Consider the following 120,886-nt stretch of genomic DNA (forward strand, 5'->3'; position numbering starts at 1 on the left):
GTCACCTGAATCACTTGGCTACATTTTCTTTGTCTATAAAATTGGGGGATTGTACTGTTGATCTCTAAAGGTGTTCATGTCCTAATAGTCTGTAATTTTGTATTTCATTCCACAGATATGATATTTTCCAGCATTATAGTGCAAATTAAAAACAGTCATAGAATCAAAAACACCATTTAGCTTTACAGTGAAGGAAACAATATAAAAATAGAATAATGTTGCCTGCAATGGAAGTGACAGCTATTGGTCTTTAATTTTCTAAAAACTTAGAGAGCTTCAGGAGCTCTTCAAGACCATGTCCTAGAAAACCTAAATTGATAAAGTTCTGAAAACCTAATGCAAATGGTCCTAAGGGTGATTCAGGTATGATGGGGGCATTTTTGGCATTTTTGGTTGCCTTTTGCCAGGGTATGTCACAAGTCATCTCTCTCCCCATCTCCATCCTCCACCTCTCCCATCTAAACATACACATATACAGGGGCACCTGGGTGGCTCAGTGGGTTAAGCCGCTGCCTTCGGCTCAGGTCATGATCTCAGGGTCCTGGGATCGAGTCCCGCATCGGGCTCTCTGCTCAGCAGGGAGCCTGCTTCCCTCTCTCTCTCTCTGCCTGCCTCTCCGACTACTTGTGATTTCTCTCTGTCAAATAAATAAATAAAATCTTTAAAAAAAAAAACATACACATATACAGACATAGTCAGGCACACATCAGTTTGCCTCAACTAATATGCCAGCAGACATTGTGTTTTGTAATGGAGGTGGACAGAAGAAGCTGTGGTTCAGGAGGAAGCGTGAGAGAAAAAGGACGGAAAGGACAGACTGGCTGTTTATAGACTCAGGCTGGTGAAGGGGTTTTGAGCGTTAGTATGAAGCCTAGAATTCCGAAGAACCCTTCAGGAACAGAGAGTTGAGGTTCAAGCAGAGCTCAGTGATGTTCCAAGTGGAAAGGGTTGACAAGAAAGCCCATCTCCTGTCTTCTACACAGACCCTGACTGTACCCTGACATCCCAAGTCCTGGAAGCACTGGGGCTCTGGGCTTGGTGCCCTACTATTGGACAATCACCGAAAGCAGCTTCCAGGGCCTTTCCTTGGACAAGTGGCAAGGAAGGTCGGGCCAGCACTGTGGGGAAGGGAAGTAAGCAAATCACTTTGTGAGCCCATGAGGATTACTGCCTAAAACTTTCTAGAAATAAATTGTTGGAAAAAAGTGGGACACTTCCAGGGGCCCTAAGATGGGCTGTTACGCCCATGACGGTGTTGAGCCAATCAATGTGTGGGTTAAAAATGACCTCTATTTTCATCATGTTTAATGGATACAGAGCTCCAATTTGGGAAGATGAAAAAGTTCTGGAGATGGATAGCAGTGATATACTTAATGCCATCGAACTGCACTCTAAAAAAATGGTTAAAATGGTAAATTTAATTTTAAGTTTCCACTCAATAAGAAAAATCCTGAAATGCAAATGGCGCATCATCTTGTATTACTACAGTCTTCTTTGTAAATAAAATTAATAAAGCAGAGGTTCGGGGAAGAAAATTGGATTAATACTTCTGGGACTTTCTCATCTGTAAACATGCTCTCCAATTTCCTCTAAGCTCCCTGATTCCAAGCTCCAATACAATTCCACGACTTAATTCAACAAGGATATTTGCAAAGTAAGAAGCAAAAATGAAATGGAAGCTTTTGTGTCCCATTTTATCATTCTGAGTCAGGCTCAGTGGGAGTTGTGTCTCTATGATCTGGAAGAGGTCCTCTAGGAAAAGAGACCCAAATGTGAAGGAGTGTGTTTGTTCCTGGTTCCATTTCCAATATTTTTGCCCTTCCTGGAGAGCACTTTTTAAAAAAAGATTTTATTTATTCATTTATTTGAGAGAGAGCAAGCTCAAGTGGGGAGGAGTAGAGGGGGAGGTAGAGGGAAAAAATCCAAGCAGACTCTATGCTGAGAAGAGCCCATTGTGGGGCTTGATTTCACGACCCTGAGATCACGACCTGAGCTGAAACCAAAAGTCAGATGCTTAACCAGCTGCGCCACCCAGGAGCCCTCTGGGCAGAGCTTCTGGGACCTCTCACACCCCCAACCCTTCCTCTCACTCTGGGCTGATGTCCTTGCTCCCTTTACTTCACTGGTGACTTCAAGAGCCATCAGAGGTAAATGCCTCCTCCTCCAGGGACCAAGTGCACAAGCCAACCTGCATCTGTGCATGTCTTCTCTCTGGTCTCTCCTTAGCGGAGACCCTGTCCCTTCCATGTATGCCCGGCACCCTGTCTCCCGAGAGACCCTGCCCTGTTTCCCATTCTTTCCTGGAATCATTGCTCTTCTCCTCCCTCCTGGACTCTTTTCCTCAACATTCAACTTTGCTTTAATGTGTTTTATGTGTTTAATGTGCTTTAATGTGTTCTATTTTTCTACTTCCCTCCCGTTTTTTTCTCACCTCTTTATGGATAAAGTATTTTTCCCCTCAATCCAGTTTTTACCCTTTACTACTCTAGAAGGTATACATTGTTTTCCTACTTTCTACATGCAAATTAAAACACGATATATAAGTTAATGTCTTCTAGGGGCACCTGGGTGGCTCAGTGGATTAAGTGTCAATCTCTTGATTTCAGCTCAGATCATGATCTCACCCTCATGGGACTGAGCCCAGGGATGGGCTCCACACTCTGTGGGGAGTCTGCTTTCTCTCTCCCTCAGCCTCTCCTCTGCCCCACTCAATCTTTCTCTCTCTCAAATAAATAAATAAAAATAAGTTAACAGCTTCTAGAGTTATACAACATCTTTATCTTCCTCCTTGAGGATGCAAGGGACTTAGTCGCTACAGTGCCAAGCACCTGTTTCTGAGTCACACGCTATTGTTGCCATGCCTTTAAGTTTCACCCTGATTTTTTTAAAAAAAGATTTTATTTATTTAACAGAGAGAGATTCACAGAGAGAGAGGGGGAACAGAAGCAGGGTCAGTGGGAGAGGGAGAAGCAGGAAGCTGAGCAGGTAGCCTGATGTGGGCCTGGATCTCAGGAACCTGAGATCATGACCTGAGCTGAAGGCAGATGCTTAACTGACTGAGACACCCAGGTGTCCCTGATTTTCTTTTTTCTGTCGTAAAATATCTGTGACATAAATTATACCATTTTAACCATTTTTAAGTGTACGATTCAGTGGCATTCAATACCTTCACATCCCTTTGCTGCTGTGACTACCATCCATCTGCCAGACCTGACCCACTAAACAATTCACTCATTCCCTTCTCCCCCAGGCCCTGGCCACCACCACTCTATTTTCTCTGTGAATTTGACTGTTCTGGGTACTTCATATAAATGGAATCATACAGTATTTGTTCTCTGTCTCTAACTTATTACACTTAACATAATATCTTCAAGGTAACCTATGTTATAATATGTGTCAGAATTTCTTCCCATTTTAAGGATAAATAATATTCTTTTCTTTTTAAGGAGTAATAATAATAAATTATAATATATAAATAACATAATAATATATGATATATATCACATTTTTCTTTTTTTCTCTGATGATAATGGAATTGTTATTATTTTTTATTAACATATAATATGTTATTTGCTTCAGGGGTACAGGTCTGTGAATCATCAGGCTTACACACTTCACAGCACTCACCATAGCACATATTCTCCCCAGTGTTCATCACCCAGCCACCCTACCCCTCCCTGCCCCCACCCCGAGCCAGCCCAGCAACTCTCTGTTTCCTGAGATTAAGAGTCTCTTTTGGTTTGTCTCCCTCCCTGGTCCCATCTTGTTACATTTTTTTCTCTCCCTATTTCCCAAGAACCCACCGCCCTGCTTCTCAAATTCCTCATATCAGAGAGATCATATGATAATTGTTTTTCTCTGACTTATTTCGCTTAGCATAATACCCTCTAGTTCCATCCACATTGTTGCATATGGCAAAATTTGGCTGCTTTGATGGCTGCATAGTATTCTATTGTATATATACACCACATCTTTTTTATCCATTCTTCTGCTGATGGACATTTAGTTCTTTACATAGTTTGGCTATTGTGGACATTGCTGCCATAAACATTTGGGTGCACGTGTCCCTTCGGATCACTACATTTGTATCTTTAGGGTAAATACCCAGTAGTGCGATTGCTAGGTTGGAGGATAGCTCTATTTCCAACTTTTTGAGGCACCTCCTTACTGTTTTCCAGAGTGGCTGCACCAGCTTGCATTCCCGCCAACAGTGTAGGAGGGTTCCCCTTTCTTCGCATCCTCACCAACATCTGTTGTTTCCTGACTTGTTCATTTTAGTCATCCTGACTGGTGTGAGGTGGTATCTTACTGTGGTTTTAATTTGTAATTCCCAGATGCTGAGTGATGTAGAGCACTTTTCATGTGTCCGTTGGGCATTTGGATGTCTTCTTTGCAGAAATGTCTGTTCATGTCTTCTGCCCATTTCTTGATTGGATTATTTGTTCTTTGGGTGTCAAGTTTGATAAGTTCTATATAGATTTAGGATACTAGCCCTTTATCTGATATGTCATTTGCAAGTATCTTCTCCCATTCTGTTGGTTGTCTTTTGGTTTTGTTGACTGTTTCCTTTGCTGTGCAAAAGCTTTTGATCTTTTTTTAAAAAAAGATTTTATTTTATTTATTTGACAGAGAGAAAGATCACAAGTAGGCAGAGAGGCAGGCAGAGAGAGAGGGGGAAGCAGGCTCCCTGCTGAACAGAGAGCCTGATTCAGGCTTGATCCCAGGATCCAGAGATCATGACCTGAGCCGAAAGCAGAGGCTTAACCCAGTGAGCCACCCAGGTGGCCCAAGCTTTTGATCTTGAAGTCCCAATAGTTCATTTTTGCCTTTGCTTCCCTTGCCTTTGGTGGTGTGTCTAGGAAGAAATTGCTGCAGCTGAGGTTGAAGAGTTTCCTGCCTGTGTTCTCCTCAAGTATTTTGATGGATTCCTGTTGCACACTGAGGTCTTTCAACCATTTTGAGTCTATTTTTGTATGTGGTGTAAGGAAATGGTCAAGTTTCATTCTTCTGCATATGGCTGTCCAATTTTCCCAACACCACTTGTTAAAGAGACTTTCTTTTTTCTATTGGACATTCTTTCCTGCTTTGTCAAAGATTAGTTGGCCATACAGTCGAGGGTCCATTTCTGGGCTCTTTATTCTGTTCCATTGATCTATGTGTCTGTTTTTGTGCCATTACCATACTGTCTTGATGATGACAGCTTTATAAGATAGTTTGAAGTCTGGAATTGTGATGCCACCAGCTTTGGCTTTCTTTTGCAATATTCCTCTGGCTATTTGGGGTCTTTTCTGGTTCCATATAAATTTTAGGATTATTTCTTCCATTTCCTTGGAAAAAATTGATGGTATTATGGTGAGGATTGCATTAAATGTGTAGATTGCTTTAGGTAGCATAGACATTTTCACAATATTTGTTCTTTCAATACATGAGCATGGAAAGTTTTCCATTTCTTTGTGTCTTCCTCCATTTCTTTCATGAGTATTTTATACCTTTCTGAGTACAGATTCTTTGCCTCTTTGATTAGGTTTGTTCCTAGGTATCTGATGGTTTTGGGTGCAATTGTAAATGGGATCAACTTCTTAATTTCTCTTTCTTCTGTCTTGCTGTCAGTGTATAAAAATGCAACTGCTTTCTGTGCATTGATTTTATATCCTGACACTTTACTGAATTCCTGTATGAGTTCTAGCAGTTTTGGAGTGGAGTCTTTTGGGCTTTCCACATAAAGTATCAAGTCATCTGCAAAGAGTGAGATTTTGACTTCTTCTTTGCTGATGTGGATGCCTTTTATTTCTTTTTGTTGTCTGCTGAGGCTAGGACTTCTAGTACTATATTGAACAACAGTGGTGATAGTGGACAGCCCTGCTGTGTTCCTGACCTTAGTGGAAAAGCTCTCAGTTTTTCCCCATTGAGGATGATATTAGCTGTGGCTTTTTCATAGATGGCATTGATGATATTGAGGTATGTACCCTCTATCCCAACACTATGAAGACTTTTGATCAAGAAAGGATGCTTTACATTGTCAAATGCTCTTCAGCATCTATTGAAAGTATCATATGGTTCTTGTTCTTTCTTTTATTGATGTATTGTATTACATGATTGATTTGCAGATGTTGAACCAACCTTGCAGCCCAGGAATAAATCCCACTTGGTCGTAGTGAATAATTCTTTTAATGTACTGTTGGATCCTATTGGCTAGTATTATGGTGAGAATTTTTGCATCCATGTTCATCTAAGATATTGGTCTGTAATTATCCTTTTTGATGGGGGTCTTTGTCTGGTTTTGGCATCAAAGTAATGCTGGACTCATAAAATGAGTTTGGAAGTTTTCCTTCCATTTCTGTTTTTTTGGAACAGTTTCAGGAGAATTGATATTAATTCTTCTTTAAATGTTTGGTAGAATTCCCCTGGGAAGCCATCTGGCCCTGGGCTCTTGTTTGTTGGGAGATTTTTGATGACTGCTTCAATCTCCTTACTGGTTATGGTTCTGTTCAGGTTTTCTATTTCTTGCTGGTTAAATTTTGGTAGTTTATATGTCTCTAGGAGTTCATCCATTTATTCCAGATTGTCAAATTTGCTGGTGTATAGTTGCTCATAATATGTTCTTATAATTGTATTTCTTTGGTGTTGGTTGCGATCTCTCCTCTTTCATTTATGATTTTATTAATTTGGGTCCTTTCTCTTTTCTTTTTGATAAGTCTGGTCAGGTTTTTATCAATCTTATTAATTCTTTCAAAGAACCAGCTCCTAGTTTCGTTGATTTGGTCTACTGTTATTTCAGTTTCTATTTTATTGATTTCTGCTTTGATCTTTATTATTTCTCCTCTCCTGCTGGGTTTAGGCTTTCTTTGCTGTTCTTTCTCCAGCTCCTTTAGGTGTAGGGTTAGGGTGTACTTGAGATCTTTCTTGTTTCTTGAGAAAGGCTTATATTGCTACATGCATTCTTCTTAGGACCACCTTTGCTGTGTCCCAAAGATTTTGAACAGTTGTGTTCTCATTTTCATTTGCTTCCATGAGTTTTTTTTTTCCAATTCTTCTTTAATTTCCTGGTTAACCCATTTATTCTTTAGTAGGATGCTCTTTAGCCTCCATGTACTTGAGTTTTTCCAACTTTACTCTTGTGATTGAGTCCTAGTTTCAAAGTACTATGGTCTGAAAATATGAAGGGAGTGATCCCAATCTTTTGGTCCTGGTTGAGACCTGATTTGTGATGCAGGATGTGATCTGTTCTGGAGAATGTTCCATGTGCAGTAGAGAAGAATGGGTATTCTGTTGCTTTGGGATGGAATGTTCTGAATATACCTGTGATGTCCATCTGGTCCAGTGTGTCATTTAAAACTATTATTTCCTTGTTGTTCTTTTGCCTAAATGATCTTTCCATTTCAGTGAGGGGGGCATTAAAGTCCCCTATTATTATCATGTTATTTTTGCTGTATGAATTTAGTGCCATTGTATTGCCTGTAAGGTGACTGTTTCTGTTCCTTTCTGGTCTGTTACTTTTAGGCCCTCTCTTTGTTTAGAGGACCCTTTCAATATTTCTTGTATGTCTGGTTTGGTGTTTGGAAATTCTTTTAGTTTTTGTTTGTCCTAGAAGCTTTTTATCTCTCCTTCTATTTTCAGTGACAGCCTAGCTGGATATAGTATTCTTGGCTGCATATTTTTCTTGTTTAGCACTCTCTATATATAATGCCAGTCCTTTCTGGCCTGCCAGGTCTCTACGGATAGGTCTGCTGCCAATAGAATATTTCTACCATTCTATGTTATAGACCTCTGTCCTGAGCTGCTTTCAGGATTTATTTTTTTTTTTTGTCACTGAGACTTGTAAGTTTTACTATTGGATGATGGGGAGTGGACCTATTTTTATTGATTTTGAGGGGGATTCTCTGCTCCTCCTGAATTTTGATGCTTGTTCCCTTCACCAAATTAGATAAATTCTCTGCTATAATTTGTTCCAATATACCTTCTGCCCTCCTCTCTCTTTCTTCTTCTTCTTCTGGGATCCCAATTATTCTAATACTGTTTCATCTTATGGTATCACTTATCTCTTGATTTCTCCCCTCATGGTCCAGTTGTTGTTTGTCTCCCTTTTGCTCAGCTTCTTTATTCTCCATCATTTGGTCTTCTATGTCACTAATTCTCTCTTCTGCCTCATTTATTCTAGCAGTAAGAGCCTCCATTTTTTATTGCACCTTATTAGTAGCTTTTTAAATTTCAACTTGGCTAGACTTTAGTTCTTTTATTTCTCCAGAAAGGGATTTTATAGTATCTTTCATGCTTTTTTCGAGCCTGGCTAGCTCCTTGATAATCTTCATTCTGAACTCTAGATCTGACATCTTACTAATATCCATATTGATTAGGTCCTTAGCAGTCAATACTGCCTTGTTCTTTTTTTTTTTTTTGAGGTGAGTTTTTCCATCTTGTCATTTTATCCAGATACAAATAGATGAATGAGAGAACAAAATACTAAAAGGGTAGCAACAATTCCAGAAAAATATACACTAATGAAATTGGAAAAGTCTCAAAACCCATGGGGGGAGAGAAGAAAGGAGAAAATTTAAAAAATATATATGTATATATGTACATATACATACATACATATATACACACACACGTATATTACACTGGCTAATAGAATAGAGCCACACACTTGATTTTGGGTGTGTTTTGGTCTGTTAAAAGAACTGCCTCCCAAAATTTTAAAGAAAGAAAAACTTATGTATGTATACAAAAATAAGGGTAAACACAATGAAGGGATGGAATACGACTATTAAGATGAAAATTTCAAAAGATTCTAAAAAAGGAATTGAAGTAACTTGGTTGAAAAACGAAAAATAAAGGAAAGAATGTGATCAGACTGGAGACTAGAAAAAACCACGTGCTGGATTTTGGGTATATTTTGTTCTGTTAGAAGAAACTGTATCCCAAAATTTTAAAGAAAGAGAAGTCTATATGTATACACAAAAATAAGGCTAAATACAATGAAGGGATAGAATATGACTATAACAATGAAAATTTAAAAAGATTTTTAAAAATGTATTGATAAGATAAAATAGTTAAAAGATGTTAAAATAGGAAAGAGGAAAAATTTTAAAAAATAGAGTAAGAAAAAAATAAAATTTAAAAAATTTAACTTTGAAAGACTAAGGAATCACAGGAAAAAGGAGATGAATTCTATGTGTTGCTTTCCCCTACCTCTGGAATTCCACAATTCGCATTTGTCCATGAAGTTGGTCTTCAATAGATGTTCTTGCTGATCTTCTGGGGGAGGGGTCTGTGGCAGTGATTCTCAAATGTCTTTGCCCAAGGTGAAATTGCACCGCCCTTGCCAGGGGCCAGGCTAAGTACTCTGCTCGGGTTCACTCTTGGGAGCTTTTGTTCCCTGAACGCTTTCTGTAGAACTCTGGAGGACAGGAATGAAAATGGCGGCCTCCCAATGCTCTGGCCTGGAGGAGCCGAGAGCTCGGTGCCCCACTCCTCAATGCACCCTCGGAGAAAAGCAGTCAATCTCTCCCATCTCCCTGGTCTCTGGCTGCGCTCCGTGCTCACCAGGCTTGTGACCAAGCATTTTTGCCTCTGGCGCAAGGCCCCTTTTAGAGTCTCCAAACCCAGCAGATTCCTGCTGCGCTCCTGTACCACTCCTCCCAGAGAACAAAGGTGAGTCTCCCTGGGTCCCTGCTTGAAGACCAGTGACCCGACTGTGCTTCAGATCATGGTTTAAGGTAACCCCGAGTGGAGAGCTCACTCCTCAGCTCCATCTCTGTAGCCAGCTTCCCTGCTGTGATACCTGGGAGCTCTGCCATCTTCAGACACCCCCAGTCTTTCTGTGATTCTGAGGGACCTGAGACCTCACTGTTCCTGTGAGGGCTACACCTCCCCTTCCCCTTAGCCTCTGGAATGATGTTCCCCCAGGAGCAGATTTCTAAAAGTTCCAACTTTGTTCTCTGCTGATCCAACTTTTGCCAAAAGCGGACCCTCCCCCCAAGGTCTATCTTCCCAAATATTGTCTCAGATTCATTTCTCCTCAGGTCCTACCTTGTAGAAAGGGGTTGCTTCTCTGTTCCTATAATTGCTGCTCTTCTTCTCTTCGATATCTTGTTGAGTTTGTAGGTGTTCAGAATGGTTTGATAACTATTTTGCTGAACTCCTGGGACCCAATGATATTAGGTCTCCTACTCCCCTGCCATCTTGGTCCTCCCTATATCACATTTTTCCTATCCATTCATCTGTAAATGGACACCTGAGTTGTTTCCATCTCTTGGCTATTGTGAATAATGCTGCTATAAACATAGGTATAATAAATACCTCTGAGTCTCTGCTTTCAATTATTTTGGGTATATACCAAATAATGTGGTAGTTCTATGTTGCTGGATGTTATGGTAATTCTATTTTTAATCTTTTGAAGAACGACCATGCAGCTGCACCATTTTATACTTCCATCAACAGTGCCCCGGGGTTCCAACTTCTCCACATTCTTGCCAACACTTGTTATCTTCTGTGGGTGGTTTGTTTGGTTCTTGGCTTTGGAGGCTTTTGTTTGTTTTTGCTTTTTTTTTTTTTGCTTTGTTTTTGTTTCTGTTTTGTATAGTAGCTGCCCTAATGGGTAAAGGGTGATAGATTTGGTTTCTTTTTAATCAACACGACATTTCCACATTTAAATTTTGTAAAATGTCAATAATGGGAAAATATGTTCAATATGGAAGTCCCCATTTCTGTCTGGAATTTTTTCAGAAACATGGCTGTGTGTTCACACAAATAGTCCAAGTGCTCTGGCACTGATTTCTCTTGTGACATTGGGGCTTTGTAACATCAAATGATTTGGGGGTTATAAAGGGAAAATGAGATAGTGTCCCAGTTATGTTTGTGCTTTTTTTAGGGCAGAGGTTGGCAAATGTTTTCTGTGAAGGTCTGGATAGTAAATATTTTTAGGTTTTGTTGGTTATGTATGGTCTCTGTTGCAGCTACTCAATTTACTGTACTTACAATAATATAATTATTATTATAATTTATACAGATATTCCATTGTATTTTTTAACCTCAAGACATTATTATTTTTGTTTTGTAGTTTTTTTTTTCTTTTTTAAACTTTCTTTTGTCTGTCTATATCTGAAAGGAGGAGGGGCAGAGGAAGAGGAAGAGAATCTTAAACTTCAATGTGGGCTCAATCTCGTGAACTTGAGATTTTTACTTGAGCCAAAATCAGGAGTTGGACAATTACCCAACTGAGCCACCCAGGTGCCCCTCATAGTTTTTTGGAAGATTACCTGCGTATTTGTCATGTTTTGGGGTGTGCTTTCTTGTTTCTCAGACTTTTTGACTGAGTTTCCTTTCCTTGAGTCTGAAGCACATTCTTTAGAATATCCTTCAGTGAGGGTCTATTGATGACAAATTATCTCAGAATTTTACTTTCCCTAAAATGTTTTTAATTTACTTTAGTTACTCAAAGCCAGTTTTGTTGAATATGATTTATGTTGATGGTAATTTTCTTATAATACTGTAAAGTGTTATGGGTTCAACACTTTATCATACTTTTCTCCTGTCTTCTGCTGTTGCTTTTGAGAAGTCATTGGAACCCAATTGTTGATTGTTTGTGGTAGTCCATCTGGGTTTTCTAGTTGACTTCTCTCTCTCTCTTTTTTTAAAAGATTTTATTTATTTATTTGAGAGAGAGTGATGAAAGAGGGAGATAAGGAAAGCACACAAGCAGGGGCAAAGAAAGAAGCAGACTCCCCTGCTGAGTAGGGAGCCTGATGCAGGGTTTGATCCCTGGACCCTGGGTTCATGACCTGAAATAAAGGCAGATGCTTAACCGACTAAGCCACCCATGCGCCCTCTAACTGACTTCTCTTAAGGTGTCTTTTTCTTTGGTGATCTAAGGTCTATGTGTCTATGTATGAATTCATTTCTTTTATCTCATTTGAGGATCAATAAATTTCCAGAATCTGTTCAGGGGGATCTTTTATCAATTGGGACAATCTTACATAATTATTTCTTTGAATATTGCCTCTTTCCCGTTCTCTATGTTGTCCTCCTATAAATCCTACTGATAATACTTAGACTGCTTCACACTTTCCTCCATATTTTTAAAACTTTCTTTTATATTTTCTAGCCATTTCTCTCTGTGCCACCTTCCAGATTTTTTTTCCACATTGATCTCTGATTATTTATTTTCTTTTCAAAATATCTATATTCATTTTCTCTTTCTTCCATAGCAAAATATAACAATTTAGTGGCTTTGAACAATAAAAATTTATTATTTCACCAATCCATAGGTGAGAAATCCATTGAGCTTGGCTGTTTTTCTCCGCCCATCTCTCAGAAGACTGAAATCAGGGTGTCAGCTGGACTGTGTTCCTTTCTGTAGACTCTATGGTAGATTCTGTTTCCAGCTTATTTACATTATTGGTAGAACTGAACTCCCTATGGCTGTAGGACTGAGAGTCCCACTTTCTTGCTGGTTGGTAATTAGGGATTGTTCTCAGCTTCTAGAAACTTCCTTTAGTCCTTGGTTTATGGTGCCTTTCTTCTGTCTTCAAAGCTAACAACTTTGGGTCGAGTCTCTTTGATACTCCTAACATCTTCCTTGCCTCTCTCCTGCTGCATCTCTCTCTGACCTCAGCTGGGAAATGCTTTTTACTGTTAAAGGTTCATGATTACATGGAGCCACACAGAGAATCCAGAATAATCTCATCTCAACATCCTTAACCTTAATTACATTTGCAAAATTCCTTTTGCCATATACCATAACATATTCACAGGTTCTAAGGATTAGGAAAAGAAATATTTTGGGGGAAGATATTATTTGGCTTACCGTAGTATATTTCTAGCTGTATCTAACCTGTTGTTAAATTACTTTGGATTTTAATTTCCAATTGTTATATGGTTTTTAAAAAAAGTTCTAATTTATTTCATTATTTTCAAATAGTCTTGTTTTTATAGACCTTGTATCTTCCTCATGTTTTTAATTATCTTTTATTTCTTTAAACATATCAAACATATTTTGTTTTGTATCCTGACTTTGACAATTCCAGAACCTGAAATGTTAGGGAGTCTAATTTTGATACCTTTTAAAAATTTTTTATGTGTAAAATTCTTTCTTCTGCCTTAATTCCTTATGTATTTTGTGTATTTTGAACATGAGCTCACATCTTTGTGAAGTTAACTGTTGGGAATTTTTTGACACCAGTGTTTAAGGTGTGTGATCCTGTGGACAATAGGTGGGTTTCCTTCTACGTCGTGGCTGTGGACACTAGCCATTGATGACCACTTTTTGGTTTGGTTTTTATTTAAAAACTTTACTGAACCATAATTAATTTATAATAATGTATACAAAATGTGATAAATTTGCATATACATGTACCTGAAAACTATCACCACCATTAAAAAAATGAATTTCTCTATCACCTCCCAAAGTTTCCTGGTGCCTTTTCGTAATATCTTGTAAATATCTGCCCTTCTCCACCCCCCAGAAAAACACCAATCTGCTCCCTGTCACCATAGTCTGCATTTTCTAGAACTTTAAATAGATGGAATCATGCAGCATTTAGTCTTTATTGCCTGGCTTCCTTCACTTGACATAATTATTTTGAGATTTAGTCATACTATTTTGTGCAAATCATGTGTTCACCCCTTTTCTACTGAAAAACATTTTTTTGTAGGTATGTTTGTTTCCTGGGACTTCTGTAACACTGAAGCCACTAAATGTCTTTAAACCACAGAAATTTATTCTCTCACAGTTCTGGAGGCTCAAAGACTGAAATCCAGGGAGACAACTCTTGCCAGGCTCTAGAGGTGAAATTATCCCTTGCCTTTTCCAGCTCCTGGGGCTGTCTACATTCCTTTCCTTGTGACCACATCACTGCAGTCTCTGCCTGTGTGGTCACATGGCTTGTTCCTTTTCTGGTTCCCTTCTCTGCATGTCTCTTGTATTAGGTCACTTATGATGGTATTTAAGGCTCATCTGAATAATCCAGGCTTATCTCTTTACCTCAGGATCCTTAAAGTAATCTTATACAAAGACCTTTTCTCTAAATAAGGTAAAGGTCCATCCAGGCGTCAGGATGTCTTTGGGGGGCAATTTTTCAGTATAGATATACCACAAGTATTTTATCCCTTCACCTAGTGATGGACATTTAAGTTTACTTTCAGTTTTTATCTATTACAAATATGGAAATTCATATATAAATCTTCATGTGGACATATGCTTTCATATCTCTTGAGTAGATATCTAAGAGTGGATTGATTGGAACATATGGTAGGTATATATTTAACTTTTTAGAAACTGTCAAACTATTTTCCATCAGCAGTGTCTAAGTTCCAGTTTTTCCACATCCTGTCCAACACTTGGTATATTAAGTCTTTTTTTAATTTAAGCCATTCAAATAAGTATGTAATGTTATCTTGTTGTATTTTTTGTGTTCATTTCCCTAATAACTCTTGAAGTTACACATCTTTTTCTGTCCTTATCTGCCACCTCCATATTTTTCATTGATGATGTGTCTTTCAAATATATTGCCTGCTTTTCAATTGGATTGGCCATTTCCTTATTGAGTTTTGGGACATCTTTACATCTTATTGAGTCTGGGGACATCTAGATATAGTGATTTCACTAAATACGATCCATAAATATTTTCTGTCAGACTGCAGTTTGTCTTTTTATTCCTTTAACAGCATCATCTGAAAGGCAGAATTTCGGACTTTTGATGAAACCCAGTTTATCCATTTTTTTCCTTTTGTGGGCAATGCTTTTGGTATTATATCTAAGAACACTTTGTCTAACCGAAGGGCTGATTATAGGTTCTGTGTTTTACATTTAGGTCTACAATCCACTTTGAGTTAATATTTATGTGTGATGTAAGGTATGGACCCAAGTTTACTTTCTCATATTGTTTATTTTTAAACTCTCCTTTGGTTATTTTTCATATGATTATTTGATTGTTCTAGCACCATTTTTTGACAAGGCTATCCTTTCTCCATTGCATACTTTTGCAACTTTGTCAAAAATCAGTTGCTTTTATATATGTGGGTCTATTTTTGGAACTTTCTACCATGTCCCTTTGATCTATTTGTCTGTCATTATGTCAACACTACATTGTTTTGTTTACTAGAACTTTACGAAAATTCTCAAAATTAGGTCACGCTCTCTAACTTCGTTCTTCTTCAAATTTGTTTTGGCCATTATAGGTTCTTTATGTAATTTTTGAAATCACTTTTTCAACTTTGACAAAAAATCTGCTATGATTTTTTTATGAATCTATAAATCATTTTAGGGAGAAAGTACAGCTTAACAATATTGAGTTTTCTGACCTGTGAGCACAGTATATCACTCCTTTAATTTAGGTCTTCTTAAATAAACTTTTATAATTTTCAGTGTATAGGTCTTAACATAACTTTTGTCAGATTCATCCTTCAGTAGTTTATAGTTTTGATGTTATCTTTAAATTACATTTTGTAATTGTTCATTGATGGTATATAGGCATATAATAGATTTCATCAATTGTTACCTAAATTGATGATGGGGGGCATGCAGTTGTTCATAATATTCTTTTATTGTTGTTAGATAACATAAAATATATGTATTCATCTCTTCCTCTGGGTTCCTGGCACAGAGCTCCTGAAGGCCTTGCAATTTCCTAAGTAGTAAGAACACTAGAAGCATAGCTTATTCTAATATTTGTATTTAACCCCATTCTTGACACAAGCCTTTTAAAACTCTTATAAATTCCTAAGTGGCAAGAGCACTAGGAACATCTGTTGTCCTAATGAGACAACTCTGGGTGGGCTCCTAGATCGGGGCTGGTCACCAGAAAGACCAAGACACGATTAGAAGTTTACAATTTCAGTCTCACAATTTCAGTCCCTCCAGAGAGAGAAGGGGGATTAGAAATAGAATTAATAATTAATCATGCTTATGTGTGGAAGCCTCCATAAAATCCCAGTAGTACAGGGTTTGGAGAGCGTCTATATTTAAGCACATCCACATGGTGGTGGTGGTGAGGGGGTGATATACATGGGGAATAGAAGCTCCTGTGCTTGGAATCCTCCCAGACGTCCCCTATGTATGTATCTCTTCATCTGGCTTTTCATGTGTATCCTTTATTACATCCTTTAATAAACTGGTAAACCCAAGTGTTTCCCTGAGTTCTGTGAGCCAATCTACCATATTAGTCAAATCCAGAGAGGGGGGTCACTGAAACCTCCAATCTACAGCTGGTTGTTCAGAAGCACAGGTGATTACCCAGACTTGCAACTGGCTTCTGAAGTGTGTGTGTGGGATGGGGGCAGTCTTGTGGGACTGAGACCTTAGTCAGTGGGATCTGATACTATCTCCAAGTAGATAGCGTTGGCATTGAGTTCAATTCAGCTGGTGTTGGAGACTTGCTTTTTGTTAAGGAAAACTGCCACACAATTGGTGACCAGAAAGGTTAAAAGTGAAGTGTTTTGTGTGAGAGGTAAAGAAACACATAGGAAAGAAAGACACAGTAGGGAAAATCTGGATTTTTCTTTACACAGAGAGAAGAAAACTTTTAAAACTTTAAAAAATTTTTCTTTTTGATTCTTTTTCTAATTTTTGCAGAATCTGGTATTTGAGACTCAGAAAACAGATGTGAAAATGGTGATATTCTGGTTACTTTGTTTTTGTGAGTAATAAAGTCCTTTATCTCTGACCCAGTGGTCTCATGTCTTCTGCCAGCATGAAACTGAACCAGGCTAGATTATTAACTAGCAATACGGTGAAAATCTGAGATTCTTTAGTTCCTGACATCCATCCTTTACTTTTCACCTTTTGTGATTTCACATTGAAAGTGAATTTCCTCCATCTTAACAAAAGGAAAAGGCAACTTATGAAATGGGAGATAATATTTCTAAATCATGTAACTGATAGGGGATCAATATACACAATATATAAAGAATTCATCAACTCAAAAGCCAAGAAAACATTTTGTGGAGATTTCTTAAGAAATTAAAAATAGAGCCTCCCTATGACCCTGCAATTGCACTACTGGGTATTTAGCCCAGAGATATAGATGTAGTGAAAAGAAGGGCCATTTGTACCCCAATGTTCATAGCAGCAATGGCCACAGATGCCAAACTGTGGAAAGAACCAAGATGCCCTTCAATGGACGAATGGATAAAGAAGATATGGTCCGTATATACAATGGGATATTATGCCTCCATCAGAAAGGATGAATACCCAACTTTTGTATCAACATGGATGGGACTGGAAGAGATTATGCTGAGTCAAGTAAGTCAAGCATAGAGGGTCAGTTATCATATGGTTTCGCTTATTTGTGGAGCATAAGGAATAACACAGAGGACATGGGGAGATGGAGAGGAGAAGGGAGTTGGGGGAAATTGGAGGGGGGAGATGAACCATGAGAGACTGTGGGCTCTGAGGAACTAACTGAGGGTTTTGGAGGGGAGATGGTGGGAGGTTAGGTAAGCCTGGTAGTAGGTATTGTGGAGGGCATGTATTGCATGGAGCACTGGATGTGGTGCATAAACAATGAATTCTGGAACACTGAAAAGAAATTTTAAAAATAAATATATTTTTTTAAATGAGCAGAGGAGACATTTTTCCAAAGATATACAGATGGCCACTGTGAAAAGGTGCTCAACATCACTTACCATCAGAGAAATGCAAATTAAAAACCACAGCAATGGTGGCGCCTGGGTGGCTCAGTGGGTTAAGCCGCTACCTTTGGCTCAGGTCATGAACTCAGAGTCCTGGGATCGAGCCCCACATTGGGCTCTCTGCTCAGCAGGGAGCCTGCTTCCTCCTCTCTCTCTGCCTGCCTCTCTGCCTGCTTGTGATCTCTCTCTGTCAAATAAATAAATAAAATCTTTTAAAAAAATAAAATAAAAAAATAAAAATAAATAAAAATAAAAACCACAGCAAGATGTCACCCCACAGCAGCCAGAATGACCACTATGAGGAGGACAAGAAACAAGTGTTGGCAAGAATGTGGAGAAAAGAGAACATTGTGCACTCTTGGTAGGAATATAAATTGGTGTATCCACTATAGAAAACAGTATGAGGATCCTCAAAAAATTAAAAATAGAACTACCCTATGAGCCAGTAATTCATTTGCTGATTGTATGGCCCTTTAGGGTTTCAACTTTTTGAGGAGGAGTCTTGCATTTGACTTTGTCTACTGAGTGTACATTAGCCTTTGTCTTCGGTGCTTCCTGCATGCCCATGAAATCCCATTTTTTTCTTCCCTTTTTAGCAAAAGCCCTTAGGATGAGATTTGCCTTTAGATGTTAGTACCACTTCTCATAGCTCCTACTTTCAACTAGTTTTGCTTTCTGGACATGTCTTACCTTATCGCCAGTTCACAAAGATGTTTTAAAATATTTCATCCAGTCCTCTAATTAATTTATTTTATTGAACTTCTCTCAATCTCCAGCCCCCATCAGAAAAATTTTGACATTTCCCAGAGGGGAGAATGATGTGGATGGAAGAGACCTTCCCATTGTCTCATAAACTTCACTATGCTTTCTCTGCACACAAAACCCATCCTATCAACTTCTCATAAGTACCTCGTTTCTATACTCATTGGAGTCAGGATTATCCCTTTTCTTAAAAGTGGCTTCTCTATGATGCTAAACATTCACAAAGTTTTTTCCTGCATATCTTATATTCTTTGTTCTTTATAATACTCCAATACTCCTGGAGAAGTATGCAAGATATAACCCTAAGGAAGCTGAAGCGTGGAGAATAAAGTGTCCAGCATCACACAATGCTGGCCTTGCATATAAATTCTCAAGCTCTGGGCGCCTGGGTGGCTCAGTTGTTAATCATCTGCCTTTGGCTCAGGTCATGATCTGAGGGTCCTGGAATCAAGTTCCGCATCAGGCTCCTTGCTCAGCAGGGAGCCTGCCGCTCCCCCTGCTTGTGTTCTCTCTCTGAGAAATAAATAAATGAAATATTTACAAAAAATAAAATTAAAAAAATAAATTCTCAAGCCCTGGCAACGTGAGATGTGAGTTTTTTCCTTAAGGAAGAAACTTCTTCATGTCCACCTCCAGTTTATTTATTTATTTTTAGTTTAAACACATTCAATGGTTGATAAGATTAAAGGGTTTATGATTGAAACTGTAGCCCAGAATGATCACACTCATTGCTTCTCGATCTTTATTGTGCATACACACCAGTGGTACATCCTGTTAAAATGCAGATTATGATTTGAGAGGTCCCATCTGCCTAGGGTTGGGCCTGAGGCGTCCCCAGGTGAGATGCAGCTGTGGGTCTACAAAGGACAGACCACGCTGAGTAGCAGGGGCTCGGCAATGTTTGCAAGAGAACAAGAAATTATACAGTGCAAGAGGCAGGAGAGTGTGGTTTAAAGTGTCCTGGACTAGCGACCAGGTAACATCGCTTCTGATCTTAAAAGAAACACTTGTCTGGTGCGCCTGCATGGCTCAGTCAGTTAAGCATCAGCTTTTGGCTCAGGTCATGATCCCAGGTCCTGGGATCAAGTCCTGCCTTGGCTTCCTGCTCAGTGGGGAGTCTGCTTCTCTTTCTGCCCCTCCCCCTGCTTGTGTGCTCACGCGCTCTCTCTCTCTCTCTCTCTCTCGCTCTCTCTCTGTTTCTCTCTTCAAATAAATAAATAACATCTTTAAAATAAAATAAAATACTAAAAAAATAAAATAAAATAAAATACTAAACCAATAAAACTAATCAACCCACAAAGGAGTACCTGCAGCATGCTAGAGTTTGAAGTGACCAGAGACTTTATAACCCAGCCTTTTCATTTTCTGTATGTATTGAAATCTAGCTCTGAGAGGTAACTCAAGCTGCCCAAGGCCTTATCGCCGAACGGACCTTAGGTCAGCCTGATCTAATACAAGCTTTTTCCTGCCACAGCCCCCTGCCTCTCCAGACCACAGTGATGGTTAGAACAGGGGCAGGCCTCTGAATCTTTCAGCCTCAGTATCCTTATCTGTGAAGCATGCGAGCTAGACATGATCTCCAGATTCCACTGTCTCTGATACTCTCAAAGCTGTATCTCCTTTACTTCCTATATTGCAAGAGAAGGAGAAGAAGCAGGTCCCCTCCTCCTGCAGAACTTTAGACCGAAGGTAGTTAAGCCAAGCACAAAGTGGTGCTAAAAATAAAACTTCAAGTGGAAATGTACTCTTCCTGCTCTTGGAAGCGAGTTTCTGATTCTAAGACTCCGTCGAGTGAGGAAATTGCATTGCCTTTAGCCTCATAATGTTGTCTTATTGTCAGCTGAGTAGCCTTAAGGAGTACATTACAGGGGGGACTCAGAACTTGGCTTACTTTCTGTGACGGAAAAAACAACAGAAACTCATCCTCCTATCCCTTATTATACCCTAGTCTCCTGGGATGAACCTTTAATAGCTCCTCAGTTGTGGTCTTCCTACATCTCCTCTGCTGTTGACTTTTAATTTTGTTCAGACTCTCAGGCGCCATTATGAGGGATCAAGAAAGAGGCACAGTGTAATGGGTTTTTAAAAAGATGCACTGAAGATTTCTTTTTGCTAAAGGAAGTAAAAATTCCTAGGGATATTATGATTTTTCCAGAAAGCAAGCATATTTGTATGAATGCTCCAAAAGAAGAAACCACGTTGCTCAGCACCATATACACAATACAGAAAAAGACAAAAGAAGAGGAAAATTTCAGGCTTTCCGCCAGAGAGACAACAAGTCTTTTGGTATGTTCAGTAGACTCATATATCCTGATGAAATTCAAACTAACAGTAACTATTCTGAATCTCTGCTAATGAAAGTTGGTCCTACCAATAGGCTTTGTCCTGATCATGGAACCTCACCTAGGCCAACACGCTCGAGCAGGACATTATCCATAAGCTACCCGTGCCAAAGTGATGCTTCTCAAATCTTCTTTCCTTGGATCTCTCTCCTGTGCTCCAGATCACAGGTTGGCTCTGACTTTTGGACATGAGAAAATGACCTCACCATGTTCTCCCCTCCTTCACCAGACCCACTACTGCTCTTCCTCTGTGGTCTTGTGAGCTAGTGCACGCACCACTGACCAAGTCAGGGACCAAGAGGAAGCCTACATTCCTCTCTTCCTCTGCCTCTGTTGAATCCATGAAAATATCTTCTGCTTTCCAAATGTCTTCAAGAGCCATCCCGATTGTCACTGTCTTAGCCACCATATCCTTTGTTGCTGGAATGATCTTTCTAACATGGTGATCCAATGACAAGCCCCTGAGTAAGTTCTCTGGTAACTTCTCCTGACTGAGAGAACAAATCTTCATTGTGCAGCATGGTATAGAAGGCTCCTCTTCAGTTTTGCACCAGCTCATGGGCCCACATAACCCATCCTACCACCTGACATTAGACGCTCATGCTCAGGGCTCTCTGGCAGGCCTCTCTGCCTTTGCAAGTGTTCCTTCTTCCTAAACACCAACCTCAGCTTCTGTGCCTGGGAAACTCCTGCTTACCTTTCACATCTCAGGTCAACCCCTACCTCCGAAAAGTCAGCCTTGTCTCACCTGAGCAGACTAGAGTCCTGTCTTCCTCTACACCAACACATTTGTACATATTTCCATTACAGCTTTTGAATTATTTGCTGTAGCCCTTCACTTGGATGATACTCTCCCCTTTAGTCTGTGAGCTCCTTGGAAGACAGACATTTGCTTTCTTCTTGATGTCACCAGCACCTACTATGGTCCATGGTCCTTGGTACTTAGGACATGCTCAAAAAAAATTTGCTCAGTAAAGATGTGAATTTTTTTTTTTACCTACATTGTCCAAATTGTTTGGCTAAGGTAGAGCCAACTCAGAGATAATTATAGAAATTCTTCTCTTGTTATACTGGAGAATTCCTAAATTGCAGTGGCCCACGGAGCTGGGACATTCAAGAACAGGAGTTGAACCTACTTTCCCAACCGCATGTTTGGTAAATTCTTTGGTCTTGCGTTTCCTTATGCTCTCTTGGGGAGAATCACTAGACTAAATTCAATAATTGTATCAGAGGATATTTGATTAACCTGGATCAGAATTAACCAGCTAAAATGGGATAGACTGAGAGAAGACTCTGATAGAAGCAGTAAAACACAGTGGCTAAGAAGTTTGACATCAGAGAACCTGGTTCAGTCAGTTAAGCATTGGCCTTCTGTTCAGGTCATGACCCCTGAGTCCTGGGATTGAGTCCCACATTGGGCCCTCTGCTCAGCAGGGAGTCTGCTTCTCCCTCTGCCCTTCACCCCATTTATGGTCTTTCTTGTTATCTCTCTTTCTCACAAATAAATAAAATCTTCAAAAAAAAAAAAGTTTGAAATCAGATGGATATAGGTTGAATCCTAACTTCAGTATTTACTACTTGTGGGCTGATTTACTCATTGATTTGACAATAGATCTTTTTAATGGTCTACTATGTGCCAGAGACTGTTCTACATTCCAGGAATAATGAGCTCTGGTATTAGCGATACACTTTGCACATGCCTAGTACATGCCTACATCTACATTCTGCATGCCCTCGACATGCGGTAGAAGTTATTGTTAGAATCCATCTCAGTTCTGGCATCTAAAATTCAAACATTGACACCCTAAGGGGCCAAAAATATGTCAATATGGTATTTAATGTAGCATGAAAGAGTTTTTGAGGAATTATTCCAGCCACCACCCAAGTTCCCTCAATATTACAAAATATGGAAAAGTCTTGGCCTACCTCTCTTGCTTCCTCCTCATTCCCTTCTAAGACTGTGCTCTGCCCTTTATCTAACATCCTACATCCCACCCACCTGAGTGTTTTCATTATACAAATTCAAATTACATCAAACTCCCTAGAACCAAAACTCAAATTCACCAAGTCCATCTTGAACATTGCCTGAATAAAATAATTGGCACAAATGGATGTTTGTGAATGGTCAATCAACCCTCCCAACCCCCATGAGTGTTCGAGAATGCTCTCCTGGGGCTAACCTGGATTGAATGGATCCTGAAGGGCAAGTCTGGCAGGGAGAAGGTCTTTCTCCTAGAGATCTGAATTTGTCAAAATGGACAATAGAGAGAGTGGAGTCAGATGGAAGATAGGGAGTTCAAAGCATCGCCCAAATAAGGGCAAGGGACTGAGGCAGATTGCTAAGAGATAGAGTAACAGTCTAGGTTGGGGGGTAGGTAGCCATGAACTTGAGACGAGAACCTGGTGTACTGAGAGAACAGGAGGAGACCTCCAGGAGCACTTGAGACAGGGTTGCCGCTGCCCAGGTGCATTCTGGGCTGTGATGTGAAGGTAATCTCTAGAAAAAAATCTACATCCTACATGAAGAGTCTATCCATCTAAATGGCCTCCCAGTTAGGGGAGTATTTGGGACATACATTTTTGAGCAGATGGACTTCCAGTATTCCTTGCCCTCTGAAATTCCAGGAGGGCATATATCCTTCTCCTCTCTACCCTTTCCACATACACACAAAGACTAATGGTCAAGAGGTTAAATAAACATCGAGACAGTACTGCCTTTAGGAAGAATGATCTACATGAAAAACATAGGAAGATATGCAAGATCCGGTGTTAATGGTCTTAACAAAAAAGAAGTTGCATATCAGTTTATGTAGCTTAAAAAAGAATACTCATGTGAATATCATACAGAACTCTGAAAGGATCCACAACAATCTGTCGACACCAATTTTCTGTAGGGTTAGGGAAAAGCATTACATTTATAAATGTACATTTATAAAAAACAAACAAATTGAAGTACCCTGAGGCCTTATGAATATCTGTATCCGCACACCACCCACAAGTCCTTGTTCAGTTCCCTGAGGGACTCTGAACCTTGGGCAACTCAAGAACACTGTAAACACCATCCATAGAAAAAGAGGATGTGGGTTGGTGCACGAACCAATGTTGAACATGGCAAGGTTTCCTGTTGTCTTAATTCTGTTCTTAACAATAAATAACAATAAATGGAATGGATTTTTATCTCTTGCAATTTTACCCACACCGCTTTCGGGTTCTGTGAAAAAGACCTAGGTGTCTTAACTGACGGCAAGTTCAATAGAAACCCACTGTAGGCGGACAAAACATCAAATGCAAAGTTAAGCAGGACTAATGGATGTGCTGTTCCCTTCTTGGTGATGTATTATCCTCTGAGCTGGTGAGAGTACAGCTGGAGTAATAAAAGCTATCATTTATTATAAATGTAACATCTACTCATTGTAAAAAAACAGTACAAAACTATGAGAAATTAATAGTTGAAGTACCAGCAACTTTCCACCCCCCCCTTACCTGTTCCCTGTGGTTCGCTAATGGGAACAGTTTGGAGTGTTTTCTTCTAAACGCAAAACATTTTATAGACGTGTAATTTTCTTCCACAAAGAAATCACTTTTGAAAATCGCTTTTCAGTTCTAAATCACAGACATCAAAATTTAGAGTTCCTTTATCTGCTGCCTACACGGGGACATTTGTCCATGTCTTTAGGGTCAGTCCACAAAAACACAATTTCTGGGTCAAAGGGTACATTTACAATTTTTGATAAGTAGTAACAAATCCTTTCCAAAAAGGTGGCACGGAAGCCCATAGGCTTTCGAAGCCTATACCTGCATACAGGCACATACAGGCAGGGGTGTGTTCAGAAAAAAATGAAGAACCTAATATGAAATAGCTGTTGAATACATGGGTTTTGTAATAATCTGCTTCATGTTTGTTGTGTGACCTTGGACGTGTTATTCATCCTCTTCAAATCTCACTCTCTTCATTCGTAAAATGGGAATCGTAGCTCTTCCCTCCTGGGAAGATGTACAGATTTAAATGAGATAGTTTACGTAACAAGATTGCTGCAGAGTTTATCTTATAAAGAGCCCTTAATAGATACTACTAATCAGGAAAAATCTAGAAAACAATCTATAATCATGAGATAATAGAAACAAATTTTCTGTGTATTGCTGATTGTCTTAAAATATTTGGAAGCTGATTGTGTGGGATCAGATTAAATGTCTTCTCTGGAGCTCCAGAAGACAGATTGAGTTACTGATGGGTAGAGGCTACCTCACTTTTTCAAAAAATGAGGTGAGTTCAGGGGCTAACAGATTATTTGGTTTGGTGAGACTTACTTAAGAAAAAAAGAACACAAAACTGAACTTAAAATTCTGTACAACGTTTTCGAAAGGGTCATATAAGCGAAGATCTCTGAAATGTAGGATTCAGTGAATCTACCTCCAAGCAAGTCACTTTTGAGGTAATATTTCATTTAGGAGTCGAAAATTATCTTCTGGGTCATCCCAGCCATCCCACAGCTCTAGAAATAATGCAAGTAAGCAAGTTAATAAACAGTTTTTATGATGTTCTTCAGTTGATTCCTATACTAGGAATACTAGGAATTCCTATACTAGGAAGGTAGACTAGCTGATACCTAATAGATCTGAAATTCCTCAGTTTCCATGAATCTAAAAGTTGTTAAGACATTTCAAAATGGGGGCGCCTGGGTGGCTCAGTGGATTAAAGCCTCTGCCTTCAGCTCAGGTCATGATCCCAGGGTCCTGGGATCAAGCCCCACATCGGGCTCTCTGCTCTGCAGGGAGCCTGCTTCCTCCTCTCTCCTCTCTCTCTCTGCCTGCCTCTCTGCCTACCTGTGATCTCTGTCTGTCAAATTAAAAAATAAAAATCTTTAAAAAAAAAAAGAAAGACATATCAAAATGTCCTCAATATACATATTCAGAGAAAGAACAAGTAATTCACAGTGTTAGTTATTATCTTACACAATCAATATAAAATCAATTTAAGGATGTCTGGGTGGTTCAGTCAGTTGAGGATCCACCTCTTGGTTTTGGCTCAGGTCATGATCTCAAGGTCATGGGATTGAGCTCCATGTTGGGCTCCATGCTCAGTGGGGAGTCTTGCGATTTTCTCTCTCCCTCTGCCCCTCTGGCTCCTACTCTCTCTCTCTCTCTATGTCTCTCTGTCTCAAATAAATAAATAAATAAATAAATAAATAAATAAATCTTTTAAAATAATTTAAGTTTCTTTGGGGAGCATGGATTGTGTGATTATAGTGCAGCAGGAAAATGGAAAGGCGGCTAGAAGAGCCCAAGAAAAGATGATAGGATGGCTTTAATATTAATACAGTGGAAGGAGGAAGCCAGCAGGGAAGCAAACAGTCAAGGTCTGAATATCTTTGGCAAGGTTATATGGATTCTTTCGCATGTCAAGGACATTTGGAGATGGGAGAGAGACTGACACTTGAGCCATGGGATTTTTCTTTAGCTTGAGGTGAGAGAAAGGCTGGGTGTGGGTTCGGGCAGTTGACCTCAAAGAAGGCCTGAGCAGGGGCCAGTGAGAATGGAACCAGGCCCTCTAAATGGGGCTCTGTCACTGTTTAGTTGATATCAAAAGGTCCCCTAATCGCCTAGTAATGCTTAGCAACAGTCCTGGGTTCAACTTCTGGTTTTACCAACTATTCATCATACCATCCTGGGCAAATCACTTAATTTCTCTAAGCCACAGTTTTCCTTTGTGTGAATGAGGATGATTACACTTACTTCAGACATACGGTCTTTGTGAAATTTAATTAGTTAGCACTCAAAACATTCTCTGTAGTTTCTGGTACAAAGCAATTAAATGTGTTGACTCTATTTTTTAGTTTCTTAAACATTATGGATACCTACCAGTTACTTTTTTTTATCGTATCAGGTGGAATTGGTATTCCAAACTATATAAGATAAGACTTCTGAGAGTATATAATCCAGTAAAATTATATATTATTATTTATGATTCAAGGCGGTATTTGTTAGTTATATATCTAACAGTTACCTAGAATGCAGAAGTGAGTCATTTTGGGCTGTAGTTAGCAGGAGTTGTTTTAGAGGAAAGGCATTTTATTTTATTTTTTTTTTAAGATTATATTAATTTGAGAGAAAAGAAGAAGAGTATGAGCAGGGGGAGAGGCAAAAGGAGAAGCAGACTCCCTGTTGAGTGGGGAGCCTGACCCAGGGCTCGATCCCAGGACCCTGACTTCACGACCTGAGCCAAAGTCAGATGTTTAACTGACTCAGCCACCCAGGGGACCCTGGAGGAAAAGGCACATTAGATGGGCCTCCAAACACAGGCCAGTATTAAATTCAAAACTTGTAAGGTATTGAAAGAACTACCATCAACAGATACCAAAGCATTACAGACTATTGAGGCAACAGAGAAACACACAGTTAGGTTTTAAAGCAAGTTTATTGAAATATAATTGGCATTAGATGAACTATGCATATTTAAAATACACAATTTGTTACATTTTGATATATGTGTACACCCATGACACAATCATTGCAGTCTAGGTGATGAACACGTTGAGCACCCAGAAAGTGTTCTTATACCCCTTGGTAATCTTCCTTCCCACCCTAGCTTGTGTTTTCTAGAAGTTTATATAAATAGGCAAAGACTCTTTTATAGGCTCTTTTGTGTCCGCTTTTTACATTCAGCATAATCATTTTAAGAGAGTTCTTTTCTTTTTATGGCTGAATAGTATTCTATGTACAAATTTACCACAATGTTTATCCATTTTCCCATGGATGCACATTGGGGCTAGTTCCAGTTTGGGGTTACTGCAAATAAAGCTGCTATGAACATTTGTGTCCAAGCATTGGAATGGACACATGCTTTCCCTTCTCTTGGAAAAAAAAAAAACACCTTCAGTGGAATGGCTGAGTCATATGTAGGCATATGGTTAACTTTTTAAGAAACTGCCAAACTGTTTTCCAAAGTGGTTGTAACATTTGATATTCCCACCAACAGTGTATGAGAATTCAAATTTCTTCATGTCCCTGCCAGCACTTGACATGTTCAGACTTCTTAATTTTGGATAATTTTATAGGTGGATAGTGGTATCTCATCATGGTTTTAATTTTCATCTTTCTAATGACCACTGAAGCTGGGCATCTGTCCATGCCCTTAGTTGCCATTAATCTATCCTAGTCGACGAATTATCTGCTCAAGGCTTTTGTCTGTCTTTCCACTGATTTGCTCATTTTCTTACTTTTGCACAGAATTTTTAATATACTTTTGGATATAAGCTTGTGGTTGGATATGTGATTTGTAAATGCTTTTGCTATTTTTCCACAATCTGAGTTCAATTTGCTAATATTTTGTTGAGGAGTTTTGCATCTGTGTTAACTAGGAAAATTGGTCTGTAATTTTCTTTCTATCTTTTTTCTTTTCTTGTTTTGTTTTGCCTGGATTTGGTACTGAGGTAATGCTGGCTTCATAAGATGAACTGGGTAATGTTCCTTCCTCTTCCATTTTCTGGAAGAGATTGTGAAGGATTGGAGCTATTTCTTTTTTAAATCTTGTTAGAATTTTCTAAAAAAGTCAGTTGGGCCTGGAGATTTCTGAATACAATATATTGTATTGCATCTTATATCCCATGATACAAGATCTTGTATCCCATGACACTGATTAATTCAGTTCTTAGTCTAATAGCTTTTTTGAAAAACCCACTGAATTTTCTACATAAATGATCATTGGGAATAAACAGTCTATTTTACCTCTTCTTTTCCAATCTGGATGAGTATGTTGTTTCCTGACTGATTGCCCTGGTTGGATTACCAGTGCAATGTTGAATAGAAGTTGTGATAGCAGGCATAATTGTTTTGTTCTTGATTTGTTTCTGATTTTAGGGTGGAAAACATTCAATTTTTTTAACAGTAAGTATGATGTTAGCTATGGTTGTTTTGATTTTTTGTTTTTGGCTTTCGATGCCCTTTACTGGGTTCAGGAGGCTCCTTTATAATTCATTTTACTAAGAGTTTTATTGGTAATGGATGTTGGACTTTGTCAAATGTTTTTTCATATCTATTGAGGTTTCTCTCTTTGAGTCTGCTAAGATGGTGAATTAAACTGATCCATTTTTGAATTAAATATAGGAAATACCAGTGGTGCAGTCAGTTCAGCATCTGCCTTTGGCTCAGGTCATGATCTTAGGGTCCTAAGATAGAGGCCATCTTCCGGGCCCCTGCTCAGTGGGGAATCTGCTTCTCCCTATTTCTCTGCCCCTTTCCTCCACTTGTGTGCTCTCTCTCTCAAATAAACAAATAAAATCCTTAAAAAAAATACCCCATATAATCCAGCAATTCCATTTCTGGGTATTTATTTTAAGAAAATGAAAATGCTGATTTGAAAAGATATATGCACCCTTGTGTTCACTGCAATAGTCAACCTTTGTTGTGTCCATTGATAGATAAATGGATAAAGATGTGAAATGTATATTGTATATATTATATATATATATATATATATATAGAGAGAGAGAGAGAGAGAGAGAGAGAATATATATTTGTTGTATATATATAATGGAATATTATGCAACCATAAAAAAGATGCAGTCTTGCCATTCATGATAACATGGATGGACCTAGTGGGTATCAGGCTATGTGAAATAAGTCAGACAGAGAAAGACAAATACCATATAATTTTACTTACACATGGAATCTAAAATCAAAACAGAATAGAGACAGAGTCATAAATATAAAAAGCAAACTGATGGTTTCCTGAACATAAGGGGATGGGTTTAGGTAAAATAGGTGAAGGGGATTAAGAGGTATAAACTTCGGTTTTCTTTTTTTAATGTATTTTATTTTACTTATTTATTTATTTGAAAGACTTATTTTATTATTTTTTTGAAAGAGAGAACAATTGGGAGGAGGGGCAGAAGGAGAGAGGGAGAATTCCAAGAAGACTATGTGCTGAGCATGGAACTGGAGGTGAGGCTCTCACCACCCTGAGCTCGTGATCTGAGCTGAAACCGAGAGGTGGAGTCAACTGCCTGAGCCACCCAGGCATCTCAGGTTTTTTTAAAAAATAGACTCCATGCCAATGTGGGACCTGAACTCATGACCCCACGATCAAGGATTGCATGCTCCATTGACTGAGCTATCCAGGTGTCCCCAAACTTCAGTTTTAAAATAAATAAGTCAAAGGATGTAAAGGATAGCACAGGGAATATAGTCAGTAATATTGCAATTACTTTGTATGTTTGACACATGGTCAACTACACTTACAGTGGTGAACAGTTCATCATGTATGTGTTGTACACCTGAAACTAATATACTATAGCATGTTGACTGTCCTTTGGTTAAAAAATAAATAAATAAAAATGGAGAAATTTGAATATTTAAGCTGATCCTGGATTTTCTGGAATAAATTCTACTTCATCATCATGGATCCAATTTGCTAAAATTTTTTGAGCATTTTTGCATTTATTTTCATGAGAGATATTGATCTGTAGCTTTCTTGTGATGTTTTTATCTATCTTTGGTATCAGACTAATACTGGTCTTATAGCACAAATAGGAAAGCAGGCCCTTCTCGTCAATTTCCTAGTTGTGCCTAATTGGTATTATTTCTTTCTTAAATGTTTGATAAAATTTACCACAGAAGGCAAGATGGCCCTAAGAGATTTTATGTGTGTTGGAGGTAGGGTGGGTGGCAGAAGTTTTAAACTACCAATTGAGTTTTTTTTTAATAGATATAAGGCTATTCAGAATTTTTATGCCTTCTTGACTGAGCTTTAATAGTGTATGTCATTAAAGGAATTTGTTGATTTCCTCTAAGCTTTTGAATTTATTGGCATATAGTTGTTTGTAATATTCACCTATTATTCTTTTTTTTTAAGATTTTATTTATTTATTTGACAGACAGAGATCACAAGTAGGCAGAGAGGCAGGCAGAGAGAGAGTGGAGGAAGCAGGCTCCCTGCTGAGCAGAGAGCCCGAAGCGGGACTTGATCCCAGGACCCTGAGATCATGACCTGAGCTGAAGGCAGAGGCTTTAACCCACTGAGCCACCCAGACACCCTCACCTATTATTCTTTTAATAGCTCTAAAATCTGTAATGAGATCACCTCTTTTATTCCTGATGTTGATAACTTCTGTGTGTGTGTGTGTATGTGTGTGTGTGTGTTTTAAGAATGAGTGTGGCTTTAAATGTATCAATTTAATTGATCTCTTTAGAGAGAGTTTTGGTGTAGGCTTCCTGATTTTATTAATTTTTCTCTATTGGGTTTCTGTTTTACATATTTTCTTGATTTCTACTTTGATCTTTATTATTTCCTTCTTTGGCTTACTTCAGGTTTACTCTGCTTTTTTTTTTTTTTTCAAGGTAGAAGCTTGAGGTCATTAATGTAAGATTGTTCTTTTTTGATACAGACACTTAATGCTATAAATTTTCCCTTAAGTATTGTTTCAGTGATACCCCACAACTTCTGATCTATTGTGTTGTCATTTTTATTCAGTTAAAATGCTAGTTTCCCCTTTTAATTTCTCCTTTGATTTTGGGGTTACCTAGATGTTACTGAATTTCTAAATATGTGGGGATTTTCTAGAGATCCTTTGGTTACTGATTTCTAATTTAATTCTATTGTGGTCTGAAACCATACTTTGTAAGACTTGTATCCTTTTAACTTTATCGAGAGTTGGTTTATGGCCCTAGAATCTATCTTGTTGCTCCAGGTGGTTTTCTATAATCCCCCAGTTTCACAAGAGTGATGCCCATAATCGAAGCCTTCTCATATAGAGGGTTTCATGAGAGAGGAACACTGAACTTGGGAATTCATGACTTTAATAGCAAGCAGCAGCAACACTGCTCTTTGTTTAAGGGTAGACATTACTTCATCCATCAAGGTTGCTCATTACAAATAGAATCTTGAGCAATGGCCCAGGTAAATTGCTGCCAGAGTCCTACAATTTTGGGGTACTGGCAAGAATATATAGGCATCCTCAGGACCCATGGTGAATCACCCCTCCAACGATATCACTGACGCTCTTTTCATTCTTTTGGGATTATTTTTTTCTGTCTGTATTTTAGACAGTTTCTATTTCTATGCTTTCAAATTCACTAATCTTTTCTTCTGCAATATCTAATCTGCACTTAACCCCATGCAGTGTATTCATCATCTCAGGTACGATAGTTTTAATCTCTAAAAGTTTCATTCAAGTCTTAAAAAAAAAAAATCTACCGTTTGTTTCTGTTTAACTTTCGTGACTTTATGATTTGCTAACTTGGGTTAGAGCAATGCTCATTCTAGGAGTAACCTAGGAGTAATTAATTCCACACTGCTGAAGCAAGACCTTCCCAAGTAGTCTACTCACTGCTCTGCAGACTATGAGGTGTTTTTTTTTCTTTTTCTTTTTCTTTTTTTTGCAGTCCTGCAGTTGGCTCAGACACCCACGTGGCCCTGTGTGACGGCTGTGTGCTGTTCCCCTACTCCCCTACTCCTTTCAGATGCTGTCTCCCTCGTCTTGGGTAATTTCCTAACAATCATGCTCTGCTCTGAGCTCTGCCAAATATTCAGTGGGACACTGAAGGTATCCAGAGCTCGCTCTCTGTGGGTGTTCCCCCCTCTGATACCCTGTCCTGTGAACACTAGCTGTACTTCTGCCCATGCTCAGCCTCATCTTCTCAACTCTGGGAGTCCCCTAGATCCTACCTCAGTGTTCTGGCCTACAGAAGCCTCTCAAGGCTATAAACTGAAGCCATTTGAGGACTCTCCCCATTTATTTCCCATCTCTTCGGATTCCTATACTTCACTGTCTCATGTCCAGTGTCTTGAAAACAACTGTTTCATATACTTTGTCTTTTTAAAATTTTTTCAGAAGAGGTAATCCCAGGCCTCAAATACTCCATCTGAACCAAAAGTAGAAGTCTCCTTATTAATATCTTGACTTAAGCTATTATTTCTTCAAATATTTTTTTCTGTCCTCCCACTTCAGGAACTCCAATTACACAGATAGTAGGTGGCTTAAAGTTTTCCCACACTTCACTGATTATCTGCTTATTTCTTAAAAGTCTTTTCCTCTCTGGGTTTCATATTGGATTGTTTCTATTGCTATGTTTTCAAGCTCATTCATCTTTTATGTGATGTTTACCCCATAATTAAAGCTGTTCAGCATATTTTAAGTTTTTAATTTTTAATTTTAATTTTTTTTCCCATTTGGTGTATTTTTAAGCTCAGATAGTATACTTTTCATCTCTAGATATTCAATTTAGGTCTTTTAAAAAATCTTCCATAACTCTACTTAATGTGTTAAATTTTTACTCTAACTATTTGATTATATGGAATATAGTTATAATTATTTTAAATGTTCTTTCCTACTTATGTGTCAATTCTGGGTCAGTTTTGCATGATATCTTGACTATGGATCTTTCCACATCTGGTAATCTTTGATAAGTGCCAGAAATTGCAAATTTTACTTTAGTTTAAGTGTTGAATGTTTTTGTATTCCTATAGACATTTTTTTAAAAAAATGGTTTATTTATTTATTTGAGAGATAGTGGGTGGGACAGAGGGAAGGAGAGAGAGAATCCCAAGCAGATACCTCGCTGAGCATGGAGTCAGATGTGGGGCTCGATCTCGCCCTGCAACAATGACCTGAGCCAAAATCAAGAGTCAGACACGTAACCCACTGAGCCAATGATATAACCACTGAGCCAATGATATAATTGAGTGATATAATTTAGTTTAGGCATAATGTCCCCCTACCTCTGAATACTCCATCTGATGCTCTGTGAATGATGAAGTTTTTCACTCTGGCTAATGGAAACAGGAACTATTCCAGGCCCCATAGGGGTTCCAAAGAACATTCCTTCTAGTTCTTTTGGGTGGTTGTTCCCTTGGCTTCAAGTACTTTTTTCCCCATGTATTCATCGATCAGGCTAGAGGGGCAGTCTCTGAAAATCCAGCGTTCTCTCTCTTTGCAGCTCTCTCCTCTTCTGTAATTGGCCTTGCAAACTCTAGCTGCCTTGTCTCTCTGAACTTCCTTTAGGGAGACCACTGAGCTATGCCTGGGTTCTCCCTTTATGGATTGCATCTTAGAAACTTTCTCCAGGCAATAAACTAGGACAATCATAGTACTCATGTTGTTTATTTCTTTTCATCATCATCCTTCTTTGCCTGATGACCAATATCTTGAAAATTTTTGTTTCCTATATATTTGTTCCCCAGGTTCCGGTTTTTTCAGGAAGGAAGGTAAATCTGTTTCCTTTTATTTCACCTCATCTGCTACCTGAAGTCCCCACAATTAATTCTGAAGACTAAGATTCACAGTTTTTTAAAATTGTTGATACAGTTCCTAATAGTTAAAGTTTAGTGATAAACTTTTTCAGAGAGTATGATTTTAATACAAAATATAAATTTAAAATCTTAAATTTAATTCATGTAAATGAGCTCAATCACTATTTCCAAGAGTGCTTATTCTTTCAACAAATATTTGAACACCTCATTTGTAGTAGACATCCTTCTAGTTGCTGGGAGTTACAGGTATGAACAGACAAAATCCCTGCTCTCATGGAGCTCACATTCTAGTGGGTATGTTTTTAAAAATGTGAATGCAGAGCGTATGCTAATTTGTCAACGTCTTTTTGCAAAAAGCTCAAAAGAATAAAACTAAGTGATGTCAGAATTCTAAGGAACAATGATAAATCTAGGCATAGTGTCGCTTGAAACATGTCAACAAATTGAAAGCTCTTGAACCACAAACAGTTGTATAGCATCTGTGGGCAACTTTTACTCAATTTGGACTTAAACTTCAGGAGGCAAGTGCCCTGCCTAGCAGTTTGCCTCTGAATTCCCCCGTGCCTAGCAGTGTCTGGATTACAGTAGGCACTTAATCCATAAAGTGATGAAAAGATTTCAACCTACCGGTCGCTGAGGACCACGCTTTGGTTCCTTCCAGGCATAACTGATAGGGAACAGCTAAGCAGAACCAGAGGGATGGAAATGCTTATGCGCAACGTATCGCGGCGAAATGGAAGTGTAACATGAGGTTGGCTGCTTGTCCACCATTGTCAGTTCTTTTAAATTTATGACTGGCAGGTGAGAGCTGACACTTGCCGCCTTTGATTTGGTTCCTGACGTTTTAATACGGTTGATCCAAGTCTCTTGCCTTGATTTCCCTAGGTGGGGGAGGGGAGGACAAGAAGGGATTCTGTATCTTTCAAACTTTACTTTTCAGGGGTTTAAGTGCATGTTATCTATAGAAATATGTGGAAAATTGAATATGCAAATGATATATGGAAAACTTGGATGCGTCGCAGGTGGAGGCCGCCCCTGGACCGCATACATCCATTCCTCCCACCCCCTCCCGCCGCCACCCCAACCCCGCAATCGACTCAGGTGCCGGCAAGCCAAGCCCACCGCGAGCCAGAAGGGTAAGTGGGAGGCGTGGGCTGGCGCCAGCGGGCTCAGCTCACCACCAAAGAGGTTTGCTGCAGCGGCGCGAGCGTGGACCCCCAGCCACCCCGCGCCCCAGCCCTGGCCCCAGCCCACTCGCACGTGCTCCGAGCGTCGGGACGGAGGCGGGCGGAGGGCGGGGCGGGGGCGCGGCCGGGCGGCCACGTGACCGGCGGCGCCGGTATTAAGCCGCTCGGCAGCTGCTCGCCGCCTGAGCTGGTGCTTCGCCCGCGACCCAGCGTCTAGGCGTGCCGCCCCGAGAGGAGCCGCGCGAAGGTCACCCCGCGCCCGCCAGTCTGCCGCCTGCGCCTCCGCCGAGCTCCGCGCGCCCCGCCGGCCCCGCCGCTTCTCCGCCCGCCATCCCGTCAGTCCATCAGTCCGTCCGAGCCCCGCGCGCCCCGCCGCAGCCCCGGCTCCCCGAGCGCCATGAACCAGATAGAACCCGGCGTGCAGTACAACTACGTCTATGACGATGACGAGTACATGATCCAGGAGGAGGAGTGGGACCGCGACCTGCTCCTCGACCCCGCCTGGGAGAAGCAGCAGAGGAAGGTCAGCAAGGGGCCCGTGTCCGCCGCCTGCGGGCTCGGCCCCGGTGTCTGTGTGTCCCAGCCCCCGCGGGCTCGCCGACTGCGGGCACTAGCGAGAGGGCGCGTGGTGGAGGTGTCGTGTTGTCCTGTGTCATCGTAGTCAGGGTGCCCCGTTAGGAAGGAGAACACTTCCAGGGACAGGCACGAAATTGGGCGTCCAGTCTGTACGCGCGCGCGCGCGTGCGTGTGCGTGTGTGCGCGCGTGTGTAAGTAACGTAAGAGTCACAGAACGAAAAATGTTAAAAGAGGAACAGTGCTGTGTACGTGTGAATCTGCTTTAATCAGCGTTAGATCAGAATCTGAAAGACTCTCTCGGGTAGCTCCTCACGCCATGAGTCTGTGACCTTGGCCACGGGAGTTATACTTTACCTGCACCACTGTTTCCGTTTGCCTCTCGCCCCTCCCCAAATAAAAGATGTCAGGGGAACATCAGTGTCATTGGGATTTCCACAGGGCTCCCCAAAGAGGAATTGCAAATCATTTTTTAGGTGTTTTGGGCTCCTAAGAGAGAGATGCTGTAGGAACACCAGACACACACCAATAAAGTAATAATTATTTCACACTCTATTTATGGTTCATGGAGGTAAGCACCCAGAGATGAGGGAGTCAGCCAGCTCTGAAAGCTCCTTGCCCTTCTTGGTAGGCGCTCTGGGGGCCCAATGGAATATTCCATTATTTCAAGGTTTCTTCTTGATCCCCTTGGCTAGAACAAGTAGGGGATGCTCACCAGGAGGCTAAATCCCACCTCCTGTTTGACTGGGCACAGAGCCTGGCGGACGTGCCAGCCCAGACCTGCTAACCCAGCTTTATGATGACAGTGTCAGGACAAAAGTGAGGTGCCCTATACTTCCCCCACTTTTTTTCTGGGATGTGGGGCAAAGTGGAATTCCCTGCTAAAGACCTGCTTTTAAGTGAATAAGGTCTGCCCACCATATGTGTGCATGGGAAATGCTCTCCTAGCTGCCCCTGTGAGTGGGTGTGCTGTATGACACCGTAAATTAGCATATGACTGTGGGGCGACACATACATCCCATCCTTCTGTCCCCATGAACGGCCTTGGCTGCGAGGATCTCTCCCTATTTGGATAATTACCAAATACTGAAGCATTATTTTTACATCAAGATCTCTCTTTTGTCATCCACTCTCTCTGGTCAAATACCATTTACTACTATTATTCTAAAGCTCTCATTTGGGTACATTTCCCTCTCTACCTTAGTTTCCTAAGAGTTCCACCATCCCCACCTTCTTGGAAACAAGAGGACAAAAGTGATAAATAGAAGTTGAGTCTACAAGGGAAAATAACATTTCAGACCTCCTGCTGTTTTTAAAATGACATCGTGAGAGAAACACATGGCGTGAGGATTGTTAATATGTCGTCTGGGTCAGTGATGCATTATCAGTCAGCAAGAAGTTAAAGTGAGTTTAACTTTCAGCATTAGTGTTTTTCTCTAAAAGATTTTCCCACAGTTTTGATTACTACATTTTTCACTTTTTTTTTTTTTTAAACTCCTAAGCCTTCCTTTCAAAGGTTGCCTTTTTTTCTTATGAGACACAGTAAAGTAGCTAACACATTGGACAGGTATTCTGACCATCATTTTTAGGACTAACGGTCTAATCACAGTGTTTCTGTTATTTTTGTTTTTGTTTTTTCTTACAGTACAATATCAGGATAGAGCCAATGTTAGTTTCTAAAAGTCACATTGACATTTATCTCCTCTTAATCTTTTTATCATGTTCACAATATTTTTAAATAGAATTCCTGTATGAATATATCATTATAATTGTATAGCACTTGACATATTTTATTAAAAAGTATATATACTTCCCAATCCCAGTTCAAAAGAATGCTAGAAAGTTTAAAGTGAGAATTCACTTTTTTTTCACCTCAGGATAGATTGAGTGTTGTAGATGCTGGGGGGGAAAACCCCCACTGCCATAGGACACAGATCTGAATAGATCTAAAACATACTGTGTTTCTACTTTTGGTATAGCACCTACTCAACTCAATAAAATAATATTGAACTGTGAGTTCAGAGTAAGAGCAGTGAGTGGCCTCTATTTATGTCCTATGAGACACACTGTTGGAACAGGGCAAGGATAAAATACCATTGTTTCTATTGTGGGCTACCTTCTCCACACTCCGTTTCAGTGATATGCTGGGTATGAGATCTGTCAACAGATGTTGGTAACACATGATGACGTCCGTAGCGTTTTAATGGATGTGGTGCCTAATTATATCCACAGTTCAGAGAGTCTCATAGGCTGTGGTAATCCTTGCTTTCTGGTGTGGAATTCCTTGCTACAGAAGGACTTAGTGAAAGTATAGTGCTTTTTTTTTTTCCTTTTTCTTAGATGATTTTTTAAAAATTTGGCAAAATCTATGTAAGAAAAAATGTACCATCTTAATCACTTTTAAGTGTGCCGTTCTTTAAGGTTAAGGAATGCATGTTGCTGTGTTATGCGGCCAATCTCCAGAACTTTTTCCATGATGGAAAACTGAACTCTGTATACCCATTAGAGAGTAACTTTACATTCTCCCCTCTCCCCAGCCCCTGGCAACCGCCCTGCTACTTTCCATCTCTATGAATGTGACTCCTCTAGAGATCTCACGTACGTGAAATCCTCCTGTATTTGTCCTTTTGTGGCTGGCTTATTTCACTTAGCATAATATTTTCAGGGTCCATCCATGTTATGGCATGGGTCAGTATTTTCCTTCTGTTTTAAGGCTGAATGATATTCCACTCTATGTACATACCACTTACTTATCTGTTTATCTGAAGATGGACACTTGGGTTGCTTTTGTCAATGGTGAATAATGCTGGTGTAAATATGTGCATACCAGTATCTTCTCGTGACCTTGCTTTCAATTTTCTTGGTTTTATACTCAGAAATGAAATTTCTGGTTCCTGTGATAATTCCATTTTCAATTTCTTGAGGAAACTTCATGCTTTTTTCCAAAAGGAGGCAATTCAGAAGACATTGATTTTAGCATTAAGTATGCATACAGGGATTTCAGAGTGCTCCCCTTCTCTTTCAGGGATGTTTAGTAAACAGGGATGGGGATATTTATATTCATGTAAATGAGGCTGTCTTCAGTGGACTTTTGAAACTTCTTGAGCTTTGGTATTTAGAAGAAAGCTCCTCTTGGAACCAAGGAACATATTCAACCTTCAGTTCGACTGAAGCCTAATCAGGAGGTGACTTGTCAGAACAGCAATGCTGACTATGTGTGCTATCTCTGTAAGCACGGGGTGCTGTCCTTCACCGCTCTGGGAGGCTAGTACAGGCCTTTTAAGGAAGTAAATGACTGTGTGTTTTGTGACATGAGGGGTCCTTACACCCTTAACTTGTATATGGCTGGATGATCAATACACTTTTTTACCAGCTTTGGGGAGAATAAGTGAGTGGTTCATATATTTCCCCATTTGGAGTTCTCCCCAGTTTTAGTCAGTCCTAGAGAAGGTCAAGTTCTTCTGCATAGTCAGAACCTACATGGATTGATTCACCACTCACCTCAGAGTACCTCCTGTTCACCCGGTCACCCAGGCTAAAATGTCGCCGGGTTGGGTCAGGCAGCATCCAAAGACATGTGTGGGAGCAGCTGCCCACAGGGTCCAGGTTAATTAGAGAGCCAGGGAACCTGAGGTTGCCCCGCCCAGTGTTCCACGGCGAGTACCTGCCGAGGAAGGGAGCAAAGTAAAGTGTCTTCTCCCCTGCACCAGGAAATCTGCCTTTGCGTGAACTTTTCTCGGGAGAGAAAGCGGTACGTGTTTCAACAAGGTGAACAGTTACTAAAAAGCGGGTGACCATTTCCAGGTTCGTGAAACCTAGAGGGCTCTTAGCCCTCACTGGTACTCTCTGACCGTTGTCAAGTCCCTAAGCCTTCACGTGTCCATGTATCTAGAAAATAAAGGTAAGCGATACCTTTCTTACCTCATTGTGTTTCTCAGGATCGAACGGTTAAACTAGTTTATGTGGAAGGGGCTCCATAAACTCTAAATGTTCAGATGTTATTATCCTCACGCAGCAAGTATTTTTATTAACAGTAGTGAGCTCTACACCTGGACTGGGGAGGGATGATGAGGCATAGACTTGTGGCTTAGTGACTTTGCTGTACTGTTTCGTGTGTGTGGTCAAATAGACTTTCCATAGAATTTACTATTGTCACCATTCTTAGGTGTATGATTCAGTGACATGAACACATTCACAGTATCATGCTATCACGCATCCGTCTCCTGAATTTTCCCATTGCCTCAAACTGAAACTCCATGTGCATTAAATCACCAGCTTCCCTTCATCCTGATGTATTGTAAAGAGAGGATTTACACTGCTGGACTCTTGGAGGGAAATAATACATGGCTTAATATTAATTGTTGTGTACAGAACAGAAATTATAGGTCAAATCAGGAAAGCTATTGTGGGTGGGGACAATGAGAAGTAGCTTTGGGAGCGAGTAGGACTCGGGCCAGACCTTAATTTCAGTAGTAACTAAACATTAGCTGAGTAGAGAGGAGACGAAAATCGTATTCCTGGCTGGAGAAATGGAGTGAAGCGACTGTTGTGTTTCTTGGGGGTAGGGAGGTGCGTGAATAAGTGGGATGTCATCAGAATAAGTGTTCACGTCACTCTTTCATGAAAGCACCCGCCCTCCCCTCTTCCCTAGCCCCTCTTCGCTACCCTCTGACAAAGGGGTGAGAGGACAAGCTCAGAGAGGGAGAGTCTAAAGGGTGGGCAGGCTGGGACACCAGGCTCCATGTTCTTGCAGGTGTCTGCTGCTTGCGATGTGCTTGAGGGAGAAAGAGAAGGAGACGGGCTTGGCTGAAGCTCATGATGGAGACTGGGATGCAGAGAGAGGGCCCAGGTTACAGTGGACTGGGACGCAGGATGAGGGCGGAGCCCTGCAGGTGTTGGAGCTCCAGAAGTCTGTGCTTAAAGAAGCAGACTGTTTGCATGAAGAATCAGATGCGTGAGGACTTGAGTCCGGGAGACCCAGGCAGCAGCCCAAGATAGGACCCACTGGGCAGAGTGGTGAGGATTAGAACCAGGGGCTGGTAGGAACAATGGCGAGGAAGGCATCAATTTGAGACAGGAGGGATTATAAAAGTATTAAATGGCCCCGTGCTATTCCACGGCAGGCTGCTCATAAATCCAGTTAAGCAGACATGATCCCACCATGAGAGCTCCTGGACTGGAGACTCAAGACAGCAATATTGACGAGAAATGAGCAAACTGATGAGGAGAGTCTATTCACCGGCCAGGAGAGAGAAAGCTGCACATTTACAGGATGTCTGTCATCCAGCGCAGGGGAACAGGGAGGGGGGTGCGCTCCATGGCAGAGGGGAGGGTGGTGTGTCCCTGTGGCCACAGCTGGAAGGGAGGGCGGGAGTTCCAAGGGGACTTTGATGTCCGGGGAAGGATGTTGGCAGGTAGGCATGGACAGACAGAATCTAGTATGAGCCCCAAGTAGCCTCTGCCCCCAGAGGGACTGTTGTTCTAAGTGCACTTGGGTTGCTGTAGATGATCACACATGCATGGGCCGTGAGGCAGAAGAGTCACTCTTTGTCTTTGGACCCTCCCCAAGGTACTGGGTACCCTCCAGCCAAGGGCACCGTGGTAGAAAGTTGAACTCCAAAGATTCTCCAAGAGTGGGAGGACGCATATAATTCTTAGCTGGGAAACTTAATGAACTCGGCTTCAGAAAGCTGTCAGCACACGCCGCCGTCAGTTGCTGCAGCTGGGAGACACCTACAGAAAAGGCGCAGGACCCGAGTGGGTGGGGGAGCCGCCATGATGAGCAGAGGAGTTGGTACGGAATACGTTGGAGGACAGTCAGAATTGTACCGCTGTTTCCCTGGGAACGGTACTGATTCTTCCAGAAAGAACAGAAAGCAGAGATTAGGGGGAACGTTTGCTAACTGCTGTGCTAGACAAATTCCAAAGGCAGGAAAATCTTGAGTGCAAGGAATTGGTCTTTCTAAAGCAGTCTGGAACATTTTTTATGCGAACAACGTATTTGAGCGCAGGCAGGCATGCGGGGTGGGTGGGTGGTGGTGGTGCCACACGCACCCCTCCTCCTCCCCACAGTTTTCCATGCCAGAAACCGGAAGATGCTTTGACCTGCAACCCTACTGAAGAGCAAAATGTAGTGGGGCATAGGCATGGCCATTCATTCTTTTATTTGACATTTATAATGGGCCTGCTAGGGACCAGGAATAGAGAATTGAGTTGAGCTTAGGCCTTAAGGAGCTTATAGTCAGGTTCAAGAGACAGAAAGGTCATTGCAAAGTACAGAGAGGGCCACCCAGTTCAACTAGGCTGGTGAAGAAAAGGAGAGAATGTTTCCAAAATGCTCCTCTCATGTGCTTTGCCATCATGATACTGGAGACATCTTCCTCCTTGGCACTCAAATGGGATCCTGGGACTTACTCTTGGTGTCTTCCTCTCTCCCAGCTCTGGTGGAGCTCACCTGCCAAAGTTCTCTGGACCCTGCCCCTTCATTCCATCATGTGCTTTAAGGTCCTCAGAGTTTCTGTGTTTCCTGCCTGGGTTAGGGTGGTGGCCACCTACTTTGTCACCCTTCCATGGCTTATGCTTCTCTTCGGGCTTTCCTCCGTGATACTGGCAGGAGTGGTCTTTATGGAGCACAAGCCTACTCATGGTATTTCCTGCTTGAAGTCCCTCTGGTTCTTTATTGCCTTCAACAGGGAGTTCAGACCTCCCACAGTGCTCTGGGAGGCCAGGTCCGAGCTAAGCTTTGTCTGCTATTCCATTTCCCACCCCAGCAGGATCAAGGTCCAATCCCACAGAGTGGCCCTCACCATGTTTGATTCACCCCTTTGACTTATACCCAGCCCAACCTCCTCCACCCATTCTGAAGTCCCTCCTGCAAGAGGCCAGCCTTCTAGGACATGGTCCCCTGGTGCCGTCATGATCTCTCTAAGGAGAGGACTACGAGCAGACGCTCTTCTCTGGTTCCCCAGGCCCAGCCCCACGCCTGCTCAGACTCTGTATTCATTTTTGGAATGAGAAAATTATGAGCCCTATTTCTGAAAAGTGTTTAGCACAATTAAAAATTTTAAATGTAACAATAAAGAAACTTTTTTTACAGTCTTTAGAACTCCTTGAGCTATATATGTATTAACTCCAATTCATGCCTGTTCCGTAGTGGTTTTAAAAAAAGTATTTTTCTCAAGTCCTCAAAATGAATGGAGTTATCTGACTTAATTCTTAATTCTAAGACTGAGCCTTCAAAGGCAAATTGCTTAATTTTAAAAAATTGGAATTTACAGATTTCTGAAATAAAAATTCATTCATGCAAATTTATTTAAATTATAACATGTCAACTATATTAATGAGCAGAATTTCTGGCCAGCTAAATTTGATTTGAAATGACCATTTTTTCTCAGATTGAGAATCTTAACCCACTTAATAAAGAGAAATTACATTAATGATGCATATAAGTAAATTTAAATGTGTGATTCTTATATACAAAATATGGTAAAACAAATTTTTTTGGAAAACATGTTGCACTTCATAGTAGCGGAATTAGAAAATAAAGAATAGATATTCATGGTGATTCGGGAGAGTGTGTGTGTTCCTGGAAAGGAGTTGACCTGAGTGCCAAGTCCAAAACTGAGAAGTTAGTGTGACTTTGAGTTATTTTCATTTGTTTTTGCTAGGAGGTAGAAGTGTTAGTTATAATCCCTAGGAATAATTACAGATTGAAAATAGACTCTTAGTAGTGGTATCTGTGACAGCCTTTTCACTAAAAGGCATGCAATCTTGGGGGAGGGGAACCCTCCTTCTTTAGTAATTTTGAGGACCAGACGGACAAGTATGTGAATATGAGCTCATTTGGAGGAAATGAGAACCACATTTAGTATGAACCTGTGATTGAGTCTTTATGTAGACAATTTTAATTGAGATTGGCAAATCAAGAAATCCTACCTTTTAGAGCCATAAAGAGTTTTTATTTCATGATCATCAAATAGGATGTGAAAATAATTATTTAGAAGTTAGGTAATGTCATTGGTCTTTATTAGAATTTTGAGAAATTTTATTTTATGTTGACCCACATGAAACTCTTTGACACTGACCATTTTCACCTCCAAAAATGGTACTTTCTTACATTCCACCCCATAAAACTATGGTACTACTATGTCCCACTATGTCTGAGATCCTTGACCAGTACCAATACAGTATCCAGACCAAAAAACTAAATTCTAACCATTTCTAGCCTTATCTCTAACACCTTTGGTGTTCATTGAGGAAAGTAAGTGGGGGGATTGTTGGGTTTTGTCCTAGTTAAAAATGTGAGGTTTGGATTGAGGGCTTGCTATCCAGTGGAACTATCAAGGAGAAAGGTCAAGCTGGAGGTTCAGGCATAAAAGCTATCTGCTCATAGGCAGTGGTTGAAACTTTGGGGAGGGGAACATGGAGGAAGATCTCAGAGAAGAGGACTTCTGCAGGAAGTAGTGATATGACCTGCCCATGGACGCATTGCTTCTCTACGTGAAGATGTGCTTGCCTCAGACGACTTGGAACCACTCGAACTGTCAAGATGGCTTTGATTTTCTTCCTGGAGAAATCTCACCGTAGTATTCCCCTGGAACTTTGCCAGTCTGAGTCTGGCATTTGAATCAGGTAACTGCTGAAAGAGAAACCCAGGGATTTGGCGACATAGGATGGGATATCTTTGAGCCGTTGAGATAAGTTACACTTTCAAAGGAAGTGAAAAGCTGTGAGAAATTATTAATGGTGATTTGCTCAGGTCTAGGGCATAAAACCCTTCTGCAGTTGAAAGGGCCAATGATGGGCTTTCTTGAGGAAGACTATATTGGAAATTTTTGAGAATTACTAAAAACAGTAGAATTTGTTTCATCTTAAACTAAATGTAGAATTTAACTCCAAAATAGGTTTCCCTTTTTTCCCCCTATATTATCATTTAAAAAATTAAGGAAATGAAACAAATTATTGCTGTCATTTAGATGTCTTGTTTTAAGGTTTTTAGAAAACATTACTGGTATTTTGGGTGTGGGAGAGCATCGGTCATGCAGATGATGGAAGACATATACAGAATTGTAATCATTTTAAAGATGACCCACAGAGGATAGTATTTTTCTATTTTGAGACAAACAAATTTTTCAGTGGCAGCAGGGGTGAGAGTGGGATTGGGCTGGGGTATGGGGAGAGAGACATTAGTTGGAAAAATGCAAGTCATGCATTTTATATCTTACACACCGTGTAATTTCTATTCGATTACTGGAATTTTACGAAATGGGAGGTGGCTGATTATTTCATTGCATATTTTGATCTCTTTTGTTAAATTCTGAGACAGAAGGATACTTAAAAAAATTTTTTTTTGGTGTAACACCAAAACAAAAAGAATTCCAACAAGACAGTAAAAGTGATATTTTCATATGTGAATTTTTGCTAATGGATTACGAAAAGAGAGGGGGTGGGGATTTGGCGCGTTATTCTTAGTATTCCAAACTATTCACTGTAACGGGGCAGAGCAACTAATTTATTGAGAATTACCAGGCACTGTTTTAACCAAAGGTACTATTTTATTCACTCTTCACAACAGTCTTGAGAGCTGAATGTTATTACCCACCTTTTTCAGCCAGGGAATTTAAGTCTTTTGTCCAAGAGCTGTTGCGGGTGGGGAAAGGTGGCTGGAGCAGAATTCCAAAGTATGAAGATACGGCTCTGTCTCTCAATGGGAACTTTGTAAAATGTGCCAGTGGTAATATTCTATTGCATCCTCTGGTCCACAAGTGGCAGAGCTGAAATTTGAGCCAAGTTGCTTATCTTTGAAGGTTGCACTTTTAACTCAGGAACACTTTGTGGGTTTTTGTTGTTGTTGCTGCTTTCTGCCCAAACTTAACATATTACCTACAACTTGGATCTGAAGCGTGGGATTTAGTATTCCTATTTTCTCACTTACCCCTCACTGACTGCTGTCGAAGAAGGGTGTGTGCCTGTGAATTTCTCATTCCTAAATGGGTACAATTGGGGCATCTGATGAAATGAGAGAACTAAATTTTGAGACACGGGGAACACTGTCACTCAGAGGTTTTCTCTAGGTCAAGCTATATGGCATTTGGGGTGTTCAACAGAAATGCCACAGGAGGAGGAAAGAGACCACAGGAAAAGCCAACTAAACCTCTAAACAGAGTTTAGTAGGACATTCCATTAGGGGTGTAGCTTTGGAATTTTAACTGCTGGTCTGGTTGACTCAGTTCCAAAAGAATCCAGAGTTCATTCAGGATGCCTAAATTCTTGAGTCAGCTCCCTGTTGGAACCAGCAAATGGGACTCCAAGAGGCATGAACACAGATGAGATTCGGATAGGCATGATGTCTTAGTGGACAGCAGCTCTCTCTAAGATTTGGCGTCCACAGAGATTCAGCCACTGATGTGGCCGTACCAAGGATTCCCTTTACTTTACATTAAAAAAAAAAAAAAAATCCCACTTTTCTGTTCTATAACTTCCTAGTATGGAAAGTTTCAAACATACACAGGAACCGAGAGACAATAGAACACAGTGAATCCTTCTGAACCCAGCTGGCCAAGGAAAACCTGTTTCATGGACAGGGAATGTCTGATTCTACCCCCTCCCAGCTTTATTGAGGTATAATTGACAAATAATAAATTGTATATATTTCAACTGTACAGAATGTTTTGATATGTGAGTATACCGTGAAATGGTCACCAAAGTTGTCCACTTCTAAGAGGAAAAACAAAGTTTTTATGTTCAACAAGTGATTTATTCCATAAACACAACTTTGAAAGAAAGCAGCATGAAGTACAACTTCGAAGGAGGCTGGTTGTCTCCTTCCCCTCTCGGAGCTCCTCTCTTTTCACCTAAAATCCTATACTTCTGCTACCCCTCTGGCCATCTGGGCCTCCTCCCTCCTCTGCCCTACCTGTATACCTCCCCTCACCCCCAAAATCTCCTAAGGATTTCTCATATTCTTAACATTATAATCATCTGTTCCTAAAAACGGAAGGTTCCCAACACCTGCCTTTCCGGAGATCACCTGTGTTTTAGTGGTGACCTTTCTAGGACCATCACCCCCGTCATCGGGGTGGATTTCAGGCTGTCCACGAGAAGAGGATGGAAGTGTGCGAAGCACTTTGGGTGGAGGCAAAGCCTCTTCTCATCCTGTGAAAATGGGAATGGTTCAATGCTAGGAGTTTGTGGCCACGTATGAAGTCACTACTGATAGGTTTTGTGCCATGTGTAGGCAGTATTCTCTCCTGCTGCAGACTGATCTGACCAAGTGACCCTGTAACCTCTTTCAGGGTTATCCGTCTAGTTCTCTCTCCATTCCTACGACCACCGCTGTTGCCACTTGGGACAGAGAGCTTGGATTTGAGACAGGAGGTGGGAAAAATGTCTGAGGATGCTGAATTTGATACTCGTACATCTTCATTCCTCCACCACCCCCAGAGTACAGCCGGAGGAAGGAGAGAACAGACATTTAAAGGGTTCTTGGGGAAAGGTTATTTTTAGGGGCGGTCTTGCCAAGACTGGTTCCGGGGATTTTATTTAGACACAGATTGGGCCCCTGCCTGCTTACATGTGTCCATTTCTAGGGTGGTCCTTGGGGTGATGGGGGGAAGCCGGATGCACACTGCAGCTCCAGGCCACCTCATTCCTTGCAAAAATTCCATTTTATTTTATTTATCTTGTATTTCCCCCGCCAGCTTTGTTGAGATATAATTGTCATACAACATTGTGTAAATTTAAGGCGTGCCCTGTGTTCCTTTCTCAGCACCTCTGTTCTTCGTGAAAGGATATGAGGACATGGAGTTAGAGGTAGGGACCTTGCATCCAGGTTGGCCCAGGATGGTCCCACTTGTGGCTGGAAATTAGAAACCACCTCTCTTTCGACTCTCAGAAGTCATGCAGTTGAGACAGTAACTCAGTGGTCACTCTGTTCCAAGGACATACCCATGGTGACCTCAGAGAATGGTAAAATAATGTTGAGACCCAAATAATTTATATATAAGATAGTAATGCCTTTTCTCAGAGTACTTGCCTATTTCTGATCTTTAAAAAATGCAGATATTGGTGAAGTGAGATTTCTTATAGTTTGGCAGCTTTAAATGCCAGAGTCTAGTAATGTCTGAGTGTTTTAATTCCCTAATCCTTTAGGAGACCAAGCCCTGCAGAGAGCTGTGGGAGTGAGCCCTGTGTGTGGAGGGACATCGGGCCACTGACCCCACCGGTGGGCCAGGTTCCCCTCTGAAATGCATGCCGTCCTATGCTTTTGTTACTTGATATGCTATCTGTATGCTTTTATAAATACTGTATAGACGTCTCCTTAAGACAGTTTAGTATTACTATGTGCTGTGCTTCAAGGATGTTTGTTTTGCACATCTGAAAAACGAAAGGTAAACATTATTTAAATATGCAGACCAGTCACCAAAGTCAAATCTCTGGCTTTGTTCTTCAGGCAGGTTGTCTTTTCTAAAATACACACACACACACACACACACACACACACATATATATAATGTTCAGGCCCTTGGGAATCTGGTGATAAGTATATTTACTGTGTGATAAATTCATGTTTACTGTCAAGACTGCCCTTGTTTTAGACACTGGTGGGGCTGTCCCTGTCAGAGTCCTTTAAGGGCTCGGTAAGGAAGCAGGAAAAAGGCTGTCAGAAATACCTGGCGTGTGACTGTGGGTTCTATTGCTGTAACTGGTAACTGGATATTACAGACTCCAAAGGATTTCTATTCTGCCATCCTAGAACTTGGACGGTGTGTACCTTCTCCATTAGGGTTTTGAAATGCGATGTCGAAATAGGGATTTTAATGGGAAACTTTAAAAAATCCTGAAGCAGCACTTAATTGATTAACTTCAGAAGTCTAGGGTGGCTTAATTATATCCAATGTAAGTAGTTTTTCTTTTTTCAGGGAGAAAGGTGGAGGATTAAATGAAATAAAACTTGCTAACATAGTTACAGATAACCCCCAAGACCAAAGAGTGGGCTAACAAATTGTATATACTTGCCTGAGTCACTTTTTAGATTTTATTTATTTATTTGTTAGACAGAGAGAGATTACAAGGAGGCAGAGAGGGAGGCGGTGGGGGGTGGTTGGTTGCTCGGGAAGCAGGCTTCCTGCTGAGCAGAGAGCCCGATGTGAGGCTCGATCCCAGGACCCTGGGATCATGACCTGAGCCAAAGGCAGAGGCTTTGACATACTGAGCCACCCAGGCGCCCCTGAGTCACTTTTTAAAGATACATCTCGCATCAGGCATACACATTTCCTGTAGAAAATACAGATAAGAAATTTTTAAAAGTCACAGTCTAGAGAAAACTCGCATTCACATTTGGCCATATTGCCTCCTAGAGCACTTTATGCTATAGTATGGAAGCATATGTTGATGAATTTTATGCTATAATATGTAATTATCTGAAATGTCTCAGGATATGAGGACTTCATTCTGTACTTTTGTGACTGCGCTCCAACCAGCACGAGCCCTAGGGACGAACTTTCTGAAGGAGGAAATCCCAGCCTGGTTCCCTCCAGTGTGGCGTGAGCAAGAACTTTGGGAATGCCCAGTTTCCCTGTTTTTGCCCCTTCTGTTAACCAAAGCTTTTCCCATATGAAGAGGAAACCTGTAGATGTACCTGACAGGGTCTGTTCCCGATTTAGAACTGTGCTCTGGTCCAAAATACCAACGCAGAGAATGTGGTGAATTACAGGGAGCTGCTGCATTCTAAATGAATGCTTGAATCCCTCTGTGTAGGCAGCCATTTATTTGGGTCCCTGAAAATAGTAACAGTATGGTGAACTTGAATTAAAGAATATTTATTTTGCCGTTCGTGTCGTACAAGCTGCTTCCCCAGTTGCCGGGACGGGCCCAGGAGGGAAACGTCAGTTTGCTTTTCTAAAGAAAAGCTTGAATCCCTCCTCAAGCAGAGAATCCTGAATGTATAATCAGTGTTGCTATTGCTTAAAACCAAGCCACAGTCGGGTCTGCCGTGTCACAGAGCCACCTCTCGTTCATAATTATCCGGGCTCCAAGGGAACAAGTTATTTTGGGAAGCATAGCTCAGGATCAATCATATGTAAGGCTGTTTGTTGGGGAGCCAAATGCTTGCTTACCAGAAAGTCCTCAAAGGAATTCTCCACGTAGCTTGTGCCAGCGTGGGGGAGGCAGGTGTGATCCCAAAGAACTCCCCGCTGGTGCCTAAGTCAGGCTCAGGGCCTGCAGACTGCTCTCAGCTTGGATGACCGAGCACCCAGAGCTTCCCCGTGGTTCTTTGAGCTTACCGCCTTTTTCTTTCTTTCTTTCTTTTTTTTTTTTTTTTTTAAACATTTTAGAGCAAAATGACTGAGACTTTGAAGATATTTGATTTGGTTAATTTAACATATGCTGCCAAGCCCAAAAATAGTTTGGGAAGAATCTGCATATTTCTAACCTCTTCCCTCCCCCCTCCCCCACCCTGCATTTAACAGTTAAAATGGAGAGTTCCATCAAGATCCTTTGCTAACTGTCCTTTAGAAGAGGGAATACTAGAGTTTTTTGTTTTTTTTTTAACAAAAAGTTTTTAAAATAAGTTCTACAAATTTTTATGTAAAAATTTTGTTTCAAGAATTTTTTTTAAAAAGATGTCTCCATTTATTTGAGAGGGGGAGAGAAAGAGAGAGCTGCATGAGTCGGGGGAGGGGCAGAGGGAGAGGTTCTTTAAGCAGACTTCCCGCTGAGCACAGAGCCCCTTGGCTAGATCCCACCACCCATGAAATCACGACCTGAACGGAGACCAAGAGTCAGATGTCCAACCGACAGAGCCACCCAGGCGCCCCTGTTTTAAGAATTTTAAAACACCCCTTGGAATGAAAGTAGAGGGGGCTTGAGTTGCAACTAACACTGAGAATCTCAGCCGATCAGAGAAGGGTTTGATGTCCTTGCTGTGTTGCTCCACACGCCTTGCTGATAATAGAGACAAAGAAATGAGTAATTGCGGCTAAGAAGTAAGAATCAAGAGCGTGAGTAATACGAACTCCTGTAAGTGGTAATAAAATGTTTGTGGGAAATTTTCTCGAGCAGGGAGGAAATTAACAGATGGAAATACTTTCTCTTCTCGATAAATGTAAGATCTTTATGAAACAGAGAAGAGTGCTAAATAATTCAGCCCAAATCCAATATTATATTTATGGTATTGCATATAAGAGGGAACATGGGGACACGTATTAGACTTTAAATGGAGGCTTTGACATAGAAAAGGAATCCAGTAAGCCGAGACTTACAACAGTTGTCATCTTCACAGGATGGGGGAAGCATACTGTAACTTAAGATCAGCAAATGATAAACTTCAGTTAGTTCCTGTATCATTCTTGTGTGTCAGTTACTATCTGTCTTCTCTGAAATCAGTAACATTCAGGTCGGAGTAATGGATACTTTAGCATATTCAAATGTTGACCTCTCTTTAGAAAAAAGATCCTAATAAAGTATTAAAAGGCAATTCTGGACATGAAGGTAAAAATCATGACTCTCACACAAATAGTCACATGCTTAAAGATGTTGTTTAACTGACTAGCGAAGAACAAACTGGAGAGGGGTTTCAAGCAGTTAAAAAAAAAAAAAATCCAGGGTGCCTGGGTGGCTCAGTGGGTTAAGCCTCTGCCTTCAGCTCAGGTCATGATCTCAGAGTCTTGGGATCGAGTCCCGCATCGGGCTCTCTGCTCAGCAGGGAGCCTGCTTCCTCCTCTCTCTCTCTCTCTCTCTGCCTGCCTCTATGCTTACTTGTGATCTCTCTCTGTCAAATAAATAAATAAAATCTTTAAAAAAAAAAATCCAAAGAATAGGCACATTTATAGATTAGCAATAATGAAACGAATGTCCTTCTGGGAGGAATTGTCCCTGTCCCCGACAGAATGCATTTCTTGTCTGTAGGCAAGAATTACTTGCACTGTTCTTTATCTATGACTTACGAGTCTTGGAACAGCACAGAAGGCATGCTGTAGACAATGAACAGGTTTCCCATCGAAGCCCGGGATTTTGCTTATATTTATATAACTGTTGTGACACCTTTCCCGATTCCCTAGCTTTAATTTCTGTCCTTTCTGGAAGGTGTGGAGGACATTGATTCCACATTACCAAAGAGGCCATTCCTCAAGCCAGACTCAGTCGGGGCAAGATTTGGCTTTGTTAAAAAACCTGAAAAGCATTTGTTTTTTTTTCTCCTGTGAGAGAGTCTGAAGAGCTTTTAGCGCCTTTCTTCATGTGTTCTTTACAGCCCAGGACCTAAATGGTAGTTGGTCTTAGCCTGGTGACTGATGCCTAAAATTCAGGGTTCAGAATTCCCGATGAAAACCAGATATGGATAGAACTATTGTTTCAAGTGCTGGAGAGCCATCTTTAACCTATCCACTTAAAGAATCATCCATTAGCCTGGTTCTATTTTTAGATGCCCTCAGTCGTGAGGTTGTCTTTTATTTTTCACAAGGATTTTTTTTTTTTTTTTTTTTGGCAAGATTACAGAGTGTATTTTAACATTTAAGGATTCTGTAGTTAAGTCTGACATGATAATAATTTTTAAAAACCTGGAACTTGAGCAGATACAGATTTTTTTTAAGCAGATACAGATTTTTTAACTCCTCAGTCTTTTTTATATTTTCAGTCAAAAAAAAAAAAAATCTGTTATCTTCTTTACTCTGTCCCAGAAAGTCTGACAAATCGGATCCTAGTCAACAAAGAGTTATTGAGCGCCACTGTGTGCCAGGCACTGTCCGGAGCAAAGCAAAGACCCCTGGTTCCATCTGTGTCACTTACACCAGCATGTTTGAAGTGTGCAGGTGGCATCACCCACCAGGTCTTTCTGAAGGCACTCTTTTTTCCCACTTTCCTACCAAGTCCTTCAAGGATTCCATGGGTGACAGCTCCCCTTCAGTTGTTCCTGGGATGGCCTGCCCTGCAATTTGAGACTATGAGGTGTCCTAACTTTGGGTAGGAAGAAACACTGAGCCCTGCTTGCTGAGGGAACTTGTTGGGCGTGAATCAACAGAAGAGGGACGTGTCTTTTTTTCACCTCTTCCTTGGTCTCGGAATAATTAAGTTGGTATTTGTGAGTATCCCTAGAAGTTAAGTGAAAAGCAGCATTTTAGGGGTGCCTCAGAGGCTCAGTTGGTTAAGCGTCTGACTCTTGATTTCAGCTCAGATCACAGTCTCAGGGTCTTGGGATCCAGCCCAGCGTCTGGCTCTGTGCTCTGAATGGAGTCGGCTTGTCCCTCACTCTCTACTCCTCCCCTAACTCTCTCAGTCTCTCTCTCTGGCTCTCAAATAAATAAATAAATAAATAAAATTTTCTAAAATTGAATTTTGGTACTGTTGAGGTTCCAACTTATTCATGACCATTTGAAGTATTGAAAATTTGAAATGGGTACTAGTTCTCTCTCTGTGAATTACAGGTATGCTGGCTGGATGCTGGGTTCTTTGGGTGACGGAAAGGTGACCAAGACAGGATCAGAGGCTACTGCGGTCATTTCAGCTTTTTGATTCCTAAAATGTACACTTGCTTGCAGGCAAACGAAAGCCCAAGAAACTAGTCATGGGCTTGCCATTTGCAGTGGAATGTACTGGGATTTGCTTTTTTACAAGTTAATTTTGAAGCTCTTTATACTTAGTGTATTTTGAACCGAGTTAGCCCTTTATACTAATGGTCTCATGCAAATAAATTCTTTTTTAAAAATGCAGGGACAAAATACATTTCTATGGGCGAAAACTAATGCTCTGAACACTTTGTTCCTTGAGGAAGTCACAGTACACTACTGATGCTCTTTGTTCTGTGAACAGTGGTGTGAAGTGCTTGGGGAGAATCAGGATTCGTGGATTTCAGACCTTCTTGTCTCCTCTTTCTGTCTGTGCCCTGCCACGGTTTATGAAATGTGCATGTTTATGCTTGATTATTGGAGGTGGAATATTCTTTTGCTCAAGGAGCCTTAAGTCGTGACTGTAGACTATGTGTTTTTTTTCTATGCAATGGTTTAATTCCCTTTTAATTTAAACCCCAAAGCACTTCCAGTTTCTTTGAATTGCCACCACCAACTGCTGTTCTTTTGTGATTCTGTCGCATCTGTATTGTGAAGTAGTTGGCTTTCTCTTTCATTTATCAGACATCACGGTCAGCCAGTTGGGATAGGTACACAGTGCATTCCTTGGGGCAAGCAACAAGTCACAGGAAAGAGGGGCTGACTTGGCCACACTGGGCCCTCAGCGGGTCACAGAGCCAGGACTCAGATTTTAGGGCGGCTGTGTTTCAGGGTCACAGAGCCAGGATTCAGATTTTAGGGCGGCTGTGTTTCAGGGGGTGCTACACTGAGCTGTCACCTGCCGTGGGATCTAGCAGGATCCTGGAGACTTGGCAGAGATTTGTGGGCAGAGAACAAAAGGGCTGCCCACTGTGTACTTAGATGCCTGCTTACGCAACTCATGAGAGCATGAGGCCTCCAGAAGGGCTTCCAAGACATCTTACCATTGGTTGTAACACATGTAGGATCCTTAGAGTGGACACTTACGTGCTTCCATACTTCTCTCTCTCTGGTTGATTTTTTAAAATGTCGTGTGAGGAGTTGAAAGGTATACTAGGGCACTTGGCAGCCTTGAAGATGTGGAATATTTTTCCAGATCAGAAGATTAGGTTGAGCAGTCCTCACTGGAGAGTGGCTTCTGGGTCCAGAGACCTTGCTGAAAGATTTTATAAGATAGCTGTGTGCCTGAATATTTAAATTTAAGGCCATGCTTGCTATGGCCTCGTTGTATGAATCACCCAGTGCGTGTCCTCACCTGGTGCGTGGACCAGGGTCTCTTGGTTGAGGGGACTGGGATTGTGAAGCTTTGTAGTGAAACAGAAAGTTCTGCTTCTGCCAGCTGTGTGGGACAGAACTTTCTGTCCTCCCTGTGCAGAGAACTCCCTGCTCTATGTGACGGCCATGTCTCCTTTTTATTTTTATTTTTATTTTAAGATTTTATTTATTCATTTGACAGAGATCACAAGTAGGCAGTGAGGCAGCAGAGAGAGAGGAAGGGAAGCAGGCTCCCTGCTGAGCAGTGAAGCCCCCTTCGGGACTCCATCCCAGGACCCTGGGATCATGACCTGAGCTAAAGGCAGAGGCTTTAACCTACTGAGCCACCCAGGCATTCCTGTTTGGTTTTTTTTTTAAGATTTTATTTATTCATTTGACAGAGAGTGACACAGTGAGAGAGGGAACACAAGCAGGGGGGGTGAGAGAGGGAGAAACAGGCTCCCTACCACGCAGGGAGCCTAATTCGGGGCTCAATCCCAGGACCCTGAGATCATGAACTGAGCTGAAGGCAGACGCTTAACACCTGAGCCACCCAGGTGCCCCGAGTGTCTCCTTTTTATACACTAAAGCCGAAATCACATTTACTTCCCAGGAACAGCTCTGACCTCCTCTTCTGCCTTAACCAGAGAGTTTATAAATGGGTGCAGCTTTCTAGATGCTCCCTACCTCCTTACTTTCCAAATGTTTAATTAAAAAAACCAAACAAAAACCAGGAAAGTGATTAGAAGGAATCTTGTTGAATTGGGAGTCTATGAGGTGGAAAATAACATATCCTTAAAAGTGATTATTGTAAATAGAAAAACAAATGGAGCCTTTTTAGACAATCAACTTTAAACCATAGACTGGCTTCCGTTAGTTGTACGTGAGAGAGCGTTCTGAAACAACGTGATAGGTGGTGTTGGCCGGTCAGCTTCTATAGTTCTTCTCCTCCTGATAACCTTTTGAACTGTTTATCATAGAGTTGATGATAACAATTATTATCCCCCGCCCTTTTTTTTCTGTAGCTGGGAAAGTGTCAGGACACGAAGGACAAATAATTTCATGGTATCAGAGTCAGAAATAGAATCTGAGTTCTGAGCCACGACTGCAGGCTGGACCAGGCTCGGCCTCCCCCTTTCCTGGGGCCCACTCATCCCTCCCCAAAAGATTCAGGCCAGGATCGACGCGGTGAGCCTCCCAATGCCTTTACTGACCGACGAAAGCAAGCTCAAAATCATGGAACACTTTGACAGTGCCCCGAACTGTTTTGGACCTGACAGATAATGCTGTGTTATCATTGGTGGGCTTGAAAGCTGAGAGCTGCTTCAGACCTTCCTACCCCGCAAGCTTCATGCTGTGGGCTGTGCCCGAATGTCCTAGCCCTCAGCATGCCCCGTTCTGTTCCGTTCAGGGAAACCCCACAAACTTTTCCGAGTATCCATTTCAGGAAATGGAATCTGAAATTCGTATTTCATGTTATTATTATCAGAGCAAAAGCTAGTTTAAAAAGTATAAAGGGAGTTTATAGATGTTGTCTTGCCATATTTTTGGTTTGAAGAAAATAGAATACTAAGTTGAACAATTAGTCTTAGAGGAGACCAGGCCTAGAAATCTTATCGCTGAAAGAATTAATAATTATCTGATAGCATGAAACCAACTTGTGTCCAGACAACTGTGTCAGACTCAAGATTGATGTTTTTATTTTTTTCTTTTTCTGGGTAATAATCCTCTCCAGGTAGAGATATGAACTTGTGTTATGTAAATAACCTCAGTTACTAATCATTTTGATTAAAAGACCTTTTCTCCCTTTTGTCTGTGGAAAAGTCTGCAGTGTAGGCTGTTAGGTCTATAGGGTTAATTAACTTAAAAAGAAACCATATGCAAATGTATATCATTCAGTAGCACAGGCTTATCTTAACATGTTAGTAAAGACACAGTACTTCTTCTTCCTTTTTTTTTTTTTTTTTTTTTTTTTTTGCCCTTAAGCACGCACAGAGAATTTAACTTTGAGAAAGACAATAGGCTTACCGTTCTTGTGGACTAGAGACTTTGCTAGTAAGTTCTTCAGGAAAGAAGATGGCCTCACCTTCCAGTGAACAGGACTAACACTTAGTTGTTAGTCCATAACAGGACTAACTAATTAAGTTAACTTAATTAGATAATCCTGGGAAACTCCTTCTACTGCTATTGTTCTCAACCACCATGTTTTGGGTGTTGAGGAATGTTTTCTGGGCCACTAGATAGAGAATATAATAGAGAAGGGACTGAGCATAGTTGAGTGTCCTTTAGACTTCCTGCATGAAAACATAATACTATAAGCCTAAAAGCCATGAAAACACGGCCTTAAAGGTTAAGGGTTAAACCCTTAATCTCTGGGCCCTTCTCCTTTGTACCCTGTTGCTTACAGAAATTTTGGTGCCATGGCCACGTTGGGTCTATATGAGCTTGGAGACCAGTCTGCTCCTGCAGGACCAGCCATCGGGGCCAGTGTCTCCCGGGTTGTGATTCCTTATGTTTCAGGAAGAGATGCTGATATTTGCTCCTGTTGTTTGGGGAATATACGCGTGGAGACAGTGCCTTCCACTGCCTTTCCATCTTTTCTACATGTGTCTTGAACATCCTTTCCCTTCGTTTTCTTGTGAGCTTCTTTGGAAGGTGGTAAGAGCTACAAATATCAGCCTTTCTCTTCTGGAGATACAGATCTTCTTTAACTGACATTGGAGTTATATCTGGATAACCCCATGGTAAGTTAAAAATATCTTAAGTCAGAAACACATTGGCTCCATGTAACCTACCAAACGTCATAGTCCAGCCCAGCCGCCCTTAACCGTACTCCGAACACTGATGTTAGGCTACAGTTGGGCAAGAGCATCTAACACAAAGCCTGTTTCATAATAAAGTGTTGATGGTCCCGTGATTGAATACTGTACCCAAAGTGAAAAACAGAAGGGCTTTGTATGGGTGCAGAATGTTGGTAAGTTTGTAAGTTGTTGACCCTTATGATCCCATAGCTGCTTGGGAGCTGCTGCCCTGCCCAGCATCACAAGAGAGGATCGTACCACACAGCTTAGCTTGGGAAAATACCCAGATTCAGAATTCCAAGTATGGTTCCTCCTGACTAGGAATGGCTTTCACACCACTGTGAGGTCAAAAACTTGTAAGTCCAACTGTCATAAGTCAGGAACATCTGTAGATGGGTCTGTGGTGTTCCATCTTGGTTCTCTTTGTATGGCTCTCAAAGGTTTTTTGTTTTTTGTTTTTTTTTTTTTTTTTTTTATGTGCCTGTTTTTGAGCTTCAGAAGCATTGGGTCTTATCACTAGGTGCAGAAGAGCAGGGAATGAGCTGTTCTCCAGAAGAGAGGTAGAGGAAGCAGGAGAGGAGGTTGGAGGACCTCACGTGACTGAGCAGCTTCTGGGTTGAGCCACGGCCTGTGGACACCGTGGCCTCTCTCCTTGGTGGGCATGGCTAGTTCATAGAGCACCATTTCTCTTAGAAGTCCTAAGTAGTTTGGTTTGATCCAAGGAGCCTGGCTCTAAAACCATGTGGACCTACCTCCTGGCCACACTAGTCCTCCAAGATTGAGTTCCCACGTTGCTGTCAAGTATCAAGGCTAGCCACAGAGAAGCCTTCAGGTAAATGTGTGGGGTTTTGCCTTTGCTGTTGTGGCTTTGTCTCCTGCATAATTAGCAGGCTTTTCACAGAAACCCAGGATGACTGGAAATGCCTAAGAACAGTCTCTATAGGCTATGGTAATTAAAACTGTAGATAGACTGAAAATTAAACATTCTAATAAAGCTTAAAATTCCTTTTCAGAGCTCACCGGCTTCTTTGCAAAGCCATTATACCAGCGCTGTCGGGGTCCTTTTCACATGGAATTTGGTAGTTACCTTAACCTTTATTGGCTCTTAGAAGGGCTCATTAAAGATAGGGACACTTCATTAAACTTACCTAAATAAATTGACCTTTTAGATTAAATTCATTTTCCGGATTTGCACAAAGGGATAATTACCTATGGTAAATTACCTTCATTGTGAGTATACCTATAAAAAGGTAGTATCAAACAGACTTCACCAGTGTTTCATCATGGGGCCAGGAAGCTTGCAGCTTTGGGATTATATTCAGAAGTGTTTCTGACACTTTTATTATGAAGGGATTTAAGTGACACGGTGACAAGATAAGGAAATTGGCACCAGCAGTAGTTGCTCATTTTTAAATTCAAATCTAAATAAAGGCAACTCTCTAAATATTTTACATCATTCTATTTTTCTGTCAATTCCATTTTAAAAAATCACAACCTGTTTTCTTGTGCCTTTCCCAAAAGTTTAGGTCTGTGATTAGTCTCAGCATTGTCAGTTTAAAAAAAAAAATGCAAAACCCAAACACATTTAAAGTCGTTTTGGTTGCTGGAAACGGGCCTAGGATGTGTTTTACTGATAGATAACTGTCTAGAAACAACCAAAATGTCCATCCACAGGGAGCTAGTTACACACAGCACAGTATATGTACTATGGTGGAATACTATGCAGCCATCAGAAGGAATGATCTATGCGGAATGGAAAGAGCTCTAGGTTATATTTTTTATGTGGGTTAAAAAAAAGAATCCAGGTGCAGGACAATGTCTATATTCTGATATGGGTTAAAGGACAAAAAAAAAAAAAGGAGTGTGTATCTGTGTACTTACATAGGTATCAAAGATCCTTGAAGAGGGGCGCCTGGGTGGCTCAGTGGGTTAAGCTGCTGCCTTCGGCTCAGGTCATGATCTCAGGGTGCTGTGATCGAGTCCCGCATCGGGCTCTCTGCTTGGCAGGGAGCCTGCTTCCCTCTCTCTCTCTCTCTGCCTGCCTCTCCATCTACTTGTGATTTCTCTCTGTCAAATAAATAAATAAAATCTTTAAAAAAAAAAAAAAAAGATCCTTGAAGAGACACACGCAAAACCGTCCTCTGGAGAATGGAACTGGGTACCTGGGAATGGGAAGAGAGGGACGCTTTTCACTTTATCCCCTTTTTGTGGCACTTGAATCTTGAGCCAGGGAAATGTATCGCCTATTCAAAATAAATTGATAAAATTGATATTGAGATTAAAAAAAAAAAGTTAGACTCTTCCTAACAATCTTGGCTTCAAACACCAAAGTTTGGTTCTCTAGAACAGTGCTATCCCGTTGAACTTTCTGTATTGCTGGAATGCTCAGTCTGCTCACCGTCCAGCTCACTAACCCCCAGCTACAGGTGGCTTTTGAGTACTTGAAAAGTAGCTTATGCAACTGAGGAACTAATATTTTTAATTTCCTTTCATTTTAGTTAGTTTATACCTAAATAGCCACCCATGGCTAGGGGCTACCATGTCGACTAGAGGTAGATCTAGAGCATATGGTTTCAAGTATCTCTTCTGTTTTAAGTTGACTGAAGTTTAGTGGTGTTTTAGTAGAAATAATTATTCCTTTAGGCTCTCAGGGTGAAATGAATTATTGTAAGTCCAAGAAAATGCCTACATTCTCTTTCTGCCCTTATACTTAATGCTGTCGCATCTTTGTTGAAATAAGTGACTATTGGATTTGAAAATTTTCTGTTACCCAGGAAAATCATTTTTATAGAAAGAGTATCTTTTTGTGGTCTTGCACGGAACCCACCTATTTTTTAAGGATTCATTTTCTCCTCTGTCACACAGACCCTATTTGCATGTCTCCGCACAGAGTAACATGCTGGGCACTTTGTTCTGGAGCCCCACAGCTGTTGCAACCCAAGGGGACATTTGCATTCTTAGCCAGCAGCTGCTGCGCAAGCCCTTCTAAAATGGTTTTGGCAGGAAATAGTGCACAAGTGGAAACCAAGTTAAGAGCAGCTTGAAAAATAAACAGAAGGACTTTGGATGCCTCTTGATATACAGCCCACCTTTCCACTGAAGACTGTCTTCATGATTTGTTAACATGACCAGACTGGGAGCCCTTCCATGGCTGGGCTCTATCTAACTGCTTTGAACTCCCGGGTCTAGACCAGGGCCTGGCATATGCCAGGAGGAGGTCCTTATTACTGTTATTATTATCCTTATTTTTAATGATTGACTATACTGCAAATTTGTTTAATTGATTTAGTTACTAGCTTAACACTGTTGCGCATTCAGGATAAACTAAGATGTAGCTAATGAGTGGTTTGGGGGCCCTCCTCTCCTCTCCTCTCTGTGACATAATACCGCCCACCCTCCGCTCCGAAGTAAGCCATTATGAACATTATTTAAACATTCTTTATTCATCCATTCTACAAGCAAGGTTATTTTTGTTGTGTGCAGGGAGTAAGCATGCTCTCATTTAGTCCGTATCTCCTACGAAATAGGTTTTCAGAAGGTCAGGACATAGGTGTGAACCTGGTACCTTTTTAAGCTGAAGGCATAAATCCCTCAGGCTGGTATATCAAATAAATGATTTTTTTTTTTTGTCCCTAAAGGGGAAATTACCATAGGCCTCAAGTCATCCTTTCCATAAAATTCTGTGTGCTTGCCCTAGAAGGCCCCGGGAGCTCCAGTCTCGAGTGTGCAAGAAGTTGAGTGTTGGCCACATGGGGTGGAGGGTTACCCCGATGGGGCTGGGGCCGTGTCAAGCAGTGCTTGGTTCTCGTTGCAGACTTTCACTGCCTGGTGTAATTCCCACCTAAGGAAGGCCGGCACCCAGATTGAGAACATTGAGGAAGACTTCAGGAATGGCCTTAAGCTCATGCTGCTTTTGGAAGTCATCTCAGGTTGGTCTTGGACGTATAGGTGTCCTGCTACACCCTGCGCGTCCGTGTGTGGGCTCTGGATACGCATCTATTTAGAAACAACTGCCTCAGATGTGCCCTTTGACCTGGCTGGGCCAGAACACAGTATTATTGGCAGAGAACACCTTTCCGAAGAGCAATCTGCCTGGAGTTATTTTTCTGCTCTGAAAAAGGAGTAAATTCTGTTTAAAATTGACCTATTAAAATAATGTTTGTACCACGCACCTTGAAACAGAATAAGAAAAGAAAAAAAATGACATTTATGCGACTCCCCATGGTGCTGCCCTCTCTCTGCTCTAAGCCCAGCAGGTGCCTCTCCCAGACATGGTCTTCCATGCAGAAAGCCAGGATACATGTTGCCATAAGTCTGAAAACATGAGCTCAAATCCCAGAGGGGTTATGTTTTGCTCTGAATTTGAGTTGGCTGGTTTAGACTTTGGATGAGAGATGGGATCACCCTTGAAGAAGTGGGACTAGAAGGGCGGTGGTGAGTGTGCCCCAATCCATATATCTTCATAATCGGGTATCTGCCTTGAGCCCTGGCAGCCAGTGCTGTGATTTGGACCAGGCTCTCCCGATTTCCTCTAATAATCAGCAACTCCAGAGGCTCCTGGGCTACCAACCAGCTTTTCTCTAGACTCCTTTGTAAGTTTGGCTGGTAGACCAAACCGGACTCTCCCAGGCAGATCTGAAAAGCATATGGCTCTGCTCTGGTCCATTGGTCTTAAAAGTTTTTTTGGTTTGTGGTTTACAAAAACCAGAGACCCATCAGAAACAGTCACATACCTATTTCCATTTATGGAAGCATGGACTCTGAATTTTGGTGTCTCGATTCCGTGTCAAGGGGTTACTTTCTCTGTGTCTACGCTATTCTTTCTTCATCCGACAGGGGAAAGGCTGCCCAAACCTGACCGAGGAAAAATGCGGTTCCACAAAATTGCTAATGTCAACAAAGCCTTGGATTACATAGCCAGCAAAGGCGTGAAACTGGTGTCCATCGGGGCTGAAGGTAAATGAAGGGTGATAGGAATGACCCGGCTTGCCACATTGACTTCCCAGTGGAAGGTGGGTCGGCCTGCCGCTGGGCCAATTCCTCCTGGCACTTATGGTGCTTGCCTCCTTACGGTGTCAGGCTGTGTGCTAAGGTCTGGGGTACAGAGATGAGAGGAAAAGGTAGCATGAATGGCAGACCAGGCTCTAGGATTATTTGTAAAGAATAGAGTCAAATATAATGCTGTCTTCTTCAGCCTGATTATTGGGATGGGAAAGAGCTTAACCTTCCCCGTGACTCTTATGAAGAACTAATTAGTAGGAGGGAAGTGATCTCTTCTTTCTTGGGGAGATTGGGAGCCCCAGTAAGTTCGGCAGGAACTGAGACGACTTGGCTTCTTATGTTTATTTTACAGCTGAGTACCATGACCTTGCCCCACCTGGGGCGCCCTGAAGGATCAGGGTGAAGATGAGCCCAGGTTCTCTGAAACTGACTACTCAGAACCTTGGCCCCTCTAGTCTTTGGGCTTTGGAAACTCTCAGGTTGTTTTCAGTGATTATGCATTTACAAGATATATGCTTATTATTAACTCAGAATTCATTTAAACCAGAGACATTTGGTTATGAATACTGTATAACTGCAACACATAAAAACATGAACTGGTCTTTCTATTATATATATATATATATAATTTTTTTTTTCCAATAGCTCTAAAGTCAAAACTTATGGGAAACATACAAGCTATAGGAAAAATGTATGCACTGATGATGTCACCTTTATGCGAATTTGTTGTTGTTGTTTCTTTCCTAAAGAAATTGTGGATGGCAACGTGAAGATGACGCTGGGTATGATCTGGACCATCATCCTTCGCTTTGCTATTCAGGATATTTCAGTTGAAGGTAAAAGACGCGGCTGAAAATCTGATTGTGTTAGGATACTCGGAGTCATTCGTAGATTGAATTTCTAAAGTAGAATTTAAATAAGACCTTGTAAAATTGAACAGTCATTTCCATGATTTCATGGAAGATACGGGAGTTGGGTTTTCACAGGTTTTATATTTGTATGGGAAGGACCCCAGCAATACTGTTTCATTCATGGGGGTGGAATCATTTTGGAAAAGATGAGCACATGTTCAGAACAGAAGTCGCTTTTTAAAATGAGCATTTTAGGGGCTTTTAATTGCTTATTATATTCATAGGTTCCCAACTCTAACAGTTCTGTGGACTTGCAGTTGCAAAAAATCAATCAGTTGAAATCTGAGTTCATTCATTCACCCTCCGTCCCTGCTTTTGTTCTCTGTCTCTGTGTCGGTCTCTACAGCTTTCTGTCTTTCTGTTAACAAAATCTCCATTGTCATTGTATCTTTGGGCCTAACAACTGTTCCATCACTATAATAGAACCATCGTCCTTGGCACTGCCACAGAAGATGAAAATCTTTAGTCTTTTTCGCCCACTGTACTCCTAAATATTTTGATGAATTCAGCACTGTTGAAAAGTGTCAAATTGACATTCTTAAAATTAGAACTTTGCCTATTTAGCCCTCAAATCACAAAATGTGTAGCTGCAGAACCTACTTAAAGGTGATCTGGATCGTCCAACCATTGTCAACCTCTTGTACCTTTGTCACCCAACAGGTACCCAGGAACCTGAATGGTGAGGGTGGGGACATTGTTTGTAGTTCTGCCCAGGACAGAGGACCCTCTGATGCGGGTCTTTTTAGGTGATCTTAGTTATTATTCAACCATCAAATGTCAAAAACCAGTGATTTACTTACTGTTGCGCCAGATGGCATGAAGTCTACAGCATTTACCCTTAAGGAATTTCTGACCACTTAGATTACTCCCTTCTGGCATGGAAGCCCCATTTGTGTCATCTAAAAATCCAACTGCGGAGCACCTGGGTGGCTCGGTCAGTGGGCGTCTGCCTTCAGCTCGGTCATGATCCCAGGGATTCAGCCCCACTTTGGGCTCCCTGCTCAGCTGGAAGCCTGCTTCTCACGCTCCTATTCCCCCTGTTGTGTTCCTTCTCTTGCTGTCTCTTTCTCTCTCTCTGGCATATAAATAAATAAAACATATAAAAAAATAAAAATCCAAGTGAGATATAATGATATTAAAATCTCAATAATTCAGGCTCAGAATTTATAAAGTCTGAATTTGAAAACTTTCCTACAATGTGCTTTTTTAAAGATACATTCATTTCTTTCCAGTGAAAATAATAAGATGGTTCTTCTAAGTTCTTGCTTTATTAAAAAAACAGTAATTTATAATAATTTTACCAATTTCATGTACTTCCAAATTTAAATATTTAAACAGCTGAGCTCACCTTAAAAAAATACTATTTTTAAAAAGCTTATTCACATAGTTGCTTTTGCTAGTCTAGCGAATCCTTTTCCCACAAATATTACAGAGGTTATTACAGGGTTTTTTCTGATGGATTACACATATCAAATTAGTGATAGTTTAATTTAGAATTCTATTTCAAATGTAGCTATGAATGGTATCCATTATTCATTTTCCCTAGAGTGATTGTTGATGTGTCCAAAACAAGATGTCACAGTATTTTGTGAAGTTATCACAATAAAAAGATATATTAACCTGCTTTTCAAAAGACTAAGAAGTTAAACATTCAAAAGTAGGAATATGGTTAGCAAAGTCCCTAGATCTCTTCCAAGTAGATGTTCTTCAGGAGGTAGTTGACTGACTTACATTTTTGTTTTCTTTATTGTTTCACTTTTTTGGAGTCATTTATCAACAATCTCACTTAATTTCTGGAGGTCTCTAGAAAGATGATCTTAGTTTGTTTTCATGATGTGTAGCATGTGCAAAAAGTCATTGTTATTATGATTGAATTCTTTGAGGAGCCAGTGTCCTTTGGAAGAATGATGGATTTCTTCCAGGAAATAAAATGAGAGATGAACACACCTGCTAATGAGGGCGGTCCCGTTGTACGTGGATGGGGTTTGCTTGGTGCATCTCTCATGTTTTGTGACGGAATGATAAATGGCAGTACCTGCTTATAATGTGCTTTTCACATCAACGATTCTGCATGTGCCAAAAGGCCATGTTTCAGATTTAAGCTCTCCTTGCTGGGAGTGGGGTATACCGCTGCCAGGGACATAATAGACCTGGCTAGGAAAACCTGACAATGGTGTTGTGGTGGGAGAGAGTCCTTTTTGATTAGGCTAGCCAATGAAATAAGGAGAAAATGTTGACATTCATTGCATAAGAGTGTTCAGACATATTCAGACATAAATTAGGTAAAACTCCATGAAATTAGGCAGATTTAAACTTTATGAGATTCTGTTGATCTGCTTTACCTCTCTTTGCCTTTCTAGCCTAAATTTCACTTAAACTTTCTAAAATACAGTGCATTATTTCCTCCTGATGTACTTTTTCCTTTTTTAAAAAATATTTTATTTATTTGACAGAAAGAGACCTAGTGCGAGGGGGAACACAGCAGGAGGAGTGGAAGGAGGAGAATCAGGCTTCCTGCTGAGCAGGGAGCCATATACAGGGCTTGAACCCAGGGCCCTGGGATCATAACCTGAGCCGAAGGCATATGCTTAATGAATGAGCCACTCCGATGCCCCAGTGTACTTTTTCTTTTTTTCTTTTTTTTTTTTATATATTTTTTAAAGATTTTATTTATTTATTTGACAGAGAGAGATCACAAGTAGATGGAGAGGCAGGCAGAGAGAGAGAGAGAGAAGCAGGCTCCCCGTTGAGCAGAGAGCCCGATGCGGGACTTGATCCCAGGACCCTGAGATCATGACCCGAGCCGAAGGCAGCAACTTAACCCACTGAGCCACCCAGGTGCCCCCCCAGTGTACTTTTTCTTATTAGTAACCTCGGTTGGGACCCAAAGGCAGGCAGTGTGGACTTCCATTTTTCAACATTTTTACCAGTTAATATTTGAATAAAGTCTTAGAACGTTCAGTTGCTTTTCTTAATAAAATTTTCTGGAGAAGAGACATGAATAGGAGTGATTCAAGTGATTCCTTTAGCAAGTGAAATTTTGGGAGTGTGTTTATTTCAGCTGGTTTATGGGTCATGGGAAAGTCTGAACGAGAATGGGCAATTAGGATAAATAATTATAGAACACTTTTTACAGAAAAAAAAAATCAACTTGAAGTCCTTAATAAAATGGAAGGCCAGGGCCCAATGTTAGTTAAGAGTCCACATGTTTATAGGGATTTTCTAAATTGTTAGCACTTAAATACAGGCAGAATCCTAGATTTGGGGAAACAGTTTTGAGGAGATGTTTGGATGCAGGTAATTTTGGGCCCTCCAAGAAGAAGCTGGTGCCAGAAGGGTATTAGACACAGTCTTAGCCGTCTTGAGCTGCGATAACAGAAGACCATAGACCAGGTGGCCTGACCAAAAGACATTTATTTTCTCATGGTTCTAGAGGGTGGAAATCCAAGATCAGGCTGCCAGCATGGTCTGTTTTTGCTAAAGACCTTCATTTTGGCTTGTAAATGGCCACTTTCTTGCTACATCCTTCATGGCAGAGGGAGAGGAAGAGCTCTCTTCTCAGAAGGGCTCTACTCCCATCCTGGGAGCACCACCCTCATGATCTCATCTAAACTTAATTGCCTCCCAAAGGCTCCATCTTTAAATAAGGTCAGGGCTTTAACATAGGAATTTGGGGAGGGGGGTGTGCCTAGGTGGCTCAGTTGGTTAAGCAACTTCCTGTGGGTCAGTTCATGATCCTGGAGTCCTGGGATCAAGTCCTGCATTGGACTCCCTGCTCAGCAGGGAGTCTGCTTCTCCCTCTGAGCCTCCCCGACTCATACTCTTTCTCTCTCATTCCCTCTTTCTCTCTTTCTCTCAAATAAATAAATAAGTAAAATATTTTTCAAAAAAATACATAGGAATTTGAGGGTGGGGGAACACAAACATTCAGTCCAGAACAGACATGCCAGAGATTTTTGGTGGGGGGGGGGGGTTGGGAAATGCCTATGAAGAACCAGAAATGGCCAAGAGAGAGGCGTCCAGGGCACCTGGTCAACACCCGTGCTGGCGAAGGGAAGGGAGGTTTGCCGGGAGAAGGGTCTGATGGGGAGCCCTTCAGCCTTGGCTCTCAGAGGAGCTGCACCCACACAGGAATGGCTGGCTCCAGCGCCTCTCCCTCCATCAGTCCTGGGCAGAGCGGCCTGAGGAGGAAAGGCCGCTGGGGAATGTGAGGTTCAGAACTGGGACCTCAGTGGCCTGCCTTGTGCTACCATGGGGGGCCTGCCATTGTTTTTACTTCATCAGAACTCAAGTGGCCAAACCTGAAACGTACTAATAAAAGACTTTTGGTATTATACAAATCAGCGGGTAAGGGAATAAATCTGAGACACGGTGGTCTCTGTGCATCCCATTGACCCAAGATGATAAAAGAATCAAATGACAGGTTAGTGAAGTCATAGTCTAGTGCATTGTAGTAATTTTTAAGTGAAACTTGAAAATTTTTATTATCAATTTATTTATTTTTTAAAAAGATTTTATTTATTTATTTGACAGACAGAGATCACAAGTAGGCAGACAGGCAGGCAGAGAGAGAGGAGGAAGCAGGCCCCCCACTGAGCAGAAAGCCTGATGCAGGGCTTGATCCCAGGACCCTGAGATCATGATTCGAGCCGAAGGCAGAAGCTTAACCCACTGAGCCACCCAGGTGTGCCCCAGAAACTTGAAAGTTTTTAAACGAAACCTTAAAAACAATTCTTTGCCGGTATCCCCGCTGTCTGATTTTGTGTTTATGATGTCGTAGCTTGTGGTTGCCCCCGTGCTGGCCTTTTCAAGTCCCTTTGGTGTCCTCAGCAGTCTGTCCCCGGGAGCAGGGTCCCAGCAGAGATCACAAGAAGAGATGATGCATTTGGTAGTCTCCAACCCCCGCCCCGGGAGGTCTCTTATCAAGCCTGGGAGTTGGGTGCCTTAAGTACTGAGTATTTACAGGTGGACACTGTTTCTTGGCTGTCATTACAGAAACCTCTGCCAAAGAAGGTCTGCTGCTTTGGTGTCAAAGGAAAACCGCTCCTTATAGAAACGTGAACATTCAGAACTTCCACACCAGGTGAGCAAGGAAGGCACTGGGCTTCTTAGATTCTCCTGAAGTCCTGGGAGGGCCGTGGTTATGTCTGCTAGTATCTTCCAGCTCCTGTCTGAGGCACGTTTTACGTCTGCCGTGGACCCAAGGCTGTAGCATCTCTGATACTTAAGATCCCTCTGGGGAACCCATCCAGTGGCTTTGAGGGGCTGGTAAAACAGCATGGTACTGCTCAGCCCCCGAATGGGCCTTTGCTATTTGGGGGCTGTGGGCATGCATCTCACCGTGACCTTCACCTGCTGCTGTCAGGAGGCGGCAGGGGAGGTGGCAGGCGTGGCTTCTCAGCAGGGACACCGAGGCAGAGTCTGCGTGTCATCCTGCCGTACTGTCCATACCCCAGCGCCTCTCTCTGTGCTGCAGAGAAAGTCACTTCTTCGGCCAAGTTTGTACGCTGGGGATCGAGAGGAGGAGGAAACTTGTATTTGTAAAATGACAGGAACGTGCATGAATGGCATCTAAATTTAATCCCAGAGCATGGGTTTATCACTTGCCTCAGTGTTCCTCCTCACGCACATCTTCTGAGAGTAGAAGGGCTGTATTTTCACCCTCGGTTTCATGGGTTACTCAGGAATAGGAATAGGTCCTCAGCCACCGTGGATTATCAGGGAAACGAAGGGCAAGCAGGAGCCGCAAGGGAAAATGGGGGAGGTTCTCCTGGTGGACAAATACCATAGAGTATCTACCAAGTGTCAGGCACTGAGCCAGGCCTTCAGTGTGCAAAGGTGGGAAAGAGGACTTCTCTGTCCCTACAGCACGCTGTCTTGAGGACAAGAGGAGCCCCAAAGGAGAAGGCAGGTGTGGAAGTCCGCTTGCCACTCATTGACCTTCTCGCCTTTCCTCCTTTGCCCAAGACTGGGTCAAGCACTTCAACTCTGTAGCCCTCTGAAGTTTCTTTCTTCCCCTGACCTTTTGGGGAGCAGAACTCCCACTCCCAGCCCTCAGTGAACTTCTAGTCGCCTCTGGCAAGCTCAAAATCGGGGGTTGTCTAGAGAACAGTTTGCGTGAGCGTCTCTGGGGAGACAGACCAGGAGTGCGGGTTCCTCCTTGCTGAGTCCCTCGGGTGCTACCGTGTCTTTGCCTTTTTGAAAACATGTGAAGGACTTTATGAAGACAGAGGAGTCCCTGGGAGCTCATAGTGACTTTCAGGTGTACTAAGGATCTTGAGGGGGATGTATGTCCTGGACATTTAAGGGTAGATGTCCTTGTGTGTGGTTTCTGGGCAGACCCTTCAGGAGGGTCCTTGTGGGAGATGGGGAGGAGGGATGGGGACAGGAGGGTGCTGACCAGGGAGGAGGGCAGGGTGAGAAGAGGGTGTCGCTGGTTCTCCCATGCCAGAGCCGGGACTGGGCCAGCAGATAGGGAGGAGTCTCAGGGCGAGGGTTGGTGTGACAGAAGGACAGGAGGGACCACTTGGAGGATTACGTCTGTCCAAGACGTAAGCTGCTGCTTTCTCTGCATTAACATGTGTTCCTGTTCTTCCTGACCATGGTGCAGCTGGAAGGATGGCCTTGGACTCTGTGCGCTCATCCACAGACATCGGCCTGACCTCATTGACTACTCAAAGCTTAACAAGGTCATTCTGGGGGCCTGGCATGCCACATCCTCTCTGTCCCTCAGCATGTCACCCTGAAAGTGAGCACGTCAGCACTGAACTCACACAAACACGCAGCTTACCGCCAGCTGAGTCTCCCAGCTCGCCTGGCACGTGGTGCAGACGGGAAAGGCAGCCAGGAAAATACTTTAATTACTAATACTAAATAGGTTGGGACAAGACCCAAAGCCAAGTCACCCTTTTGGCCCAAATTAAGATACATTTGTCGATTTGGCTTGAATTACCCTGAAGGTTTTTATTTATGCTTCTTAGCGATTTTACATTCCCAGATTGTAAATATGAAAAGGGAAGATATATGGGCTTTTTCTGGCGGAGGGGAAAGAAAAGTTCAAGTACTCGAAGCCTTCTTTTTAAATTCTCTTTACCCTTTTCTGAAGGATTTAAATGCAGACATCTTTACTCAGAACTGATTAACTTACTTCTCACATGAGGGACATTTTACCATTATCTTGCGATTGAGAGAATATATTAGTTGTAGTTTTAGAAAAGAGCGTTTGAGCCTGATGGCCCAGTCTGAAGAGCATGTGACTTTTGATCTTGGGGTTGTGAGTTCAAGCCCCAGAGAGGCAGGCAGAGAGAGAGAGGGAAGCAGGCTCCCTGCTGAGCAGAGAGCCCGATGCGGGACTTGATCCCAGGACCCTGAGATCATGACCTGAGTTGAAGGCAGAGACTCGCCCACTGAGCCACCCGGGCTCCCTTAAAAACATTTTTTTTTTTTTTTAAAGAAAAGGGGTTTTGTTATTGATTTTGGTTTTGGTCTCTTTAGAAAATTTAGTGCTACATTTGAATTTTCTCTTTAAGCTTAAGCTTTAGTGTACTTAAGTTTCAAATATTCTCAGAACTCTTCAGAAACGTAGTTTAAAAATGTAATCTGTGATGAAAGAAAGAAGTCCATGCCCCTCCTAAACCTTGTGGCAGACAGTCTGTGCTCTCAGGATTTAGGACTAAAGGCACTGCCTGCCCAGAAAACATTGCCGCATGTGGTGGTTAGGGCCCTGGTCCTTCTGGTTGCTGGTGTGCACAGGGGGCTGCTCCCTTGAGTGGCTGTGTCATGGTGTGGAATCCGTCCCTGCATGCCGCCCTCCCCTGTGTGCCATGCATGGTCATTGCAAGAAGTCCCTTTGGCTCCCTTTTCCGTTGTTATTACTTGCTCCTTGCCTGTCTGCTGGCCGGCTTCCGGTGACTGCCGGGGAGCTCGTGGAGAATTGACTTGTAGGGAAAGGTGAATCCCACAGTTCCGGAACACAAGGTTGCCAGAGATCCTCAACTTTTCAAAGCCCATATTCTCTTATTCTGGACTTACTTTAAAACGCTTCAAACACGAAGATGGTGTCTGTTTTCTCAGTGAGTCTCTGTCTCATTTGCAAAATGAAGGGATTGTTCTAGATTGAACTAGTTTTGTTAGCACGTTAGAATGATCGATTTTTATTACCTATGGTCAACAGACTTGTGGTAATTGGCTGTCAAAGATGAGCGAGAAATGATTGTAATGAGCACTAGCAGTTAATATTTACATAGCTCTCGATTAGGCTGTGTTATAAATAAATATATTGTTATATATGTATGTATGTACTCATGTGCATATGACATATGTGTATATCACACATATTAAATATGTATATTAGTACATGTTCTAATGTGTATGTTATATATACATATTATTTTGTGTATGTTACATATACATGCATATTCCTTCTGTCTTCGCTGTGCACAGTGAAATATAACGTACTGATGAAGTACGTACCGTTATCATCCCACCTTTACGGACGAACGAAGTATGGAGTTCAGCAATCTGCCCAAGGTCACATGGCCAGTAGCTGAGCCAAGAAAATATTTCACTGCCACATTTTATCTCTCTCAGTATAAATGAGATAGTGTTCACAAAGTGTCAGAATCAATCTATTTTTAAGGCTGAAATTTTTCTTATACATTTAAAACAAAAGGGAAGATTTTACTCAGCAATTTGGCTTTGTAAACACATGCATAAACTATGCAGGTATGGCTCGCATTACGATAGGTCTTCTTTTAGGGGTTCCTGGGTGGCTCAGAGGGTAAGCCCCTGCCTTCAGCTCAGGTCATGATCTTAGGGTCCTGGGATCGAGCCCCACATTGGGTTCTCTCCTCAGCAGGGAGCCTGCTTCCTCCTCTCCATCTGCCTGCCTCTCTGCCTACTTGTGATCTCTCTTTCTCTGTTAGATAAATAAATAAAATCTTTTAAAAAAAGAAAAAAGAAGGGGCGCCTGGGTGGCTCAGTGGGTTAGGCCACTGCCTTCGGCTCAGGTCATGATCTCAGGGTCCTGGGATCGAGTCCCACGTCGGGCTCTCTGCTCAGCGGGGAGCCTGCTTCCTCCTCTCTCTCTCTCTCTCTCTCTGCCTGCCTCTCTGCCTACTTGTGATCTCTCTGTCAAATAAATAAATAAAATCTTAAAAAAAAAAAAAGTTTTAACGATATAGGGCTTCTTTTGTTGGAATGATTATGTGCTTTGTTAAAACATTTTGTGAGTTGAAGTGTGCATGCACTGTGTGGGGTTCATATCATTTTTGGTATTTCTCTAAATATTTGACATGATTGGAAAAAGATAAGAAGGGAAATTGCTTACACTGTAATGGTTATGTGCATGGAAAGGTCTCCTCCTAGAAATGAGGTGTGTCAAACACATTACTCATAACTCCTATTCGAAAGATACTTTCAAACACTGGTTGTGCGTTTTTCATGCAGGATGACCCAATAGGAAATATCAACCTGGCCATGGAAATTGCAGAGAAGCACCTGGATATTCCTAAAATGCTGGATGCTGAAGGTGAGAGGAAAGTTGTGTTTTATTGACTTGCAGAAAGTCTGTGGCCTAGTCGTGCCATGGCTGTGAGTAGGGATTTATAAGACTTCATAGCCAGATTACATCTGACGTACTTAGGAATCTGAAGACATTTCTGTCATTGGCCACAGGAGTGTGAAGAGCATTTCATTTGTAGCATGTTCATGAATTCTTTTTAAAAATCCTGCTCAAGGGGCACCTGGGTGGCTCAGTAGATTAAAACCTCTGCCTTTGGCTCAGGTCATGATCCCAGGGTCCTGGGATCGAGTCCCACATCGGGCTCTCTGCTCAGCAGGAAGCCTGCTTCCCCCCCTCTCTCTCTACCTGCCTCTCTGCCTACTTGTGATCTCTGTCTGTCAAATAAATAAATAAAATCTTTAAAAAAAAAAAATCCTGCTCAAAACCCTGCCAGCAAAACTATAGTAGGAGAATTCGGTAAAAAAGTTCAGTTTTGGCAAAGAAACGGAATACTTGGGTTTGTGATCTGCAAACAAAAACTATTTTTATTTTTGTAACAACACACTGTTATTTTTCTTACCACATGGAGACGAGCTTAGCAAATAAATCTTCTTGGGAAGTGCTCAGGACTCCACAAGGGAAAACATCCTTCCTTCCAACCAGAAGGTAGAGAATCGAAACAGAGAATACGGAGCGTTCAGCCGTCCGCATACCTCTCAAACTTCCATGTTTCATTTTAGGTCTGAATTAAATTTAGTTTAGTTAGATCTGCGGGAACATCTAAGCATTTTGCTGCTGGGCAACCCTCATGCTGGGGACTGGTTTCAAATAACTTGTGTGCCCTCAGTATGAGACAGACTCGTGTGGGTCGCTCTGTGGCACACCGCTGTAGAAAGCACAGATAGTGGAGACCATCCGTTCATTTCGCTTGTTCGTGAGTCACTTACCACTCAGCAGACATAGACTGAGTGCCTGCCGCGGGCGAGACCCTTGGCTAGGTACCTTGGGAGGGAATGAGGTGTACCAGGCAGGGTCCTGCCGTCAAGGAACTTAGGTTACTGCATTTGTGGTTAATACTATGATTCCCTCACGGTCCATTTCTTCCCCTAATTGGGATTACTGGGGAAAAGCAAAGAACTTGATTATCGCCCATTGTCAGTCTTCTGTTCCTCCTTATTGCTGGTGATTGTATTATAAATTATCATAAACTCATTGGCTTGAAGACACAGGAATTTATTCACGTATGATTCTGGAGGCTGTAAGTCTGAAACCAAGCTGTTGGCAGGGCCATGCTTCATTCAGAGCCCGTAGAGGAGGTTCCTTCCTTGTCTCTTCCAGCTTCAGAAAGCCCCATGTGTTCCTTGGCTTTGGGTGGCCTTGCTCTCCCCCTCTCTGTCTCTACATCTCTTTCTTTTTTTCTTGTAAGGACATCAGTGATGTTAGATGAAGGATCCTTCCTCTCTCAGCAGGACCTTTTAACTTGATTCTGTCTACAAAGGCCTTCTTGCGAATGAGGTCATGGTCACCGGTACCAGGGTGGCGGTTAGGACCCCAACATATCCTTTTGAGGGATTCAGTGAAGCTCATAACAGGGACCTTCAAAGTAGGATTCTGATTTTACCCATTCATTAATTTAACCATTTTAACAAACACCATTATTGGGCATTAACACTTAAATACACTCCTCCGAATTGATTGATGGTTTTCAAAAACTCTATAAAGGGAGAGAGTCAATAAAATAATGGAGGAATTGGGGCACCTGGGTGGCTCAGTGGGTTAAGCCTCTGCCATCAGCTCAGGTCATGATCCCAGGGTCCTGGGATCGAGCCCCACATCGGGCTCTATGCTCAGCAGGGAGTCTGCTTCCTCCTCTCTCTGTCTGCCCCTCTGCCTGCTTGTGATCTCTCTCTGTCAAATAAATGAATAAAATCTTTAAAGAAAAAATGGAAGAGCAGCATAGAATAAATAGTTCCTTTTCCTTTATGTCTGTCTGTCCTCTCTAAACTAAGTTTACATTTGTGTGGCATCTCCTTTTAACTTTCCATAGAGTAAATAACTACCTAGAGTTTATCCACTCGAATTAATAGCTAGGATACTAAAGAGAGGAGAAAACAGACATTTAGTAAATTAATACCTCTCTAATACACTGCGGTTGAGGGTGAGTTCAGGGTCACCATCTTTATTCCTCTGGCCTGCTGACATGCGTCTTAGATGATTTTTTTCCTTAGCCTCTGAGTCCTGCTCTGGGCATGTGTCCATCCTGTGACTCCTTCCAGGCTGTTGAGATGTGCTGGTACTCCTTCATTTTCTCCTCCCTTGTGCCTTTTTTGTCTAATTCCTTTTAAATGGTTCAGAAAAATGCTTACATACTATATTATTTTCTGTGTAATTTCTCACAGGAATTTTCTGGCAGTCATGAACTTGACGGACTTGGGTGTGGGGCTTACTGTGACAGGACTACCCAGCAGGTCCCCCCACGTGTGACCCTCTTTATCCTCGCTTCCCCTGCCCTTGGGACTTAATCACCACCGCAGCGTTGTGTTAGCATGACCTTACTTCGGCCACATCGCGAGCTGGCTGCCTCCTGTCAGAACGCTTGTCCTTCTGGCGCAACCTTGCCTTCCCGCCTGCTGTCATTGTGTTGGGGCTTGAACCCTCAGTGGGGATTTTTGACTGGCTCCTTGGACCACTCTCCTGTGAACTGTTACCTGTAGTAAACACTGTAGAAAGTTGTCCCCCTCTTAACCGTCTGCTGTGCTTTTAAAAGATTCTGAACGTTGTTTCTCTGTTTTCCTCCACAAACCTTTCCTTGAGGTGAGCACCAGGCTTAAGTTCCTGGGTGTGTAGGTTCTGTGTGGACTCACAGAAGGGATCTCTGTTGACCCCCTCTGTGTGTGCAGCGGGAGAAAGTCCCAGGGAATGTCCTGTCGTGTGCATCCTGTGGGCTTCCAGAGCTCTGATTCTGGCCGTGGATGTGACCTCCTTGCCCGTTTAGGGACCTTCTCCACTACCATCTCCTTCTCTTTGGCAGTTCTCAGAATGACACAGAGAGTAGTGACTTTGTAGTTCTGACTTCTTTGACTGGAGCCAAAGTTTTAATAGCCTGAGTGTGGGAGGGGTGCGGGGTGGGGAGATTCATTGCTTTGACTTCTCCAAGGCAGCACTTGGCCAAAGCCTGCGAGTGCTAGAACATCCGGGCAGTTAACCTTCTTTTCTCCACACAGATTTAGTATATACTGCCAGACCTGATGAGAGAGCCATAATGACTTATGTTTCCTGTTACTATCATGCTTTTGCTGGTGCACAGAAGGTGAGGATGTAAAACATGAATCACCACTCACCCTTCACCTTCTGTGTCTTAATTTTTTTTTTCCAATTGTTTTTCTCTTTCCCCCTCTCCTCTGAGTAAGGAGACCTGTCTGGTTCTGAGGAGGCAGTCATTTGTCTTTTTTAGTCTAGTTTTCTTTGAATCTTACTTTCTGTCCATGCAATAGTATGCCGTTCATGTTTGTTTTCCAGAAGATTCCATGCCGTGACACAACCCCCACATCCTTTCTGGGCATGCCCTCTGAAAACCCGATGGCTAGGTTTTGCCCTTAGGGAAGTACAAGGTCTCTTTTTAACTGTGTTTTATCCAGTGACCAAACTGAGTTTAAAGTTAAAAAGCAATTCAGCAAACAGTGTTGTCGCCAAGGTGGAAGGAGAAAGGTTGCGTGTTCACACGGTCCTGTTTTCTCTTCCTGTTGGTGGTTTCGGCAGCTACTACAGACCGTAGCAAGAGTCACAATAAGTACAAGCCGTGTCTGTCCTCTTTAGAGGTTTTGTTACCTTGGTGATTTCTGTAAATGGCAAGGTAAGTAGGCACAGAATGGGTTAAAAAGCACGTCCTCTCCAGTGACTCTTGTCCCCCCCGCCCCAGGAGCCAAGCCACGGAGCAGACAGTTAGGAAGGTGGGGTGGGGAAGGGGCAGGAGAGAGGGGGCCTTGGGGCTCTGCCAGTGTTCCCAGCATCTTGCAAGGTGACATGGGTGGCCCAGAGCACCGGTGGCAGGTGGCCTGATGTAGTCAACAGACGAGTGGACGTGGGCCTCACGAGTCATTAGGACGTGATAACGAGCCCGGATATGTAGCATGCAGTCCCTGTATTTGTGCGTTGACCGCACTTTTAGAAGCTCATCATGGGGTGGGGGATGCAGAAAGCCCTCAGACCAATTATTAAAAAAAAAAAAAACAGAAACCAAACCAGAGAACCTGCTGGCTCAAGTCATTCAAGCCCTTGTGTTCACAAACCGCGCCTGGGCCCGAGAGCCCTCCCAAGCTTTAGGACCGGGGGCCCCAGACACACCCAGAAAACGGATCGGTGGAGAGCGGTCTGTTCTTCCCTCTGTTCCCCCTGGTTTCTGCTCTTCATCTGTATGTGTGTTTGTTTTCTGTGTTATTTCTTCCCTCCCTTCAGACATTGTGAACACTCCCAAACCCGATGAAAGAGCTATCATGACTTACGTTTCCTGCTTCTACCACGCGTTTGCGGGCGCGGAGCAGGTACTCAGCCCGTGCCGCCCGGGGCACCGGTTTTAGCTGTGTGTGCGTGTGTGTGCGTGTGCGTTTCTGGGTGTGTGTCCGTGCGCTTCACATCTTACCTCGGAATCTTCCTGAGTGTGTTGTGATGACCTAATACGCCCAGTTCCAAACTGTGACTCCTTCGTGTTTCTTAACAACTTTAACTTTAGACAGTTCCTGAAGTGTTGTTGTTGTTGCTGTTTAAATCCTTCCTTCTTTCTAAGATACTGCTTTGATTTCATTAGTTAATTGTGGGAAGCACTGGTGCTTTAGGAAAAGAATGCCTGGAAAATGGCACCACGGTCATTGAACAGTGACAGGGAGGTTGGGCAAGGACAGATGAGCGCCTTCTCAGGGCCCCTTGTTCTACTCTGCCTAGAAACTGCCTTCACCATTCAGTGATTTGTTCTAACATCTTTCAAAACTAATCTTAATTTAATGGAAACAGTGAAAGGGTAATGATGTTAAAACCTCAGAAAAATTCACATTTCTTAAGACACACGTTGTGGGCAAATGACCCTCAGCTTTCTCCTTACTCAACTGTCTCTTGCCCCTTCACATAATCTACTTGGAGAAAACAGATGGACTGGCAGGGGTGGGGGGAAGACACAGGATGTGTCATTTCTGTGATTCCTCTATGCCTGTCACCAGCAAATGACACTAACTGCAATTGGGGCTTTAGAGGCCAGGCTTTGAGACGGGCTGGGGGCCAGGAGGAGCTGTTTGCTCTTCTTAATTCATCATGGGGTCGTGGTTCAGGGCACTTTGCCACTTCTGGCCCAAGTTCCCCTCCACGAAATGACGACTGAGAATTCTATATACCTCTGTGACTTCTCATGGAGGTCACACAAATCTTAAAACAAGTTTAGCTCTGTGGAAGGATCCCTTCCAGCAAGTTCTGTGTATTCATTTCAAGACAAGAGGGCTTCAGCGAACTCGGTGCAGTGACAAGATATATTCAGGACCCAGTTTTTTGGTTCGTTTGTTTTTGTTTGTTGTTTTTTTTTGTTTTTTTTTTTTTTTTTTTTTTTTTGCTTTGATTTCCAAAGTTCTCTAGAGAGTTCGGACCCCATAGTCACAAGGTCAGTAGAATGCTCAGGTGGACATTCAGGGACGGGGGATTTTGGCTTCCTTGACCTGTTTATTTCTGTCACTAACTTGCTTGATGTTTTACGAAGCTTGTGTTTTAGACTAATGGTATCTCCCCATTATTCCCCACAGTACATTCAGCCTGCCGTGTAAGTCTGTGTAAAAAAGGTGTGAAATGACTCCTAGTGTTCAACAGCCATACCCTCAGTCTTCCTCCACCCTAACCTTGAATCAGCACGCCATCTCCTCGTTTCCTCTCCTGCCCCACCACGTTCCATTTTGTGCATGCGCGTCCCTGTCCACAGAGCTGTCCTGTTCACCTATTGTGTTTTACAGGCTGAGACAGCGGCTAACAGGATATGTAAGGTTCTTGCTGTGAATCAAGAGAATGAGAGGCTGATGGAAGAATATGAGAGGCTAGCGAGTGAGGTAAAGGAAGTGGGTGCCCGGCAGTCCTGTCCATTCCCACCCAGAGGGAGAGGCACGGAGGGGGACACACTGGCTGTCAGTGTTTTCTTTCTTTGCATTTTTCATCTCGGACAGAATCAAAGTGGGAAAACACAGTTGATCTCAGAGCTTGCCTGTCTCGTAGCGACATACTGATTGGCACAAAAGTCATCGTGATGGGCTCCCCAACCGCCCCAAAGCGTAGAGGTAGTTTGCATGTTTGCAGACGTGGGATGTGATTCCGCACTCAGCTCTGCACCTCCAGGGTCAGGCGCCCCCAGGGGACACTGCATTACTTTTTTTTTTTTTCTCCTGCTTCATTGGTTACTGACCTCACCTAGCGTGTGCCCTCCATTCCTCAGAAGCCCTGCTCCATGCTGCAGCTAAGCGTCCTGGGAACTGGTCCAGCCCATTGGGAGACACGACTCAGTCTTGAGTGCGTGTCTTATGAATGTCTAGAGGGAAATGTGGGGAAGACAGAGCTCCCTGTCCAACGCGTTTGAGCACAAATGTCCATGATGCCTTCCTCAGCTCTTCAGCCAGATTCTTGGTTAAAAGAGCGCTTTTCACGTTGCTCTTCTTTTTGTTCTGATTAGAGCCTAAAAAGCAACCAAGCAGTCTCGTCACTGCTGCTGTGTTGCTTCCCCAGTACAAGGGCTGGGCTGAGTGAAGGGCACAGCCACACCCTCTCTGGGCTGAATTCAATTTCAGTGACACATGTCAGTGACCAAATGGTCTTTGCTCTGACTCGGTTCAGCTGATATTTGGTCTGTCCTGGGAAAAGCGTCAGGATACTTGGAATAAATCTTCCAAAGGACTGGTTATTAGTAATCCAATCTGATGATATTGAGTTTATGTTTTCATACCCCTGCTGTGGGAAAATTCAATTTGGCAGCATAGTTTAACCCAGGGACCAACATCAGGATAGAAGCACAACCAGGACCAAAGGACAGACGCCTAGTACTTCTGTCCTTCCTTTTCTTCCCTGGTCCTTCATTTATCCTCCTCAAACCCTTCGACTCTGGGCGTATCACCATTGTAGTGAATTTTTATTCTTAAGTGCTCTAATTTTCCAAGTAATCATGAGTGTCCATTTTTAGTGGCTTTTCAACGTGACCGTGATTTGAGACAAGGGAGCATATATACTACATTCTTAGGAATTCACTACTGTTTTCAATTCTGTCACGTGGATTTCCTCAAAAGCTAGATGATAAATTCAAATATACTTTGGCATTGAGTCAGTCCCAGATTTGCAATACAGCTTCCCGGTCAGTAGACTCATGAGATTTGAGCTTATTTGAAATATAATTACATTTTCAGTTAAACCCGATTCTTTGCTGAGTTTCCATCTCATGTCAGGTTTTTGTTTTTCATCTGAAAGCTCCATCCGGCATTTGTTTGCTAATGTCTGGTCCCCGAGTTTCCTGTAACTGTCACATTCTTGTGGAACATGACTCGTGCTGCCTTTCAGTTTTCGACCTGTGTGTGGGACCGTGGGGGTGCTCACCAGTGGCCGTGGGGTGGGGTCCAGGGGACACGGAAATTCTCATTCATGCCCCAGCACATGTGCATAGAGATGCCTTTTTATCCTCTTCCCTCAGTCCAGAGTATTCTATTCATACTCTGTCATCTTAGGAATGTTAGGTGGCATCCATTCCAACTGTCGGGTGCTTCTGTTTTTCACCTGGGGGTGGGGGGATGGGTTGCTGGCCTCTTCAGCGGCATTTATGTCTTTTGGGGGCAGCTGTTGGAGTGGATCCGCCGCACGATCCCCTGGCTGGAGAACCGGACCCCGGAGAAGACCATGCAGGCCATGCAGAAGAAGCTGGAGGACTTCCGGGACTATCGGCGCAAGCACAAGCCACCCAAGGTGCAGGAGAAGTGCCAGCTGGAGATCAACTTCAACACGCTGCAGACCAAGCTGCGGATCAGCAACCGGCCCGCCTTCATGCCCTCCGAGGGCAAGATGGTGTCGGTGAGTGCCCGCCCCCAGGCCCGACGGTTCCCAAAGCCTCTTCCCTGACGGGCTGCCCAGAAGGCCACACTGACTTCTCCAGCTCCTTCCAGCGCATGGATAGGATGAGGGCCCCGTTAGCACATCAGTTGGGATGTTTTCTCCCCACCAGCTGCTCCTGGTGTGGTGCCCTGCCGAGAGTGGCCCTTACCGCCTCCTCTGCCCTCCCGCAACTGTCATCATGTGCCCTCTCTTACCGGTCACCTGTGCAGGGCCTGGTGTGACAGGGGTCTCCCTCCCCGCAAGGCAGGCTCCCCTTCTCTCCAGGCTCACTTGCGCAAACCTTGCCACCTTGTCTGCCTGCTTGCAGTGTGTGGTCCTGGCCCTCGGCTGCCCTTCGCAGCGGAACATCCAGAAGGAGTCCCGGTGGCAGCCCTTGCCAGCTGCTCACTGCTCCTTTATTCCTTGTACTCTTCACCCTGCGGCCTGGCTTGTCCCCTCTGGAGGCCGTACCTGTTTGGCTCTGGGGGAGGGGTGTGTGTGTGGTGGCATTTTGGCTGTCACTTTCATTTCCATATTCTCTGCTGCTTGAACCCCGTTAACGATGCTGTTTGCTAGAAACTCTTTCTACTCTCGACCATGCCGTTTTCTTGCGACCCCACGGACTCCTTCCCTCTGCTGCCCACCCCCACCCCAGTGTGTTGGAGGACCTCTCCCAAGTGTGGTGCCGACCCTCTTCTGCACCCCGTACTCCCAGGGGATCTCCCCCAGGCCAGTGCCTCCCCAGCCCTGTGTCTCCAGCTCCGACTTCTGCCCGAGTCCCAGGTTCGCGTAGCCTCAGGGACGTCTCGGAGCCTTTCAGACCCTACCTGTCCCTGAGCCCCGCTGTGGCATGCTTGTCTTAGCAAATGGCATTGCCACGCCCAAGTTACGGACGCCCCAAGCCCAGGTAGTATCCACATTCTTCCTTTCCATCACCTTCTTGCCTGCAGTACCTCAGTGGTCCTGGTGGCTCTGCATCCAGCTTCTGTCTTCACTCTGAGCCCTGCTGTCTACCTGCACGCGTCGCTGTCTGCTGAGCCACCCCCTCTCTCTCCCTCCCTTCCTCCCTCCTTCTCTCCCTCTTCCCTTGGGCCCCACCATGTCCCCCTCCCTGGCCCCTAAAGTTCCCTCTCTCCACAGCAGTAGCTGGGCTCTTTTTTTTTTTTTTTTTAAAGATTTTATTTATTTACTTGACAGACAGAGAGCACAAGTAGACAGAGAGGCAGGCAGAGAGAGAGGAGGAAGCAGGCTCCCTGCTGAGCAGAGAGCCTGATGTGGGGCTCGATCCCAGGACCCTGGGATCATGACCTGAGCCGAAGGCAGAGGCTTTAACCCACTGAGCCACCCAGGCGCCCCAAGCTGGGCTCTTTTTAAAACAAAATCCACAGTGTGTCTCCCCTTCTCAAAACCCTCTCATGACTTTCCGGAGTATTTAGACTAAGATCCAGATTCATGAACCCGGCCTAGAGGATCCCGTGTGATCTGACCCCCTCCGTCCCCTGCAGATGGTCTCTGCTGCTGCGTCCTCACCCCCACGTGGCCTCACCTCCCTGGGGTCCTGCTCCCCACCCACGGGGCCAGCCCCCCTCAGGCCTTAGCGCTCACTCCCGCCTCCTCATGTAACTGGGTTTTTGTGTCACTGAGGTAACTTGGCTCAGATGCGTCTTCTCCAAGTGACCTACCTGAAGGAACCCCCCCGCGGGGCTCCTAGCCTCACCTGACCCCGTTTTGTCTTTACCTCACAGCCAACCACTGTCTGTGGTGACCTTGTTTCATTACAGTTGACCCTCAAACAACACGAATTTGACCTGCACAGGTCCACTTACATGTGGACTTTCTTCAGTAAATACAGGACAGTGCTATAAGCGTATTTTCCTTTTGATTTTTTTGATGGCATTTTGTTTAGAATAAGAATACGGTATATAACACATAGGACATACAGCATATGTGTTAGTTAACTATCTACATTACCAGTGAGGCCTCTGGTCAACAGTGGGCTGTTAGTAGTTAAGTTTTGGGGGAGTCAAAGTTTGTACACTGACTTTGATCTGTGTGGGAGGTTGGCGCTCCTAACCCCTGTGTTGTTCAAGGTAAACTGACCTTGTTTCTTCCCCCCCCCCCCCCCCCATTCGTGCAAGCTCTCAGGGGCAGGGAATCTTAAAGGTATCATCTATTCTTCTATCTATAAAAGTCTCTTGCTGTCATCCAGGAATTGGTTGTTGATGGCAGGCTGGTTGGATGGTTGATTTGAATTGAGTCACTTAGAGGTGTCATCTTTAAAAAATTAAAGCCTCTAAGCCTTTGTGCACATCTGGAGAAGTATCAGGCATTTATTGACTGATGAGAAAAACCATATTAGTTTTAAAAAGGCCCTGGCAATAAGTAAGACCTTTCTTTTCTTTTTTAAAGAAATGTATTAGGGTATATGGAGAGCAGATTTAATACTATTTTTTCCTGTTTTTTTTTTTTAATTATGTTATGTTAGTCACCATACAGTACATTGTTAGCTTTCGATGGAGTGCTCCATGATTCATTGTTTGCATAGAACACCCAGTGCTCCATGCAAAATGTGCCTCCTTAATACCCATCGCTGGGCTACCCTGTCCCCCCATCCCCCTCCCCTCTGAAACCCTCAGATTGTTTCCCACATTTCCATAGTCTCTCATGGTTTGTCTCCCCCTCTGATTTCTTCCCATTCAGTTTTCCCTTCCTTCCCCTAATGTCCTCCCTGCTAAGTAAGACCTTCCAGAGCCAAAACAGTGGAGTGGTTATTTGGGGGCAGGGTGAGGGGAAAGCAAGGAGATGAAAACACAAAAGAAAACCTGTCAGACTCCTGGCAAAGGGGATTTTTAGAAAAGCGGGAGGCTGGAGGTAACAAACCTGCTTTTGCGTGTGCTTGAACGCCCCCAGGACATTGCCGGCGCCTGGCAGAGGCTGGAGCAGGCAGAGAAGGGCTACGAGGAGTGGCTGCTGAATGAGATTCGGAGGCTGGAGCGTGTGGAGCACCTGGCGGAGAAGTTCAGGCAGAAGGCGTCCACGCACGAAACGTGGGCTTACGGCAAGTGTGCTGGCCTGGGGTTGGGTTCCGAGAACATCAAGGCTGAGCCGTGGACAGAGCCACAGTGTGCAGCCTCCACACGCCCCCGTCAGTGAACCTGTGGGCACAGGTGTCCCCGCCCCTCTCCACGCTGCAGTCCCAGTCCTAAATGTCTTCAGGAGGTGGGTGGGGAGACTTCTTTTCCAGTGGAGCAGATAATGTGCTTTTTCACAAAACGGCACCCGAAACGCATTCTTCCCACACTTACTTACATAAGTCCTGGCCTCCCCCTGTCTTTCCCCACTCTTGTTCCCTTCGATCCGCAAGTATCTGTTTATTCCCTGTCGGTCAGACAGCCCAGGCCCAGAGGCTAGGTTCTGCCACTAGAATGTTTAATGTTAAACGCCACGAAGCAACAGAATTTCCCATGTAGAAAATCTGCTTGGAAGGAGGAATGCAAGGGATCGTTTTCTACAGTCTTAGCCGCCTTATTTCACTCAGGTTTATCTATTTCTCTCAGATATGCAAACATATCTCTTTCCAAAGCTATGATACTATGATCCTGTATCTATATTTTTATTTTTTATTTTTTGCCTGTCTGCTCTTTGCTGAGGTAGAGGAACATAACATTCTCCCCACCACATCATCTGTTTTGAGGAAGGTCAGGGAGGTTCCCCTCATCCTTTGGTTCCTTTTTGCTTTGGTGGTGTTTGATCGTCGATGTTGTCCAGTGAGAGGGCAAGAGGCACGGGTCTGCAGCCACGCAGGTTGGAGGCCCAACTCTGACACTTCCCAGCTAAGAATTTTGTATGAGCTCCTCATGTGTCAGTGCCCCAGTGTCCTCTTCAAAGGGGGACACCAGGAACACCTCTCACATAGGCTTTGCATGAGGATGTAATGAGTTCACAGTATAAAGCACTTAAATCCATATCTGGCACAAAGGAAGTGCTCTGTGTTGTTGTTAAATGTACGAACACTTGCTTTCCATTTCCAGCTTCATAAAATTAAATTCTGAAAGGTCATCAACCAGGAAGAAATGTGAGTCCATTTATAATCACAGCAGTTGCTTGATTCAGAAATATTTGTGGGGAAATAGGTAGAGGTTCAGAGAGAGAAACTTCTAGTATGGTCAGGAAAGAAACCACAGGCTATATTTAACCACAGAAAATACTTTCCAGAAAAAAGATATTTGGAGTCAAGGTTGAACTGAGGGCAGCCTAGGAGAGTCCAAGTGTCTTGTCTAACTATCCCAGGTAATTCTTGTGAACTAATAATTACTAACTTAACTAAGCATCACACTGGAAAATCAGGTACTTATTACTTGGGATTATGAGGAGTGCAAATCTGTTATTTAGCCTGGACTCAATGTACTTCTCCCCTCCCCCCGGCCATGTGTAGACACGAGCTTTTAGAACACAGAGGGACTTGGGCAATGTTAGCATAGTTAGAGCCTGGAAACCCATGACACCTGTGCCACTGTGTCTTTTCCCCTTCTCTTGGTTCTTGGGAATCAGAAGCATCAGCAAGAACTTTGCAGGTGCCAGGAAGCTGATGTGGGACATCAGAATATTCATACTCCCTTCTGCAACCCTTGCAGGCAAAGAGCAGATCTTGCTGCAGAAGGACTACGAGTCAGCGTCTCTCACCGAGGTCCGGGCCCTGCTGCGGAAACATGAGGCCTTCGAGAGCGACCTGGCCGCCCACCAGGACCGGGTGGAGCAGATAGCAGCCATCGCACAGGAGCTCAAGTAGGTGCTGTCTGCTGTCCACAGGTGCTGTTGCTCCCATGTGGCTGCCTGGCTTTACCCGACAAGCCCCCGGACCATGGATACAGTGCAAGGATTCCCCTGGAGTGCTTCCCCAGAGCATTTCTAGGCAGGGCAAGGCTGGCCTGTACTCAGTTTAGGAAGAACCAAGCTGGAGGCCTCTGTATTTCCAAGCAGCTCAACAGACAGACGTCAGCTTTGTTTCTCTGGATGGGCTAGAATTCCCCGGGCCCTCCTATCCACCAGCACGCCCCAGCCCCACCCCAGGCAGCTTGCTTCCAAGAGGGTTAGAAATGAGCATGGAGGGCTGGGGTCCAGCTTGGAAAGGCTGCCTCTCCCAGGTTGGGGTACAGAACATCCACACACCAAACAGAAATGCCTGCCTTACCTCCCAGGAGGGCATACCACAGCCCTGCTTTTTCTGTGTCATCTGATATGTGCAGTTTCTTTTGCATGCTCTCTGTTTTATGGGAGGGAACAGCATGGATAGAGTCCAGGCTGGTGTAAGCCCCAGGGGGCGTTCTCAGGGCCCACTTGTCGCAGGTACACCCTCTGGCTCTGACCCACATCCGGGGAGACACCTCCCTGCAGTTTCTCAAAGCCTTTTTTCGAGACCCTTGCCCCCTTTGGATAAGTACCGATTTCATTCCCAACTCCCTTCCCTGTCATTGTAATCACAGATATACCTGCAGAAGTTTCGGAGCCTGAAATCACATAAGGATAACTGTCCCAGAATAATTTTTAGAAACACAAACATTTACTTTCCTATGTTAGATTTTCAGACTTCCACGTTGCTCACTTTTGGGTAGAGCAAACTCATGGACTAACAGATACGGCCTCTTTTAAGACTATCCTATTCGTTTTTTAGTCTTGGTAAATAAACCCTTAATCATTTGTGATCTTCATAATCCAATTTGTACCCCAGATTTGTGGTCTTTACAAGAGCATGCTTCTTGAATGTTGGGGGTGTGACTGCTTGTTAGCAGCTGCAATTAAAGTAAGGGATAAACTAAACTCAAGCTATTTAATGCTCTATAACCAGTGAATAGTTCGGAATGGCTTTAAGTGTTGTCCGTAAAATTTAAGGAGTAGTTTTGTGGTATCTTCCTGGAATATCCGGTGTCCGTTCTTCACACCATCCAAAGAGCCACCACATACAAAACTTAAATCTGTGTTCATCTCAATGTATTCCTTCCTTGTTTTTTTACAAAATAATAAAATAATAAAAAAATAAATCAGTGCTCGTGCGGCTTGCCAAGTGCGGAAAACCCAGTATGCCCAGTTCCACAAACCTTCACTCCTTGAGAGCAGCTATTTTTAGAACTCTCTGTGTAAACTTTGTATGAATTAGAGAAATGAGAAATGGATGTACCCCCTAAAGGCAATGATGGGGAAGGGAGGGTTGTGGTCTCCATCATGGGTCCATAGAAGGACCCCAGGTGGTGGCTTTTATTCTTTTTTTTTTTTTTTTTAAAGATTTTATGTATTTATTTGACAGAGAGAGATCACAAGTAGGCAGAGAGGCAGGCAGAGAGAAAGGGGGAAGCAGGCTCCCTGCTGAGCAGAGAGCCTGATGGGCTCGATCCCAGGACCCTGGGATCATGACCTGAGCCGAAGGCAGAGGCTTAACCCACTGAGCCACCCAGGCACCCATTTTTTTTTTTTTTAAGATTTTATTGGTGGTTTTTAATCCTTGAAGTCTTTATTCTCCATGATATTTGCATTTTGAAGAGCCATAGCCTTTTCACTTTGTATTCAAGGCTGCTTGAGTTGTTGGTATGTTTTGTTTCAGGGGGTGGGGGGGGGGGTGTTATACCAAGGAGCTTAAGAAACTAACAGCGGCTCAGTCACATGAAGGGTTCTGTGCACATGGAAAGCTGCTTGTAAGCTGGACAGGCTTTACCCTCTGCACAAACCCTCAGCTCAGGACCACAGAGTGCGTCCTTTGTTCAGTAGCAGAAGCAATAACATTTAGGACCTGAGAAGTTAGTATTATTTAAGAGGAAAAGAAAAGCACCTGGTAAATAACCATTGCCTTAATTCAAAGTCAATGGAAGAAGTAAATGAGCACCAGCCTCAGGGGAATGGATTTGGTAGGATGGGTGGGAGGGAGTTTCCTTAAATTTGCCTTGTCTCTCTGGACTGTGTGTGAAGTCTCTCCTAAAGGTGTCTTTAAAGGTCTGTGAGCCTCTCGCTTTCGTCTTAACTTTTTGTCCCCAGAGATGAGAAGTGAACCTTCTAGCTGGGAATTTGTTTGAATTCCAAGTTCACCTTACAAAGATCCCATTAGGATGCATAGACCGGACTTGAGGGGAAAGACGGTTTGCTTCGTAAGACATCATGTTGTTCTTGGCGTCATACCAGTGGCATTAGACAAGTCAGAAGTTCTGTCCAGAAGAGGAAGGGCTCTGGTCTGCTAGTTTTTCAAGATTCCTGCAGAGCTAGATGCCGCCACAGTGTCCCGTCTGGACCTGGCTCTCCACCCCAGCCCTGAAGCCCAGTGCCCTTCGAGGGGAGCCAAGGACACGATGGGGTGCAAGCTGATACCTCCCTCCCCCTTGACTCACTTTGCTGTTCCAGTAGCTGTGGCTTTGGGCGGCCCACAGGCCTGTCCTCCAGGTCAGATGGTTGGCTTTGTTTACAGGTACACTGACACTTAAAAATAATACTCTTGGGGGGCGCCTGGGTGGCTCAGTGGATTAAGCCGCTGCCTTCAGCTTGGGTCATGATCTCAGTGTCCTGGGATCGAGCCTCGCATTGGGCCCTCTGCTCAGCAGGGAGCCTGCTTCCCCTCTGTCTCTGCCTGCCTCTCTGCCTACTTGTGATCTCTCTCTCTGTCAAATAAAATAAACTAAAAAAAATAATAAAATTAAAAAATAATAATAATAATAATACTCTTGGGCCGGGCCATAATGAAATCAGCTTGGGGCACAGAGAAGACAGGATTTTTGACTGTATAGAAAACCGTTGGACCAGCAAGAGTTTTATTCATTCTTCCTGGAATCTGTCAAAGATCAATGATCATGTTTGCAATGGTGACAGTTAACAAAACCCTGAAATATTCTGCCACTTTTTCCTCAGATCTTAAAAACGAAAAAGTCTGTTTGAGCCCATGTCCATTTTCCTCATAACATCAGGGAAAGTTCATCTTTGTTTTCACTCCCCGCAGCGAACTAGACTATCATGACGCCGTGAACGTCAACGATCGGTGCCAGAAAATCTGTGACCAGTGGGACAGACTGGGAACGCTTACTCAGAAGAGGAGGGAGGCCCTGGAGGTGAAGCCTGGTGACCTGACTTCCCGTCAGCCACCTGTTGACATAAGATCTTTTCACAGAGGCTCTTGAATTAGAGTCCCTGTTATTAATTTTCCCTGCTTTTTTGTGGCATGTTGTGTCTAAAGCAAAACAGGTTGTCTCATGAGAGGAGCCACCACAGAGAATATGAAAAATAAGAGAAAGTGGGAGATGTGAAGTGGGTAGCTTTGTCCCATAATTTATCCACAGAGCAGGGAAGCGTATTTTTTTTTTCAGTGAAGCGTACTTTTGAATTTAAAAAAAAAAAAAAAAAAAAAAGAGGAATCCAGAGGTAGTAAGATGATGGTACAAACCCATTTTGTATCAGGTGGTGATTACAGGACTCGAAACCATGCCCAGAGAGGCTGGGAGGATCTCTGTGTTAGATCCTGAAGTAGGATTTGAGAACGTTAAGCTGTAGTTCCTCTGTCTTCACTTAGGTCAGTGACATCTGGGAAAGGTGTGAGGTGTGTTGCCCAGAAGAGGAGGACAGTGTGTTGAGTGTTGTTACCTAGCATGTTTGGGGAATCAGAGCTGACCTTAAGGGTCCTATGTCAGTCGGAAGCCAGTGACTACATCCCCCCTATGGAGTCTCAGTTTTCAGAAAAGTAGCACAGAGCAGAGTACTCTCCTTTGAAAACAAGCCTATTCTGGATGTTATTAATTTTTTTTTTTTTTTTTAATTCAGAATCCACTTCAGGGACCTGTAGGGCTCAGCCTAATCACGGAACACTGGCTAATCTTTTGTATACACATGCTGATGATGAGTGCATTGTGATTAACAAAATGTTAGATAACAGTTGTTTGTTCTGGAACCCGTGTTGCCATCTTTGGAGAGAACTTTTTGTATTTATCCGTGATAATGCTTCTCTGTTTAACTTCTCTCCAGAGAACTGAGAAATTGCTAGAAACCATTGATCAGCTTCACCTGGAGTTTGCCAAGCGAGCGGCTCCTTTCAACAATTGGATGGAGGGCGCCATGGAGGACCTGCAGGACATGTTCATTGTCCACAGCATTGAGGAAATCCAGGTACCTGAAGCCCCAGCCCCATGCCCGTACTGCGCTCGAGAGGAAGTGTCATTTTAAAAACGTGGAATTCTTTTGTTTTGCTTCTTACTAAGAAAAATGTAGCTAGGCAGCCCAAATAACCCTTGGACCCTTAGCTTAAAAATGTGTGCACGAGGCTTGGCGGCGATGGAAAAATTAACATCATCTGACAATGGTGAAGACATCTAAAAGGGCCTGTTCTTTAAAAAATTCTGTGGAGTCCTTGAGCAACATTGACATTTATGCCCTTGGATGGTATTTGTAGAAAGGTGTGAGTTTATTGGCTGTTGAGATAAGGACCTTGCAAATACTTGCATATTACTGTTTGTTGAGATCTATATAGTTTTGCTGGGCCAAAAACATAAGAAACCACAAAGCAGCACCTCCTATTTCCCGTAACACCAGAATGCTCTGCTTCTGATTTCTTCCAGAACTTCAAAGTTGTGAGTAAGACTTCTGTAAGGAGTCACGTTAGGGAGGAGAGTTCCTCTCAAAGAGCCTGCACCTAGTCTACTGAGAGGCCAGTGTACAATGAATTTGATGTACAGTGGAATATTCAGGGAAAATACTTCTAAATTCTTCTTTCTGTAAAATAGGTAAATCATCAGAAAGAATCCAAATATGAAGGAAGGCTGAAGGTTGGAATTTGAACCCACACCTCCCTGCCAAGGAACATTCTGGAAGGGTTTACACCTGGGTGTAGGGAGAAAGAAATTACTTTGTTGAACATTGCATGTTTTTGTGTGTGCGTTCTTAAGCAGAGGTTAGCAACCTAAAATCATTTATTTTTGGAATGAGTGAGACTTGTAAGTTTGCTGTGGAAGCCATACCTAATGCATGATATAGTTTCTTCCTTGGGTGTAAGGTCAGTCTCTCTATAGCAGCCAATCTCTTGCAGTGACTATAGTGACTGTTAGCTAGGCACTGGAAAGTAGTTTGCCAGGCATCTACCTAGACCAGAACCAAGGGGCTCCTGCCTTACACATTAAGGCCAAAGGATAGGTTTGATAAATGGAGGTTTTTAAAGCCGTAGGGGGAAAGAGTTGGTTTTCATGGCCTTCTCCTTTTGAGAAGTAGGGATGTATTTCCTGGTGGTCTTTAAGTATAAAGGCAGGAAACAGTAGTTTCTTTTGTTGGACTACAAAGGTAAGAGGTTAGAAAGGGCAGCTGAGTTCTGTTTGTCAGTGGAGAGTAAAACACAGACAGTAGTTGGGGATCAAAAATTATGAAAGCAAACTTTTTTTTTTTTTTAAAGGAAACAGTTACTTTTTTTTTTTTAAGACTTTGGATTCATAGCCATTAATTAGTCATCGTGGTTATCTTTTTTTCCATTTCCAAGGAACCTGACTTTTGTGCACCAAACCACTTTCTGAAAACATCCAGAATTTGTTTTCCCCGCACAGATTCCTGCCCTTATAGAAGGCATACACACATGTGCAGAAGGGAACACCAAAACCTGTAGCATCCACACGACAGTAAAGTTCCCTCCACTTCTGTCTCTGGGTTAGAGTCTGATCACTGCTCACGAGCAGTTCAAGGCCACGCTGCCGGAGGCGGACGGCGAGCGGCAGTCCATCATGGCCATCCAGAACGAGGTGGAAAAGGTGATCCAGAGCTACAACATCAGAATCAGCTCCAGCAACCCCTACAGCACTGTCACCATGGACGAGCTCCGGGCCAAGTGGGACAAGGTGGGTGACCGAGGCGGGCGTTCCCGGAGCCAAGGCTGAGGGCGGGCATAAATACTTGGGGGAACGAGAGTGACTGAGCTGAACGACAATCAGGGTTTCCCCGGCTTTCACAGTGTTGGAACCAGGCACACCTCTCATGGAGCAGATAGAAGGGAGCTCTGAGGTGTGGTACAGCACGAGAGACTTTCATGGGCCGAGGGGAGTGGGAGCGAGGAAGTCAGACTAGGCAAACAAATCTGGTTGGTTATTGCGAGGTTGCTTTCCTTCAGGGGGTAGCAGGCATCTGTCTGGCAGATTATCTCAATGTGCTCATTGGGCCACTGACTGTTGATTCTGCTCCTGGGCAAACAGGAGCTGGAACTGAGTCTCGGATAGGTGACATGGGACTTAACCTGAGCGACTCCATTGCGAGAGTGTTGTCTTGTTTTTAACAGATGAAATATGTTAGACTCTTAAGTGCCACTAGGCAGCCTCTGATCTGTAAGGAGAGAAAGTAGACGGACATTTGGGTGGCTCGGATGGCTTGGACGGTTAAGCAGCTGCCTTTGGCTCAGGTCATGATCTCAGGGTCCAGGGATCGAGTCCGACATCGGGCTTCTTGCTAAGCAGAGAGCCTGCTTCTCCCTCTTTTTGCCCCTCTCCTCTTTCCCTCTTTCTCTGACAAGTAAATAAAATCTTAAAAAAAAAAAAAAAGGTAGAAATATTTTTCCTTAAGGAAGATCTTATAAAATGTTGGCAAAATCAGTATAGGTTATGAGACTAATACCATAAGGGAAACTATTTTTAAAACCCCTACTGAAAATTTGGTGCACTCAAGCCTGTCTATAGTACGTACTCCATTAAACAATTTTTAGAATATGGAATAAGACACTTTCCAAATGTGTGTTAATTTTAAATGCAGAAAAATTGCCTGGAAAACGGGGGAACTCAAGGACTCCTGCTGACGTGCTGCGTTTTAGATTTTGGGAAACTGTCCACAGATTTAATTATAGTCCACATGGGATCATTTAAGAGTTTTTGTCTCGTCCTTAAGAAAAAATTTATCCTCATGGTTTGAATTCGAGTACAGTTATCTCCAAATGCTACTACAGAGTCCCTCAAAGTCAGTCCACCAAGTGGATCTGAGGTGGCTTGCTGTGAAAACACACGAGCAACAATTGTTCAGTTATCAACAGTGCAGAAGGGGAGAAGACCAGGTCTGGGGAGGAGAGAGGATTTCTGAGAGATGGGACCGACGGACTGCATTTGAGCTTCAGACGTAGCTCAGGCCTTCTGACAACCATCGTGGAAACGAACATGTTGAGCTAAGTCTTCCTCCTGAAGAATAGGAAATTAGGTCCTTTCTTAAAATGGGACAAACATTTCTCCCAGCATGAAGTTGAAGAGCAAAGTGGGCATGTGGATTTTTGTGAAAGGGACATTATGAACAATGACGTCTGTAGGAGCAGTTTTGCAGAAAATGCAAAAAAGAGGTCTGAAATAGTTCCTTTGTCTGTGGATTCAAAGGGAACTCAGGCAGGGCATGAAACTGTAAATCACAGGGTACAAATGGAATGAGAGAGGTGTAGGCTGGTGCAACGCTGTCCTGTGATCGCACATTAGATAAGAGTTGAACTCACGAACCTAAGCAGGGATCCTTAACTTTTTTGTGTCTTGGATCCTTCCGGCAGTCTGGGGGAGCCTGTGGGTCCCTTCAGATAAATGTATTAGTAAATTCCTAAAGACGTTTAAGGTGGCAACAGAAATAAATGATGTCAAAATATAGCCATTAAAATGTTTTTTAAAAGCTGCTGTATGGTAATGGCTGTGCTCCTGCACGGACACATTTTAAACCAGGGCCTAGCAGCAGATCTGGTCATTTCGAAGCAGGGATGAGTGTGCGTGCTATTTTGAGAGGCAGGCAATAACTCCTGTTACATGAGACTGTCTGTGATTTTTTACTGTGATCAAGACGCAGCACGGCTAAATATGACTATGGATTTGCTGCCCACATTCATAATCGAAGGAAATGCTAACTTTCAGTTAGAGAGCATGAAAATAAAGATGTCAGCTCTCCCTCACTCAGGTTCACAAATCCTCTGCGCTTTGGACTGGGCCCCTGAAACACCTCCCCAACCCCTCCACCCCACCCCACTCCTGGCTGCAGGGACCTCCTTGTCTTTAATGCAGGCACACTCTGCCTTTCCACTGCATGGCTGCCAGGACTAGACCCAGCTCTCCCTCAGTTCCTATAGTAGGGGCGCTCGGTCTCCCTACTTCCCCTTTCCCCCACCCTCCCTATGTCCGCCCCCCCCCCCCCCCGCCCTGCACTTTGGACCATAGGCATAAATCTTGGTCACACCCCTACAGGATGCAGGCTGGCCCCTAATCCCTGTGCCCTTGGTCCCTGACAGGTGAAGCAGCTTGTGCCCATCAGGGATCAGTCCCTGCAGGAGGAGCTGGCCCGCCAACATGCCAATGAGCGTCTGCGGCGCCAGTTTGCCGCACAGGCCAACGCCATTGGGCCGTGGATCCAGAACAAGATGGAGGTAGGATGGTGCCTTTCCAAAGAGCTTCTTGCAGCCCTTGAAATGAGCCCCTGTGTTGACCTAACAGTGACCCCTCTTCTGCTTCTCTGCTTGTTGCCCCACTCAGTGCTATGGGGGCCCTTGATGTAGCACCGGGCTTTACTCCTTTGGGTCCCTGAGCTCGTGTAGCCTGCAGACCTCGGTGCAGTGTGAGGGGGCCCCACTGAAAAGGGCGATGAGGCCGCTCTTGCTGCCATCTGTTCATTTGGACATTAAAAAGGATGTTGGAGCTCTTTCTTGGTGTTTAGTCTCTGTGGGACCTAGATTCTAAACCCTCCGTCCCTAAGGAGGACGTGGGAAGAGTCACAAATCTTTTGCATTTTCAGAACATTTAAGGAAAAGTGATCTTGGAATGGTACTGATTTGGGGGTTCATTTTATCACTAAGAACAGCCAAGAGATACCTGTTGCCCTTCATGTGTTTCTCCCAACCTCCCTTTTGGTGATACAATATTAGCTTCCTCCTTAAAGGGAAAAGCTGTAGGAATATGAAATTCTTTTGACCCTCCAGTGGTCTTCAATCTGTCTGGCAGCTTCTCTCCTGCAGAACATCCCCCAGCCTCCTCCAGAACAGGGCAGCTCGGACCCAGGGAGCTTCCCTCTGCAGCCGAAGAAGAAACGACTCTTCTCTTATCCCTCTTCTTGCTTTGCTGTTTTGGATCTCCGTTGATTCCCACCTCCCCCCAACCACCTAGATGAACTAGAGCTAGAACTGCTGTCCCGCCATGGGACTGCTGTTTCCCACCACCCTGGAGAAAATCGGGGGACTCTAGGGGCTGTCGCATGCGGTCGTGGCTTCGGCAGCTCACCCATGGATCCTGACTCGCACACGGCGGGCCCCAGAGGCCGGCTCACTGGTTTGCCTCCCTCTGCTTGCCCCGTCAGGAGATTGCCCGCAGCTCCGTCCAGATCACGGGGGCCCTGGAAGACCAGATGAACCAGCTGAAGCAGTACGAGCACAACATCATCAACTATAAGAACAACATCGACAAGCTGGAGGGAGACCATCAGCTCATCCAGGAGGCACTGGTCTTTGACAACAGGCACACTAACTACACCATGGAGGTACACGGGCTTGGGGCTTTGCTTCCCGCTGTGACCGTGTCACCACCTCTTGGGGTGCCCCCCCACTTGTCTCTGTTCCGGTGGGAGGTGCTTCCCCATGGAAGTGGGGGATCTTCAAGCCTTCCCTGTGCCTCTATGTGGAAAAGCTCCGTGAACTGTTTCAGGAGCTATGGAAGGGTTGGTTTTCACCATCCTCGTCCTCGTTAGCATGACGGTGAAGTCATTGCACTACTTGGAGAGTAACTGAAGGTTCCTGGTTCTACCAGTCTGGCCCCGTTTGCTCCCCTGGGAGCCGGCAGGTGTAACCCTGGACCCATCCTGCTAGTTGGTAAATGGAAATCTATTTTGAGTGACAGATAGACTCTCCATTGTGCATTTTATTTAGAAAGTGCCACTTGCCGCTGTTAGAATCCCGCTCTCACTTCTGAGCGCTTCCCACTACAAAATCTTAGGAAGAGTAAAAAATTAGAATGAGAAAAGTACAGATAATAATAGAGTTGGGTAAGCCCTACTTACCTCCCTCTGGGTCTAAGCCCTCCGGTTAGGAAAACCAGGAGGGCAAGATGGACAGGACAGAAGAACCCAGAGCTGACCATTTCCTTTTTCTTCTGGTAGCACATTCGTGTCGGGTGGGAGGTGCTGCTGACGACCATCGCCAGAACCATCAATGAGGTGGAGACCCAGATCCTGACGAGAGACGCAAAGGGCATCACTCAGGAGCAGATGAATGAGTTCAGGGCCTCCTTCAACCACTTCGACCGGGTACGTCTCCCCCGACTTGCTCGGAAGGCAGCACTGGGGATGTGAAAATGCACTGGAAATCCTATTCATGATCTTAGTGCAAGTCTTACTGCCCTGTAAACGTTACAGGGAAACAGGATGATGAACGCCAAGGGAAACCACCAGCAAAAACACAGTGCTAGGCTCTGATGTTGCGCCTGGGGACTTGAGCTGGAGGTTCGCAGGTGGCTTTCTGCAGGTGGCCGGTGGGTGGTGGCTTTGTAGTCGATGGCAAAGCCAGAAGGAAAAGTCTGTCCCAGATGCAGTGTGGTCGTTGGACTTAGATCTTTTCTAAAGATTTAAATATGAAACCCTGAGGTACATTTCCCAAGTATTTAGGTGAAACCTCCAATGAAAACTTAACCTACTCTTTTGACATACAAAACCCATTTTTTTAAATTAATAAAATGGACTCATGACAGGTTTTAAGGAAAATGCACCAACAGAACGATGATGACCGTTTTCGTGATAAGGGCATATAAAAAGGTGCTGCTGGGATTTTGATTTGAATCATATTGAGTAAAACCAATCCTTTATACGAAAATTCCCAGTTTGCATATCATATGGCTAAAAGTGACGTCTAAGGCCACATATCATTTGCTAAAGATCCTTAGAAAAGGGTTTTTCATTACTCTGTATGGGACAGGTGTATATGGTTTATAGTCCTCAGTAAACGGTTCTCAAAATGCCTCTGGGCAGGGAGCCCAGGTGGTTCTGTGGGTTGAGTGCCTACTCTCAGTTTCAGCTCACGTCATGATCTCAGGTCGTGAGATCGAGCCCCGTGTCAGGCTTGCACTGGGCATGGAGCCTGCTTGAGATTCTCTGCCCCTCCTCACTGGCCCCCACAATCTAAAAAACAAGTCTCTGGGCTGTGCAGCCAGGTTCAGACCTGATAGAGTTCAGACTATAGACCTCTGATGGGGGCACAGCTATTTGAATCCAAGACAGTGAGATCGTAGAGGAGGACAACGCAGAACCTGCCAAGTTAAAAAAAAAAATGCATTTAAATATTAAGCAGTATATGTTTGGGGGGGTAATGAAGTGTGCTTGAGGTCGTGGAGACAGGTGTCAGGGATGCGGATACATTTCGGGTCATCTTCTATTGAATAGTGAGGGTATGAATGGTGGAGGGCACAGCAGACATGCCCTGAGGGGCTCTTACTGGAGCTTCTAGAGTGGAGACCTCCCACGACGGTGGCCATTGGCTGCCTTAGCGAGGTGGACCCGAGGGTCAGAGGCGGGGAGAGGAAGTGACCAGAGGGTCTTAGCACAGCATGCACATCCCTAACGTCTAGGGTTTTGTGTGATGCCTCAGTTTCTGGAGAGTTGGGGTTGTCATTTGTTCTGACGTGGCCTTTTCTCAGCTGTGGTAGCTGTCATCTGTATGGGCTTCCTACTTGCTGCTCTGGGCAGACCCTTGTGGCGTTTATGGGGAGAGGCTGTGATGCCTAGAGGGGTCACACGATCCTGGCCCACGGGCCTGGGAGTGCTTATGGGGTCCCTGGGCCTGAGTTCTAGGAGCTATTGTTAAGGGGGACCTCCACAAGTGAGGACCCCTTGGGGCCACGAGAGCATGATGATTTCTCGGAGCACTTGGGGCTATGTCGTACGTGGCAGTAGTTGGTTCCCGACTGGGTCATTCTCACGGCTCTGGGTAGTTTTTTCCTGTGGTTGTCGTGAATGTGTAGTCTCCTATCACTTTTGCCTGGTGGTTATCCCCCGACTCCTCCTTCCTTTCTAAGAAGCTATTTTGTAATATCCTTGTGTTGGTTCCATCCCCTTAGAAGTCGAGGGTGGCCTTTCCCATCTCCTCGGCAAGGCTCCACGGGGCCTTTCTCTTACCGGATTCTGTCCTGTTCGCTTCACTTGTTTGCTTTGTCCCTAATTTTCTGAGTCTCTGTTCTTTGTATTTGTCGGCAGAGGAAGAACGGCCTGATGGATCACGAGGATTTCAGAGCCTGCTTGATTTCCATGGGTTATGATTTGGTAAGACAGAAGTTAACATTTTACAAGGATTGTAAAATGTTTTTTGAGTTTGGACTTACGTTACGGGAAATGACTAGCTTAGCGTGTGATCGCACATTTGGGATCGGTTCACTTTCATTGTATAGGGTGATCTTTCTGAAGGTTTGCTTGCTGCTGTATAAAAATCATTTCACAGAACCAGAACATATATTGTTATTCGTAATCAGTCAGATTTTTATTTTTCCTAGTGAAGGAAGGAAACATGAACTTTTTAAGACAACTTTATTGCAAACTGTAGTTCCCTCATAAAAGTGTGAACACCTCAATGACTTTTGGTAGCCTGATGAATTTCAAAGTTCTTTTCCCTCTTACTCTAATGTGTATTTGAACATGAGCTGCTTTGATTCTTTTCAGACCCTTAAAATAAAAATTACGAGGGCCGTATTCTGAACTGCCTTCTACTTAGCAGTTGGTTGTGGTCGGAGGAAAGGCCCAGCTCCCTTGCTCTCTTAGTTCTCCTCCAGAAGTCCGTTCAGGCCTGAGGGCTACAAGGACAGAGAGAGGAAGGAATTCGGACATTTGAGAGCTTCTGGCTTGACATTACAGCAACTTGTAACATCATTTGATGGCAGTAAACTTAAGTTACTCCGCTGGGGAATCTGTTCCAAAGACTGAAGGGAAATGCAGGGAGTGTTTGAGTGTTCAAACCATGAGGAATTTGCATGTCAGGAGTGAAAGGACGGGGAATGGCACTGTTGAGGATTGTGTCCAGTTAAAGTACCTGTTTCTTTGCAACCTCGCCTCAGGGTGAAGCTGAATTTGCACGCATCATGACCCTGGTGGATCCCAACGGACAAGGCACCGTCACCTTCCAGTCCTTCATCGACTTCATGACGAGAGAGACGGCCGACACTGACACGGCGGAGCAGGTCATTGCCTCCTTCCGGATCCTGGCTTCTGATAAGGTCTGCAGTGACAGATCTCCTTCTCCCATCCAAGTACTAACCAGGCCCAACCCTGCTTAGCTTCCGAGATCAGACGAGATTGGGCGCGTTCAGGGTGGTATGGCCGTAGACGACAGATCTCCTTCTGCTTTTGTGGGAGCTCATGGCATTGTTCTAGTAAAGCAGGAAACAGCGTTGCCAAGTAAAAACCACTTCGATATTAGTGTGTTTTGAACCACGTCAGCATCGAATTCAGAAAATGCAAGTCAACCTAACAGTGGCCCCCACAGAACAGAGAAAACACAGACATTCTGTTCCCAGCATTTGTGTGGGCCTCTCAGGGAGTTTGACAGAAGGAACCCAGTGCATATTTTATAGAGTTTTTTTGTGTATGTTTCACTGTGTAAACTCCATTTTACATTCTGGGCCAGGAGATAAGACTCAGAAAGAAGAAACTGCACAATTCAGATACTATGAAACTGGGAACCTTTTCTTAAGGATCGGTGACCCTGACTTTGAGCCCGACCCTGGAGGCTAAGTTAAATATAGCCATTCAGTCCTTTAAACTATTGGCAAGCTTTGCATTACCTGTAGCCTAGAAATTAAGTAGGAGTTTAACAGCAAGTTCAGAATTTTTGACTCTCATTCCCCGAACAATAACAATATCTTAGTAGGTATAAATTAAGTGTGGAATAGGTTTCTTTTACTCTGTGTTCTGGCTGAGAGGGAGGAGGAATTTAGCATGTGAAAACATCAGCAGAGCCATGTTTATTACCTTATCACATCAGACAAGATAAACTATCCTGACAACAGTAACGTTTGTTTTAAAATTAATCCCGTGTCCCGAGGATGGGGGTAGAGGGAGAGAGCCCACCGGATCAGGAGGTAATAAATCAAAGCTCACCTAACTCACCCATACCCCCAAAAACCGTACTGTAGCATATTTGCTATTTATTTATTTTGCCTCTTACTTAGCCAGTCTGTTTTATTAAAATTAGCCTGTTTCCTTTTGGACATTTGACCTTTAAGAAAATACATACATCCCATTATTAAATGTTGATTTTATTTTGCTTTAGAGAGAGGTTTTCTCCAGTGGCAAAATTAGCTTTTTAATAAACTGAGTAGAAAAACGACTCCATTTTCTAAACACATGTATTGTATACATTAAAAAAAAAAAAGTTGATCATGTGAACTATCCCCACATTCTCATCAGCATATGGTATAAACCAACCATCCCTTTATCTTTCCAGTACGATTCTTAGGTCATAGTGTTTTTTACTTGCATGGTGGCTCAGTTTGAGAAGCGCAGATGCTGGTCCTCCCTCTGCCTTTATGAAGCCCATTAAATGTCCTGCCGGCTCCAAGAGCAATCACCTTGCAGCTTGGCTCTTAGCAGGGAAACGCAGCCTTGTGTGGGTCCTCGGCTCCCGGGCCCATTGGACTCCCGGCGTTTCCCCCTTTATTTAGACTAAACAAACGCAAGCCATGTGTAAGTATGAAAACCACGTCTATTCCCACGTGTTCTGCAGTTGAGCTTACAAATCCTTGTGTGTGTCTTTCTCAGCCGTACATCCTGGCGGAGGAGCTGCGCCGAGAGCTGCCCCCGGATCAGGCCCAGTACTGCATCAAGAGGATGCCCGCCTACTCAGGCCCGGGCAGCGTGCCGGGCGCCCTGGATTACACCGCCTTCTCCTCCGCCCTGTACGGGGAGAGCGATCTGTGATGCCGGGGCTCTGTATCCACTGATCCCCTCAGAACGCAATAAAAGCTGAAGTCACAGTTGGTTTCCTGGAACCTTTGACAAGCGTTATTAAGTTAAGAGAGAGAGAAAAAATAGTTGGCACCTGCATGGTTTACCAGCAGTGTGACGCGGCCGCAACGAAGTTTCTCCGGTTGTTGCACGGGGTCGTGTGTTTCATAAGTAGGTTTCTCTGGTTTGGGATTTGTAGGTGAGTACACTAAGATAAGCAGGTTTTCGTTTGTTTCTTTGATAAAACAGCGGATTACTCAGGTAGTGTGAAATTAGGAGGCTCTAGGGATGGAAGAAAAGTATTAAAAAAAGGGAAATTGCAAAATACCCAAGATTCAAGAATAGGGGGAAAAAAATCGCTAATTTGCTAAACATTTGATACTTTAAAAATATTCTTCATGTTTGATATGTTGATGTGATTATCCCTAGCATGCTATGTTGGGATATTAGGGTTTTACTTTCTTGCTTATCCAAAAATTAGGTATATTTAAATTTAGTATTGTCCAGGGAATAAAAACCAAGTGCCCAAAAGGTCTTTAGTCCTGGAAACTCTTTAAGTGGAGATGAGTGAATGAATGAATGAATGAATGAATGAATGAGTCAGCTGTCTATCATTTAGGATTATGTAGTCATTAGTGGGTTTCAATGCCTTATTTATCCTCCAGAGTAGGGACCTCCTCAGGAAATAGGAAAGCCAGCTTCATTGCCAGTGAGGAACATAAAAGCACTAGATAAAATCAGTTTTTTAGGATTGTTTATTGATTTCAGGTCTTTGTGTTTTCTCTAGAGCTTGTTAGCTCAGGTTCTCCGTTATCAAGTGCTCTGTTTTCATATAAACAAGTGTCTGTAGTGGCAGTTCTGAGAAGGGTCAGGTCAGAAACTGGGACCCTTATAGTTCTCCAGGAAGACCTTCTTCCTGCCTGTGGTTTGTGACCTGGTAAGGAGAAGGAGTTCGTAGGAAACAGTAGGAAAGGCTTAATTCTCAGCAGAGGCAGAGGTAAGTTCTTTCCTAATTCATTTCCTAACTCATTTCATGCAGTAGGACTTACTAGACGGTTTTGTTAGCATGTGGGGTGTGTTCGTGGCTGTGACTGGCTGTGAACCCCGACACATCTGAGTCTGGCTCTGTCCGCATCTGAATCCTCATCGCGGAGGACATCCCATGTGCTCCCAGCATCCTCTCAGTCTTGTCAATGCTCATCCATTTTTCTTCTCCCTCCGTTCTTCCATCTTGTTGACAGCTTGTAGAGAATAAAACAGGAATTGTTTTTCTATCTTCACCCTCAGGGATCAGGACAGGAATTCGAAACAAAACAAAACAAAAAAAAAACCAGTTAGTGTTACTAGAAAAGGCAGTAATGTGCTTCTTACCTACGGTCTGTTTCCTCAGATTGTTATAGACTTCCAGCAACAGAAATGTGGTATTTTCCATTCATAATGGCTTTGACTACATTGGCCCCTTTAGAACTCTCAACCTTTGTAATAGTTTAATTTAATGTGCTTCATTTTATGAAGGAGATGGTAGTTGGCGAATTCCTGAAATAACCGAGTCCATGAGTTTAATGCCAGACACTTTTGGGGTCATGGTTAGGGTGAACTCTGACTCCCTATTTTATTTCAAGCAGGTGCTATATTCCAGCCATAAACATTACGGGAAAAGTAGAAAGTCCTTCTGCCTTTGAGGCAACTAGGGAGATATGTGGTGTTTTAGGATGGGAGTAATTAGCTCATCTACCTAAGCTCTAAATTTCTTTACAACATTCAGGCAAGAGAATGGATCAGCTCTCTATGCAAATAAATGAAGAAAAGAAGTAAACTCTGAAAAACACTTAATAAACATGTTTATACTCTCATTTTAGAAAGTTATTTTTATTCCTGAAGCTGAATTATCAATTAAACTTCATTTGTAAAAGAAAAAGAAAAGAATTCCTGTTTTTTATTATTCCAAACAATTACCAGTTTCTTTGGTTAACCACAGTCTTCATTACTTAAAATTTCCATCATATTTTAAAGCTCTCAAAGGGGTTAGTATTTGTCCGCTTTGAAGATTCAGAGATGGGCTTGTGGTGTGGAGGGTGATTTGACCCAGTTCGAGGTGAGTGATGAATGCACGGGGAAACTAAGCGGAGTAGGAAGGAATTTTTACTGAGGAGCTCGTCTCAGAAAGCACAGTTCTTGTTGTTCTTGACAGTGTTAAGAAGGTCTGGGTTAAGACCTGGACATCTGAATTTTTTAAAAAGCTCCACAGAGGAGTCTGATAGCACTTAATTGAAAACTGCTGGATTAGGGGCTCCTGGCTGGCTCAGTCAGCAACTCTGGAAGTTCGTTGCGGTCATGAGTTCGAGCCCCGTGTTGGGTGTAGAGGTTACTTAAAAATGAAAGCTTCTTTAAAAAGAGAAAGAATGATGAAAGCCACTGGATTAGAGGAAAAGGAAAGGATCAGCAGAATAAAAAAAGCTAAAAGAATTAGAGAGGCTCTTACTGGGAAGGTAAGCAGGACAAATATGAATGACCAAACTCTGGCACCGCCCGGTCAGTGACCTAGAAGTGTCAGGCAAGGACTTAGTTTGAGATAGGTACATTTGGCTTAGTAGTCTCTCTTGCCGTGTACGTGACTCAGTGTATGTACGTGACTCAGTGTATGTTGTTGAATGAAGAAGCTGGAAATGAGCTTCCTCTGGCTCTTGAGCAAGAGGACACAAATCTACATGATACAGAGTTAAAAACTTGGACTTGGAGGTGAAGCTGGTAATGGTTACCAGAAGCTGACAAAAATTCACCCCCTTTTTCAATGGATTATTAGACAAGAAGGTATTGAGCATGTCCAACTGTGTCCTTGAGCTTTCGTAAATACCCTGCAGCCTGGGCAGTGGTTAACCTGTCCTGTCTGGGACATTTTCATGTCTCCGATGGAACTAGCAGAGAAGGAGACAGGTTTTGTTTCCCTTACGCATTCATTAATAACTCCATACTTGAGAAACTGACAGACCGTCATTGTTCTGAAACTGGGAGCTTGGAGAGGGTTGTAAGTTGTCAGTGGAAACCTCTACTCAAGGCACGATGTGTCTCTATGGGACAAGCTACCAGAGATGGAGAAAGATGAGCTGTATAAACTACCTGTAAAGAGAAAAAGGAGTTTTTGAATACTCAGTGTGAACAATGGGATGGTGTTATGGTCAGCATTTAAGTGTATAGTTTCAAAATTACCTAGGTGACCAATACGCAAAGCCAAGATTGGTAGCCCTCATCAAAAGCACCTCCCTCGTCAAAATTGCCTTCTGGAGGCCTGGATCCCACCGGAGATCAGTTAGATCAGGATGGAGGTGGGAGAAGCTAGTCGTTCCCGTCGATCAATCTAGTGTACAGTTGAGGCTGAGTGTCCTGGCTTTTCTTGAGCCTCGGACTCCGCGGTCTGCTCTGGGACTGTTGCCAATGGGATCTGCAGACATATACGAGGAAATCCATCATGAATAACAGTGAGTGCCCGTAGGGAACCAGCCTTCTCTGTGGCAACGGTTCCCACATACACCTCAGACGCACCCAGATATCCCCAAGCATTGTTATTTCCCAAATGTCTTCCTTTCTAACAACTGACTCAGTTGAGTGTTTCAGATGTTGGACAAGGTTCTTTGCTCTTCTCCAGTGGGGGCAAATCCGTCATCCCTCCAGGCCTGTCTCCTCCTTTGGGAGGCCTTCCCTAGACTAGTCCAATCTTCACAGCATCCATCTCCTCTACTTCCAGACCTTGTTCTTGCTCCTGCTTCGAGGGTCTCATGCACTATCCTGGGGTAGTGCTGTGCTGAGACGGCCAGGGCAAGGACGTGTCTTACCCGGGCACCCGTGAGCACAGGACCCAGCCTGGGGCGGGTAGTGAGCATTGAATGAACAGGTTTGCATGTTTGTGGGAATTTGAGGGTGATTGACTGGCACGCACAGGAAGGAGAACAGGTGGAAATCATTAGGCCCATGGCTGGGCTGGAGATGGTCAGAAAGAATTCGAACTGATAAGTGAGAGCAGTGGACTTCCAGCAAGCGGACCCATGCACGTGGAGATGTCCAAGCGCTTCATGGAAATGGGCGCTTTTAACACATTTCTCAATCTTCAGCTTCCCAGATGCACTCCCTCCTAACACCACAGGATCTCCATTATCACTTTTGCTTGTAGGACCACCTTTTCCCCACTTCTCACAAGAAGAGCACACCCTTCACCCATTCTAAATCTAAGGTGCACTGACCTAGGCTATAAAAATGTCCAGGGCTGGGGCGCCTGGGTGGCTCAGTGGGTTGCGCCGCTGCCTTCGGCTCAGGTCATGATCTCAGGGTGCTGGGATCGAGTCCCGCATCGGGCTCTCTGCTCCGCGGGGAGCCCGCTTCCCTCTGTCTCTCTCTGCCTGCCTCTCCATCTACTTGTGATTTCTCTCTGTCAAATAAATAAATAAATAAAATCTTAAAAAAAAAAAAAAAATGTCCAGGGCTCTGGGGCACCTGGGTGGCTCAGTGGGTTAATCCTCTGCCTTCAGCTCAGGTCATGATCTCGGCGTCCTGGGACTGAGACCAGCATCTGGCTCTGCTCAGCAGGGAGCCTGCTTCCCCCTCTCTCTCTGCCTGCCTCTCTGCCTACTTGTGATCTCTCTCTCTCTCTCTCTCTCTCTGTCAAATAAATAAATAAAATCTTAAAAGGAAAAAATCTCCACGGCTCCAAACAAAGGGATTATTAGAACTATTACTTGAATCCCTTAGTGGGGTCCTTGATCAAGTCACCACACTTCCAATCCTGAAACTTACTACCTTTTCTGGTCTTATTCATTGTTCTGCTGAAGGTGAACTGTGGCATTAGGAATGGAACACAAGGGCCCTTGTGGGGACATTCTGAAATCAGATGCTTGTATTATAAACTGTTGGAGGCAGCAGTAATGCCTGTTTTCACTTACTAACTTCACCTTTTCCACTCCTCAATTATTGTCAAAAGAATGAATGACTCAGGGCGCCTGGGTGGCTCAGTGGGTTGAGCTGCTGCCTTCGGCTCGGGTCATGATCTCAGGGTCCTGGGATCGAGTCCCACATCGGGCTCTCTGCTCAGCAGGGAGCCTGCTTCCTCTTCTCTCTCTGCCTGCCTCTCTGCCTACTTGTGATCTCTGTCTGTCAAATAAATAAATAAAATCTTTAAAAAAAAAAAAAAAGAAGAAGAATGAATGACTCATGGGGGAGACTGGTGATGGAAAATCAGAGCATCTGAATGTTTGCCCCCAGTCTGAGGCTTTTTGGAGTAGTGTCTTTAGTGAACAAAATTGTAATTTTGATGACATCCAGTTTATTGTTTTATCTTATAATTTGGGATTTTTTCCATGTGTCCTGTTAAGTCTTGGCTAAATATAGGGTTACTAAGAATTTTTCTGTATTCTTCTAGAAATTTTGTAGTTTCTTAAAACATTTTATTTATTAGAGAGAGAGAGAGAGCATGAGCAAGGAGAGGGGGAGAGGCAGGGTGAAATGGATAAGCAGACCCCCTGCTGAGCAGGGAGTCCTGATACAGGGCTCCATCCCAGGACCCTGGGATCATGACCTGAGCTGAAGGCAGACACTTAACCAACAGAGCCACCCAGGCACCCCTAGAATTTTTGTAATTTTAACCATTTAACCATTAAACATTCAGAACTAAATTTTGTACTACAAAACGTTACTGGCAAAAATGTAAAAAGACATAAATAGATACACTCATGGGGAGCAAAGCAAATACAGGACCCATTTGCTTTTTTGGTCCTGTATTTAAGTACAAGCAATCTTTTCCAGCTACGCTCAAGAATAATTCTTAGAAGGAATCAGCTGGTTGGAAAAAACACCACTGCACTGCAGCAGCATAGACCAGCCAAGGGAGGTTTTCTGAGGCAACCACAGTTTGCAAATGTCACCAGACAAAGCCTGTGGTCATTGTTCACACGACTTCTCTTATTGGTGGTATGTATTACACAAAAAGGCATTTAAAAACATAATTATCCAGGTATTTAAAATATTCCAGTGGCAGTCTTGAACTTACTTCATCTTAGAAAATATTTAGTATGTACTATTTCTTGTTAGCAAAAAAATAAAATGTATCCTAGCTACCAGACCAATTAACGTTCAGTCTATCCTTACTCTTTTGCTAAATACTTGGAAACAGTTTGATCAGTATGTTTAAGAAAATTAATGGAATTACTTCTTCATTTTATACATGATTTGTATTTGTTTCCAAACACCAAAGTTCAGGATACTGATGCATAGACATGTACCAAAGGAGTATCATTCCTTTTAGCTTCCCCTTTGCTTCAGGAATAACTTAAAATTGTAGCTACATATTATATTGCATGAGTAAATGAGAAAAATTTACATAATGAACAATTTCTATTAGCACCACAGTCTTTTAATCTTGACTTAACTGCTTTTATAGGATTTGTTGCCTCTTTTATCTCTCAGTGTTTTTTATTCTATTGCTCAAAATGTGTTAACAGTTTATTTGAATTGAAGAATAAAGTCTGATTATTACTTTTTGTAATGACAGGAAGTGAGACCAATGGAATTAATCGTTTAGCCTAAATTTTGTAATTAGGTTCTATGGAGACATTTCCCATTTTTTCAATTATCTAAAGCTGCAACTCCAATGTTTTGGTGAAAATATGATTAAAGCACATGATAATATAAAAACATTTTATTTTCAGAGAGATATTGGCAAAAGAGTGTTGAAATGAGTGATTGCCCCAACCCTTCCTGGGTCAAATGGACTAAACAAGAAGTCTGTAAGAGAAAGACAGCAGGTGTCACCAACAGTCGGCTGTTAAGTCTGAGGGATAGAACACTATCACCAAGAAAATATCTGGGTTCCTGAGTGACAGGTTTGCCCCAGTGACATGGGCTGCTCACCTCAATTCAGCCATAAGGAAAGAAACTCATTTGTATATTTGACCCTTAAACATATCAGCTTGAACTGCATGTATCCATTTATACGCAGGGTTTATATATATATATATATATATATATATATATATATATATATACAGTACAGTACTATAAATGTGTTTTCCTTATGATTTTCTTAATAACATTTTCTTTTCTCTGGCTTACTTTGTTCTAAAATACAGTACATAATGCATACAACATACAAATACATGTTAATTGACTTTTATCAGTAAGGCTTCCACTAGACAATAGTAGACTATCAGTTGTGAGATTTGGGGGGAGTCAAAAGTTCTGAGCATGTTTTCAACTGCATGGGGTGGAGGGTTGGCGCCTTTAACCGCCACATTGTTCAGGGGTCAACTGTATAAGCTTTAAACCATTGCATTTAGGGTCTCTGTTTTAGCAGCTTAGCTTTACCCCAAAGAATATAATAGAAATGTTGACAGTTTCCTGACCTGGTTGCACAGCTATATTTATAGTATTTTATTTTATTTATCTGAGAGAGAGTGCACATCCATGAGCATGGGGGGAGCGGTGCAGAGGGAGAGGGACAGACTCCCCACTGGGCTGGAAGCCTGAATTGGGGCTCCATCCCAGGACCCTGAAATCATGACCTGAGCCAAAGGCAGACAGACACTTAAGCAACTGAGCCACCCAGGTGCCCTAGTTATGGTATTTCAGATTGTGCTAAATGTTTTCACATTTTTTTCTGTCAACTCATTTTTATATATATTTAATAATGGAAGATAGTAACTTTTTGTACCAAATTCAACACATCCAATCCATCCATGTATTTGTTCATTTTACAACCACCACATATCATTTTAAGTGCAATTTTCAGATCTTCTTTGTTTTCACATGCTTTTTTCCTCTTTTTCTATGTGGTTTTCCATCAATGTTGTTCTGACTCTTTTGCATCAGAGTGAATGCAAGCAGTTTTGCTGACACGGAATACTTCTATCTCTGGGGCTAAGGGTCTTTGTCTTCCTCCTGTCCCTACCCATCCATTTGTTCTCTTTCAAATAATGATCTCTGTTCTCTTTTGAGAACATTGTTTGTTTTATCAAAAGAGACTACGTGATATGGATCTTGAATGATAAGCTTGCCAAATGTCTTATCATTAGCTAGGATCTTCCGTTATGATGTCACTTTCTTATGAGAAGATTGACAGGTGGCATCCATGGGGAAAGGGGGCTGGTCAACCTTGCCTCAATCCTCGCCATTTTGTTTTTTTGGTCCCTGATCACCCAGTGTGTTTGGGATGCTGGTTATATTGGTACATCATACCACATACACCTCGGCCTGATACTCCTGTTGTACTCTTGCTACTGCAGTGTTTCTGAGCCCAAGACCTCACCCACAAGTGTTAAGGCTACTGCCTGTTCCCTCCTTACACTGCAGTGGGCCTCAGGGGTGTGGGGTCTACACGGCAGTACGAGCCCCAGCTCTCTCCCCTCTCCAGCTGAGGGGTCTACTTTAGGATTCCTCCAGAAGCTCATGTGCTGAAGGAATCTACACATCCAAATCCCAGTGGGGAGCTCTGCAGGCACCAACTTGTTGCTATGAAATTCAACTTTTATTGTCTCTTCTTCCTGTATCTGATGGACCCCCAATGGTTATCATAAAACTAACCATTCATTGCCCCACTTACTTTTGATAATCATGGAAGGCTGTGGGTAGAGTCTTGACTGGAAGCTGAGGTTTGGTGAGGCCCAGCAAATCTGACAGCAGGCCTCAGGCATATGCCCTGAACAGAGCTGGCCTTCTGGTCAACTCTTCCTTGTCTGCCACCATAACTATTAAAATAAGGAATGTTCTGTCATGTACCTAAAACCCTCTTGTGAGACGTGCTTTGGGAAATACTGATTTAAAGATATAAACAAGATTTCAGGAAATTATGGCCCAGAGATAATCTCATCCGAACCCCTTCATTTGCTAGAAGTGAGTCTCAGAGAAGAAAGGCGACACCCATTATCACAGCTGCTCCTTCCAGCGCTCTGCTGGAATCAACTATTATCCTCATTCTAGAGAAAATTGAGACCATGATAGTTAAGTGACTCTGATTGCCCAGCTAGCAGAGTTGGGACTTCCAGAACTGTTCTTATTCATTACCCCAGGATGAATTTTGAAGTTAGGAAATTCTGAATCTGATTCTAATACCACACATCGGACCACATTCCATTTCCTGCCGGGGTGTAGACTGTAAGAGCCATTCTTCAATATATCAAAAATCCACACATTCTCCCCACTGGGCCGGATGTCTGAATTACCCAATTTCGCACGATGCATGAGATGTTCTATACTGAACAGTTCAGGGAAAAATAAATAGATAAAATATTAAATGGGAATATGTACAAAATTCGCAATGTGAAATGAATACCCAAGCTGCTGGAGTATTCATTTAAGCAATAAACATAGAAGAAGCAAACTCTTTGTTTGCCTCAGATGTATGAAAGCACCTAACACTCTAGATTTAAACACTAAACTTAATTTAATATTTATATTTATGTCCTAACATATGTACACATTCAATATTATTATGAGGTTAAAAATGAAACAGGTTACTTAGAGCCTGGAGATCAGGGACAACCAGGCCTCTCAGACGATGCAGTCTGGCAGTTATTCATTAAAAGTCCAGTATCCAATAAGATCACTGAATTGGAAGTTCTTAATCCCCAGCAGACCCACCACAAGTTCTCTAAAGACAGGGACCATGCCTTGTTTCTTTTAATCCCTTCTGCTTATCACAACGCTTTCATAAAATAAGCATTCAATATATCTTTGAATGAATCATGTCTAAGCTTCTTCTAAGTATGTTTTCTTTGGCACAGGACACATGGCCTCAGTCAGGGCTTGCATCTGCTTTATGCCAATGCCCACCATTATTCAAGGCTCAGCTACCTCCCTCTGTTCCAGGGCATGAACCACCAGGTACTTCCCAGAGATCATGGCTCCCGGCTAATGGCTGTCTCCAGGGCAGCTCCTTGGTGAAACAGTTAGGAGGCATACTCTGGAGCTCACTGCTCACAGCCAACTTCCTCAAGGCTGCTTGTGGCCAGAAGTGAGGAGGGCTGACTGGTAAATGAAGGAGGGGCTTGAAGGAGGGGGTGTCAGGAGGGTCGGTCAGGCAGTGAGCAGTGTGCAGATGGAGCGACCGGGAGAGAGAAAGGCCAGCAGTGCCCACCTTCCACCCCCATAGAGTGCTAGGCAGTTTTAAGACAGAAAATTCTTTCATTATGCTAATAACAATCATTCCAAGATCCACTGACATTAAAATGGAGACATATTTTTGAGAAGGCTGTTGTTAAGAGTCCAAGTGTGAGATAAGGGCCTGGCTGAAGGCAGAGGCAGAAGAGCAGACACATCAGCGGGGTGATCCAATCCTAACTTGAAACCACTCCGTTTAGGATCCCTACCTACTTTTATCTTTTTTGTCAAATGTGACATAATGAAGCACAAAGAAGGGGGGGGAATACCCATGATCCTCTGAATCGATACAGAAAAAGAATATAATATTTACACCCTTACATGATAAAAACACTCATTAAGATAGAAGCATCTTGGGGCGCCTCGGTGGCTCAGTGGGTTAAGCCGCTGCCTTCGGCTCAGGTCATGATCTCAGGGTCCTGGGATCGAGTCCCGCATCGGGCTCTCTGCTCAGCGGGGAGCCTGCTTCCTTCTCTCTCTCTGCCTGCCTCTCTGCCTACTTGTGATCTCTGTCAAATAAATAAATAAAATCTTAAAAAAAAAAAAGATAGAAGCATCTTGGTGCTTCCCCAAGATGATAAAGACCACACAAAATAAAAAATAAAAAACTCACAGCTAGCATCATATGTGGTGGTGGAAGGCTGGAAGCTTTTCCTCCAAGATCAGGAACAAGGCAAGGATGTCTGCTTTCATCACTGCTATTCAACGTAGTACTGAAAATTCTATCCAGAGTAATTAGGCAAGGAAAACAAATAAAATACATCAAATCTGGAAAGAAAGTAAGATGATCTCTGGTCACAGATGACACAATCTTCTATGTGGAAAGCCCTAAAGAACTCACACACACAAAAATTGTTAGAGTCAATAAATGAATTCAGTAAAGATTCAAATACAAAATCAACACCCCCAAATTAGTTGTATTTCTATACATTTGCGGTGAACAATCTAAAAAAGGAACTTAACGAAATGATTCCATTTGCCATAGCATTTAGCAGAATAAAATACTTAGGAATCTATTAAATCAAGGAGGCAAAAGGCTTACACACTGAAAATACAAGACACTGCTATAAGAAATTGAAGAAGACCAGGGTGCCTGGGTGGCTCAGTGGGTTAAGCCTTTGTCTTCAGCTCAGGTCATGGTCTCAGGATCCTGGGATCGAGCCCCACATCAGACTTCCTGCTTCCCACTCTCTCTCTCTGCCTGTCTCTCTGCCTACTTGTGATCTCTCTCTGTGTCAAATAAATAAATAAAATATTTTTTAAAAAGAAATTGAAGAAGGGGCGCCTGGGTGGCTCAGTGGGTTGGGCTGCTGCCTTCGGCTTGGGTCATGATCTCAGGGTCCTGGGATCGAGCCCCGCATCGGGCTCTCTGCTCTGCAGGGAGCCTGCTTCTCTCTCTCTCTCTCTCTCTCTCTCTACCTGCCTCTCTGCCTACTTGTGATCTCTGTCTGTCAAATAAATAAATAAAATCTTTAAAAAAAAATTGAAGAAGACCTAAATAAATGGAAAGCTATCACAGATACATGAAATGAAATATTGTTAAATGTCAATACTGCCAAAAAACAATGTATAGATTCAATGCAATCTGTATTAAAATCCCAATGGCATTTTTATAGAAATAGAAAAACTCACCCTGAAATTCATTTGAAGTCTCAAGGAACCTTAAATAGCCAAACTAGCTTGAGAAAAAAGAACAAAGTTGAAGGACTCGCACTTACTGATTTCAAAATGTACTACAAAGCCAAATGGTGTGGTACTGGCATAAGGATAAACATACAGGCCAACAGAATAAACTACAGAGCCCAAGAACAAACCCTGACATGTATGGTTAATTGATTTTTGACAAGGATGCCAAGACCATGCAATGGTGGAAGAAAATGTCAAAAAATTGTGGTGGGAAGATTTGGATTTCACATGCAAAAAATAAATTTGGACCCTTATGTTGTACCATATGCAAAAATCAACTCAAAATGAATGAGAGGCCTAATCTGAACAGCTAAAACTACAAAAATCTTAGAAGAAAACATAGGGAACATAGGGGGAAATGTTCATGCCATTGGATTTAGCAATGATTTTATGGCTATGGCACCAAGAGCACAGGTCTTAAATGAAAAAAATATATAGATTGGACTTAAACAACGCTAAAAACTTTTGTGCCTCAAGGGGCACTATCAAGAGAGTGAGAAGAAGACCCACAGAATGTGAGAGAATATTCATAAGTCATGAATCTGATAAGGGATTAATATCCAGAATCTATAAATTTAAATAATAGGACAACAAAAAAGGGGCAATCCAAAATGGGCAAAGGAGTTAAGCAGACATTTCTCCAAAGAAGATAGAAAAATGGCCAATAAGTACGTGAAGGTTGTTCAGCATTACTAATCATTAGAGAAATGCAAACCCAAACCACAGTGAGATATCATGTTATTCTTATTAAGATGGCTGTTATCAATGAGATAAAAAATGACAAGTGTTGGAAAGGATGCAGGGAAATTAGGACCTTTCGACATTGCTGGTTGGTAAACAGTTGGGAAGTTCCTCAAAAAACTAAACATAGAATGATGACAAAATCCAGCAATTCCGGGTCCCAGGTCTATACCCAAAATGTTGAAAGCAGGGCCTGGAGCATATACTCATCTACCGATGTTCATTGTAGCATTACTCACCACAGCTACACGGTGGAAACTATCCATATGTTCATGAACAAATGACCGGATAAACAATAGGTGATGTGTTCGTACAATGGAATACTGTGCTGCCTTAAAAGGGAACAAAGCTAGGATATATGCTTCAGTGTGAGGGAACCTTAAAAACATTATGCTACATGAAATAACTCAGGTACATAAAGGACAAATATAATTCCATTTACATGAGGAACCTAGAGTTGTCAAATTCATAGAGACAGAAATCTGATTATGGGTTACCAGGAACTGGGGTGAGGAGGAATGGGGAGTTATTGCTTAATTGTTACAAGGCTTCTGTTCAGGATGGCAAAAAAGTTTTGGAAGTGTAAAATGGTGACGGTTGCCCAATACTGTGACTGTTGTTAATGCCATGAAATTGTATACTTAAAAAAGATTGAAATGGCACATTTTATGTTATATGTTATAATGTGATTTTAAAAATTAATAATATAATACACCCAAAACCATTGAATTGTATGCTTTAAATAACGGGATTGCATGGTATGTGAGTAATATATCTCAGTAGAGCTGTTTAAAAAAGAAAGAGGGACGCCTGGGTGGCTCAGTTGGTTAAGCAGCTGCCTTCGGCTCAGGTCATGATCCCAGCGTCCTGGGATCGAGTCCCACATCGGGCTCCTTGCTCGGCAGGGAGCCTGCTTCTCCCTCTGCCTCTGCCTGCCACTCTGTCTGCCTGTGCTTGCTTTCTCCCCCTCTCTCTCTGATAAATAAATAAAATCTTTAAAAAAAAATAAAAATAAGAAAGAAAGAAAGAAAGAAGAGATATCACAGCAATCCGTTTTGAGGGGAAAAGGCTGTGATTCAAGAATTTCATAGGTAATCAGCCAGCCGTTCAAGCACGTCAGCAGTAGAAGGACACGTTACATATGGCAGAGCTTAGAACATCTCTGTGCCCTTTTTCAATTACGGAATACCCTTTTCCAAAGAAGCTGTCTTGGGCTTCTTTTCTAAGAAATCTATCCCATTCAGGAAGGCTCTACTCTCATAACCGTCCAAACACCTCACCTTCCAATTCCATCACACCGGCATTAGTATTTCGAATGAACGTCTTCCTTTCCTCTAGTCAGTAGCTTTTTATTCGTATTTCCCTTATCCCATTTCCACTTTGTCTTACTCATTTGTACTCTGTCTTCATCTATACTACAGGATCTTTGAATAGAAATCCTATTTTGAAGCTTTTATTTAAGAGAGAAAGAGAGAGAGAGAAAGTGCTGGCAGAGGGAAAGGAAGAAGCAGATTCCCCACTGAGCAGTGAGACCGACACAGGGCTCGATCCCAAGACCTGGAATTATGACCTGAGCTGAACACAGGCACCCAATCAGCTGAGCCACCCAGGCACCCCTAGAAATCCCATTTTGAACATCTCTGTATTCCCCCCAAAACGCCTGACGTAGTACTTATCTACTTCCAGCACTTAATTAGTACCTGTTTTATTGAATTTTCTAAGGCTCTGCTGTCAATATTAATTACACATTTTGATAGTCTGAATAATGCCATAGGTTTCAATTTCTTTCAAACTAAATTAGCTCCCAGGTAAAAACATGCCATGATTTAACACACTCCAGAATTAGCCCTTCAATATAAACTAATAGTGTTTGACACATAGAATGAATAAGTGACTGTTGATTAAATATTTACTTGAAGAAAAACATAGATTACATAATGTTTAAAGGCCATATTTCATTTTTGAAATTAATATTTCAAATTAATGGTTCTTATAAGAACTTTTATATCAAGGTCCTTACTACCAACTGGTCATCCCAGTGGAAAGCTACCCCAAATATTATTAGAAGTACATGGTATTTACACAGGCGGTAGTCTCAATCATGTACCAGGTACACTGTTGTTCTGCTTTCAATGGAGAGACCTATCCCAGCATGGTTGTCTGCTTGCGGAGAAGGACTAGTTGTTCACCCAGGGAATCCTTGGATGACTGAAGTTTAGCGTGGTCGAACCATGACAGCCCGAGGTGTGTTCTCTAGGATGCACTCACGGCACCAGAAACAAGGGCAAAGAGCCCACTAGCGAGGCGGACATCCTTGAGTCCCTTCTCCGTGCCTCCATTCCTCACCCTTACTCGCCACCCTCCCGCCCCCCGTTTTCTGAGGAACACGGTGTTTCTTTCCCGGGATTAATACCTTTCCTTAAGTTAGACTCAGCTTCATCCAGGGATTCTTTTGCTTTATTTAATGTTAAGCCTGTGAGATTTATCTTACTGTTGGAAAATAAAAGAATACTATCTCCAACTTCAGAGAATGATTAAAGCTTTTAAGTGATATCCTGGTAAAAACAAAAATAAGCACACAACATCCTCTCTGTGCCTTTCACAGAGTCTGCTGTGAAATTTGAGCTAGCAGTGTTCATTTGATTAAGCTCTGAAAAATGACCACTGCCATGTTTCTCCAGTAATTTCTTCTTCTTCTTCTTCTTCTTTTAAGATTTTATTTTATTTTTTAAAAACATATTTCTTTTTTTTTTATTTTATTTATTTGTTTGACAGAGATCACAAGTAGGCAGAGAGGCAGGCAGAGAGAGGAGGAAGCAGGCTCCCTGCTGAGCAGAAGGCCAGTTGCAGGGCTCCATCCCAGGGTCCTGGGATCATGACCTGAGTGAAGTCAGAGGCTTTAACCCACTGAGCCACCCAGGCGCCCCTAAGATTTTATTTTTAAGTAATTGCTATACTCAGCATGGGGCTCAAACTTACAACTCCGAGGTCGAGAGTTTCACACTCTACCAACTGAACCAGCCAGGTGCTCCCCAGTAATTTATTCTTTTTTTTTTTCTTGAAGATTTTATTTATTTATTTGACAAAGATCACAAGTAGGCAGAGAGGCAGGCAGAGAGAGAGGGGGGTGGGAAGCAGGCTCCCTGCTGATCTGGGAGCCCTACGGGGGGCTCAATCCTGGGACCCTGGGATCATGACCTGAGCCGAAGGCAGAGACTTAACCCACTGAGCCACCCAGGCGCACCCCCAGTAATTTATTCTTGCGAACATTTATTCACTTGCCACTGTGTGTCCAGGTACTAGATGTTGCTGTAGATGTAGTTACGACTGAGCCAGAAAAAGTCTGTACTTAAATAAGACTTTCTTGGGGCGCCTGGGTGGCTCAGCTGGTTAAGCATCTGCCTTCAGCTCAGGTCATGATCCCAGGGTCCCAGGATTGAGTTCCCCACTAAGGGTCCCAGCTCAGCAGGAAGCCTGCTTCCCTCTCTCCTTTGAACTCTCTCCCCCACTTGTGCTCTCTGTCTCTCAAATAGATAAAATCTTAAAAAAAAAAAAAAAAAAAAAAAACTTCTTTAAACTGAATTAAAGGCTTAAAGTACGCAAGGCAAAAGGACAGACATGGTAGAGGGCAAGGTGCCTGACCTACCAGAGCTCTGGAAGGTCATATACTAACACACTGGGGATGGTGTTTGTGATCTTCCTTTGAACTTTAAATTCTTATCTGGCCCCCCAAGGCCACATGAGTATCTCTCATTGAAAATTGAAAATATAGCATACTTAAAATTTCAGCATTTGGGGAATAAGGATGACATTTATTTAACTACTAAAAAAGCAGTAACATTTTTTTTAAGATTTCATTTATTTATCAGAGAGAGAGAGGGAGAGTGAGCGAGCACAGGCAGACAGAATGGCAGGCAGAGACAGAGGGAGAAACAGGCTCCCCGCTGAGCAAGGAGCCTGACGTGGGACTCGACCCCAGGACGTTGGGATCATGACCTGAACTGAAGGTAGCTGCTTAACCAACTGAGCCACCCAGGTGTCCCAGCAGTAACGTTTTTATAAACCTATGTTACAATGAGAGCAGGGGCATCTGAGTTACAGCTGACATTACAAGCAGTTTGGGACTTCCAGTTTTCTGGGGAGAGGGCTGCCCACAGGGAAGCATTGGTTTAGAGACAAAGAGCACAAACAGGGCACCTGGGTGCCTCAGTGGGTTAGGCCTGTGCCTTTGGCTCAGATCATGATCTCCAGGTCCTGGGATTGAGCCCCACATCAGGCTCTCTGCTCGGCGGGGAGCCTGCCTCCCCACCCCCTGCCTGCCTCTCTGCCTGCCTGTGATCTTTCTCTCTCTCTCTCTGTGTCAAATAAATAAAACCTTTTTTTTTTTTTTTTTTAAAAAAAAAAGGAACACAAACACTGAAACCAGTTTTTCCAGGTATGAGGACCAGTTTTGCTACCTTGGGCAAGTTATTTAAGTTCTCTCTCTTCTTTTTCTCTTTTAGATTAATCAGTAAAGCCAGGCAGGTGGAGAAGGAACAAAGACATTTGTAACTGACTGTGATCAGTTATGACCAACCACATTCTCCTTTTTTTTTTTCATTGTGAGACAAGAGTAATAAGAGCACCTAGCTTACGGATATCCTCCTCCATGGGCCTAACCTTGCTTTGTAATGATATATGTGATTATCATTTTTCCTACGCTCTAGGCTACAGGACCTGGGTCTGTCTCATTATTTTAGCTCCAGTGCCTGGCCAGTGGTTACAAATATTTGTTAAACAAATGAATAATAATGCCAACATGTTATAGGATTTCAACAATTGGATCTTTTAAAAAAATTCATATATATATATATATATATATTTTAATATTTATTTATTTGAGAGAAAGAGAGAGAGCATGAGCAAGGGGAGGGGCTTAGGGAGAGGGAGAAACTGACTCCCTGCTAAGCAGGAAGCCTGATGCAGGGCTTGATCCCAGGACCCTGAGATCATGACCTGAACCAAAGGCAGATGCTCAACTCACTGAGCCACCAAGAAACCCCAGGTTTTTGGTTTTTAAAATTTCCTTTGGATTAGATTTTGGTTTTGGGTTTTGGGTGGATGATTGGTTTGGTTTGGTTTGGCTTGGTTTTGTCTAGGAGTACAAACATTTTTGTTTAATAGACAGGAATGTGGGATTTAATCAGTTTAAGATGATGAACTGAGCACTAAACTTTTAGCTAACTGCTAAACTTTTATTTTTATAAATGCAATATAAGGAGGCAAAGTGACCTGACAAACCCTTTTTAAAGTCTTTTCTTTGAAGTCTGGAAATTTATAGAATAGACCTGGAGGGAAATCAGAAATAATTTTTAAATTGGAAAGAGTTCATTGAGAACAAATTCTTTTCTCATAACTACAAAAAGAAATTGGTTAGAGTTTAGTGCTTAAAAAGTTCAGCAATTATAGCCAAGTTAATATTTTGTTTTTGTTTTCCTTTAAAGGGCAAATTTTAAAATAGAGGTGACTTAAAACATTATTTTCTGGTACTGCATGGGAAGCAGGGAGGCAAGTTTCAATTAAGATAGTCAAGTTGAAACCTAGAATTTCTGTGGTATTTGGGACATGATTCAGTTATTAAAAGATAAGAGTCATGGTGTACTGGCATTTAAAGACCCAGCTGGGGGTGCCTAGATGGCTCAGTCATCTCAGGTCATGATCCCAGGGTCCTTGGATCCAGTCCCATGTTGGGCTCCCTGCTCAAAGGGCAGCCTACTTCTCCCTCTCTCTCTGACCTTCCTACCTGCTCATGCTTGCTCATTCTCTCTCTCTCAAATAAATAAATAAAATCTTTTTTTTTTTTTTTTTTTTAAAGAATGCTTTTAGAATCAGTGGAGCAGACGGCATAGATTGAACCTGACTTGCCCAGGAGACAACGTCCTAGAGAGAGAGATGGTAATTCTCTCCATGCAGGAGAAAAGAGGGAGCAAGGCCTCTCCAGGGCTATTGGTGACAATAAAATAACCTCCAATTTTCTGTGTATTCTTTTACTACCTTGTACTTGGCAACAAGATTGTGTATCACAGACTCAATAAATTCAGCTCAATTACTACAATCCATGTGGGTTATCAAAGTGCTTGTTGACCTATGTGACTCTAGGGATGGGTCATAACCTTGAGATTATGAAGGGAGTTGAGGGAAGAAGGAAAAGTCAGGGATCTTTTGGGGAAAGCTAATGGTTACCTCATACCCCCCAGGGGTAGCAATCCCTTGTATGAGAACTGGTTCTCAGTTGACATTCTTAGGACTCTGACTAGCAGGACACCAAAACAACCCAATGGGCTTAGCACACACAATCAAGCCATAGAATAATGTGTTTTTTTAATATTTTATTTATTTATTTGAGACATAGAGGAAGAGAGAATGAGGGTGCACAAGCAGGGAGCAGGGTCAGAAGGAGATGGAGAAGCAGGCTCCCCACTGATCACGGAGCCCGATGATGCAGGGCCCTATCCCAGGATCCTGATATCATGATCCAAACAAAACGCAGATGCTTAACTGACTGAGCCAGCCAAGACCCATAGAATACTGGATAAAGCTGAAATACAATTTATTTACTGGCATACAGTAAGAGTTGGGTATTTATGTCCACTGTATTAGTTTCCTAGGCCTAATGTAATAAAGTATCAAAAGACGGGTGGTCTAAAACATCAGAAAGGTACTGTGTCACAGTCCTGGAAACTGCTAGTCCAAAACCAACCTGTCAGCAGGTCCATGTGGGCCTCTGCTTCTTTTGTCAATGTGGCTGTTTTATCCTTGTGTATCTCTGTCCTCTTCCAGCAAAGACACCGCTCATGTTGGACTAAGAGTCCATTCTCCTTGGACCTTATCTTAACTAGTTACCTGTGCACCAACTCTATTTCCGAGGACATTCCGTTCTGAAGTGCTAGGATTTAGGACTGTTGTGGGCCACATTTCAACCCATAATGGTATTCTTGGAACTCTTCTTTAAGTTGTGTGAGTTTTTGTACTAGGAATTCACTGACCTTTTAGTCATATTTGTTACTCTTTTAAGACTAAGGAAACACTGGGTCCGGTCATTTTTAGATGACAAAGCAAATATCTGATGATTCATTAAACACAGAGGCTGATCTACAATTCCTGCAATTTCTGCTAAGATAGAGGATACTAAGTAACTAGGCACCCAGAAGATTTTTTTTTTTTTTTCAAGGACCACCTCAACAAAATGTGAGATTGGTGATAATTTAAAACTTTACAATCTAGGGGTGCCTGGGTGGCTCAGTTGGCTAAGGATCTGCCTTCAGGCTCAGGTCATAATCCCAGGGTTCTGGGATCGAGCCCCATGTCCCGCTCCCTGCTCAGCCAGGAGTCTGCTTCTCTATCTCCCTCTGCCTGCTTCTCTGCCTACTTGTGCTCTTGCTCTCTCTCTCTCTCTCTCTCTCTCTGTCAAATATAAATCTAACAAAACAGAAACCTTGCAATCCGAACAAGATCTTCAACTCTTCAGGGCCATCCTCTCCCTCCCACATTCTTATTTGTTCTGTTCTCCCCCCCCCTTGAGGTTTTTCATCTC

The 120,886-nt window shown here is 42.9% G+C and overlaps 1 protein-coding gene across 2 annotated transcripts; it reads left to right on the plus strand.

The window, feature by feature from the left end:
- Positions 1-35,329: 35,329 nt before the first annotated feature.
- On the plus strand, positions 35,330-100,778 carry ACTN2 (actinin alpha 2). 2 transcript variants are annotated; one of them, XM_059170330.1, is made up of 21 exons: positions 35,330-35,688; positions 61,151-61,265; positions 62,173-62,292; positions 63,087-63,173; positions 68,244-68,331; positions 69,859-69,937; positions 72,696-72,777; positions 75,975-76,060; positions 78,735-78,827; positions 80,590-80,820; positions 83,752-83,899; positions 85,476-85,626; positions 88,814-88,922; positions 89,830-89,970; positions 91,497-91,679; positions 94,073-94,207; positions 95,131-95,310; positions 95,926-96,072; positions 98,011-98,076; positions 98,862-99,020; positions 100,564-100,778. In XM_059170330.1, exons 1-21 carry the CDS (start codon positions 35,563-35,565, stop codon positions 100,720-100,722), a joined length of 2,685 nt encoding a protein of 894 aa, XP_059026313.1. In that variant the 5' UTR covers positions 35,330-35,562; the 3' UTR covers positions 100,723-100,778. The 2 variants fall into 2 exon arrangements, with proteins under 2 accessions (XP_059026313.1, XP_059026310.1); XM_059170327.1 differs by lacking the exon at positions 75,975-76,060 and adding an exon at positions 77,206-77,291 and having other exon boundaries at positions 35,384-35,688.
- Positions 100,779-120,886: the final 20,108 nt, after the last annotated feature.

Source organism: Mustela lutreola, chromosome 4 (genome assembly GCF_030435805.1).
Source record: "Mustela lutreola isolate mMusLut2 chromosome 4, mMusLut2.pri, whole genome shotgun sequence".
NCBI classification, from domain to species: Eukaryota; Metazoa; Chordata; class Mammalia; order Carnivora; family Mustelidae; genus Mustela; species Mustela lutreola.

Bases quoted from the DNA above. Each gene is read 5' to 3' on its own strand.
- ACTN2 (XM_059170330.1), top strand. From the start codon at position 35,563: ATGAACCAGATAGAACCCGGCGTGCAGTACAACTACGTCTATGACGAT. The intron at 35,689-61,150 runs GTCAGCAAGGGG...TTCTCGTTGCAG, and splicing joins GGGAGAAGCAGCAGAGGAAG to ACTTTCACTGCCTGGTGTAA. The intron at 69,938-72,695 runs GTCATTCTGGGG...TTTTTCATGCAG, and splicing joins ACTACTCAAAGCTTAACAAG to GATGACCCAATAGGAAATAT.